The 127,583-nt window shown below is 31.1% G+C and overlaps 5 protein-coding genes and 1 long non-coding RNA gene across 8 annotated transcripts; all 6 read right to left on the bottom strand.

Annotated features, from left to right (window-relative positions):
• Positions 1-12,151: 12,151 nt before the first annotated feature.
• LOC124932844 (factor of DNA methylation 1-like) lies at positions 12,152-12,902 on the bottom strand. Its single transcript, XM_047473529.1, has 2 exons — positions 12,661-12,902; positions 12,152-12,580 (listed from the first exon to the last, which is right to left on the bottom strand). Exons 1-2 carry the CDS (start codon positions 12,826-12,828, stop codon positions 12,347-12,349), a joined length of 402 nt encoding a protein of 133 aa, XP_047329485.1. The 5' UTR covers positions 12,829-12,902; the 3' UTR covers positions 12,152-12,346.
• Positions 12,854-15,354, bottom strand: LOC124930409 (factor of DNA methylation 1-like). Its single transcript, XM_047470755.1, has 5 exons — positions 15,324-15,354; positions 14,982-15,147; positions 14,085-14,220; positions 13,653-13,992; positions 12,854-12,876 (listed from the first exon to the last, which is right to left on the bottom strand). Exons 1-5 carry the CDS (start codon positions 15,352-15,354, stop codon positions 12,854-12,856), a joined length of 696 nt encoding a protein of 231 aa, XP_047326711.1.
• Positions 15,355-34,668: 19,314 nt separating this feature from the next.
• LOC124931505 (factor of DNA methylation 1-like) lies at positions 34,669-38,007 on the bottom strand. Its single transcript, XM_047471985.1, has 7 exons — positions 37,850-38,007; positions 37,404-37,655; positions 36,961-37,142; positions 36,635-36,727; positions 36,245-36,541; positions 35,191-35,406; positions 34,669-35,102 (listed from the first exon to the last, which is right to left on the bottom strand). Exons 2-7 carry the CDS (start codon positions 37,555-37,557, stop codon positions 34,869-34,871), a joined length of 1,176 nt encoding a protein of 391 aa, XP_047327941.1. The 5' UTR covers positions 37,558-37,655; positions 37,850-38,007; the 3' UTR covers positions 34,669-34,868.
• Positions 38,008-70,319: 32,312 nt separating this feature from the next.
• On the bottom strand, positions 70,320-71,689 carry LOC124931506 (factor of DNA methylation 2-like). Of its 2 annotated transcripts, none has more exons than XM_047471987.1 (4): positions 71,613-71,689; positions 71,164-71,311; positions 70,714-70,898; positions 70,320-70,630 (listed from the first exon to the last, which is right to left on the bottom strand). In XM_047471987.1, the coding sequence occupies exons 2-4, from the start codon at positions 71,303-71,305 to the stop codon at positions 70,616-70,618; spliced, it is 342 nt and encodes a 113-aa protein (XP_047327943.1). In that variant the 5' UTR covers positions 71,306-71,311; positions 71,613-71,689; the 3' UTR covers positions 70,320-70,615. The 2 variants fall into 2 exon arrangements, with proteins under 2 accessions (XP_047327943.1, XP_047327942.1); XM_047471986.1 differs by having other exon boundaries at positions 70,320-70,568.
• Positions 71,690-76,757: 5,068 nt separating this feature from the next.
• On the bottom strand, positions 76,758-113,006 carry LOC124931504 (factor of DNA methylation 2-like). 2 transcript variants are annotated; one of them, XM_047471983.1, is made up of 7 exons: positions 79,030-79,100; positions 78,512-78,727; positions 78,153-78,365; positions 77,902-77,991; positions 77,532-77,819; positions 77,219-77,434; positions 76,758-77,142 (listed from the first exon to the last, which is right to left on the bottom strand). In XM_047471983.1, exons 2-7 carry the CDS (start codon positions 78,725-78,727, stop codon positions 76,909-76,911), a joined length of 1,257 nt encoding a protein of 418 aa, XP_047327939.1. In that variant the 5' UTR covers positions 79,030-79,100; the 3' UTR covers positions 76,758-76,908. The 2 variants fall into 2 exon arrangements, with proteins under 2 accessions (XP_047327939.1, XP_047327940.1); XM_047471984.1 differs by lacking the exons at positions 78,512-78,727; positions 79,030-79,100 and adding an exon at positions 112,868-113,006.
• Positions 112,158-112,600, bottom strand: LOC124931507. Its single transcript, XR_007098701.1, has 3 exons — positions 112,543-112,600; positions 112,292-112,381; positions 112,158-112,209 (listed from the first exon to the last, which is right to left on the bottom strand). It is a non-coding gene; the product is annotated as an uncharacterized LOC124931507 (long non-coding RNA).
• Positions 113,007-127,583: the final 14,577 nt, after the last annotated feature.

Below are 127,583 nucleotides of genomic sequence, written 5' to 3'. Positions count from 1 at the left end.
ACATGATCCAAATAATTGCGCAACATCATTATAAACATGTTGAGATTATTTCTGGGCAGCTGTTCTTGGGGATTACCCCAAGAACAGCAAACCCGATTTCTGGATTTTTTTTTTTGGAAAAATGTCTTAATGCTATTTCATTAAAGATACCCAAAAGTGGGGGAGAATCCAAAATGAGTCAAGATCAAATCTAGACAAATTCTAACTTGGATTAAACTAGATGAGTAAAAGAAAGAAATAATACAAAACCTACAACATTAAGAGTCTGATTCAAATGAGAAATTTTATCTTTCACTAAACTCCATTGCCTTCAAATGTTGTTATTCATTTTATTCTATGTAATTTCCTCTTTTTTTCTATGAATATATTGTTTCTCAGCATCAACGTCAACTTTTCCTTACTATTCATCTGAACCTCTATTTTGCCTTTACTTTTTCTCCGTTTATAAGTGATGGGACAATTCAAACGCCTTCTTTTTCTTCTATTTAACACTCTTTTCCACTATTGTTTATTGGACTATTTCATTTGATGAATATTATTTGTGAGAAATGATTACCCCATTTCCTAAGACTTTCGTAAAAATCAAATTTGAGTTTTTCTATTTAAGGTTATTGATTGATTCAAACCTAAAATAGAAGATTGGAAATGATCTCAGGATCAATTTCCAATCATAAAATCCAACAACCAGACAATATACAAACTTATGAAAACTAAAATATAAAATTTAAATTTCAAATTGAAAGTATGAATTAAAGGATGATTGGAAGCATGTCAAGGATTGAAGAACACTACTTAGACCTTAGAGAAGCTTTTGGGATGCTTAAATCCAAGCTTTAGAGACTTACACAAAAATTTCGAAAAATCAAAAGTTTTAAGCTTTGTTGGAAGATTTTCGAAATTATTTGATTTGAGGCTTGAGATATTATCTCTTACCTTCAGAAGTGTTAAGGGAGACTATTTATAGCCTTCCTAAGTCGGTGGAAGCTTCAAGTGGATTGAATCAGCAAAAAACCATTAATGGAGTTTTGGTTATTCTTCATCTAACTTGCCGAAATAGATATGATTAATACTTATGGATGTAGGGGAAATGATCACCATGGTAGGATGATCATTTCACCTTTCGAATCAGCCAAAATGATGGAGAAACGGCCGAGTTCCATCTTTGAAAAAACAAAGATGGCAGCTGCTTTTATCCTTCCGACGATCGCGAGGAAGAAGACAACCAGGGCTCAAAATTAGGGGTGTTCATCGATTCGGTTTTCAGGTTATTTGAGTTCCTTAGTTCGGTTTATTCGAATTCAAAACTAATTGCCATGGACTCAAAATTAATTATACTAGCCGAGAATTGAACCCGGGTTTGTACTGTGAAAGAGTACTAATCTAACACTAGACCATTGGTACTTTTGTTTCTTTTTTTCTTTTATTATTAAATCTTGAATTCAAAATATTCTAATTTGATTATTTTGAACTTTTTCTTAAGCTAAGTTTGGAATAATAAATAATAAAAAATGAATTCGGTTTTCGGTTTGGTTTTCGAGTTGAAACCCAAACTCGAAAACCAATTCGAAAACCGTATTTGAATTCGAATTGGTTTGAAATTTGATTTGAAAACCAAAAATGAATTTTGAATTCGGTTTATTCGAATTCGGTCGGATATTTAATTCAGACCAAATATTGAGCACCCCTACTTAAAACGACGTCGTTTTGAGTGTAAACGCGGACGTAGAGTGTTTCGTTTACGTTCTGTTAGCGTTCTGATCATTCCGCTGCGATTTAGCTAACATAATGTAAGCTAATTGGGTGTGGCGCGGGAGCGCGTTCCCCTGTTGTAGCGGGCAATGCGAATGTCTTGTGAGCATTGGATGTTATCCAACACTCATCTGATGCCCCTGGTTCTAGCTGCAGTCATTTTTTCACAATTTCGTCCACACATGATTATTGATTTATTTTTTTATTTAAAACCTTAAGTGTTTATTTGAAATTGATTATTCTCTCACCCTTTTGGCTTTAATTTTTTCTTCTTTTAAAATACACAAAATATTAAAAATAAATATGACAAATATTTTGTCAATTTATTTTATTTTGTTTTTTATATTTTTGGGTTAAATAATTTTTGGGATAAAATGGGTAGCTCATTTCATTCTAAATTATTTATTTTAATCCCTTGATTTTTATAAAATTACTTTAAGATAAAATGAGTAAAACATTCAGTTCAAATATTTTATTTTTTGTTTTTGGCCATTTTCCAAATTAATTAGATTTTAATTATCATAATAATTAATCTAATTAATTGTTTTAATGTGGTTTTGGCCCTGGTGTTAATTATTTTGATTTTATTTATTCGAAACTAACCTAAAATATATTTTAATTTTATAAATTGGGTGTGTAGATTTTTAGTGGTTACACTAGTAGAGTCCGTCTAGGAGTTAATCGTTCTTTTAGAGAACTTACATGCTCGATAACTTATTTAGTAACGATTTTTTTCATTTAATGCTTTGTCATTGTGAGCTTAAACGGTTTTTTTTTTCATTTTTAATATACATGACATTCTTAAAATATATATATATATATATAATGTATTTTAAATTAATTTTAAAATAACTAATTAAAAAAATTAACAAAATTAAGTTGTTATATCTATAAAATAAAATTTTGTTATAGATTGATTTGGTAAATTGAAAATACCTTATAAAGAATTTTTTTATGTTAAAAGTATATATTCAATTTTTTTTCTCAAGTTAATAAATAGGTTAGATGGTCCACATAAATTAGAATGTCCATAAAATGGTTTACATTGCATGTAGGGCGACCATGAGGATTGGGACCCATTACAAATTTAAATTTTGTGGTCCCTAAAATTGTAATAATTTATTATTATTATTATTATTATTAAATTATAATAATATAAAATGAGATATAAATAGTTAATATATTATAATACGGACAAAAGAGTTAAAAAAGTTATATATACATTTTGTAACCCTGGGAAATCTCTTCCATAGCTTAGCACGTGTCGGACGACACGTAGCAATATGGGGATCGCAAAGTGGCACGAGGTTCGACGTGTTTCAATTTTAGTTTGCGTGTCAATCATCTTTTTAAAAGAAAATATTACTTTAAGAAATTTTGACATGTCAACCTTGGTTTGCGTGTAAAATTTTAATAATTTATGAAATTTTTGGTAATCAAATGATAATTTTGATTTGAAATCCAGATTAGATTAATCAAAAATAATTAATTTAAGAACAAATTATTTATTTGAAAATAGAGTCGCAAAATGATTTAGAAAAATTAGTAAAAGGTGAATGTATAAACGTACTTTATACCAAAGTTTCTATAAGGAGTACGTTTTTTGGTTATGCTCGGAAAATGACTTTCATGTTATGTCCTTAGCACCCGTCAAAGAACGTTTTTTTATAAAAGCTTGGCTATCAAAAAATTTATTTATAAGATTTATTTCATATAATTAGTAGTCCGGGGTCCTAAACAATGATAAGTTTAGATTACGTAAATAATTGTATAAAATTATTTAGATGGGCGTATCTGTGATTGCGTTGATATAAAATTGAGTAAAAACCCTAAAAAATATCAGAAAAGTATTAGAATTTAAAAATAAATTCCAAACGGGGTCTTAGTCAAAATATTTGTTTGGGAAATATCCCGAAAATATTTAAATATCATTTTCTGACTTTTTGGGATTATTTGAAAATGGATTAGGGTTCCAAAATTACAAAAATAATTTTAGATTTTGAAAAGTGGAACCAAAAAGGCCTTCGGACCGGAGCCCTAGGGCTTGGTTATGTTTTTACCGATCTAGGCTTGGACAGGCTCGATCTAGACCAAGTGTGATCTGGATTGGGGCTTGAGACACTCGGTCAAGGGACCAGAGGGTTCAACCCTAGGGTTCAGGAGGCTCGGTCATGGACTTGAGTTGTTCGGTCTTAGGTCTAGGAGTTACTGTACTAAGTCAAACCTCTCAGTCCTAGGTCAGAATCCTCGATCGGCTTCCTCGGTCCTTGCTCAAGAACACCGGTCCTAGGGCTCGATCCTAACTTAAGAACATTGTTCCTTGGTCTTGGTCCTAACTTAAGAACAATGGTCATTGGTCTTAGTCAAGACCGAAAGTTATCGGTCCTACTTCTTGGTTCTGGTCCTACAAGACTCGGTCGTCGGGGGCTGAGTGTTCTTCATTTTATGAAGAATTATAGGTTTTTATCTTTTGATACAGATAATAAAAACATGTTCTATAAGTTGCAAACAACTCATAATCCATAACCTTAAACACGATCAATCTATCTCTATAACAATTAATTTTTTGAAAAGTTTTGGGGAAAAAATTGAGAACTTTTGATTTAGGCAATCTCATGGACTAATTCTTGTTCCAACAGCTTTGAAATGATGTTTATAGTCGAACACAACCAAAATAAGAACATCAATCAAGCTCTTTAACATAATTCAAAACTGAAATTCAAACTTAGTTTTTTTTAAATTTCAGTTGGATCAAACATGACCGGGATGTTGATTTATGATTTGGAAATCATCCTAACATGTTTACAAACATGTTAGGCAGCTAGTTGAATCAAAATTCAAGCTTAAAAGCTCACGAACACAAAATTCAAATTTTCCAAATTTTTAAATCAAATTTGGGTTTTTTCAATTTAGGTTGAATTGATCTCTTTCGAAAAAGAGCCTAGAAATCATCTAGAGAATGATTTTAAACAAAGAAAACACAAAATTGAACCCTAAACAAGATCAACTCGATCAAACTTGAAAAAATCCAATTTCAAATCCTAACTTGAATTGCAGTAGGTCTGAAAGCTTATAATTGATTGAAGAACACTCTAATGATGTGTAGGAAGTTTTCCCAAGCCATAGATCAAAGCTTAGATTGCCGAAGAAGTTTTTACAAAAACCAGTTGACGATTTTTTATGTAAATCTTCAATCAAGCTGTGATATTGGGATTTTGTTTGATGGATTGGAAGAAGAATGCCGATAGACTAGTTATACCTGAGTTAGGTCAGTTATTGAAGTCAAATTCAACATCAATTTGGCTACTGAAGTTCTTCTTCACCATTTTTGTTTTGTCCTTAGTATCTTAGGTAGAGCATATCTTTTGACTTCTAATCCTAGGGGAAATGATGTCGAGGAGGAGACACACACATGGGGTGAAATAATGGAGGGATAAGGTTGAGAAACGACGGAGATAAGGTTTTTGGAAGAATTGTTGGCGTCGATTGCGGCCTCTGGCGTTCGCCCAGTTGATCGGGAAAGACGAACGAAACAACGTCGTTTCATTTAAAATGAAACGCGTCGTTGCGTTCCATTGGCGATCCGTCAACGATTGGGTGATCAAATCAACGGGGTTAGCGTCCCGTTAGTTGATTTGGTGTGGACTGGGCGTGCACGTGCTTCCGCTACAACGGGGTGTGTGGCTCATTCCTAAGCGCTGGATGAAAATCCAGCGCTAATCCGATGTCCCTGAATCCTACTACAAAACTTAAATATAATTTCTACCGCACAAGATTATCAGTTTATATTTTAAAATGGTTATTTGAAATCGATTTTATAACCCTTTCTTGCATTTTTCTTCCCCAAATTAATACACAAAATATTTTTGACAACATAATAAAAATTATGTTCATTTATTTTATTTTTGGGTATTTTTTAAATTGTTTTAAACTAGAGGAGCCATGCGCGCGCGACCGTACTTAATCAATTAACGGGACAAATTAACCCCGTTAGTCAACCAGGTTGACCGTTGACGGAACTTGGCGTCCCGTTACCCAAAACAATGTTGTTTCCTTCGTCTTCTTCGCTGGGATCGCGACATCACCGGAATGGCAACATCACTGACGTCCAACCTTCCAAAAGGTCTAGCTTCCTCCATAGGCGATTAAATCTCTTTATTTTTCGGCCATGTGACCCTCTTATCAGCGCCTACGTTTACCCCTTATCTAGAAGCCTTATCATGCCATGGATAAGGTTGCCAGCTACCGGAGATAAGGTTGAAAATAAGATCTTCAAAGGGTTAAATTGACTCAAATTATCCCTCCTCAACCGACCTATCTACCCTATAAATACTCCCCCACGATCTATAGACCAAATAATCAAACAATATCCACCAATTACAACCCAATCCACCCCAGACGAAGATCTGCAAATTCCGTCCAAGAATAATTTTTTTCAAAACTTTCTCCAGCGATCCAAGCTTCAGTCCTGGATTCTAGATCACTTCCAACATCTCCTAGGAGTGTTCTCCAGCTATCTATATGAATCCAGAAACCTTGAATTTCGATTTGTAATTGAAAATTTTGAATTTCTTCAAATTTTCTTGTTTGATCAGTTTGAACTTGTTCTTATGCTTGATAAAATGTTTTCTTTGTTGAGAATCGTTATATATGTCATGTATAAGCTTTCTGTAGAAAGAAAAAAGATCAAATCCACCAAAATCAAAATTTTAAAAATTTAAGTTTGAAATCTGGATTTTTAAAATCTTCGTGTTCTTGGTTCAAACTGGAATTTTTTATCCAGATAATTGTTATACATGTTTGCAAACTTGTTTGAATTATTTCTAAACAACTGTAATCATGTTTTGATCATGTTTGATCAAACTGAAATTTTAGAAAAAAACTTGAAAATTTGGATTTTTGAAATGGTGTTATAAAATTGATCCTTAAGATTTTCAAAATCATTATTAATGTTAGGGTTTTTGTTTTTTATGATCATATGAATTTACTGTACTTTACAGATCATGATTTCATGATCTCAATCAAAAGTTATGGTCTTCTAAAATTTTGGACCAAAATAAGAACACATGGTCCTAAGGTTTTAGCCTAGGACAGAGAAAACAGAGCCAGGACCAGTGATTTTTCCCCAGGACTGTGGAGCAGAACCGATGCCTTTTCTGCTAGGACCGTGGAGTAAGACCGATGTTCTTCAGCCAGGACCGTGGAGTAGGACCAATATTCTTTCAACCAGGACCAAGGGCCAGGACCGAGCACTCTAACCTTAGGACTGCTAGGACCGAGCACTCTAACCTTAGGACTGCTAGGACCGAGCACCTTAACCTTAGGACTAAGCCTCCACTTAACCTAGGACTGAAAAACCTAACCTTAGGACCGAGCCTCCACTAAACCTAGGACCGAGAAAACCTAACCTTAGGTCTGAGCCTCCACTTAACCTAGGACCGAGAAACCTAACCTTAGGACCGAGCCTCCCTTAGATAAGACCGACAAACCTAACCCTAACCTTAGCCTAGGACCGATGGCTACATAACTCTAGGACCAAGCACCTGGACCGACAAACTTGATCCGTGACTGAGCCAACCTGGTCTTCGACTAAGCCTCCCGAGTCCAGTATCGAGCTCTCCGGTCCCTTGACCCATACGACCGAGCCATGGTCTAAACCATCCCGGTCTTAACCGAGCCCGACCGAGCCTAGATCAGCCAAACGAACCCCGAACCTAGGACTCTAGTTCTAAGGCCTGTTTGTTCCACTTTTCAAAACCCAAAATTATTTTTGTAATTTTGGAACCCGAACTCATTTTCAAATAATCCCAAAAGGTTTGATAATGAGATTTTCGTATATCTCCTAAACTAATGTTTTGGATAAGGACCCCTTTGGAATTCATGTTTAAATTGTGAAATTCTCCTCTTGAATTTTTAAGTTTTGTTAAATCTGAACATTAACGCAACACGTACACACCTCTTCTTTAAATAATTTGTACAATTATTTAAAGTCTATCCTCATTTAGGAACCCTAGACTACTAATTAAATATAATAAATGTTATAATTAGATTTATGAAAGCCATGCTTTGTTTATTTTAGAAGGATTTTGAAAATCGTCCTTAGGCGGCAGTAGATGACATATCACGAAGGCCCTTTCCCGAGCGTAAATAGACAACGTACCACCCATTTTTCAGAAACTTTGGTATAAATACATTTGTACATATATCATTTTATTGATTTTCATAAAATCTCTTGGCGAATCTGATTTTTAAATAAATATCTTTAAATTGATTATGTTTAATTAATTTATATCGGGTTCAGGTTAAATTGTTATTTAGCCTCCCAAATTATTAAAGTTTGAACAAATGATTAATTAATTTTACATAATTATTTTTTACCGCTCTAGGTATTTTCAAAATCTTTTAAAAGCTAAATGATTTATTTTAAAAGATGTTTAGCACGCAAACCAAGGTTGAAACACATCGAACCTCAAGTTTCCTCGCGGTAGTTCCTCCATATTGCCATGTGTCTCTTGACGTGTGATAAGCTATGGAACAGGACATAGACCGGGGGTACCCTTATAGCTTTCTTGGCGACTCTGCTGGGGATTGAACTTGTTATTTTAAAATGAATAAAATAAACAAAACTCTGGCTATTTATAAATTGTTATTTATAATATTCCACTCTCACAATAGTCCACCTCATGGGGTCTGTCACCCCCAATAGCTACTTAAGTTTTACCATGTACCTAGGTTCTACCCTAATAAATACCAAACGGGTATATCACCCAGGATTACGTGAAGGAGTACCATATCGAAATTATGTACTCCTATCAATTACGTGAAGACCAATAATACTAGTTTGTTATGTGAGATTATTTGTACACAATCTCGTTATTTCAAACCTTGTTATTCGATAGGTAACCTAAACCCAAAACATCGGTCGTGATCCTTGGTCGGAGCTGAAGAATATCGTTCCTCGTCATCGGTCGGAAGCTAAGTTTTCTTGGTCCCATGTTTTGACTTGGTTTCATTTTCTCGATCCCAGCTGAAGAACAGGACCGAAGATTAGCCTTAGAACCGTGTGTTTTTATTTTGGTCAAAATTTTAGAAAGTTATAAATTTTGATTTAGATCATTAAAGCATGATCTGTAAGCTACAGTTAGTTCATATGATCATGAAGAACAAAATCCCTAACATAAATCACGATTATTGTCTTTACAAATATCAATTTCCAAATACCATTTTTATGTCAAATTTTCAAATTAAGCATTTTTAAGGTCTGATTTTTGTTCCATTAGTTTTGAAATGATAATATAGTTGAACACAACCAAAACAAGAACATTATTCAAACCATTTTTGAAGATTGAATTAAAATCCATAACTTTTAAAAACACAGTTTAATCAAACATGATCACAACGATGTTACAGTTATTTGGAATTCATCCTAACATATTAACAAACATGTTTAGAAACTAATTGAATCCAAAAAACCAAATTAAACTCAAGAACATAAGATTTTAAAAAATCTAGTTTTTAAGCTTAATATTTCGAAATTTCTTATTCAGGTTGATTGATCTGATTTCTTTCAACAGAAAGTTCATACATGATGCACTAAATGTGAAAAATCAGTTGAGGAAGAGAACAAAATCCTAAAAGCCCAAGAAGAAGAAAAGCAGAAAAATGAAACGGAAGAATCAAGAATCAAAGAGCATATTGGGGAAGTTAAAGAAAATCAGCAAGGAAAAAATAGAGGAAGAAATCAAGGAAGTATCAGAGAAGGAAGAAAGTAATGATGTAGAGGAAGAAAGCAATGTATAATCAAATAATGAAGAAATCAACGAAACTGATGAAATAGGGGATACTGAAGAAGATAAACCTAAAGACAATGAAGATGAAGAGGCAGAAGATGAAATCAAAGATACAACAGAGAAGAAAAACATAGAGGAAACCAAGGTTGTTGATACTCAAACACGTAAAACTGAAATTGAGAAAAGTAGTGACAAAAGCCCTGAAATCCTGAAGAAGAATACATTTTATTATGTTAGTACGAGTTCATATAGAGGAAGAATAAACAATAAGAGCAGACAAACATCATCATCAACTTCAATTCAATCTCCCTTTATGAAGAACGCAAGAATAATGGGACTTGGAAGATGACAATATGATCAAAAGGAGGATATGGAGACAACATAGGTTGGGATAGCTAGATTTTAGTCTTTGTTCATTATAATCTGTGTTTTGTAATGTGATTTGACTGCCACCATTCAGAAACTTTTGGGTCTTTTGTTTGTCATCTTACAATCAAAACTAGGATTTGTCTAGTTTTGATTATTGACCCCTCCCACTTTTGGGCCTTTTAATGAAATGGTGTTAAACCGTTTTCCAAAAAAAAGTTCATACATGATATATAGAATGATTCTAAATAAAGAAATCACATAATAAAGCTCAAGAACAGATCAAACTGATCAAACTTTGAAAATTTTGAAAATATGTAAACTTTCAATTACAAATCAAAGTACAGAGGTTTTGGATTCATACCAACAGCTAAAGAACACTCCTTAAGTGTGTTGGAAGCTTTCCAGAAGCCTAGATCAAAGCCAGGATCACTGGAGAAAATTTTCAGAAAAACAGTTCTTTGTCGGATTTTGATTCCTTTGATTCGTGTTGTAAGATGTTGTAATCGTTTGTTGATTATTTGGTTTATAAACCATATGGGACTATTTATAGTGCAGGTAGGTTGGTTAAGGAGGAGTAATTCAAATCCAATTTGTAAAAATCCGATCTTATCCCTAATTCATGGCAGTCCTATCTAGGATGAGACAAGACTTCTAGATAAGGGTATTGCTGAAAGACATAAGGCAAGCACGTGTACGAAATTCTGAGAGATAAGGATGGCTGTAGACTAAGCTAGAGCTTTTGGAAGAAACGCTTGACGAGGATCGTGAATCCGGCGAACGTGCAATCTCGGTGAGGAAGACGACGGAAATAGTGTTGTTTCGCCTAATGGACGGGGGTTCCATGCATTCTGTCTGCGGTCAGCATCTTTGACTAACGGGGTTAGTCCATCCCGTTAGTTGTTCCGGTGTGGGCGGACACGCGCGACTTCGTTGTAACGGGCTGCGTGGGAGCGTCTGGGTTTTGGATGATGCATGGGCACTCATCTAATGGTCCACGTTCCTGCTACAAAAATTCGGCCACACTAGATTATCCGATTTAATTTTTATAAAATGGTTATTTAAAATCAATTTTTAATCATTTTTTCACGTTTTTCTTTATCAAAAATTTTACAAAAATAATTTCTTTATGATCATATTTTATGTTTTGAAAATTTTTGGAGTATTTATTTAATTATTTTTAAGTCATAAATTAAACATAACTTGTGATTAAATCACAATTACATATTTTTAACCTATTTTTGATCTAATTTAGGTAAAATAAACACAATATTTTAATTATTTTAGATTTTCAATTAATTTTCATAATTAGAGTTTAATTATTACAATAATTTAATTTTAATTCCTACTTTGGATTATTTTAAATATAAAAATTCAAATTATTATTTTAATATTATGAAAAATAATAATATTATTTAAAGATTAAGATAGGTTTAATTTTCATGCTTATAATTAAGAATATTAGATTTTAAGAATAAGAAGAGTGTATGAATATTATATTAGAAATCACTAACTTAGTAGTCTACAATAACTGCCAACAATGCTTAGGAGAGTAGAAAAATGAATGAAATATTGAGTTATGCTTTTACTCTACAATTTTATAAGAAAATTTTTGAATTAATTAAATTCTTTCTCCTTTTTAAATTGATATTTTTATAAATTATTTCAATTTTTAAAATTCAAAATAATTGAGTACTAATTGTTCAAAGAAAATGAGACAATTATTTTTATTTTATTAAAAAAAATTATTCAAAAAAAAACTAACATAACTCTCATAGCTTCTTTAATAACACTTTTCTAAGTTGTTCAGCAGTCTGATAATATAATCATTATACATAATTATTATTTAAATTTAAATTATATGATAATCTTACAAAACAACAAATGCATATTTATGATAAATTTATAAATACAACAATCATTCAAAAATGATACCACTAACTAAAATGGACATCACAATTTCTCATCCAAATATGCCTAAAAGATTACACATGCAATATAATTGGTCCTTTTTGGGTATACATGTAACTGGATAAGAAGTGATTCTAGGTATGATAGTCACCCGGGATTAAACCCTCGGATTCACCATTCATAAATTCAAATTGGTATAAAAATTTATTTACAAAATGAAGTCACTAGTTTCTGCACCATTATCCTTTTTTCAAGTATTTACACACAATTATCCCAAAACATATAATATCAACAATATAAATCATCTTAACAAAAGTATTTATAATATAATAAAAAATACCAGAAAATAAAATTATTAAATTTCAAATTAGCCTATTCAGTAATACAGTTTCAGAAGAAGATAATTGAAAATATCAAAATCCAATATCAACCAAAATTTTCCTAAGTTAAAAAGGAGCAACCAAATCATGTGCCCCCTTTAAAAAATAAGTTTGCTTAAGTTCTAAGAACAAAAAATTAACCTTACAATTTCACCTCCTTTGTCTGCGTTTCAAATCTTTCATTCTCCTGTGGTTGTACGCAACAACATCCTTCAACTTAGCTTTTTTATTCTCCTTATAGTTCCAAAGTTCAGGAATTACATAACTTCCACTAGGGTTGTATTCATTCGTTTCTTTTAATGCTACGACAACTGCTTCGTACACCTCAACTCCATATTCTTCCTTTAAACCATTGAGTTGTTCATCATCTTCATCAATATTTTGCTGAATTTTCAAGGGAAAGAAAAATTGACACAAAATTAGTTAGGGTTCTTAAGTTTGAATTTGAGAAGGTGTAAACATACCTGATGTCCTCCGTCAGCATTCATAATGACTTTAAATGGATGCCATTCGGGGTTTGTCATCTTTTCTTGCCATAAGGTATATAGCTCTGCAACTTTCATTTCTACTTCTTCAGATGGAAATTTACTTCTGCAAGCAATTTGGAAGGGCTTTATATCAATCTCTCCCATTCTTTTAATTCCAATTTGAGTCTGATTACCCCTTAACTCTAGAAGACCCTGGAAATAAGAACAAAACAAAATTAAAACCATCAATAAAAAGGCTCCATCTGCTCCATAAATTATCAACCTTTCACATTCTTAGCAGGCACAAAGATAATAAACTCAAACAAAACCAAAGACTTTTTAGGAGTTTAGGTTTATATAATGTCCCCATTTGAAACAACTGGATACAAATACATTTTTTGGATAAGATTAAGTTTGGAAACAAAACTTAGTTAGAGACGAGACACGTTAATAAATATATGGGTTGTTTTCATCTAGATTCGGATCAAGATACATAAACAAAAATTATAAGTATTTCCAATTGCGTCCCATTGGGATAACAATGTATTTTCAAACTTTCGGATTTATTAGAAATATTCAATAACTTCATAGATTCATTATACAAGTTCGACCAAATATATTAGGCCCTAGCCGAACTTGTATAATGAAATGGAATGAGCCTATCTTATAGTGGAATTGGCTATATATCCAGGGAATCACATAATCCATAAAATAAAAGGTGCGGTATATTCATATCATTGGTAAGAAGAAGCCAACTGTGACAATATATTATTTTTTTCTCAAGATGTTTAGGATTTGGCATCTCAATGGAATAGTACTAGTGGGCTTCTTGCGAATCATAGATTTATTCTTTACACCTTTTGTAGCTAGTGAAGCATTGGGTATGGAGAAGATTGTGAGTATTAAAGAATAAAGAAGAGGATAGGAATGCCAAACTGAGTTTTCTCAAGAAAAAAAAAAGCAGTTTCGTAAAAATCCATTCCACAAACAATCGTCATGTAACAACCTAATAAGTAGCATAATGGTCTCATGAATCCAATAGAAGAGTACCTTAATCAACTCTTTACGAGTTTCCTGCAGTTCGTCATTGCAAATTCTTTCTTTGATCAAAAGGGTTTGATTTAGTTCCTCTATTTCAGTAATCTCAATTTGCTTCTGTAGAAGATCCTCATTCAACTCTTTAATCTTGTTTTTTAAAGCCTCGTTTTCATTTCCAAGATTATTCATCCCTTGCACTTTTCCTCTAAGATCTTCAATTACCATTTTTACCATCTGTTTGGAATCCTCCCTTCCCAGTAGAAGATTTTTAGCATATTCCTCTTGTCTCTTCTATACATTTGAGATCAAACTCATGAGTAAAACCAAATATAATAAGAAAACAGGTAAATGTGTCAACAAAAACATCAGATAAAATTACAAACCTTATCATCTTCAACACACAAGGGATTCTCATCAGACTTCTTCCGCCTCAAGGATTTCATTTCAAGTAACTTCCTGGATAGTGTGTCTATCTGAAAAAACATGACATGTAAATAAGAAAACGCCAAACAAGCAGCACTATCATTTTACAAACATCTTCCATATTTGTCAATGGTTTTGAAGATAATTAAAGTGACAATCATAAAAAAAATATGAGCAATTACTATAGTTTTCAGTACCGATATTCAAAAGAACAGTGAAGATGAGGAAAAATTATGAATTAAGTAAATGTTCATGTCAACATAAGAGAACCTTTTGCGTCTCATCATTAAATTTCTTCTTCATGCGTCCATAAAAAGCCTCACGATCGATTAGGTCGTTGCTCCAGGAATAAAGTTTCTTTTTGTTAATCTCAGATTCATTTTTCATCTTCTCCTGGAATTCTAAAAACATGTGCTCTTGCTCTTGTGCACGCTTCTTCGCTTTCTTTTCTTCTACAAGACGATAAATTTTAATGTCATCAATGATAATCCGATGCACAAAAGACTATTTTTCATACACTGTATTCTCTTAACAAAATTGTACAATTATTGACATTGATATGGCTGGCTAGTTAATTTGTCCAATTTATAAAATCAAATTAAGTTCTAAACCACTTCCATAAAACAAATTTGTACACTATATGAATTTTTTATCGGATAAAAGAAATCGCAATGTCCAAAAGACAGAAAGCACATTATATTCTTACTAACAATTGACAGCTACTTAGTCAATCACTACAGCAATTGAAACATGAAATGGGCTATTCTAAAAAAAGGACATTAACAAGGGGAGGGGAAGAACCTTCTTTGCATTCAAGGAAAAAATTCTTGTTTTTCTCGATCATCCTACTCACACACTGTGTAGTAAGATTCTTATCCATTTGCAATTGATCAAGACAGTCTTTTTCAATGCAATTCATCCTCCGTTTGCCGTGATATTCAACCAGATCAGTCATATATACAGTATCCAAGTCCCTCTTCTTATTCTCGGGCTCTTTCTTTACACTACTGTTCATTCTCTTCTCTAAAGCACCCAGAACATAAATACAATAAATTTGCAAAATTCAGTACTCATTCACAAGAAAGAACTTTAGTAAATTGAAAAAGATAAATCATCCCAACAATGAATTAAGCAAATCAAATTGCAATCGCTTGTATACGCAAATCATTAATAGCATGTATAAGGAGAGAGATCCTTACCGTCTGAAACTCGTGCCGAAATCTTAACCATTAAATCGGAAATATGCAATCGCTTTTCTCTTCTCGATTCTTCGCGATTCAGGAAACTGTATATAAAAATCAGAAGAAACTAAACTATGAGATTTCCATGCAGATACGCGATCTCTTATATATGTGGCAAAATAAAACCCTAGCTTGAATTCAATTTTTTTTTAATCCCTAATTTTAGGAATAAAAACAATTAATTTTTTATTTTTTTAATTTAGAAACTTCATAATTTTTTTTTAAGAACCCTTCGAATAATTTGGATGGGAATTGAACCTTAATCAAAATCATTGAGATCATATTTTATAATTTGTTTGTGTAGGCAATTAATTTTAAGTATAATAAATTTGTATATTAAAAACAATATATATAAACAAAATTATATGATTTGATTTTGAATTATTTTTAAAAAATTTTAAAAGATGACGATTAATTGATAATTTAAATAGGATGAAATTGAGAATGTCTAATGGTTTTTTATAATGATATTATTTAATTGAGGATATTTAATATAGTTTAAAAACAAAAATAACAAATTTTTAGGAAAGGAAATATTTAATTCTAAATACATGGAAACTAAGATGTTATTCCATTGAATATATATAAACAAATATTTTCTAAATCATTTCATATTCTTGTAAATCTAAGTAAATATTCTCTTCTAATTTATATACTAAATATATTTTTATATATATTTTCTTTATCATATATATATAATATAAGAAAATTCTAATTCTAATTCTAACCACAATTAAAAATAATATTATTCTCATTTATTTTTCAATATAATATTTATACAATATAAATTTATATGTACACATAAATATTTTATTTTTTCATCATTATATATATAAAATAAATTTTTATTTTTAATATATAATATTTAAATTTTGTTTATAAATTATATATAAAAAATATAAAATTTGATTTTTTTTTATTAAAATTATTTTAATTTATATATATTAAATATAAATTTGATTTTTTTTTACTTAAACCACTTTGTTTATATTTTTATATTTACAAAACTAAATTACTTTACAAATATAATATATATATTGTCATTACCATGGGAATGATGGGATGCATTTTAGTTCCAAATAATTTTAAACAAATCAATTATTATTATTATTTTTTTTTATAATCACATCAATGATAAAAAATTTCATTCTTTCCACGTTTATTTCTTAATATATAATGTAATCATAATCATGTAATAAATGCTAAACCTATATTGAGTTATCAATACACCCTTATGCAGAAGTTAGATATGTCTGCTCGCGCACTTTTTCGGATAACCCGTCTAATAAAGTTAAACTACGTCTGCTTGCGCATTTCTTCATACTAACTCGTCTGTAGAAGTTAGACGACGTCTACTTGCGCTTGCTTTAGACTGCATCTGAAGACATACTTCTTTTGAGTTGTATCTAGACATATTTCTTTTGGGTTGTATCTGCGCAAAAACAATTTACACAACTTAGATTTGTTCAGACGTCATTAAAACTATGTCATATTGAATTGGACTTATTCTCTTTTATTCTCTTAAGTTTATTAAAACATTTTTCCTTAATTAATTATTTCTCTTTTAATTAATTTTTTTTTCTTTATTTAACTTAATCTAACCTATCATGTCCAATCTAAAATATATATCATATACATTAATATTAAATCTACATATAATACATAATAATATTAATAATTATTCACAAATAAATAATCGTGAGAAAATAAAGAAAAATTAAAATTTATTATATTTATAAATTAATTTTATAATTATAAATAAATCAACCCATTATTTTTTAGAGTTTTATATTAAAGACACAAAAATTGAATCAAATATTTTTTAAAAATAAATCCAAAATTTTATTTTTATTAAAAATAACATGTTTATTTTAATTTTGATTTTTTTTTTATATAAAATAGTCCAAAGTCATTTAAATAAAATAAATAAGAAAAAGAAAAAGAAAAAAAATCTTGAGTTGTGAGTTGGTGAGCGAACTTCATTTTAAAGTTGACAGAAAAAAAAACTTGCGGTAAATCCTATGGTTTCATAAACCCCGTTTAGAATTGCACAATTTAAAGTGGAATATTTCCATTATAAAGTTAAATAATAAATGATAAGAAATGATTAGGTGAGGAAATTTGGTGAGGGAATTTGGTGAAGGAATGACGTGGCATAATCTTATTCGCTGAAAAAATCAAATAATTTCTCTCTTTTCTCCCACTTTTACATTTTTCAATGAAGATGATGTCACGTCATTCCCTCACCAAATTCCTTCACTAAATTCTCTCACTCTATCACTCCCCATAAATTATTTTAAAAAAACAACTTTTAAATTATGTTAATAGGATTCTCAATCCATCACAACTTTTTAAATTAAATTAGGTTAATAGGATCAACCATCTAAATTTAATTTTAAAAAAATTATATTATAAATAAAATATATTAACATATAAAATTTATAAATAAAATTAAGACAAAATAAGAAATTTTAAATATTTCCTAAAATGTTAAAAATTTATTGAACAGTTAACTAATACTAAACAACAGAAAAAATGAAAATTTAGACAAAAATTCAAAAATTAAAAATTTTGTATATTATTTTAACCTTAATTTTTTTTTCTCTTTTTCTTCTTTAATGTCTGATATTTATAGTGATCTCTTACCTATTTTTTCTCTAATCATTTTCTTACTCCCTAAAAAATAAATAAATCAAAATAAATATTTATTAATTTTATTTATCCTATTTATTGGTATAAATAAACTAATATTAATATATATATATATATATATATATATATATTAATATTAGCCTATTTATTTGCTTATTTATTTTAGCATATAAAATAAAATAATATTTTTAATAATAAATTAAATTATTTCGAATTCAACCTATTTATAAAACTATTATTTATTTTATTTGTAAGATATGATATTATTCTTCGGAAAGTAATTTTATTTTTCAAACAAAAATAATTTGGTAGGTTTTAGATTTATTTAAAAATATAAAATTGAGAACAAAAAAATGAGTGTCTATAGAATGTCCCTCTTGGACAAAGTTTGAATAAAAAATTTAGTTTAAGTAAAATGCATGTTCAAGCTTGAGTAATAGACACTTCATTTGAATCTCCCAAATTTATTATTTTTCTCGAATTTATTTATTGAAAACAATTAAAAGATATAGAGATAAAACCTGATAATGCCCATGTTCACGACATTTCCAACCTGATGCTCATATGACGTTTGTTGGAGAATTCGAAATGCAATGACTATCCATATGGTTCATAGAAATTTGACAACTATTGGTTTTGACTCGACCAGAGCTTAATTTGTCCACTTAAACTAAGAATTAAAAATTTTATGGTGTTTGACTTAATTTGTCCACTATAGCTAAGAAACGAAAATCTTACGTCTGACTTAGTTTGTCCACTTAAACTAAGAACCCTATGTTATAACTTAATTTGTTCACTTAAACTAAGAAATGTCTTTTAGCATGTCTTCTTAAACTAAGTTATCACTGGTAAAAAAGGGGTCAAAACCGAGAGTTTTTACTCTCGGTTTTGACCCTATAACTTTCGGTATAGACACATCACCGAAAGTTTTGGTAACTCTCGCCATCCCTCGGTATTGACTCTTTCGTTAAAAACAATTAGGCATTTACCAAGAGATATCGTAGAGTTTTCGGTTTAGATACCCTAGAGTAAAACCGAAAGGTAATTTAAAAACTTTCGGTTTTTCCACAAAGAGGAAAACCGAGAGTTTTACAAATAACTCTCGGTTTTACACCTTATGGAAGAACCGAAAGTCTTCTATTAACTTTCGGTTTTTCCATTTGAAGAAAACCGAGAGTTATTAGAAAACTTTCGGTTTTTCTACAAAGAGGAAAACCGAAAGTTTTCTAATAACTCTCGGTTTTTCCATTTGAAGAAAACCGAGAGTTATATGAAAACTCTCGGTTTATCCATTTTAAGAAAAACCGAAAGATTTTCAATTACCTTTCGGTTTTTCTACAAAGAGGAAAACCGAAAGTTTGAATATAACTCTCGGTTTTCCTCTTTGTAGAAAAACCGAAAGTTTTCTAATAACCCTCGGTTTTCTTCAAATGGAAAAACCGAAAGTTTAACATATCTCTTGGTTTTTCCATTTGAAGAAAAACCGAGAGATTTCAATATTACTTTCGATTTTTTCCCGTAAAATTTTAAAAATGTGCTGATTATTTTGCTCGCAACCAAAACCTCGCAACCAAAACCTGTTCAGCCAAACCAATATATCAATAATAAAAGAAATGACACATACATTAAACGATCACATTAAATGATCATTATCATTACAATATTTGCAACCAAACTAATAATCCGAACAATATGTTATAAATTTCAATTGACACACACTGGTGAAAAAAGGGTCAAAACCGAGAGTTAAAACTCTCGGTTTTGACCCTATAACTTTCGGTGAAGACACCTTACCGAAGGTTTTAGTAACCCTCGCCATCCCTCGCTATTGACACTCTCGGGACTTCCATAAAGAGAAAAACCGAGAGTTATATGAAAACTTTCGTATTTTTCTCTTTTTGAAAAAACCGAGGGTTTTACAAGAACTTTCGGTTTTTCTCTTTTTGGAAAAACCGAGGGTTTTATACAGACCTTTCGGTTTTTCTCTTTTGTGGAAAAACCGAGGGTTGTATATAGACCTTTCGGTTTTCTTCTTTTTACAAATAACTTTCGGTTTTTCTCTGTGTGGAAAAACCGAGGGTTTTGCAAAGAACTTTCGGTTTTACCCGAAGAGGAAAACCGAGAGTTATATACAAAACTTTCGGTTTTCCTCTTCGGTTAAAACCGAAAGTTTTGTAAATAACTCTCGGTTTTCCTCTTCTTGTAAAACCGAGAGTTCTTTGCAAAACCCTCGGTTTTCTCCTTTTCAAGAAAACCGAAAGTTATATGAAAACTCTCGGTTTTTACCCGAATAGGAAAACCGAAAGTTTTGTAAATAACTCTCGGTTTTCCTCTTAAGGATAAAAACCGAGGGTTTGTCATATAACTCTCGGTTTTCTCATTGGCTTAAAACCGAGAGGTTTCTAATATCTCTCGTTTTTTTCAAAAAGAGAAAAACCGAGAGATTTCAATATTACTTTCGGTTTTTTCCCCTAAATTTTTAAAAATGTGCGGATTATTTTGCTCGCAACCAAAACATAACCAAAACCTGTTCAGCCAAACCAATATATTAATGATAAAAGAAATGCAGCATACATTAAACGATCACATTAATTGATCGTGAACATTACAAAATTCGAAACCAAACAAATATTCCGAACAATCTGTTATAAGTTCAACTACTATAATGAAAACATGTTCATAATCGAAACAACCTTAGCTTGTGGGGGGAGGAGGTGGTTGTTGCCTCATATATAATTCGATTCTCTCCATTCTCGCGTTCATCTCTGACTTCTCCCTCTCCATTTTTTCGGTAATCTCTAACTTCTCCCTCTCCATTCTTTCCACAATTTCTTGCTTTTCCAATTGCATTTCATCCATTTTCCGCCTTCTTTCTTCATCTCTCTTCTCCAGTTCCTCCAGCTTGAGCTTCATTATTTGATTCTCTTCTAACAATCGCTCATTGTTTCGCTGTGAACTGTTTCCACTACGACGATCCTCACGAAAGTGTGTGGGTCGGACGCCTGATCCCATTCCGAAGACGACCCCGTGTTTTTGTTGTCCGAACACCCTCTCCGTCAATTCAAAATCAGATATTCCCGGTTCGTTACTAACAACCTCCTCCATCTCAGCCTGCACAATTAAAATAAAATATCATTTCTATAATAAAAAAACTAGGCATATTCAATTCACTTACAATTTTCTCGTGCACGTGTTCGTCCGGGACGGGTGTTGGGTTTTCTTGTGTCGGTTTTGGTGTACGGGTCCTCTTGAATACTTCAATTACAGACGGTGGCCGTCCCATTTCAATCGCCTGTTGAAATAAATGATTTATATAATTAATAACAATCTTTATATTAAGTTATTACAAATAATGTACTTACCAACTCGTCTTCAATTTGTGCAAACGGTCTACTTCCCGTTCGATTCGGGAATTTCAGATTCTTCCGATTCTTCATATTTGTAGTACTGTGTCTCTGTATTTGAAATAACAAATGAAGTTAGATTAATTAATATCAACTCTTATTTGAATTATGAAACCGTACCTTAAACGTTTCTGTGAAGAAATGGTTGCGACACACAAACTCCCAATCATCTCGATCGTAGTCCGGTGGAGGATTAGCCAGTACCGCCGCCTCGTCTCCTTTGTGGACGCGGATATAATTCTTGTTCAAATCCGACCGCCATCTATCCCATATCTGATTGGCGTGTCCCAACCCCCTCGTTCGAAAAGAGTCAATGTCACCATTAGTCGCTTCGAACGGATCCTGAAAAAAATAACATCCAAATGTGAAAAATAATTATTTAATGACGTAATGTATAATCAAGTAATAATTATTAACCTTGATAGCAGTCCACAGTGAATCCAATTGGTCTGCACTTAAAGCCTTCCACTTGAGAAGACGGTGTGAGACGGCTGCGGGGCTCCGGATAATCGACCCCACATGTCTAGACCACAGTGTCCTTCCCACGTCTGTACCGCCTGGCCTCCCATCCTTCTCTCTAAACGTTAGAGGGATCCTCGTCCCCGCTAGCCTCTTAGACAGCGCAATATTCTTGTTCTTCCCCCGTCTCTTGCGGGCAGAAGATTCTTCGAAATTATCAAAATCTTAATTAAATATGTCAATCAATTGAAACACTAACTAATTTGTAAACGAAATACCTGTCGATGATGGGTCGGGAGTGGTCCCGTGCTCCTCCTCGTCATCCTGCTCCTCGATAGGCTCCTCAAGACCCTCGTCTTCAGCCTCATCGGTAGGCACGTTATCAGCGAATGTGCTCTCTATATACTCTGCGAAGTCATCAATATCGTCATCCGTCTCGTATGTTCGGGGAGGCGCAGTAGCTATCGGGACCACAGGAATCGGTGGTTGGTCTGTCGAAGACGATCCTCGTTGCTTTAACGACTCGGATTGGGCAAGTAGGTTTTGGTAACTCTTATCCAATTTCTTGGGTGTCTTCCTCATACTCTTCCAAGTTGTTTTAGGACCTTCAGACATTCTTAATTCACACCATTAATAAAAATGAGTGAATACTTGAAATAAAGTAGTAATAAAAATGAATTTAAAGTTAAAAACATAATTAAATCTACCTAATTAATTAATCTGAACTATATGTTTGTAAACCGGGGTTTTATTTTTGTCACAATCTTCCAACCGTTGAATTATATCGTAGTAATCTGAACTATATCGTTGAATTCCGGCACGGCATCCTCCGACTGATCATCGTCATCATCATCATCATCGAAGTCATCGGCATCTTCATCGACATCTTCATTAACCACTTGAGTAGTACGTCTCTTTTCTCCATGAAAATACCAATACTCATAATGAATATTTATTCCATAAACGATGAGGTGAGTCTTGACTTCGTCTATTTCCATAAACCTAATCGAAAAATCAAACTTAAATCTAACATGAAGAACTAACCTTGCACCAAAAGAGCAACGAAGAAGAGCAGCGGATGTAGATTGACGGGCGGGCAGGGGGCGACTGAAATTCGTAATCCAAACCTAAAAACAATAAATTACACCCAAATCACAATCAAACCAATCACAATCAAAACAAAATCAAACCAAAACCTAAATGAAACAACATCTAACTAAAATCAAACCAACCACAATCAAACCTAAATCAAAATTAAACCCAAATCATACCAACCACAATCAAACCTAAATCAAAATTAAACCCAAATCATACCAACCACAATCAAACCTAAATCAAAATTAAACCCAAATCATACCAACCACAATCAAACCTAAATCAAAATTAAACCCAAATCATACCAACCACAATCAAAAATAAACCCAAATCATACTAACAATAACCTAATCTTAAACTTATAACCTAATTTAACAATAATATATACATAATCTAACAATAATCTAACCTAATTGCAAAAATCTAACAATAATCTAACCTAATTTCAATAATCTAACAATAATCTAACATAATCAACCCAAATCTAACAAGAATCTAAAATGAATCTAACCTAATTGCAAAAATCAAACCCTAATCTAACCTAATTTCAATAATCTAACATAATCAACCCAAATCTAACAAGAATCTAACAATAATCTAACCTAATTGCAAAATAAATAAAAAACTAACCTTGCAGGGCGGCGGCGGCGGCGGCAGAGGATTTTCTTCACGTTCCGGCGGCGGCAGAGGGCTATTCTTCAAAATAATCGGTGGTCTTCGGCAGGGCGGCGGCGCAACGTCTTCGGCAGGTCGGCGGCGCAAGATCTTCGGCAGGAGTACGCGCGGCGGCTTGTTCGTCGGGGAGAGGCTTGAGTGCGGCGGAGATGAGAGGAGAAGAGGGAAGTGAAATCGGGAAAAGAAGAGAAAGAGGCGCCCGTTTTTTAATTTTATCATTTGATTTCCGAGAGTTATATATATAACTCTCGGTTTTACCCTTATTAAAACCCGAGAGTTGTATATATAACTCTCGGTTTTACTCTTTTTAAAACCCGAGAGTTATATATACAACCCTCGGTTTTGACCCTTATTAAAACCCGAGAGTTTTATATACAACTCTCAGTTTTCACATGAAACCCGAGAGTTTTATATACAACTCTCGGTTTTCACATATATAATTCCGAAGGTTAAATATTTAACTTTCGGTTTTATCACTTCCAAATTTGTTAAATTCTTTTGTTTCTCACCTACTAATGACCTTTAACAACATTGATTAAACACATTTGTTATCCTTACAATATTGCACAATCCATATGATCAAACATTACACATATTCTTTACATAATCATACATAAACATTCAAATACACTTCTCTATATTAATAAAACACAATCATAAACATTTCAACATAAAACACAATATAAATTTTTAAAATATAACTCACACTAGATTATATTAGTTAGGAGTCTATATTGAAAAGAAAAAATACTCTAATTTAAAAAATTGAAAATATAAAAACCGAAAGTGATATAATTAACCTTCGCAAATACACATAAAAAACGAAAGTTGTATATATAACTTTCGGTCTTGAGAAGTATAAAACCCGAAAGTTATATATACAACTTTCGGTTTAGATCGTTAATTCCGAAGGTTAAATATTTAACTTTCGGTTTTATCACTTCCAAATTTGTTAAATTCTTTTGTTTCTCACCTTCTAATGACCTTAAACAACATCGATTTAACACATTTGTTATCCTTACAATATTGTACAATCCATATGATCAAACATTAAACACATTCTTAACATAATCAAACATAAACATTCAAACATATATAAATACACTTCTCTATAATAATCAAACACAATCATAAACATTTCAACATTAAACACAATATTCATTTTTAAAATATAACTCACACTTCATTATATTAGTTAGGAGTTAAGATTAGTGGCTTAAAAACAAAATAATTTAACAAATTAGGAATTGTCAAAACCGAAAGTTATAACATTAACTTTCGTTTTTTATGTGTATTTGTGAAGGATTTACATATAACTCTCGGTCCTGAACATAGTTAAAACCGAAGGTTTATTTGAAAACCTTCGGTTTTTACCTTTCCCCATACTTAGAAAAAAATCTGATTTTTTTAATGTAGGGTCAAAACCGAAGGTTTATTTGAAAACCTTCGGTTTTTACCTTTCCCCATACTTAGAAAAAAATCTGATTTTTTTAATGTAGGGTCAAAACCGAAGGTTTATTTGAAAACCTTCGGTTTTTACCTTTCCCCATACTTAGAAAAAAATCTGATTTTTTTAATGTAGGGTCAAAACCGAAGGTTTATTTGAAAACCTTCGGTTTTTACCTTTCCCTATACTTAGAAAAAAATCGGATTTTTTTAATGTAGGGTCAAAACCGAAGGTTTATTTGAAAACCTTCGGTTTTTACCTTTCCCTATACTTAGAAAAAAATCGGATTTTTTTAATGTAGGGTCAAAACCGAAGGTTTATTTGAAAACCTTCGGTTTTTACCCTTCCCCATACTTAGAAAAAAATCTGATTTTTTTAATGTAGGGTCAAAACCGAAGGTTTATTTGAAAACCTTCGGTTTTTACCTTTCCCCATACTTAGAAAAAAATCTGATTTTTTTAATGCAGGGTCAAAACCGAAGGTTTATTTGAAAACCTTCGGTTTTTACCCTTCCCCATACTTAGAAAAAAATCTGATTTTTTTAATGCAGGGCAAAACCGAAGGTTTATTTGAAAACCTTCGGTTTTTACCTTTCCCCATACTTAGAAAAAAATCTGATTTTTTTAATGCAGGGTCAAAACCGAAGGTTTATTTGAAAACCTTCGGTTTTTACCCTTCCCCATACTTAGAAAAAAATCTGATTTTTTTAATGCAGGGTCAAAACCGAAGGTTTATTTGAAAACCTTCGGTTTTTACCCTTCCCCATACTTAGAAAAAAATCTGATTTTTTTAATGCAGGGTCAAAACCGAAGGTTTATTTGAAAACCTTCGGTTTTTACCCTTCCCCATACTTAGAAAAAAATCTGATTTTTTTAATGCAGGGTCAAAACCGAAGGTTTATTTGAAAACCTTCGGTTTTTACCCTTCCCCATACTTAGAAAAAAATCTGATTTTTTTAATGCAGGGTCAAAACCGAAGGTTTATTTGAAAACCTTCGGTTTTTACCCTTCCCCATACTTAGAAAAAAATCTGATTTTTTTAATGAAGGGTCAAAACCGAAGGTTTATTTGAAAACCTTCGGTTTTTACCTTTCCCCGTACTTAGAAAATTTTCCGATTTTTTTAATGTAGGGTCAAAACCGAAGGTTTATTTGAAAACCTTCGGTTTTTACGAAAACAAAATGGGTCAAAACCGAAGGTTTTCAAATAAACTTTCGGTTTTGGCGATGCGATTTTTTTTAAAAAAAAATATGAAAAGTCAACAAAACATAATTATTTAATAAAACATATTAAACCAAACCAAATAAACATAATAACAATAATTCATAAATATTAAAACATAACTGTCATAAACCCATAATAAATCCATAATAAATCAACAAATTAATTATTAGATGGGGTGGAAGGAGGGGGTGGTTCATTTAGTCGACTCCTCAACAAGACAAGTTCCTGTTCGAGATTCTCTAATCTCTGAGACATTTCGGCCCGGTCCGCTTTGATTTCACTGAGCAAACGACCTCTTTCGGCATCCCTTAGTCGGATTTGTTCCATTTCCAGCGTCATCTTTCTGACCTCTTCTTCACGTGCCGCAATTTCTGATTGTCTTATCAGATTCTGGTAACACGGATGCAGTTTCTCCGGTGTACGCCGAAGTCTCTTCCATGTCGAATCATCACCCATATCCTAAATGCATTTCAGATATATGTATATATATATATTCATCAAACAAAAAATCGTAAACTAACATAAATCTAGATCTACAATATATATATACAAACTTAAGAAAAATCTAAATCTTACAATAAACAAAACAAAAAAACCAAATCAAACAAATTACCTGAAGAGAGGAGAAGAACCCGCGGCTTGGAGGAGGCAGGCGGCGGCGGAGGCGGAAGAGAGAGAAAGGAGAGAAGCGGAATGAAAAAGAGAAGGGTTAGGGTTTGTATTTATAGAGGTTGAGGCCGAAGGTTTTATAAAACTTTCGGTTTTGATATTCGTCAAAACCGAGGGTTTATTAAAGACCCTTCGGAAAAAACCATTTCAAAATTTTTTTTTTTTTAAATGAGCAAAACCGAAGGTTCTTTGTACAACTTTCGGAACTGAAATTTTCAAAAAAGGCAAAACCGAAGGGTCTTTGAATAACCTTCGCAATTAAAAAACCAAGGGATTTCAAAACCGAAGGTTTTTCCTAAAACCTTCGCAAATAACCCACACCCAACACTTAGAATTTTTTTGGGTTTTTTGGGAAGGTAAAAACCGAAAGTTCTTTGTAGAACTTTCGGTAATAATTCATAACCCCGAAGGTTTTACACCCCCCTCGGAATCTATTTTTAATCCCGAAGGATTTGTTCCTCTCGGGAGTATTTAGGAGAGGTTTACAAAACCTTCGGGAAAAACCGTCGGTAAAGGTCCTTTTTTTACTAGTGACAACTACTAATGAAAACATGTTCTGAATTGAAACAACCTTAGCTTGTGGGGGAGGAGGAGGTGGTTGTTGCCTCATAAACAATTCTATTCTCTCCATTCTTGCGTTCATCTCTAACTTCTCTCTCTCCATTCTCAGATTTGTTTCTTCTTTTTCCGCTTGCATTTGTTGAATTGTGCGCATTCTTTCTTCGTCCCTCTTCTCTAGTTCCTCCAGCTTGAGCTTCATTATTTGATTCTTTTCTAACAATCACTCATTGTTTCGCTGTGAACTGTTTCCACTTCGACGATCCTCATGAAAGTGTGTGGGCCGGACGCCTAATCCCATTCCGAACACTACCCCGTGTTTTTGTTGTCCGAACACCCTCTCCGTCAATTCAAAATCCGATATTCCAGGTTCATTACTAACAACCTCCTCCATCTCAACCTGCACATTGAAATAAATTATCATTTCTATAATAAAAAACTAGGCATATTCAATTCACTTACAATTTTCTCTTGCACGTGTTCGTCCGGGACGGGTGTTGGGTTTTCTTTTGTCGGTTTTGGGGTACGGGTCCTCTTGAATACTTCAATGACAGACAGTGCCCGTTCCATTTCAATCGCCTGTTGAAATAAATGATTTATATAATTAATAACAATCTTTAGATTAAGTTATTACAAATAATGTACTTACCAACTCTTCTTCAATTTCTGCAAACGGTCTACTTCCCGTACGATGTGGGAATTTCAGCTTCTTCCTGTTAATCATATTTGTACGACTGTTTTTATGTATTTGAAATAAAAAATGAAGTTAGATTAATTAATATCAACTTTTATTTGAATTATGAAACCGTACCTTAAATTTTTCCGTGAAGAAATGGTTGCGACACACAAACTCCCAATCATCTCGATCGTAGTTTGGTGGAGGATTAGCCAGTACCGCCGCCTCGTCTCCTTTGTGGACGCGGATATATGCCTTGTTCAAATCTGACCGCCATCTATCTCATATCTGATTGGCGTGTCCCAATCCGATCTTTCGAAAAGACTCAATATCACCATTAGTAGCTTCGAACGGATCCTGAAAAAAATAACATCCAAATGTTAAAAATAATTATTTAATGACGTAATGTATAATCAAGTAATAAGTATTACCTTGATAGCAGTCCAAAGTGAATCCAATTGGTCTGCACTTAATGCCTTCCACTTTAGAAGACGGTCTGAGACGGTTGTGGGGTCCCGGATAATCGACCCCACATGTTTAGACCACCGTGTTCTTCCCATGTCTGTACCGCCTGGCCTCCCATCCTTCTCTCTAAACGTAAGAGGAATCCTTGTCCCCGCTACCCTCTTAGACAGCGCAATATTCTTGTTCTTCCCCCGTCTCTTGCGGGCAAAAGATGTACAATTTAATTTAATTAGATAAAAACGAAAGTTAATTGTATAACTTTCGGTTTTGATGGTTATTTCCGAAAGTTATACAATTAACTTTCGGAATTACAATTTCACAAATTGTTAAATTAATTGGTTTTTAACCTTCTAATGACTTTGAACAGCATTATTTTAACACATTTGATAACCTTAAAACATTACACAATCCATATGATCAAATTTTGTACACATTCATATGATCATCAAACACAAACATACATATACACTTTTTTATATAATCAAACACAATCATAAAGATTTTAACATCAAACACAATCTTCATTTTTAAAATATAACACACACTTGATTATATTAGTTAGGAGTCTAGATTAGTAGGTTTAAAACAAAATAATTTAACAAATTAGGAAGTGGTAAAACCGAAAGTTAATAGTATAACTTTCGGTTTTTATTGGTATTTGCGAAGGTTTTGAATAAACCTCTCGGTCCTGACCTTAAACAGAATGTTTTTAGGAAGGGTCAAAACCGAAGGTTTTCAAATAAACCTTCGGTTTTTACCCTTCCCCATACTTAGAAAATTTTCAGATTTTTTTAACCGAGGGTCAAAACCGAAGGTTTATTTGAAAACCTTCGGTTTTTACCCTTCCCCATACTTAGAAAACTTTTGGATTTTTTTAAACAAGGGTCAAAACCGAAGGTTTTCAAATAAACCTTCGGTTTTTACCCTTCCCCATACTTAGAAAATTTTTGGATTTTTTTAAAGAAGGGTCAAAACCGAAGGTTTATATGAAAACCTTCGGTTTTTACCCTTCCCCATACTTAGAAAATTTTCAGATTTTTTTAACCGAGGGTCAAAACCGAAGGTTTATTTGAAAACCTTCGATTTTTACCCTTCCCCATACTTAGAAAATTTTTGGGTTTTTTTAAACAAGGGTCAAAACCGAAGGTTTATTTGAAAACCTTCGGTTTTTACCCTTCCACATACTTAGAAAATTTTCAGGTTTTTTTAACCGAGGGTCAAAACCGAAGGTTTTCAAATAAACCTTCGGTTTTGTCCATGCTGTTTTTTTTAAATAAAGTGAAAAGCAAACAAAAATAAAATAATTCATGAACAACATATTAAAACCAAATCAAAGAAAATAATAAAAATTCATAATTATTAAAACAAAACACATAAAAATGTCATCGTTCGTACGGAAAACAAAAAACATAATTAATCAAACAATATAATCTAGAAATTATTAGATGGGGGGAGGAGGGGGTGGTTGATTCAGTCGACTCCTCAACAATACAAGTTCCTGTTCGAGATTCTCTAATCTCTGGGTCATTTCAGCCCTGTCCGCTTTAATTTCACTCAGCAATCGGCCTCTTTCCGCATCCCTCAATCGGATTTGCTCCATTTCCAGTGTCATCTGTCTCACCTCTTCCTCACGTGCCGCAATTTCTGTTTGTGCTAGCAAATTTTGGTAACACGGAGACAGTTTCTCCAGTGTACGCCGAAGACTATTCCATGAATCACCCATCCTAAATGTATTTCAGATATATGTATATATATATTAATCAAACAAAATAACCGTAACCTAAATCTAATATAACTTCAATCAAACAAAATAAAAAATCTAACAAAATCATATATATTTAACAAACTAACCTAAATCTAATCTAAACAATAACGTATAGACAAATCTAAATCAATGAAACAAACAAATAATTTAAACTAACCTAAATCTAAATAATATATATAAACTACATTATAAGAAATCTAAATCTAATAATAAACAATAAATAAAAAACAAATGAAACAAACCTGAACGCGAGAAGAGAAGAAGAGAAGCGGCGTGGGGAGGCGGCTGCGGCGCGGGAGAGAGAGAAAGGAGAGATGAGTGGAATGAAAAAGAGAAGGTTAGGGTTTGTATTTATAGAGGTAGATGCCGAAGGTTTTCAAATAACTTTCGGTTTTGATATTAGTAAAAATCGAAAGTTTATTAAAAACCCTTCGGAAATAACCATTACCAAACTTAGAATTATTTTTAATTGAGCCAAAACCGAAGGTTCTTTGGAAAACCTTCGGAAAAGAGAATTTCAAAAAAGGTAAAACCGAAGGTTCTTTGAATAACCTTCGCAATTAAAAATCTCCGGGATTGTAAAACCAAAGGTTTTTGTAAAAACCTTCGCAATTAACCCACGTCCAACACTTAGAATTATTTTTGGTTTTTGTGAAGGTAAAAACCGAAAGTTCTACAAAGAAATTTCGGTAATAATTAATAAACCCGAAGGTTTTACACCCCTCTCGGAATCTATTTTTAATACCGAAAGATTTATTCTTCTCGAGAGTATTTAGGAGAGTTTTATAAAACATTCGTAAAACACCGTCGGTAAAGGTCGATTTTTTACTAGTGTATTCTATGTTTAACTTGTCCACTTAAGCTAAGAAACATTAAAGTATTTGGATTGTCCACTTAGATAAGAAACAAAATTCTTGTGCTTGACTTAGTTTGTCCACTTAAACTAAAAACCCTGAACTGTTTCTACTTTTGACCCGACTATGACTTAATTTGTCTACTTAAACTAAGAAACGAAACTCTTGTGCTTGACTTAATTTATCCACTTAAACTAAGAACCCTGAAGTGTTTCTACTTTTGACTCGACTATTACTTAGTTTGTCCACTTAGATTAGGAAATGTCTTTTAGCTTGTCCACTTAAACTAAATTATTCTATATCTAACTTGTTCACTTAAACTAATAAACTTTAAATTATTTATCTTGTCCACTTAAGCAAAGTATAATGTGTTTGACTTAGCTTGTCCACTTAAGCTAAGTATCTTTTGTGTTTATCTTGTCCACTTAAGCTAAAATCTTATACGTTTAAATTAACTTGTCTACTTAAGTTAAGAAACAAAAATCTTCATCATTCAAAATAGCTTGTTCACTTAAACTAAGGCTTAGCTTATCCACTTAAGCTAAATAACTAAATACTTTTTCATTTTTATTTTAATAAAAATGTCCCTAGTATAAAGGGTTCCTTATTTTTTCATCACATGACTAGTCAACCACATTTAAGAAACGAAATGTATACATTATTAACCTTCTAGGTATTTGAGTGCCTCTATGTTCTCACGTTTTGGTGACGTTGAATCAAAACATCTTCAAGAACCGGTTCAGTAGATTATCTCTTTGACTATTCAGAAAGAGACCAATCGTAAGTGCATTTCTTCGACACAGAGTTTATCAATTACAAATTCAAACTCTAGTACGAACGATAGCGTCAATTTTTCTTGAAGGATCTTATATGTTGAACATCAATATTTTAAGTTCACATCAAACTTAATCTTTCAACCACGTACCATGAGGTTATATCTCGCTTCTCTTCTGGAAGTTATGTACTTCAAACTCTAGGCCTCAAAGTATTTTTCTTTAGAAATACTCGGGGTATATCTAATAGAATCGATACACTCTTATTTTTGCCTTTAGCGAATATGAAAAAAGTTTAAGTGAACAATAAGTGGTGATTTCAATATCTCAACCACTATGAGTGTTTTTTTCACCATCTCTTTTTATGTGACCAGGGTATATCTGATAGAATTGATACACTTTTGTTCTTACGTTTAGGAATCCAGACAAGAGTCTAGGTTGAATAATAAGTGGTAATTTCAATATCTCAACCAAAACAGTATTGTTCAATACATGTTCTTGTATTTTCCTACTTTTTAGAGGTCTCGAGTTCTCATACATAACCTTCATTAGAGATGAAACGCCTCGGTGGGCAACAATAATTCCGATTTTGAGCATTTTACTTTTCCACTAGCTTTTCCAACAAGGTTTCGGGCGCTCCGTAAGACTTTCGAGTGAGTTAAATCAGATAGTACTCTATTCGAATTTCAAGAGTTACTTTGTCTCCTTTTGAGAGAGTCAAGGAAACAGTTGACATTTCCTTATCCTTACTTGTTTTCTAAATCCTTGTTTCATTTTTCGTTTTTCCTTCTTTATCCATCATATGCTAGAGGGATCAACATGTCTACACTTGTCTCAATGTGATCGTAATCAATCGTGTGAAAGCATTTGATTGTTTTTAATTCTCTTAGTTTCGATGTTGGATTTTGACATTTGACCTTAATCAAGGTTAAATTTTTACCTAAGCTAAAAGTTCATCATTTTAACCATCACCTACTATTTTATCCGGCCATTTAGGCCTTTGTGTCTTCAAATAATTTCTCATTCTTTATTTTCCTTAATCGCGGTAAAATTACAAATAAATTAAAATTAATATTAAAATCTATTTATTTTATTTACCATATTTATTTGTACAAATAAAACTAACATTAATATATATATATATATATATATATATTTAAATATATATATATATATATATATATTTATTTTAGTAACACTTATCAAATAAAATAATATATTTAATAATAAATTAAATTATTTAATATTCAACCTATTTATCAAATTATTATTAATTTTATTTGCAATATTTTATTATATAAATAATAGTTTAATTTATTTATTTAAAATATAAATTGAAGATAAAAATGAATGTCTGTTTTTCTAACCTGGTGATCAAATTTATTTTGTACCATTCCCAAATTTATTATCCGGGTTGCATACCCACTCTATTGTCATATTTAAAAGGTTTAAAATCTTTAATTTATTAGGTAACTCAATTCAGGAATTGGTGGGTTATATAAACATGCTAATAGGTATTTTTCCTCCTTAAACCTTGTACATTTTATATGTTTTTGAAATATCTTTTTATTTGTTTGATTTGTATATTATATTTTGTTTGATATACCTCTAAATAAATTAACTTTTTTTTTTTTTTTTTGATAAAACTCCTAATATATTTATGAAAACAAACTGTATGCATCATACGATGTCATTACAATTTTTTTTATAATTATAAACTACAAGCATTAATTTTGTTTTTATTATAATCTTGAATTTTCTAACTTAATTTTAAATGTTTATCAAATAAAATAAAAAGTAATGTATAAAAGGTTTATAAAATAATTTAGTGTACAGGTAGTTTTTTCAAACAAAATATAATGTATAATTTTTTATATAAAACAAGTTAGTATATTATGAGATATTTTATACAAAATATAATATCCAGAAGGAGCCAAGTAGATAGCCTTTCCATTCATAGAAAGCCTATAAACATTATACATAATTATTATTTAAATTAAGATTATATGATACTCTTACAAAAATAAAATAAGTCCAAATAACAAATGCATAAAGTAGATCAGTCCAATTTGATATTTTTATAAATACAACAATCATACAACCATAACAACACTCAACTAAAACCCTAAACCCTAGTACACCATGTCTCATAGAGAGTTCAAAATGTGGTATTGAGGAGATCTAGAAACTATATAAATTTCAAGGTAAACCGTCTTATCTAATAAATCAAATGTCTCAGATTTAATTCTTCCTAAAAACGCTCTTGACTAAGGCATGCTAGTCACCCGGTATTAAACCCAAGTAAAAAAAAAACCTTTCATAAATTCAAATCTATATAAAATTTTGTATACAAAATGAAGTCAATAGCTTCTGCAATCCCTCTAAACAGTTGCCCTCAGATATTTTGTTCTATACACTATTTACACAATTATCAGGTTCTTGGAATCCCAACAGAACACATTTATAATATCAACATTATAAATGAATTTATCTGTACTAAAAATCATTTTAACAAAAGTATTTATATCATAATAAAAAATACCAGAAAATAAAATGATTAAATTTCAAGTATAAAGCCTATTCAGTAATACAGTTTCAGAAGAAGATATCAAAATATAACAATCCAATGTCAATCAAGAATTTCCCATGTTAAGAAGACCAACAAAATGATGTGAAATTCTGCCCCCTTCAAAAAAACTAGGTTTGCTTACAGTTATAACAACAGAAAACTGCCCCCTTTAAAAATCTAGGTTTGCTTACAGTTATAACAACAGAAAATTAACATTTTTCATGCCCTTTTCTTGCGCCTCAATTCTTTCATTCTCCTGTTGTTGTGCGCAATAACATCCTTCAACTTAGCTTTTTTATTCTCCTCATAGTTCCAAAGTTCAGGAATTACATAACTGCCACTAGGGTTGTATTCATTCGTTTCTTTTAATGCCACGACAACTGCTTCATACACCTCAATTCCATATTCTTCCTTTAAACCTTTCAGTTGTTCATCCTCTTCATCAATATTTTGCTGAATTTTGAAAGGAAAGAAAAATTGACACAAAATTATCTAGGGTTCTAAAGTTTGAATTTGAGAAGGTGTAAAAAGTCTTACATACCTGATGTCCTCCATCTGCATTCATAACGACTTTAAATGGATGCCATCCGGGTTTTGTCAGCTTTTCTTGCCATAAGGAATATAGCTCTACAACTTTCATTTCTACATCTTCAGATGAGAATTTTCTTTTGCAAGCAATTTGGAAGGGCTTCATATCAATCTCTCCCATTCTTTTAATTCCAATTTGATTGTGATTATCCTTTGACTCTTGAAGACCCTGGAAATAAGAAAAAAACAAAATTAACACCACCGAAAAAAAGGGTTCCTTGGTACTATGAAGAACTATTTATTTTATCATAATGAAGAAAGACAAGAAAAAAATAGCAAGATGAAGAGTTCACACCTGCTCCATAAATTAACAACCTTCTTCAAACTTCACATTATTAGCAAACACAAAGATTATGAACTCAAACATACAACCAAAGACTTATTAGGATTTTAGGTTTATATAATGACCCATTTGAAACTACTGAATACAAAATGCTGGATCAAAATACATTTATGGATAAGATTATTTTTGGAAACTAAACTTAGTTAGAGACGAGACACATTAATAAATATATGGGTTAGTTCTCGTCTAGATTCGGATCAAGATACACAAACAATTTTAAGTATTTCCAATTGCGGACCATTGGGTAACAAGGTAGATTCAAATTTTTGGATTTATTAGAAATATTCAATAACTTCATAGATTCATTATACAAGTTCGGCCCAAATATATCAGGCCCTAGCCGAACTTGTATAATGGAATGGAATGGGCCTACCGTATATTGGAATTGGTTCTGTATACAGGGAAACTCATCATCCATAAAACGAATTGAAATAGGTGTGGTATATTGATATCATTATTCAAAAGATAGTAATCTTTTTTCACATACAATTCAAAGGGCATATAGGACAATTTATATAAAAAAACATTATCCCAATATCCTTAATCAAACTGAGTTTTCTCAAGAAAAAAATAACAGTTTGGAAAAAAACCCTACCAAAAACAATCATCATGTAACATCCTAATAAGTAGCATAATGGTCTCATGAGTCCAATAGAAGAAGTACCTTAATCAACTCTTTACGAGTTTCCTGCAGTTCGTCATTGCTCATTCTATCTTTAATCAAAAGGGTTTGATTTAGTTCCTCTATTTCAGTAATCTCAATTTGCTTCTGTAGAAGTTCCTCATTCAACTCTATAATCTTGTTTTTTAAAGCCTCATTCAATTCTTTACTCTTGTTTTCATTTCCAAGATTATTCACCCCCTGCACTTTTCCTCTAAGATCTTCAATTACCATATTTAGCATCTGTTTGGAATTCTCCCTTCCCAGTAGAAGATTTTTAGCATATTCCTCTTGTCTCTTCTACATATTTGAGATCAAACTGAATAGTAAAACCAAAATATAATAAAAAAAAGGTAAATGTGTCAACAGAAGCATCAGATAAAAATTATGAACCTTATCATCTTCAACAAGCCTCAAGGCATTCTCGTCAGACTTCTTCTGTCCCAAGGGTTTCATTTCATGTAACTTCCTGGATAGTGTGTCCATCTGTAAAAAAACATGACATGAAAATAAGAAAACGCCAAACAAGAAGCACTATAATTTTTCAAACATCTTCCTTATTTGTCAATGGTTTTGAAGATTATTATTAAAGTGACGATCATTGAAAATTATGAGCAATTACTATAGTTTTCAGTTAAGGCGCAACCGATATTCAAAAGAACAGTGAAGATGAGGAAGGAATATAAATTAAGTAAATGTTCATGCCAACATAAGAGAACCTTTTGCATCTCATCATGAAATTTCTTTTTCATGTGTTCATGAAAAGCTTCATGATCGATTGGGTCGCTGCTCCAGGAATCAAATCTCTTTCTGTTAATCTCAGATTCATTTTTCATCTTCTCCTGGAATTCTATAAACATTTGTGTTTGCTCTTGTGCAAGCTGCTTCGCTTTCTTTTCTTCTACAAGACGATGAATTTTCATGTCATCAATGATCATCAGATGCACAAAAGACTATTTTTCATACATTCTATTATCTAAACAAGGTAAGTCAAATGTTCAATAAGAATGTACAACTATTGTTTATATGTCTGGCTTGGATCATTCTGAAAAATGAAACAATTGAAATGTCAATCACTACAGCAATTGAAACATGAAATGTGCTATAAGAATAAGAATGCAATTCTGAAAAAAAAGGACATTAACAAGTGGAGGGGAAGAACCTTCTTTGAATTCAAGGAAAAATTTCTTGTTTTTCTCGATCATCCTACTCACACACAGTGTAGTAAGATTCTTATCCATCTGCAATTGATCAAGACATTCTTTTTCAATGCCCTTCATCTTCTGTTTGGCGTGAAATTCATCCTGATCAGCCATCGATACAGTGTCCAACTCCCTCTTTCTACAAAGATAGCCTTTTATCTGACATGGGACATCGTAATCTCGGGCTATTCCTTTACACTACTGTTCATTCTCTTCTTTGAAGCACCCAGAACATAAATACAATAAAATGGCAAAATTCAGTACTCATTCACAAGAGATACCTAAATTTCTTTGTTTCTCTTTACATGGACAAATCAACTTAAGAAAGAACTGAAGTAAATTGAAAAAGATAAATCATCCCAACAATCATTTAAGCAAATACACGCAAATCGGAAATAGCCCTTACCGTCGGTGACTCATGCCGGAATCTTAACCCTTTCAAGTTTCTTCTCGATTTAGGAAACAACAGTATATTACAAATTCTACGAGATTTCCATGCAGGTTTCCGTCACCCCAGAAATGGCTCTGTTCCTTGTGGAATAATAAAACCCTAGATTGAAATTACAAACTTTTTTTTGGTTCATCGTACAACATTGTTTTTATCCTTCAATTAACTTAATTTATCCTAAAAGACTCTAAACTTTAGCTGATTAGCAGATTGACCACTTAGTAATTTTTGTTGTAATTCCTTAATTTAGAAAGTACACAATTTTTAGCAATTTTTGTAAGAACCTTTATTTCAATTTAGAATAATCTTTGTGAGAATTGAAACTATACATTAAAAACAATATAGACAAATTAAATGGTTTGATCTTGAATTATTTTATGAAAAATTTAGAAGCATGATTAATTGATAATTTAAATGATGGGATGAAATTGAGAATGTATAATGAGATTTTTTTAAATGACTTGTGGACGTTCAATGTAGTTTAAAATAATATGATAAGTATATATATTCCAATTTTCTATTTAGGCAACCATTAGGAGAACATGCAATCAAAAAAGGAAAAACATGCATAATCTTTTGAAATTTGATAATTAGAGGTCCAAGATATAAATAGAAGTCTAGAGCCATTGTATAGAAGGTTGACAACCTAAGTACTAGAGAACTTTAGACTAGAAATTGAAGAGTGAAACCATCCTAACTAAATTCCGCCATTAGAGACGAAGCTTTAAGTTCATGTTTTTCTTGAATTTCCGAAGAAAGAGTCTAAGGAAAATTTTAATCTATAAAAAAGATACTATAGGGGCATAAGAACTTATTTTTATCATCTATAAGTCTATTAAAAGTTTGAATAAGATTTCTAACTTCGTTTTACTTTTTGTATAATTCTAAATGTGCTTTCAAAACTTACTAGTGAATTAGAATTGACCAATTCATCTTGTATTGATTTTGCCTAAATTTGAATTTAAATCCAAAAATATTGAATCATCCCTCTCGAGCTCTTGCTTGAGGGTGATGATCCGAACAAGATAGAAGTAGTTTCATCACACTGAAATCGTATTAAGGTAGTGTTCTAAATCTTAAGAAAAAATGACAAGAATAAGATTTTTCAAAACTAGTGGGATCAATTCGATAAATGACCGGTTTTGGTTTGAAACTTCGTGTTCTAAATGATAACATTTGGTTGAAGACCAAAACCGATTTAGATCATTATCTTGTTTGTTAAAATAAATAAAGAAAGATGGTATTGAATTACATAAGTTATGTCTATTATATAGACATTACAATAAGTTTATAAGGAAACTAATATAATATAATAATGATATAATATAATATACTAATGATATTATCACAATTTATATAGCATTGTGATAATATCTTACATATATTTTATCTTATATTCTAATATCCCTTCTTAAACTCAAGATGAAAACGCTTAAATAGCTTGAGGTTGAAGACGAGATGATGAAATGTTAATGTTGTAATCTTCAAACTTCAAAAACTCGTGAGCTCCATCCAGTTAAAGGATGACAGTATGTTGACGGATAAACCAACGAAGAGGTAGAATCCCATGGGAATAGAATGTTGGGGTGAAACAACAACCAAGTGAACTCCGAAGTTATTCGCGAGTCTCGAAATCCATCCAACAACGGGATGGCAGTGTGTTGCATTAAAGAAAGCAGCGAAGAAGGTATATAGAATCCCATGGGAATAGAATGTTGGGGTGAAACAACACCTGTAAAACTCATTTTAATGAGAGAATGGTAGTGTATTGACTAAATAACCAATAAAAAAGCACATATGATTAGATTAACACCAAAAAAATATGGCATTAACTATTGGGATAAAGCAACAACTGAAAACAAAATCAGAGACCTACTATACTAATACCGCATAATTAGGAGTCTTATTTTTGTCTTTTCAAATCCAAGCTACACAACCCTTCAACTTCCAACTTTAGTATTTATACTACCGTTACGACCTTTTGTTTTTTAGAATAACTTATTATTATATTGTGACTTAGTTCTATCAACAAATGAATATAAACATTTAAAAAATGATAAGTAAATATATAATACTAAATATATATATATATATATATATATATATATAATTTTAATTAATTATTTTAAAATTGAAATCATATGTTTCAATTATAATTAATTTAAGATAACACCATAAATTTTCTTCAAATCAAAACTGATTTTTTAAATATTTTTAGTCTATTATATATTTCAATAAAATTACATATATTATTTTAGCCTTATATATATAAAAATGAAGAGATATTAATGATATTGCCCCTTCTTTTTTATTAGTAGTGTTAACTAATGATCAATTAACCACTTATTTTGAAATTCTAGATCAACCTTATCCTTGAGAAAAAAAAAAATCATCTATTTTTCTATCATCATAACTCATATTTCTAAAATATATAAAAAAAAGTTTTCAGTGGTGCAAGCTACTATATAGCTTGTAAGGTACTATATAGCTTAGTACATTAAAACTATTTTAAGATTGTTAAGAATTTTTTCTTTAATTAAAGAAAATAGGTAAGAGATTATAATGTTACAAATAAATAAAATAAAGTAAAATGTAAGAGGAACAACATCACCGATTTTAGAGGTTGATTCGAGGTATGTGCTTAACATATTTCCCTTAAAAGAATTTCACTATCTCCTCTTGTGATATAGTTTATCGCAGATGTCTGTCTCCCAGAGTACAACGAATCTAATAGTGATTCAACACTAGAATCACTACGCATCGAACTTGACAAAGTACATAAATCGATCACCGAGTTTCAACGAAAATACATCAAGTCAAGAACTCAAAGAGCACTTAGTGAAGTGAAAAACTTTAAGAACACTCAAAAAAACAAAGAAAAGATATTTCAAATTTTAGAGAGATGATGAGATGAATGAAGAAGCAATATGAAATATTTTGAAAAGTTCCAACATGAAGAAATAAATATATATAGTTGGAAAATAAACCATGTCAATAAATTCAATTATCAATCCAACAGTTAGTAATCTTATCCATTAGCACTCAAAATTTATATTTCAATTTGGTGTGAATTTATATTCATTTAAATTAAACTTTATTTTATTTATTTACCTATATTCTAGTTTCCATTTAATTAATGGAATTAATTTAAAATTCCAACGAAAACAAGTGGGAACGATTTTACCATTTTTGTACTTAAGCTCGGTTTTTTTTTTCTTGCTAAGGTTAATTGAGTTGGGTTGGTTGATCCTAATGTACTAGGAGATCTAGGAAGATTATATAATCGGTTTGTGCTTGTCATTCAAATGTAATCATTTCTTATTTTGTAATTTTCGACTTGAGTGTACAAGTTTTATTTATATATTTCAATTATTATTTTAAATACTACAATATCATCAATGTTAAAGGCTTGAAATTCAAGACCAATCACTCATTTCTGAAATGACTCTTGAATTTCTCTATAAAAATTCTTATTTTTTTCTTAAGAGACTTTTGGTTTCATCTACCCGTAAACTAAAAAGTCAACTCTTATTATATAGAAAAAGGTTTATTGAATAATATATTGAGTTACATATATTAGGTGTATTATGAAGACATTACATTAAACTTATAAAGAACTAATATAAATATTATCACAATATTATAATATTGTGATACTATCTTACATACATATTATTTTATATTATAACATTCCTCTTCAAACTCAAGATGGAAAAATTTGGACAACTTGAGTTGAAGACGAGATTGTGAAATATTGATGTTATGTTCTTCAAGTTTGATAAACTCATGAGTGTTGAAATCCATTTAATTATATAATGACAATGTGTTGACTGTTAAACCATTGAAGATGTAGAATCACTTGGGCATTGAATTCTCGGGGTGAAAAAATAGCGGAAGAACTCCAAGATTACTCATGAGTATTAAAATCAATCCAATTACATAGTTACAATGTGTTGATTGATAAACCAACGAAAAAGGCAGAATCTTATGGACGTTGAATGTTGGGGTGAAACAACAAAAAAAGCTCTAATATTACTAATGGGTGTTAAAATACATCCAACGACGGGATGTCAGTGTGTTGACTAAATAACTAACCAAAAATCCCATATAATGTGAATAAAATCAACAAAAATTTAGGCATTTACTGTTTGGATAAAATACCAATCGAAAAAAAACATAGAGGATATGATAGCCGAAGAAAAATAAGAACATCAATACAAAACATTTAAAAGATAAAAATTATTAAAAAATTATAAGAATAAATTTATGAGGACCCATCATCATTGTCTAGAGTAACAATTGACGCATGCAACGGAAGACTATGAATTGATGTGCTCAAGAATGAAAATAAAGCTCTAATACCATATTAAAATATATAGATAAAAGTTGTATTAAATGATATATTAATAAGTTACACGAGTTGGCTTTCAAAATAGATATCAAGAAAACTTTCGACTCTGTTAGATGGGAAGTCATTCGGGATTTTCTAGTTGTTTCTACTTTTCCTATGACTTTTATTGATTGAATTATGTAGTGCGTTTCATCATCCTGCTTTGTTGTTAGCATCAATGGAGTCCACGGAGACTATTTCAAGGGGGGAAACGGGGTAAGGCAAGGGGACCCCCTCTCTTCTTACCTTTTCGTAGCTATCATAGCGATCTTTGAGAGCATCTTTGCAATGTTCCGAAAGAATCGTCCATACATCTTTCACCCATTTTGTGAGGTAGAGGAGGTAACTCATTTATGCTTTACTGACGATTTGTTCATTCTACCGCACGCAGACATTGATTACATTAAAACTATTAGGGTTGCACTAACGTTCTTTTCTGAGGTTACAAGTTTAACTATTAATGAAAGTAAAAGTGTGCCATTTTATGGAGGCATGAAGGACGAAACAAAGTAGGACATCTTCAACATCATGGACATCAAGGAAGTCAACTTTCCCGTAAGGTACTTAGGAATTCCATTAACCGCGAAGCAGATCGAGATCTCACACTGCAAACCGCTGATTGAAAAGGTAAAAAACATGATATCTGGCTGGGAAGCAAAAAAACTTTCTTATGCAGGGAGGATTGAACTTATCAAAACCATGGTCATGGGCATAGTTGGCTACTAGGCGCAACAGATGGTCATTCCGAAGAAGGTAATGAAGGAGCTCGACACGCTGATGAGGAACTTTATCTGGGGCAGTAGCGGAAGAGGAGGAAAGAAAGTCAATTGGACCGCTCTCTGCAAACCGAAGGACGATGGAGGCATCGGTTTGAAGAATTTTATCGAGTGGAACAAAGCTCCCACCTTCAAATATCTGTGGGCTTTGGAGCGCAATCAGGAGTCAGTATGGATCAAATAGGTGCATACGAGGTTTATGAAATACGAAACCAACATCTAGACCTGCAAAATTCATGAAGGTATGAGCTGGTCTCTAAAAAAGATTCTTAAACTAAGAAGCGATATTGTAGATCTTTATGACATCCGGATAGGGGACGGGAAAGACACTCTATTCTGGCACGACCCCTGGTTCGAAAACCAGCCTATCATCCACAAGTAGGAGTTTCAAAATACCTGTATCAGAAGGGACTACGTAGAAGCGAAAAGCAAGAACATTAAAGACGGGAATTGGGACTCACTCCTTAGAAGAAATCCAGAAAGACATAGGATACTTGATCATATAAGTAACATACAACTACACGACAGACCGGATATTCATGAATAGAAAGTTGAGGACAATGGGAAGCTGGTATCGAAGAAAATATGGGAGATAACCTGAGAAAAATGTAGAAAGTAGAATGGGCTCCTCTTGTATGGTCAACGAAGATTATCCCTCGACACCAGTTCATCCTATGGCTTGCCTTCTGGGAAAGACTCAACACTCGTGATCGTATCAGCAAGTATATGAGCATCCTGGACGCGAGTTGTCTTCTATGCAGAGGAAATGAAGAAATTATAGATCACCTAATCAGGAGCTGCTGTATTGCTTCGGAGCTTTGGGATAAATTCTATAAAAGTCTGGAGCTGATCAGTTTCCCGAGCGAATGGAATGAAATCAAAGAAGTGGCACTACTCAAAGCCAAAGGAAATAGATTTACAACAAGCGTGTTCAAGTGCGGCTTTGGAGTAGTGGTGTATAACATTTGGCAAAAACGGAATGCAATGGTATATGGCAGAACCCACAGGAGCGTTGAAGAGTTATGAAAAGTTATTGTATCGGATTGCAACGCCCTCGCGGGAATGTGGAGAAGAATTCTAAGCACGGAGCAAAACTGGAATATCTGTAGGAACTAGACTTTACCGTTTTTTGAAGTCACTAGAATTGAAAGCATTATAATCAAATAATTCATTTACGTTTTTAGCTTTTTAGCTTTTATTCAAAATATTACGACTTCAAAATCATTCTAGGCCTATCTAGAATGATCTCTTAAACTCGTGTGTTTTTTCCCGTTTTTTGGATTTTTTTTTAATGAAAATGACGCTAAGTCCTTTTTTCCAAAAAAAAAAGTTACACGGGTTATACCTATTATATAGACATTACATTAAATTTATAAGGAAATTAATATAATGATATTCTTATATATATAATTTTATATTATAACACATTTAATATTATTACTCGTAACATTCCGTTTACTAGTTTCTTTACTATAAATTCTAATAAATGTAAATATTAATCATGAATCAATATGAATGTAACTCTTACGTGTTGTAACTCTCTTTTATTATCATATTATCTACATTCTCTATTCTATTTAATTTAACTTGGTATCAGAGCATTCATGACAATTAACACTCATATTCTTTCAAAGTATTTCAATCGGGTTGAGTAAAAGAATATATGATTTTTTATCATATAATGAATCGTGTTCACATACAAGTGAAGAAAATTGTGTCTTTGAATGTATGACTCACAGTCTAAAATAAATAAGTCTCACTCTTCTTTTTCATGTCTCCATCCCTTTATCTTACTGAGATGATGTCTTTCTACAAATTCATATCTCATGAACACATTTCTCCAAATGTCTCAACCCAAAGGTTAGCGTTTCTTAAACATTTTTACTGGTCAATTTTATATCTCTCGTCATGTTACTTTTATTGAACCCTTGTTCCCTTTAAAATTGTATAAATCCCCTCTACCAATCATTTTTACACTTATATTTCTTCTCATCCACCGTCATTTTCTCAATATTTTCATATTTATCACCACTCATTTTTGAAATCTCATCAATCTCTATATCTTAACCTTCACTACCATCAAACTTTAAAACTTCATCATCTCTCTTCATCTCACATTTACAAAATTTGTCTGACTATTAAAGTTAATCACAGCTTCAATGTAATCATTTTTATTACCGATTGTTAAAGTCGATGTCGATGGTTAAAGTAGATACCGATTATAAAGTCGAGAAAATAATTACCAACTATAAAAGTGGAGAAAATCATTACCGAGTATAAAAATTGATAAAATCATTACTAACTTTAAAAGTCGATGTCGACTAAAAGTTTATAAAATCATTATCGTGTGTAAAAATTGAGAAAATAAGTACTGACTGTACACGTTGATGCCAACGGTTAAAGTCGATGCCGGACTATTAAAATCGATGTTGAATGTTAAATATTATCAAATGATCAAGAACTTAAATTATAGACCATCTTTCAACGACACGAGAGAAAATCTCTTGAAGCCCTTTCTTGAATGTACGAGAACACCTAACCTAAATTAGAATCTCATACGTCATGCATTTTAGCACAATTATTTTTCTTTCTTAGTTTTTTGTGAAGTCAATGACGACTCTTATAAAATCCAAGATGTCTAAGACAAGTCCTATTTTTGGTTTCTCATTTAATTCAAAAAGACGGCCTCTAAGGAGTGTCCAATCTCTGTCATATCTTTTACCAGATTCGAGATAAATGTAAGTTATAGTGGTAAATATTTTTAGGATATAGTTTAAATTTGTTAAAAAATCATATAAATAAACCTTCCCAAAAAAAATTATTAGTTTATTTTTTATCAAATAAAAAACTACATAAAATCCAATTATTCAAGGAAAGTACTGTCTTTTCAACTACAATTCTTTGGCCATATTTGGACAACACAAAAAACAAAAAAAATCATTATCTTTTCATTCTTATTCAAACGGAATTCTCAGAAACAAACCAAAAAAAAAACAGTTTTGGGAAAAACCATTCCACAAACAATCTTCATGTAACATTCTAATAAGTATCCTAATGGTCTCATGAGTCAATTAGAAGAATTTACCTTAATCAACTCTTCACGAACTTTCTGCAATTCCTCCATGTTCATTCTTTCTTTGATCAATAGAGTTTGATTTTGTTCCTTTAGATAAGTAATCCTATTTTGCTTCTGTTGAAGTTCCTCGTTCAACTCTTTGATCTTGTTTTTTAAAGCCTCATTTTTTTCATCTTCAAGATTATTAATCCCCTGTACTTTTCCTTTAAGATCTTCAATTTGTTGGAATTATTTCCAATATTTAGGTACATATATTATTTAATAATTGTATATTAGTTGTTATCATAATAAAGATTAAAGCCCAATTAAAGTGATCTATTAAAGTATAAGAGTTATGGGCTTATTTAGACATCTATAATAAATATGGGGACATATTTGTGTAGAAGCAGAAATACCATTTATTATTTCGTTGATGGGCCGAATAATAAATGGGTATATTAGGGCTAGGTCCCCAATCCATATAGATAGCCTACCGATTTGTTTCTCTCATTGAACAATAAGGTTTTGTTCATCTCTCAAGAACACTCGTTCATCTTTCAAGAACACTCAAGAAGGCTATCGATAAAGGGTTGGAAGACTTAAACCCCACCCACATCAGACATTCCGATCCAGGTCCAGATTCAGAACAAGAAGATCCAAGATCTAGAGAAGATCACGAAGAACGACTTAATGAACTAGAGAAGATCACGAAGAACGACTTAATGAACCGTTCTTCATTCAAGATCCAAGTATGTTTCCGCAATTACAGTTTATCTCAATTTATCGACATAGAGTATATAGATTATAGACTTAAGGATTAAAGATTTAGATTAAAGAATCTAACAAGTGGTATCAGAGCCATCTCTATTTCTATCTATTGAAATTTAGGTTTATAAGAATTTTAAAACATATTTATGTTCTTCATCTATTTCGATTAGAACTAATCATTGAATTTATAAAGGGTTTGATGATATTAGTAAGGTCGCAATAAGATTAGTATAGAATAATTATAAATAATATATATAAAATAAAAAATGAGATAATTAAGGAGAAATTATTTCTATTATATATATTTATTTGAAGTTATATATTTGTTATTAATTATAGAATTAATTATATTAATTATTATTTAAATAATTAATTAAAGAAATATATATTATATATAATATATACATATATGGAATTTAGTAATTATAATTAATTAAAGAATTCAGATTTTAGAATAATAATTAATTATGATTAATTATTATTAATTAAGGAATTAATTAATTATATAATTATGCTAATTTTTTTTAAAGAATTTGTCAAATTAATAATTAAAGAATTAATTAAGGAATTTAATATTTTAAGAATAATAATTAATTATTAATATTATTAATTAAGGAATTAGTTATATATATTGAGGAATTAATTAAGGAATTTAATGTTTTAAGAATAATAATTAATTATTATTATTATTATTAATTAAGGAATGTAATTATATATATTGAGGAATTATGGAATAAAGAACTCTTCAAATTCTAATTAAGTTTTTTTTTATAACTTAATTAATTATTAATTATTTATAATAATTAATGTATATGTTATAAAAGAAATTAAGGATAACATTAAAGATTAAAGGTATAGAAACTTTAAGAAAGTGAGATATGATTAGATAATTAAGAAGATATTAATTAATATATTATATATATTTTGGTTATATTTGATATATATACAGAATTGTGTATGAATTTAATAATAATTATAAAAGAATCTTAACCTATTAATTAAGAAGGAATTTTGAATTTTAGAATAATAATTTATTATTATTCTAATTATATAATTATGTAAAGAATTAAGGAATTAAGTTTTAGAATAATAATTAATTATTATACTTATTATAATTAATTTAAGGAATTAAAATAATGATAATATTATTTTAATTAGTTAAAGATTGAAGAAATATTTATTTCTGAAATAATTGTTAATGTATTAATACATTTATATACAATTAAGAATAAAGTAAAATATATTATGGAATTCTAGAATTTTAAAACTTTAATATATATCTCTGATATAGTTATGATTTGAGAATTAAGTAAAGAAAAATAATTATCATGTTTATAATATTTTATAAATATTGATTACAATAAGTTTGTAATATATTTAATGAATTAATATAAAAACGGATGTATCATCCATTTAATTTATGACTTAATTAATATATGGAATATATTCAGAAATTAAGAAAAAGTCCATTTATATAAATATAGAAAAGACAAGAATAAAGAGATTATTATTTTATTAATAATAATAATTTACAATTAAAGAATAAATAAATATCAATAAGTTATTTATCAAGAATTAAGGAAATCAATTAACCTATTTAGAATTTAGATAATTTGTGTAATTGATTATTTAATTATTTATTATTATTATTATATTTGGGTGAATAATCAATCATGTTATATTACATATTCAAATATATATACATATTTTGGTCTTTATGTATATATTGTGTTGATTGATATTAAGAAATAATTGAGTGATTAGTAAAATCACAATTATTTGTTTTATGTAACACATATAGAATTTATGCAATTTTGATACATAAAACAACATTCGGATTTTCGGTATTAATAACACATTCAAAATTTGGTACAATTTTAGGCCCACTTAAATTTGTAATTATGCGGTTGTAATCGGCCCAAAGGAAGGTTAATAATTGGTCGGATTGCAAATTTAAATAATGTACAAATTATTAATTTATAGAACATATTTGTTTTATAAGATTAAGACGATTGTATTTGTAACTATGCGATTATTAATCGGACAAAAGGAAGTTTAATAATTGGTCGAGTTACACACTTAAAGTATGTATATAAGTTATTAATTTATTAAATCAATTAATTGAAGCAACATCCTACCAAAGTAGGCTCTCTTGTGAAGGTTAATATGTTTTATAAATTAAGAAGGTAGTGTGTATGTATTTCACGCGGTTATTTAATCGGCCCAAAGGAAGATAAATAATTGGTCAGAATAACATTATGCACATGTGGTAATAAATATGTAACAATTATTCGGTGGGCCATGTGAATAATTGGAATATCCAAAGATAACCAATTTTTTGACAGTACTTATTGTTAATATTTGATTACTACAAAAGAGTACCGTTTGCAAGTTAATATTTAATGTCCAAAGACTAAATATTAATGTTGCGTTTGGTATCTTATGATGAGACGTACCATTATTTTGAATTTATGTGATTATTAAAATTTGTGAGTATGATTGTTCATTTGTTTTGTTATCTAATCAAGTTAACACTTCTGCTTATACGGATTATTTTCTTGTCAACATCTTAAGTTCATTTTATATGATATAATTTTTAAGACATATTTAGAATTTATTGTACTTTTAAGAATTATATCTAAAAGGGTTAAAATTGCTAAGGTTATTATTAGAATAAAGATTTCATAAAAAAAAAATACACCATATGTTTTATTTTGTTTCAAAATTAAATGCATTAAAGGTTAGAGTTACACTAATGTATTCTCATGCATCTAATTTGGATTTTCTTATTCACACTTAAGTTAATTGATGTGAACTACCGTCTCTATATGAACTCACATCATATTGTGTGTAAGAAAATAAAAGATTGAAACAAAAATAACATAAATAATGTTCACTTAGCAAATAACTTAAAAGATAATAAAGAAATGAAGTTGTAAGAATTGCAGATGTTGCACGTAAAAGAAATTTACTAAAGAAAGTGGTGCATAAAAGAATACATATTATAATTTATTTTTTTGTTTGTTCTAAGAGTAATTTAACTTTAGTACTCATACACATTTGATGGTAAACTTCATTATTACTATATAAAGTAAATGTGTTGATGTACGGTTGAGTTAGTTGTCAAAAGTCAATTGATGGTGAAAGAAACATCGGTGTGGACATTGGCAATTCATATTAAAGATTAAGAAATAAAGACCCACTTTAGATACTCTTTATTTGGAAACAAACATTTATGGAATATCTTCATGTAATTGATTCATTTGGAAGGAAGACTTAAGAATTACAACTTATATATGGAATAAAGATTTAACTAAAACAACTAGAGAATTCTTTGGGGGTTGTCCAGTTAAGGTCAGACCTTATAGGTCTAAAGAAAATAAACTAGACTAAATAATTTCTAGATGTTAATTATTGAATATTTTGAAAGATCTAGAGACAAATTTAGTCTCATAAGTATTTCAAGATTAGCCTTGAAAATAAATATATACATAATACTCCTTAAACAGGAGTCTAATGTATGTTCTAGATTATATGAATCAAGAAATTAAGTACATTAATGATGTTGGACAAATACTTGAAGGATCCTGGTTTGGATCATTAAGAAAGCAACCAAACAACTAATGTGATATTTTAAGAACAAAACATTACATACTCATATAGTGAAATCGAATAGGATATAGATCATTTGGTATTTTGATTCGAATTTTGTTGGATACCAAAACAGTCGGAAATTCGTGCCACATACTTTTAGTTTAATTGTTAGTTTAAAGAATTAATTCTTGTAAGAGTGTTAAGCAGACACTGGAATTATTTCGACATGATGGCAGAATTTATTAGGTGTTTTGTGGCATCCAATTAAAGAATCTGACTGCAAAGTTTTGTCACGGGGTTGCAAATTATGAATGATATAGAAAGACCACTAAAGATATTACGTGACAATAATTTGCAGTTCTTTTACTTTAAGAGTAATATGAGTTCGACTGAGTCGAACTATTTGGAAAATAAAGAATTCAGAATGTTACTTATCTAATGAGCATATTTGGACAAACTCTAAAATTACAGATCAGTTCTCTAAATATTTGCTATCCGAGGTCTTTCATGAACATATTGTTCGTATGGATATTGTATATTTAGATGATATACAGTTTTAGTGGGAGTTTGTATTGTGATGCTTGTATAGATATCATTTGGAATTTATGTGCACATTAAAGAATCAGTTTCTAAAGAAATTAAAGATTTAATTTTTAAAGAAATCAAGATTATAAAGTTATTCAGATTGATCTTTATAAGGAATAAAGGAGGATCAATTGGTATTAGACACGTTAAAGATCACACTACATGTTAATCCACACTACACACCCATGTTTAATCTATGTCATTTGATTGTATTGACATATGTGACTATTGAGGGTTTAGTTACGAATTAATGTAACAAAAACCGTTTTAATCCTATGTTGATATAATTGATGGACGAGATTGATATAGATGTATTTAGAAATGATAACAATATTTTGAGCTCATAAGGTTATAATATACAGTTGAATGAAATATTATATGACCCAAGTGGGAGATTGTTGGAATTATTTCCAATATTTGGGTACATATATTATTTAATAATTGTATATTAGTTGTTATCATAATAAAGATTAAAGCCCAATTAAAGTGATCTATTAAAGTATAAGAGTTATGGGCTTATTTAGACATCTATAATAAATATGGGGACATATTTGTGTAGAAGCAGAAATACCATTTATTATTTCGTTGATGGGCCGAATAATAAATGGGTATATTAGGGCTAGGTCCCCAACCCATATAGATAGCCTACCGATTTGTTTCTCTCATTGAACAATAAGGTTCTGTTCATCTCTCAAGAACACTCGTTCATCTCTCAAGAACACTCAAGAAGGCTATCGATAAAGGGTTGGAAGACTTAAACCCCACCCACATCAGACATTCCGATCCAGGTCCAGATTCAGAACAAGAAGATCCAAGATCTAGAGAAGATCACGAAGAACGGCTTAATGAACCGTTTTTCATTCAAGATCCAGGTATGTTTCCGCAATTACAGTTTATCTCAATTTATCGACATAGAGTATATAGATTATAGACTTAAGGATTAAAGATTTAGATTAAAGAATCTAACACAATTATCATATTTAGCATCTGTTTGGTATCATCCCTTCCCAGTAGAAGATTTTTAGCAAATTCCTCTCGTCTCTTCTACATATTTGAGATTCAACTCAATATTAAAACCAAAATATAATAAGAAAAAAGATAAATCTGTCAACAGAAGCATCAGATAAAATTATATGCCTTATCATCTTCAAAAAATCTCAAGGCATTCTCCTCAGAGTTCTTCCACCCCAAAGGTTTCGATTCAAGTAACTTCATGGTTAGTGTTTTTATCTATAGAAAACAACATGACATGTAAATAAGAAAACACAAAACAAGCAGCACTATCATTTTCCAAACATGTTCCTTTTGGGACAACAGATATTCAAAAGAATTAGTGAAGTAAATGTTCATGTCAACATAAGAGAACCTTTTGGATGTCCTCATTCAATTTCTCCCTAATGCGTTCATGATAAGCCTTAAGCTCTCTGCTCCAGGATTCATGTTCCTTTTTGCTAATCTCAAATTCATTTTTCATCTTCTCCTGGAACTCTAAAAACATTTCTTTTTGCTCTTGTGCAAGCTGCTTCACTTTCTTATCTTCTACAATAAGATAATTTTCATGTCATCAATGATCATTAGATGCAAAAATTATTTCTCATATATTAATTATATTCTTGTTTATTCTCTAAACAAGATAAAGTCAAATTTTTAATATGACTACAAGTATTGAGATTAATATGGCTGGCTTGAATTAGCTTAGAGTTAATTTGTCCAATTTACACAATCAAATTAATTTCTAAACCACTTCATAAAACATATTGGTACAAAATATGAATTTTCATTGAAAATATGAAATATCTATATACAAAATAGAGAAAACACATTATATACTTATTGACAATTAGGGATGGTAATGGTCCACTACCCACTTGCTAATATTTTACCCGCCTTGTACCCGATTTTAAATAGTTACTCATCCTCAAACCTGTTTCCAACATGTACCTCATATACAATCCACATCCCCGATAATTCGGATACCCGATCTCCTACGTGTACCCTAAATATCCGACATTATGTCAATTTCTCTCATCATTATTGTATTTGTCAACTTGAAAGAAGAATGAAAATGAAGACAAAGGAAGGCTAAATTTAGGGTTAGAGAGAAGAGAAGTAGGAGAGTATGAAATTTCTAAATATTGCATAAGACAATTTTAATATATGAGCTATTTTTATGTATGAATCGGGTATGGGTTTCGGGGCTAGTTATCAACCACTACCTAGCTCGAACCCGACGGGTATTTCAATTCCACTATTTATCCCCAACTCCGGACCTAATTTAAATTATCTATCCCTGACCCTGTCCGAGAAATATGCACGAGGATCATGATTAGGGTATTCATTGTCATCCTACTAACAATTGATAACTTCTCGTCCAAATATGCACACAAATCTCAACCACTACAGTAATTTTGAAAAATGAAATGGCCTACAGAATAAGAAAAAGAATAAGAAAAAGAATAAGAATAAGAATAAGAATAAGAATAAGAATAAGAATGCAATTATGAAATGAAAAAAAAGACATCAAGGGAGGAGAATAACCTTCTTTCAATTCAAGGACAATTTTATTGTGTTTCTCAATCATTTTACTCACAAGTGTAGTAAGATTTGTATCCGTCTGCATTTGATCGAGACATTCGTTTCTAAGGCCCTTCTTCCTCTGTTTGGCGTGAAATTCATCTTCATCATCCATAGATATAGTCTCCAACTCTCTTTTTCTACAAAGATAGTCTCCTCTCTCAACTTGGGACTTCTCATTTTCGGAGTCAGCTTCCTTTACACTACTGTTCATTCTTTTACTCTAAGCAACCAAAACATAAATACAAATTCAGTACTCATTAACAAAAGAAATACCTAAATTCTTTTACTTCCCAATCATTATACAAATGCTATTCCCAAAGAAAATTTAAATTTCTTCATAAATTTTACTTATTAATGTCAATATATCAACATAAAAAAAAAATTGAAAAAGATAAATTCACATAACAATAAATAAACAAATCAAAATAAAATTATTTAATTTTTCATTTGAATTAGAAAATTGGAAATCGGAATTTAAATTTGCATGTATAAAGCGAGGAAGGTTCGTTACCCGAAAATCTATATTGCCGAGCAGCTCGTGCCGAAAACTTAACCCTTTCTACTCTCTTGTGGAGTTAGGAATGAGTAAACAAAAACCCTAGTCATGCTTCCTTTTCAATATTTTATTTTGGTACCTTATATATTTTTATTTTTACTTTCTTAACTATAAACTTTAATTTCATAATATTTGACATTAAACCTGTCTAAATTAATCATTTTTCAATTTTTCTTATTAAGGGTTACACATTTCTTTCATTTTTCTATCTAAAGTTTTTTTATCCAAAATAATAACAGTATGTATTTATTTTTAAATTATTATCATCCCAATTCATTATTAACCATTTCTGAATTTTAGTCACATCATTAAAACCATAATTAGTTAACCCAAATAGAAAGGTTTTGCATGACTTTAATTTTAGTTTTATTTGTAGATTCTTGGTGTAATACATATGAAGACACAATGGTTAACGTCTTTACCTCTTAGAAAATCTCGAACTTGATAGTCAAAGTCCCATCATTTATATTAGTTAATTTTATTTGTAGATTCTCCCTAATTAGTTAACCAAGTAGAAAGGTTTTGCATGGCATTAATTTTAGTTTTATTTGTAGATTCTTCGTGTAATTCATATGAAGAGACAATGATTAACATTTATATCTCTTAAACTCGACCTCTAAAAAAAATCTGGAACACAATAATCAAAGCCCATAACTTATATTCTCTCGAATCTCAAATATGAGATGATAAACCAAAATGATAAACTCGACTAGAGTACATTTTAATTCTCTAACTATTTTCTAAGTCACATAACTTACCTTCTTCTCAAATCTCATAAAACGAGATAAGGAAATGACTCTCTCGAAAGTCATCTCACCTATAGTGGGACACGGGGAAACGAAAATAAGAATTAGCAAAATAAGACATAGCTTTAGCTCACAAAAAATCTCACCTAATTTCTTCTCGATAAATTATGAAATAAAAAATATTACGTGTACAAACACATTTTAAAAATTCTAATTTATGATTTGATGTTTGATTATACGTGAGAAAGAATCTCCACAATATGTCTCACGTGCCCACCTAAATGGGTGGTCTCTATTCTACTACAATATTTGGTCATTTATTAAAAATAATTTTTAAAATTTTATTAAAAATTATTCAAATTCATCCTCAAAGTATAATGCCAAAGAACATGACAGCTGTTGATAGGAAGAGAAAGTCCACCGTCATGGAAATCTCATATGAATGGAGGTCAAACATGTGTGTTTTCTGCAATACTTTCCAACATGTTAATACTAAATCTGTAAAAACAATTGAGGAAAAGAATAAAATCCTGAAAATCCAGGAAGTGAAAAAACGGAAAAATGAAACGGAAGAATCAAGAATGGAAGAGCACATTGTGGAAGTCAATGACATTGATAAAGAATACAAAAATGAGAAAAATGCAGAGGATGATTCAGAGAAGGAAGAAAATGATAAAATTGAAGAAACAGAGGATGTTGAAGAAGTTCAATCTGAAGACAAGGAAGACAAGGAAGAGAAACAAGAAAAAGAAGAAACCAAAGAAAATAATAGAGGAGAAGAGTGAGGAGGAAACTAAGGTTGTTGATCCTTAAATCCGCAAAACTAAAACAGAGAAAAGCATTGATAAAAGCCCTAAAATTCTGAAAAAGAATTCATTTTATCATATCGGTACAAGTTTATACAGAGTAAGCTAAACAATGGGAGAAGACATGCATCATCATCTTGTACAATTCAATCACCTTTTGTGAAGTATGAACGAGAAAGGGGAAGTGGAATAAAGCAACATGGCCTACAAGACGAATATGAAAATAATTACAAAAATTGAGAATGTCAATTGTAATATTTGATTGTACTGTTGTTTGATTGTTACCATTCAGAAATTCTATGATCATTTAATTGTCATCTTATAATCAAAGTTAGGGCTTGTCTAGTTTTGATTCTTGACCCTCTCACTTTTTGGGCTTCTTAATAAAATAGTGTTAAACTATTTTTCAAAAAAGAAATTATTCAAATCCTATCCAGGTCTAAGGTTCTAGCCTAATTCCTATCCTATATCTCAGGATTATACTCATCTTTCCTTAAGCATGAGCCAAGGTTTGTCATTATACAATATAGAAAAATAATAGAATTGCTCACACATATGGCTATGCATATGGATGGATCGAGAAGAGACATGAAAATATTCCACAAATAGATATTAGTTTTAAAAGAAATGAACCCTAAGTAAAATATTATCTTTTATTTTTGTTAGAAATTTTATTTTAAAGTTTTTTTAAAATCAAACAAGGTCTTTAAAATAAAAATAAGAAAACCTAAAATGCATAAAGTTGCACACAAACGAGTCTTAAAGCCAATCGGGTCAGGCAGTTCGACCCATGGATGCAGCGAACCGAGCGTAGGAGCAAGATCTGGTTGCGGAAGTCTTCGGTCATGGAAGTGAGGATGGCGCACTAGGTCAAAAAGGAGGCCATGACCTTTGGTCGCCTTGGTAAAAAAGAGAGCCACGGTCTCGTTGTGGTCACATTCAACCTTTAATTAGCCAAGTGATGATTGGAAATTTGGATCAAACTGCCTTGGATCATGATTCACGATTCTGAATGGCTACACCTTATCGTTATCAACAAGTGATCATTTTTGAACCTTCTAAACACAGGACTGACCCCGAGAATTATGGGACTTAAGGGTGTAAACGAGTCGAGTCGAGCCGAGTACTATATTACTCGAACTCGACTCGAATTGCATTATAAATACTCGAACTCGAGCTCAATCGAGTATCAAAATTTATACTCGAACTCGGCTCGATTACAATTCGAGCTACTCGAGCTCGAACTCAAAAACTTGAAATTAAATTTTATGAATTAAAATTATATTTACCACTAAATAAAATCTCAAACATAATATAATATATATTTCACAAACTACGCATATATAATCACAACATTATTTAAGAATAAAAAATATAAATATCATCACATAATTTAGAGATAATCATTCAATCACAAACATCTCATTTAGAAATTACAAACAAGATTAAATATTTAAAAGATGTTTATCACAAATATTACAAGTTGGGCAATATGATACACTAGTCATATAATGATCTTCAAATTTTACAATATTCAAAATTTAAAATAGTGAAAATAATGAACAAGCTGCTTCATTAATAGTAGAATCTAAAAAATATATGTTCCAATGTCTTTTGATGGAAAAAAATATGAAAGATGGACCACGGACGAAGAAGAAGAAAGAGAGGAATTTAACCATTTGAAAATGGAAGGAGAAAAGAGAAAAGGGTTTGACCATTTAGAAATAGAAGAAGAAAAAGAGAAAGAAGAGTTTGACTGTTTGAGAATGTAAGAATGTGAAAATAAGAATGGTAGGAGAAGAAAGAGATGAGTTTGATTGTTTGAAAATGAAATAAAGAGAGAGATTAATGGCTTAAGAAGGAAAGTCGAGTTTTTTTGGTTATATATATATATATATATATAATATATATATACAATATAATATAATATAATATAATATATATAATATAGTATAACGAGCTACTCGTGAGCTACTCAAACAACAAATATAAAGCTCGAGCTCGAACTCAATTTTATAAACGAGCTACTCGAGCTCGGTCAAACCGAGTTCGTGCTGAGCTTTGACCGAGCTACTCATGAGCAACTTGACTCGTTTATACCCTTAATGGGGCTCAATACAAATTTAAATTTTGTGGCCCCTAAAATTATAAATATTAATTTTTTTAGAATTAATAAAAATTTTATAATTAACAAAATATATATCCAAATTAAATATATAACAACAATATGTTATATATAAAACATTTCATAATATATATATATATATAATAAGTTCTAAGTGCAAAAAGACACAATAATAATTAACGACTATGAAAACACACTTCTCCTTGCATTTTTTGAGTCAAATCTTTTAATTAAGTCATCATATTCTAACTATTCTACGCACTCCTTTCAATTGATAACATCGCTAATCCATTTAATATTATGAAGCCTGATTTAATAATATTTGTGATATATGGTATGATGTCTCAACAATAAGAAAACTACAATGATAGATATTTTAAAGTATTAAAAGATTAGGAAGATAAACATAAGAATAAGAAAATTTTAAATAAATAAGTGAGTCAATAACATCATTACCTCAAAAATGATTTTTACTATCTTGGTAAGAGATGCATAGAAGAGAGAAAAGTTAAAAGAGACAAAAACCGAAGTTATATGGTTTTAGGGTAAGAATATTATTATGTTAGAAACTTAGAATAGAAATAGGAAATGACACTCGCAATAATAAGTTTTAGAGTTAGAAAATTACGACTACAATATTAGGTTAGAAAAGAGTGGCAATATTAGAATAGAAAAGAAAGTAAAATATAATTAATTAATTATATAATTAATAAATGAGATATAAATGGTTAATATATTATAATACTGTAAACACTAAAAATTTACATCCCAATTTATAATACTAAATAAGTATTTTGAATTATTTTTAAATAAATAAGATTAAAATAATTAACCCCATGGACAAAAACTAATTTAAAACAATTAATTATGATTAATTAATGTTTTAATTAATCAAATTAATTCAGAGTTAAGGTCAAAATAAAAAAATATATATTTTGGATAAATATTGTACCCATAATGTCTCAAAATAATTTTAGAAATTAAAGGATAAAAATAATAATTTTTATGAATTGTTGTATCAATTTCATTCAAAGAGAATTATTTATTTAAATCTTAAAAATATGAAAAAATAAAATAAAATAAATTGGTAAAATATTTTCCATATTTATTTAATATTTTGTATAATTTAAAATATCAAAATTAAAGCCAAAAAGGTGAAAGAAAAATCAATTTCAAATAAATTCTTAAGGTTTTAATAAAAAAAATCAGTAATCGGGTGTAGCCAAAATTGGAAGAAGAAACTACAAATGCAACCGCGTGCGTTGGATCAACATCGAATTGTAATCCAACGCTTCAGGCGCTTACACACAGCTGGTTGTAGCCGAGCAAGAGCGCGCCCAGGTCGTAGCGAATCTAGAGACTGACCGTTAGTAGAACACTAACGGAATGACAGTCGCTAACGGACATCCAACGGAACGCATGACGCTAGCAAAAACGACGTCGTTTTGGCTATGAACTTTGTCTTCATCTCCAACGCCCTCTGGATTTAGCATGAAAAACACAAATTGATTTTGGCTCTTTGGAACTCATCCATTTGTTGATAGTTTTGGCTAATTCAAAAGCTAGAATGATCACCCTACGATGGTGATCATTCTCCCCTACGAAAATAGGGATGAATCACCCTACTCCGGTGAGTGCCAGAAAAGAACAGTCCAAAGCCATTAATAACTTTTAGTTTATTCAAGCCATTAGGTTTCCCCAACCGACCTAAGATGAGTATAAATACCACCCTCAACTCATTCTGAAGGCATCCAACCAAGATAGAACACTTAAATCGAACAAAATAAAAATCCGCCATTATAGCTTCAAAACTTCGGATTTTTCGAATTTTTTATTTAAGACCTTAAAGCTTGAATCTGTGCATCTAGAAAGCTTTCATAAGGATCAAGGAGTGTTCTCCAATCCTTTGTAAGATTCCAATCATCATCAAATTCATATTCACAGTTTGAATTTGAAATTATTATATTTTAAATTACAAAAAAATGTATGCTTGTTGTTTATGTGATTTTATTATTGAATATTGATCATAAGATCATTTAGAAACTATCTGGATAGGATAGAATTGATCAATCGATCTAAATAATAAAAAACCAAATTTGAATTTATAAAAAAAAAAGTTTGTTGTTCTTGGGTTAATTCGATCGAATCACAACCCAAAAAGCTTCCCAACATGATTGTAATGATGTTGTGAAACTATTTGGATCATGTTTGATCCATCCCGATCATTTTGATCTAAATCAAAATTGTCAAAAATAAAATGAAATTTTGATTTCTTGAATTGGTTAAAACGAATAGTAGATGATCTTGTTTTGGTACCAGTCAAGTATATGTGATATAAGTAAGCTATTGGATAACTCCTTTCATTTCAAAACAACTTTTAAATCAAAAACTCAAATTTTAACCACAAACTGTTTTGAACAAATTGATCATCATTCAGGTCAATCCATACCTTGAGATGATGATTAACATGTTTCTGGGAGATTTGTGAAGCCACCCAAGCTCTTAGATCAAAGAATCAGAGCTAAAAAATACTAATTTTAAAAAATGAGTTATTGTGTTCTTGAGGACCAAAACCGATAAAATAAGTCAGGACCGAGACCTAGGGCCGATTTTCTTGAGTTAGGGCCGAAATTGTTAAGTTAAAATAGTTAATCAACTATTAGTGTTAATTAACTATTAGCATATAAATGAGAACTTAATTTTGTTTATTTAATCCTATGCAGATTAAAGAAAACCGAGAAGAAAAAGTTGTCCGGTATTTGATTAAAGTCAGCATTAATCAAACTTCAGTTTTATACAAAAAGGGTGATTCCAGTTTTATCTCCAAAGTTCGGCTTTTTAGACTTCGGTATTATATGAAGTCGATATTTTATGGAGCGTAACCGGTTTGTTCGCTCTTCGGTATTTTATCAAAGCATAATCGGTTTGTTCTCTCTTCGGTATTTTATCAAAGTGTAACCGGTAGTTTACACTTCGGTATTATATTGAAGCATAGTCGGTATTCTACACATCGGTTTTATATTAAGGGACGTGTCCGGTATTTTGCAAATCGGTATTTTGTGAAGACACGTCCGGTTATTTGCAGATTTAGTTTTATACTGAAGCGTATGCGGTAGTTTATGACTTCGGTATTTTTGTAAACACGCGTCTAGTTTTATCTTCCGGTAATTTAAATGAGCGCTTCCGGTATTATATAACTTTGGTTATATAAGAAACGCATTCGGTACTTTATTGAAACCGGCTTTTCAATAAAATTGGTATTATAATGGAGCGCTTCCGGCCTTTTCTGCTTCTTCTATTTTACCAACCTCGATACAATATAAGAACGCTTCCAGTAGTTGCAGACGTCAGCTTTATACGTCCCAAATACGTCAGCTTTTCTTCTATATTTGTTTCCACTTTTGTGCAAAGACTGATGAAGATCTTTTGGTAGCAACAGAGTTCTGCTATGAACCAAGATAAGTCAAACTTTCTGAGATATACGTTCCTCATACATCGTAATCCCATTAATGACAATTTGTCTTACCATCATTCAAAAACAGACAACATCATAGAAAATCTCATCTGATGTACTCTCTTGGAACTCAACCAATCAAATAAGGACTAGCATCCTATGAAGCAAATATGTCCGTTATATGACCGTTGAAGCTCAACTACTTAAAAAGAAGATGGAGGACAAGTAAAGACATGAGTTTTCCACATATCTTCTACAACTTGACAACAGAGATACAAGCTTTAACGTTTCTTGAAACTGTTATTCACAACTCTCTCAAGCTCTCAAAGTCCTAAAATCTTTCAAGTTTGCTAGAGTGTTAAGACTATATTATATATTGCTTATTCTGTGTGAGTTGATCATCATTGTAAGTTGATAGAATTTGTTTCTGTTCAACACAGTGAGTGTGCTAGGAGTTCGAAAACAGGCAGTAACTAAGTCCTGGTTGTTCGACTGGGTTTGTATACGTGTTGTATTTAAAATAAATCTTCTAGTGAATATCCTTCTCATCTTTGAGAAGAAGGGGTGACGTAGGAGCTTTGTACTCCGAACATTCATAAAATCTTTTATCTCGTGTATTCATTTCTTCCAATCTCATTTACATATTGCTTCAAGTCTAAACAAACTATTATGCACTTGAACTTGGTTCAAGAGTTTGTGAAGACTTGCGTAGAATAGAAACGGATATTAACTTATAATAGAGTTAATATCAAACAAAGTGTGTGTAAGTGTTCAACATAGTCAGACCCTCGTCTCTATCATTGATCCCGATCCTAACAGAAAACTAGGACCGATGTTCTTGAGCTAGGAATAAGACATCCGACCGAGGATTCTCACATAGGACCGAGAGGTCCGACCTAGGACCAATAGAATTTGGACCTAGGATCGAGACTCGCGAGACTCACGACCGAGAAATCCAAACCTGGGACCGAGACTCCCAAACCCGGGACCAAGAACCCCTAAGCCTAAGACCGAGGAACTTAGCCTAGAGCTAGTCCCGGATCGAGAGGTTTATACACCTTGACCGATAAACCTAGCCTAGGCTAGTCTAAGACCGTTAGGCTTTTTACATCTAGATCGGTATGATCAACCAAGGACCAATAGTTCTTAGCACTTTGACCGAGCGACTTCGGTACTCAGACCGAGAGCTCTTGAGCCTAGACTGAGGATCTCTAGACCCCAACCCATAAATCGGACCCAAGCCTTAGGACTCCGGTCCTAAGGCCAATTTGGTTCCATTTTAAAAATCCAAAATTATTTTTATAATTTTGAGACTTCAAATCATTATCTAAAAATCTAGAAAAATTATAAAATATATTTTAAATATTTTTGGGATGTTTTCACAAAAATATTTTGACAATGGTTTGTTTGGTGTTTATTTCTAAACCATAATGCCTTTTAAAATAACTATTATTCTTCAGGTATTTCCACCCTAGTGATCATTCGCAACAGGTACTAGCATTTAAATATTGATATTTCAATACTTTAAATAATATTAAACCTAGAAGAATGACTAGGACCGAAAGAATAAACGATTAAAAAACTCAAAACGTTATACAACTAATTTTCGAAAGCCAAGTTTATAAAGTAGAGAACGTTTTCGAACGGGTACAGAGGACATAGCGCGAAAGCCCTTTCCTCAGTATTAATATACCTCGAACCAAAACGAAATTCTAGTGCAAAATACGTTTGTACACGTGCACCTTTTAATTAATGTTTCAAAAATCAATTGGAGACTATGTCTTAAAATAAATAATCTTTTCCTAAATTAATTTAAACCGGATTTCAAATCGTCATTTAATTATAAAAATCCCCATATTATTAAAATTTGAATAAAATTAATTATTTTACATAATTGATTTTTAAAAAAACTACTAGGTACTATCAAAATCTTTTGAAAATAATGTTTTATTTTAAAATATGCATGGCACGTAAACCAAGGTTGAGACCATCAAATCTCGAGCCACTCGTAGTTCCCTGTATTGTCACGTGTCCACGACACATGCTAAACTACGGGTACGGGATTTTCAGGGTTAAAAACACAGAGATAAAAAAATTATATATAATTGTATAATATATATTTAATATGAAGAGAGAAAAAAAAAGAAAAAAAAGATTAGTTATATATAATTAATAATACTATTATATATTGAAAAATTGAAGGATGGGACTATGCAACTTCATAGGTATCCCGTGACACGTTGAGAAATAGAAATATGGTTCTTAAAATTATGATTTGCTCTATTTCGAATAGGGATGTTATTCGGTTCGGAATTGTATTCGAATAAATTTTATTAAAATCGAACTGATTTTGAATTCAATTTTTTGATTTGAATAATTTGAATTCGAACCGAATTAATTTTTTTTAAATTTTGTTTTTAAATCAATTTTGAATTCAAATTTTTCGAATTCAAACCAAATTCAAATTTAAATTAGAGAAATTTTATCTACTAAGTCTAAAATTATAAAAAAAAAAGAAAAAAATTACTCAAACTATTCTTAGTGATTTACCGATCTTCAATGTTTGGCGGTTGAACGACAAAAGTAAAACAATGTTTGCAACTATCAATATATTACCACTGGTGAGATAGTTTGATAGGTTAAAAGTTTTAGAGAATTTTAGAGTTAGAGACGAGGAGGGTGACCAAAAAAATCAGAAAGACATGAATGTAAACGACTGGAAAGTGTACGATAGAGGAAGGGGAAAGAGAAAGGGAAAGGGAATGAGAGATTATGGTTTTATTGTGCTGGATAAAAATAATATTGATATATTAGGAGGTCCGTGTTAATTTATTATATAATTATTTAATTATATGTAATAAATTATATAGGATATAATTAAAATAAATAATACAAATAAATAATAAAAAATAAATTCATTTTTCGGTTCGATTTTCGAGTTGAACTCAACTCAAAAACCAAACCAAAAACCATATTTGAATGTACCCTTAGGGCGTTGAATGACGACCTCGAGTAAATCTAAGAAAAAGGAAACTTTCTATGTTAGTTGGTTTCGAAATTAGAGACTTGAAACGAAAAAATATAATTTGTGATGTTGGGAGGTAAAAGACAACCTTTAACTCGGCCAAAACTTGTCTTCATGCGTCCAATGACCGAGTAGTGCCCACCCGCGTAGCTCCATTCCCGATCGAGACCTTCTCCGCGTTGACTGACCCTTGTGCTTATTGACCTTAATTCAACCCGTGCCCAAAAGCTAAAAAAAATTCAAAACTCGTGGATGATCGGCCTGATCAAAAGCCTAGAAGAAGGCTTGTTTGTTAAATGCTTATTGGATTTGTAACGATCTGCCTTTAGTATAGGAATTAATATCACATTTAATTCTACAGTTATGCAAAATTAAGTTAGTATTTACGTTTCTTGTTTTCAGCATTTTTATAGGCGTAGTTTATTTCTTTTGCTGTAATCTGTTTTATCTTTATCTTTTGACAATTAGAAATCTCTCTTCATCTGTTTATTTCCACACTTCATTGTTCATCACTTTCTTGCATTCCGCACAACAATTGGTATCAGAGCGGGTTAGATCCGATCAGATTATCACTTTTGTTTTCTGGCGAGAGAATGTCTTCAATGAATCTGAAAAACAAAAAATTCACAGGGCGAAACAGTTTTGGTCTATGGCAGATCAAAATGCGAGCCTTGCTTAAACAACAAGGCGTCTGGGCACCATTGTCGAAGGAAAAGGCGAAGATAGTTGCAGGTCCTGCAAAGGAGTCTTCCTCTGGTAAAATCACTGTTGAGCTTGAGGTCTTGGAAGAGAAGGCGCACTCAACAATTTTACTCTGTCTGGCTGATGAAGTGATTATGAGGTATCAGATGAAGATACCGCAATCGGTCTATGGTCGAAGTTAGAGGCTTTGTACATGACAAAGTCACTGACTAACAAGTTGTTATTGAAGCAACGTCTGTTCAGTCTTCGTATGCTTGAAGGTAAGTCTCTTCGTGAACATCTTGATAAGTTAAACACTATATTACTTGAATTGAGAAATATAGATGTTAAGATCGAAGATGAAGATGTTGCATTAATTCTGTTGGTATCTTTACCCAACTCGTTTGAAAATTTTGTTCAATCGTTCGTTGTGGGTAAAGACTCTGTAACTCTAGAGGAAGTTCGGTCAGCACTTCATACTAGAGAACTGCGTCATAAGGCGAGCGGTGAAATTGTAGACAATCAAGCATCTGGGTTGATTGCCAACACAGTCAACTACAAAGGGTCTGGAAAGAAGAAGGATCAGAAATACAAAGCTAAGGGCTCTAATGCTAAAGACATCTGCAATTATTGTAAAGAACCTGGTCACTGGAAGAATAATTGTCCTAAGAAAAGGGGCAAATATTCTACGGCTGCGATAGCACATAAAGACAGAGACACCGACTCGGAGGAGGACATTGCCCTTGTAGCTAACGCTTCTCTACACCCTATTGATACGTGGGTGTTGGATTCAGGGTGTTCATATCATATGAGTTCGAACAAAGAATGGTTCGATACCTATGAAGATTATGATGGTGGAAACGTGGTCATGGGAAATGATGCCATATGTAAAACGGTGGGTATTGGGACTATCAAAATTCTGACTGATGATGGTAAGATACGGACCCTAACTGGCGTTCGGCATGTTCCTCAACTGAAGAAGAACTTAATATCTTTAGGCATTTTAAATGCTAAAGGTTTCAAGTTTAGCGGTGAAGAAGGAACATTGTGCATCAGTAAATGTTCAAAAATAATACTGAAAGGTATTAAACAGAATACCTTGTATATACTACAAGGTAAGACGCTGACAGGTTCCGCTGCGGTCGCATCCAAATCTGTGAATCGGCATCCTAATGTAACCAAGTTGTGGCATATGCGACTTGGACATATGGAGGAGAGGGGGATGCAAATTCTGTCCAAACGAGATCTTCTATCTGGCCACAAGGTTACCAACCTTGAGTTGTGTGAACACTGCATTTTCGGGAAAAAGCATCGCCGTAAGTTCAGTAAGGGAGTTCACAAAACTAAGGGCACACTATATTATATCCACTCTAATTGATGGGGTCCTGCTCAAGTTGAAGGTATAGGAGGTTATAGCTATTTTGTAACATTCATAGATGATTACTCAAAGATAACATGGTTGTATCTTCTAAGACATAAGAGCGAGGTATTTAAGACCTTCAAACATTGGAAGGCACTGGTGGAGAATCAAACTGGAAAGAAGGTTAAGAGGCTGCGAACAGATAATGGACTTGAATTCTGTTCATCTGAGTTTAATGAGTTCTGCAGGGATATGGGGATTGCAAGACATCACACTGTCCAAGGTACACCACAGCAGAATGGTGTAGCAGAAAGGGTGAATCAAACATTGTTAGAGAGAGTTAGAAACATGCTCTCTAATGCGGGATTGACTAGAAAGTACTAGAGCGAGGCTGTCTTAACAACTTGCTATCTGATAAATCGTGCACCACACACTGGGATTGATTGCAGAATCCCTTACGAGGTATGGTCTGGTAATGTCGTTGATTATTCTCATTTGAAAGTCTTTGGGTGCACATCTTACTATCATGTTAATGAAGGAAAGTTGGAACCAATGGCAAAATAGGGTATTTTCATGGGCTATGGAGATGGAGTCAAGGAATATAGAATCTGGTCATCTTCTGAAGGTAGAGTAATCCTCAGTAGGGATGTCACTTTTAATGAGAAGTTTATACTTAACTCCTCTATCAAGCCATCACTTTCTGGAGAAAATAATAATACCGAGAAACAGGTGGAGCTTCAGGTGGCTCCAGTCCAAGGGACAACTGACATGACACACGATACTGATAAGCCATCTGAGGAAGTTTATCAATTTGGAGCATCTGAAAGTCAATCTGACATTGCAACACGACCTAGAAGGCAAATTAAAGCTCCTGATAGGTTAATTCATTCAATCGAGGGAAGAAAGATCTCAACTGGTCCTGGAAGTAGGACAATCAGTCCCTCTATAAATGATACTAAAGAAAGGGTAAGTTATGCACTTCAGGTAGCTGAAGATGTCATACATAACGAGCCATCTTCTTACAATGAAGCTGTTAATGGTGCTGATTCTGCGCAATGGATTGCTGCCATGTGTGAGGAGATGGAATCACTTCACAAGAATAATACATGGGAGCTGGTTACTTTACCTAAGGGAAGAAGAGTCATTGGGTGTAAATGGATTTTCAAAAGGAAAGATGGAACCTCTAGTGCTAAAGGGACCAGATATAAAGCACGATTAATTGCAAAGGGATTCAGTCAAAAGGAAGGCGTAGACTATAATGAGATATTCTCACCTGTAGTCCGACACACTTCTATCAGGGTACTACTAGCTATAGTAGCACATCAGGATCTGGAACTCGAGCAATTAGACGTGAAGACGGCTTTCTTACATGGTGAGATTGAAGAGGATATACTGGTGAGTCAGCCTGAAGGATTTCTTATTCCTGGTAAGGAAACACATGTTTGTAGTCTGAAGAAGTCTTTGTTTGGACTTAAACAGTCTCCTCGACAGTGGTATAAGTGGTTTGACAATTTCATGATTGAACATGGTTACAATAGGAGTGCATATGATTGTTGTGTCTATCACAACAAAGTCAGTGATGGTTCTTTGATTTATTTACTCCTGTATGTAGACGACATGTTAATCGCAGCCAAAAAGATGTCGGAGATTCAAAAGCTAAAAGACCTTCTTAGTTCTGAGTTTGATATGAAAGATCTAGGTGGAGCACGAAAAATTCTGGGCATGGAAATAGTAAGAGATCGAGTTCAAAAGAAGCTATTTCTTTCACAAAAGAGTTATATTTTGAAAATGTTGTCTCGTTTTGGGATGAGTACAGCAAAGGCTCTCAATACTCCTGCAGCTGTTACTGATCATTTGTCTGCATTCGCACCCCAGTCTGAAGCTGAGAAGTTATACATGTCTAATGTACCGTATGCTAGTGCGGTGGGTAGTTTAATGTATTCCATGGTATGCACTAGACCTGATATTACGTATTCAGTTAGTGTTGTTAGCAGGTTTATGTCTCGAACTGGTAAGGAACACTGGCAAGCGGTAAAGAGAATATTTCGCTATCTGAGAGGCACATCCGATGTTGGTCTCATTTACGGGAGTAATAACCAGTGTCTCGTAACTGGTTATTCTGACTCAGATTATGCTGCAGATATCGATGGTAGAAGATCAATGATTGGTTATGTTTACACCCTTGGTGACTTTGTGGTTAGTTGGAAGGCAACATTACAGTCGACGGTGACGTTGTCCACTACCGAGGCTGAGTATATGGCGCTAACTGAAGCAGCCAAGGAAGGTATATGGTTGAAAGGATTAATCAGTGACCTTGGTATCCATCATGATCAGGCAATTGTTTTTTGTGATAGCTTAAGTGCTATTTGTTTGGCCAAAGATCAAGAGCATCATGATAGAACCAAACATATTGATGTTCGTTATCATTTTCTTCGTACTGAGAAGAGAATCAAAGTGAAGAAGATCAGCACACATCATAATCCTGCTGACATGTTCACGAAGCCGGTTCCACTTAACAAATTCACCCATTGTTTAGACCTGCTAAATGTTGACAGTTGGAAGTAGTTTGATCAGGCTCTTCTTGTTGGGTGATACTAAGGCAAGGTGGAGATTTGTAACGATTTGCCTTTAGTATAGGAATTAATATCACATTTAATTCTACAGTTATGCAAAATTAAGTTAGTATTTACGTTTCTTGTTTTCAACATTTTTATAGGCGTAGTTTATTTCTTTTGCTGTAATCTGTTTTATCTTTATCTTTTGACAATTAGAAATCTCTCTTCATCTGTTTATTTCCACACTTCATTGTTCATCACTTTCTTGCATTCCGCACAACAGGATTTAAATGTTTTTATTGTTTTAAATTGAAAAAAATATTAAATAATTTTTTTTTAAAAAAATATGTTACTTGGGGACCTTTTTTTATCACTTTTATCTATTTTCACTTTTCCTTTTGTACATACAGATTACATCTAAAAATATTTCAAAAATTAAAATCAAATTTATTGAACTTTATAAATGAAAATATGTGATTTATTTGAAAATTAACTTTAGTAAATATAGGTTCAATCATAATTTGTGATCTTTATCTGCATGTATTTTAAATTATCAAATTTTAATATCTTAAATTATTAATATTAAGATATAAAAAATTAATAAATAAAATAAATATTTTTAAAATTGGACAAAATTTGAAAGACCGTCCTCTTTCCCAAGTCCTCTTTCCCAAGTGTAACAAAATCCCGAACCTCAAAAATGTGTTTGAATACATAAAATATTTTTTCTTAATTTCCAAAAAAAAATTAAGTGACAACTCACCCAAAACATAGCCAAAGTCAAATTTCTCGGTAATTTTTCTAGTAATCGATGAGAGCTATAATATAATTTTGTCTAAACTACAAAAATAACAAAATATATTGTATATAATATCATAAGTCCTACAATTATTTATCTACAATTATTTATTGCCTTCCAAATTTACCAACTCATGCAATCAAATTAAGTAATAACTCAAATTTATTGAAGAAATATACAAACTTTATTCAAATTTTATGATATTTTGGCCCTGTTATTTATAATGTCTTTTTTAAATAAAATGCAACGCCATTTATAATGATTAAATATTAAAAATACCAAAAAATAATAAAATTATTAAATTTCAAGTAAATCCCTTCATTAATACAGTTTTCAAAATATTTCAAACATAGAAAAATCCATTTTACAAGTTAAAAGAAGTCCAAAACATACAAAATTCTGCATCTGAAAAAAATTACCTAAGTTTGCGTTAGTTATTAAAACAGCAAAAACACTAACATTATATTTCCTCATGCGCCTCACCTCTTTGATTCTCGATGATGAACACGATCGATAACCCTTTAAGGTAGGTTTTATATTCTTCCTAAAGTTCAACAGTTCAAAAAAATGCATAACTGCCACTAAGGTTATATTCATTCATTTCTTTATATGCTCATCTTCATTAATACTCGGATAAGAACAAAAAATACACAGCAAAATCAATAGGGTTCTAAAGTTGCAAAAATCTGTCTGAATTTGAGAAGGCGAATGATGTTTACATACCTTTTGCGCTCCATCTAGTTTCATAACGACTCTAAAAGGGTGTCATTCAGATTTTTCATCCTTTCTGTCCATTTCAAGTAACATCTTCGTTATTCTTGCACTCTATAGAAAGCAACAAGGCATGTAAATAAGAGGAATTACTACAGTTTTCAAATAAGCCACACCTGATATTCAAAAAAAACAGTGAAGAAGAGTAAAGAACATGAATTAAGTAAATGTGTTCATGTCAGCATTAGGAAAATAAAACCTTTTGCTTCTCGTCATCCAATTTCTGCTTCATTCGTTCATGAAAAGCTTCATGGTCGTTGTTTATGTTTCTGCTCCAAGAATCAAGTTCTTTCCTACTTGCCTCAAATTCATTTCTTAACTTCTCCTGTTCTTCAAAAAACTTGTGTACTTGCTCTTGTGCACGGGACTTCACTTTCTTTGTTTCTACAAGGCAATGATTTTTCATGTCATGAATGATCATCAGATTTTCAATTTATTGAAATCAAACCACTATAATGTCTTTTCATCAGAAATTTCTATGTCCAAAACAGAAAGGAAGAACATTGTATTCATATTTCATACGAACAATGCACAACTACTTATCCAAATATGACACAAATGTCAATCACCACAATAGCAAGTGAAACAATGAAATGGGATTATATTGAAATACTGTAAAAAGACATTAGCAAGGGGAAGAGAAAAAAACCTTCAGCAAATTCAAGGCGCAATTTATCTTTTGCCTCAATCATCTTACTCAAACACAATGTGGTAAGATTCTTATCGCTCTCCATTTGATGAAGATATTCGTTTACAAGGTCACTCTCAGAAGTAATCTCTCTACTGTCCATCTTCTTCTAAGAAGAACACAAACATAAATACAATAAATTGTAAAATTCAGTATGCATTCACAGTAGTGTATCATTTTGGCTAGCCATAAATAACAACAACTAACAAGAATGAACCCTTATCATAAAGAGAGTCAATTTTCATGGACAAATTCTATTCCAAAAGAAATACCTAAAATTTCTTCATAAATCGACTTGCTAAGTGATCAACTAAAAAGGAAAAGTGAAGTAAATAGTAAAAGAGTAATCTTCGCCACTTCTGTTCCAAAATGAATACGCAAATCTTAAGAGAGAAACGAAACTTTGGTACCGGGAAATCTGATCGCCCGGCGACTCCTGCCGGGAATGGTTTTGACAAAACCCTACCTTCTCGAATTTAGAAAGAGTGTGCTCTGCAAATGCAAATGGGAATAGATCCATTTTCCCTCTCTTTTAAGAGCTTATTTGATTTTTGGATTTAATGAATAAAATATTGACAATGATACAAAATTGTGTTTATTTGAATTTTATATTGGTCAATTGAATACATAATAATTTATATGTTTAAAATAAAAATATAAAAGTAAATGTATTAACTTTAAAAAAATATATATGATAATCCAAAGTTATTTACCTTCAAATTAGAATCCACAAGTATTTCAATCTATATTACTATTTTCTGATTGTTATAAGAAAATATTTCTTTTACTTCATAAGGAATAGATTTCATTTGTGCCCTATATATTATTTGTTCATTTTTTATCCTAAATTATACATTAAACTTATGTCATTCATTATTACCACAACCTCATTATTATTCACTAACATAGAATCCTCTTATGTGTAAAAGAAAATCAAAATTTTGTTTATAACAAAATTTATTTTTTCACTCATAATATTAAATTTATAAATAAAATAAGTAATCAAATTTATTAAGTTATTTTTATAAATTTTAATATTAAAATATTATATATCAAGAAAGATTCACCCAAATTCTTCAATTTTTTATTTTCACTTTCTTTAAAGGAACAAATAAATGGATACATTTGTTCTGGTCTATTTAGATTTTTATGGTACTACTAGTAAAGACAATATTTATTAGTTAAAATCATCTGCAACATTTTTTTTAAGAAAAACAGAAAGAACAGGCGATTTATGACACATTTAGTGATTTTCCTAATCGCCCTTACTGAACATACTTGAATGAGAAGTCAATTCTACTTCTGAGTTCGGTGTCTCACCAACTATTTTTATATGATAATATGATGTATCGAGACTTTAGAAACTGTTATGGGTCAAAGACCAATTAATGGTTATTGAAGTAGGTCAAAAGCTGAAAAAATATGATGTATTATGGGTGCCAAATCCATACAATGAATTGAGAATAGCTATAGAATCTCATGTAAGACATTTATTAAAGGCCAAAGATAAATAACCAACCAAATATAAACTAGGAAGATCTCATGTAATGCACACGGATAAAAATATATTGTTACAACGTTCAGCGTTCATCAAATTTGGTGTTAATTAAAAATATAAAATATTATAGCCTAGTTGGTTAAAGAGTTGTACTAACTCTCGACTTGACAACCTGGACACTTTCAAAATTAAACATTATTATATATATATATATATATATATATATATATATATATATATATATATATATATCAAAATTAAGCATTATTATATATATATATATATTAGTTAGTTAAAAAGTTGAAATTTATATTAATATAAAGTGTTATTAGTCTAGTTGATTAAAAAATAATATATATTTTTTTTTTTAGATTGGGAGTAATGGAACTACTACAGGTACAAGAGTCCGGCCTCCCCAACCCTATTTTTTTTTTAATATAATAATTGAGCCCACCTTTTCCTCTTTGACGGCCCATCTCTGATTTCTTCTTCTCTATTCCCATTCATCTAATCTCTCAGATCTCTCGGGACTTGGTAAAATGATTCTCGTATACTTGGGAAATTGTATAAAAATATATTAATATAAATTAAAATTTATAATATAAACCAATTAAATTACATCAACCATCATATAATAATTAATAAAATATAATAAAGAGAATAAAAAATTTAATATAAAACTTATTAATAATTTATTTTAGTTTTGACTAATTATTTCTTTTTTTATATTTATTTATTTTACATCTGATTAATTTATTTATTTATATAATTTAATTGAGTAATAATAAGAAGAGAATAAACAAAATTAATAAATTTATAAGTATATTGATATTTATTGTTTATTTGGCATAATATTTTAATAATTATCAAAATTAATTTTATTCAAATAAACACATTTTTTTTAATTAAATTCAAATAAGCACCTAAAATTTATAATATAAACAAACCAAATATCAAATATTGATAATAATTAATAAATATATATATAAAGAGAATAAAAAATTAAATATTTTATTTATTAATATTTTATTTATTTTGACTAATTATTTCTACTTTTATTTATTTATATATATATATATATATATATTGAATTAATTGATTTATTTATATATTTTTTAAATGAGTAATAATAGGAAAAGAATAAAAAAAATAATCAAATTTAGAACTATATTAAATTATATATTAAATTAAAGAGAATATAGAATTAAATATAAAACTTATTAATATTTTTTTATTTTGATTAATTATTATTTTTATTTATATATATATATATATATTGAATTAATTAATTTATTTATATGTTTTTTAAATGAGTAATAATAAGAAAATAATAAAAAATTAATAAAGTTTATAAATATATAAAAATTAAATATAAAATTTATTAATTATTACAAATAATATTATCAATAGTGATTAACCCAAACCAAACACTATCAATGGTAATGGTAATTATAACATGTCTTTATCCCAGAAATTCATTCTCCCAATTTGATATTTGTAAACTCATTCGTCTTACCAAACTTTATCCCAAAGATTTCACATGCAGTGATTATTTATTTTTGGAACAACAATTTCGGGCTTACTTATTTAATATGCGGGATTATCCTCAATTTTCTTCATTTGAAGACTTGGGAATTCTTGCTCAGAAATTGGTTGTAACAGAAAAACATATAGTCTTTCCATTGGTTTATCGATTGATAGAGTTGGCTTTAGTTTTACTAGTTGTAACTGCATCCGTTGAAAGAGTTTTTTCTGTAATGAAGACCGTGAAGACTGATTTGCGTAATCGAATGAGGAATGAATTGATGAATGATAGTTTAGTTGTATAAGTTGAGAAATATATTTTCTCAACAATTGAAAATGAGTCAATATTGCAATATTTTCAACAAATGGAATCTCGTAGAATAAATTTGTCTTCTTTTGTACCGACTCATGGACAATAATAATTTAATAATTGTGCTTATTAGTATTTTGTAATTGTGCTTGTTAGTATTTTTATGTAATTACCGAGTAAAATTTTAATTAGAAAATGCATTTATTTGATCACCAAAAAATGCTACGTTACTATGTATATTTGCCCCCCCCCGAGAAAACATTTTTGGGTCCGCCACTAGTTGCGAGTTCGAAATATACCTATAGCATTTTTAATTTTATTTTTAACCGTTTTAAGTTTATGGGCGGGTCAACCCAGAATCCGACCCAAGTATCCATTTACTCTCACATATATATCCAAATTAACCACAGTTGTTGACCCGGCAATCCGGACACTTTCAAAATTAAGAATCATTATATATATAGATTACTTAGTTAAAAAATTGAACTTATATTGTTACAACGTTTTGCTTTCATCAAATTTAGTGTTGAATTAAAATAATAAAGTGTTATTAACTTAGTTGGTTAAAAAGTTGTTCTTGTTTTTGTTAGGTTGCGAATTCAAAACATACTTATACATTTTTAATTTTATTTTTAACCGTTTTAAGTTTATGGGCGGCTCAACCCAGAATCCGACCCAAGTATCTATTTACTCTCACATATATATCCAAATTAATCACAGCTCTCGATCTGACAATTCGGACACATTCGAACCCTTTCAAAATTAAGCATATATATATATAATCAAATTATAAATTCATGAGTTATTTTTTCACAAAATATGAAAACTAAATTAACCTATTTTAACTTAACATATTTAGTGAAACTATAAGTGGGACATATTTTTATTTTATTTGTAACGATGGTTAATTAAAATATTTTGTTTTTTTAAAATAATAATTTTATATTCTATATTAATATTTATTAAATATTTTTATTTAAATAATCTATTTATTCATAATTTTAAATAAACAAAATTATTTAAATAATTACATTAGTTATTTAACCTGAATCCAAACAAGGTGTGATTGATTTATTGAAGTACGTTATTTTTTATCCAAAAGTATAAAAAAGCATATTTCAAAATAGAGATTGTCACTGCATCTTCCTATAGCCTCATATCATTTAATTACATATTCTCATCTTAGTGTGAAATCTGATGAAATTTTGTTTCAGCTATAAAATATTAAGTGTTAGAGATTATACAATTTTCATACCAAACATAACTGGATTTGTATAAAAAAAATATATTCATTATTTATTTATTAAATATAATTAAACCTAAATACATAATTTTATTAAGTAAAGCATTATTGATGGACAATTCCTTTCAAAGAGGTATTTTTTTCTCTCAATCCATATAAGAGTAAACTAACTAATTTAACAAGGTATATTACTACTATTTTAAATATATGATCGTTAAATTTTATGAATTTATTAATAATTTTGATCCTAAACAAAATTCTATATAAAAAAAATAATATATATATATATATATATTTATAGATTAAAAATATTTAATCTTTATTCAACTAAATAAATTTATATAATTAATTCTGTAAATATAATTTATTTTATTATTTATTTACTATTATTATTTAATTAATTTTATAACTCATGTTCTCAATTTTCACACTTAAAATACTTTAAAATAAAATGAAATAATAATGGTAAAAGTCTCTAAACTCAAAAAAAAAAAACTAATCATAATGGTAAAAGTCTCTTAAACTCAAAAAAAAAAAAAACTAATATATTTTAAAAATACATTTTACTATTACAATTTAAAACTTAGTAAACTCTCAAATTTTACTTCTAGCAAAAAAATAAAAATAAAAATAAAAGTGGGGTGCGTTATTAAATTGGTTGGTTGGACATATTTAAAATAATGAACTTACTCAATTTGACCCCTTTTTTTAAGTTTAAAATAATGATGAAAATGGAAAAAGTCATTAAAAAAACATTTTTTTCTATAATAATATCAAAAACATTAACAAAAATATTTTAATATATAAAGTAGTGGAGAAAATACATATAAATTAGTGTTCTTTTTTTAAAATTTATAAAACAATGAAAAAAAGTAAGAAGAATTATATAAAGTAGTGTTCTATGCCTTATGCCTCCATGACAATAAAATACCCTAACATGTACTATTCAATTAACCACAATAAATTCAAAAAAATCAATCTGTCACAGTTTCAAAGTATCATCTTCATTAATATAGGTTTCAAAAGATGTTTCCAAAGTTAAAAGTAAATCTAAATCATTGGAAAATCCAGACAAACAAAAAAATTAGATAATTTTTCATAGTTACAGCAGCAAAAACTAACCTTATTTCTTCAAGTCCTCTTTCTGCGCTTAAATTCTTTCAGATTCTTGATATGAAACGCAATAACTTCCTTCAGTGTAGCTTGTCTATTCTCCTTAAAGTTCCATAGTACTGAAACTACATAACTGCCACTAGGGTTATATTCATTCATTTCTTTCATCGCTACGACAACTGCTTCGTACACCTCAACTCCGAGTTCTTCCTTTAGACTTTTCAGATTTTCATCCTCTTCATTAACACTTAACTGAATTTTGTAGACAAAAATACACAAACAATTAGTGTTTCAGTTTGAATTTGAGAAGGCGTAAGATGTTTTGTACCTCGTGTTCTCCTTCTGCATTCATAATGACCCTAAAGGGATGCCATTCAGGGTCTTTCATATTTTCTTGCCAAGAGGAACATAGCTCTAAGGCTTTAATGTCTACATCTGAAGATGGGTATTTTCTTTTGCAAGCAATCTGGAAGGGCTTTCTATCAATCTCTCCCATTCTTTTAATCCCAATACTAGCACAACTACCCATCGACTCTTCAAGATCCTGAACAAACGAATAAAGAGGTTTAATCTAATACAAAAGTTTTAATGAATCTACTTCTTAAGCCACAATCCATATTAGGATTGAGATGATTCCATACCTTAATAAACTCTTTACGAGCTTCTTGTACTTCGTCATTGCTCATTCTTTCTTTGATCAACAGGATTTGATTTAGGTCCTCTAGATCAATCATCTCATTTTGCTTTTGTTCCAGTTCGTCATTCAACTTTTTAATCATCTTTTGTAAGGCCTCGTCATCTTCATCTCCAAGATGTTTTATCACCTGCATTTTAACTTTCAGATCTTCAATTTCCATCTCTAGCATCTGTTGGGCATCCAGTTGTTTTTCCAGTACAAGAATTTTAGCTAATGCCTCCTGTTTCTCCTTCTACATGTTCAAGATCAAACTCATAAAACCTCTAAAAAGAAATTAAGAACATGTGTAAATGTGATCAGATAAAATTATGAACCTTATGCTCTTCAACCAATCTCAAGACATTCTCGTCATACTTCTTCTGCTTCAAGGATGGCATTTCAAGTGAATTGTTTTTAGTTGTATTCTATAAAAAGCAACATGAAAATAAGCACTATCAATTTCTGGACCTATAGTTTTTAAAGTGATGATAGAAAAACACGAGCCAATACTATAGTTTTCAGTTTGATTGATAAAATAATATCAACCAACAGTAAAGATGAAATGTTGGTGACAACATTAGAGAACCTCTTGCTTCTCATCATCCAATTTCTGTCTTTCGCGATCAGTCAAAGCTTCACGTTTGTTTAACTCTCTGTTCCAGGAATCAAGTTCCTTCCTCCTAACTTCCAGTTCATGTTTTATCTTCTCCTGCTCATCTAAAATTGTACGCACAAACTCTTGTGAAAGCTGCTGCATCTTCTTTGTTTCTTCAAGTAACATCTTCGTTATTGTTGCACTCTATAGAAAGCAACAAGGCATGTAAATAAGAGCAACTACTACAGTTTTCAAATAAGCCACACCTGATATTAAAAAAAAAACAGTGAAGAAGAGGAAAGAACATGAATTAAGTAAATCTGTTCATGTCAGCATTAGGAAAATAAAACCTTTTTCTTCTCGTCATCCAATTTCTGCTTTATTCGTTTATGAAAAGCTTCATGATCGTTGTTTATCTTTCTGCTCCAAGAATCAAGTTCTTTCCTATTTGCCTCAATCATCTTACTTAAACCCAATGTGGTAAGATTCATATCACTCTCCATTTGATGAAGATATTCGTTTGCAAGGTCATCCTCAGAAGTAATCTGTTTACTGTCCATCTTCATCTAAGAAGAACACAAAACATAAATACAATAAATTGTAAAATGCAGTATGCATTCACAGTAGTGTATCATTTTGGCTAGCCATAAATAACAACAGCTAACAAGAATGAACCCTTAACATAAACAGAGTCAATTTGCATGGACAATTTCTATTCCAATAGAAATACCTAAAATTTCTTCATAAATCAACTTGCTAAGTGATCAACTAAAAAGGAAAAGTGAAGTAAATAGTAAAAGAATAATCCTCGCCACTTCAGTTACAAAATGAATACGTGAATCTTAAGAGAGAAACGAAACATTGGTACCGGAAAATCTGATCGCCGGCAACTCCTGCCGTGAATGGTTGGTTGAGACAAAACCCTACCTTCTCTGCAAATGGGGATGATCCATTTTCCCTCTCTTTTAAGTGTTTGTTTGATTTGGATTTAAGGTTATGTTCAACTCAAATATTTATTCTTAAATTTAAAATGTATAAAATGTAGTAATTATCCTTATCAAATAATAATTTATTTTTAACTCAAAAACTTAAACTCAAAATAATATTTTCAAAATATTATTTTTATAATATTTTTTAATTTTTCAATATTATTTATATATTTATCTAAAATTACAGATTAAAGATATAACTTTAGAATAATTTATTAATTATTTTTAAATTCCCATTCAATTAAAGAAAATTTTAATAAAATTAATTATTATATTTTTCAGTTTTTCTACCTGCTTTATTTTATTAAAATTGTTTTAATTATTTATTATTTTTTTATTAATATTATTTATTATTATAAATTTATAATATGTAAAAATATAAAATATAAATATAAATAAAATTTAAATATAAGTTAATTATATAAACAAATTAAAATTATCTTGAATTAAATATATAAATAAATAAAAACATATAAATAAATTAAAATATAAATAAGTTATATAAATTAATTAAAAACAAACTAAAAGAACTATAATAAAACTTTTAAAAACTTTTTTTTGAGTAGGTGAAGAATGTCCCTGCATATTTAAATTTGAAAGAAAGAGATTTTGTAGAAAAACAAAAAAAAATACAGTTGACTTTATAAATAAGCTGGACTTTTGAGGGTTAAAACTTATAATGGAGTTGAGCTGGTAAGTGGGTTGGAAATGAATGATTTAATGAATAAAATATTTACAATGATATATTTCAAGCTATTTGATATATGAGATATAAGATTATATCTACAATAAATTAGAATAAATTAGAATGGTTATTTGGTTGATTATTATTTATATCTACATGATTAATTAACTATTTTTACCATTTACAAGAATGTATAAATTTTAATATTCCTCTTTTATCCTTTAGTTTTATAAAATTATTAAAAAGTTAATTTAATTTTTATATTTAAAATATAATAATATTAATATTAATATAAAATTATAACTAAATACTTATTTATATTTAATTATGTTTAATTTTTTAATTTAAATAATAATAATAATAAATACGATAATTATTTATTTTTATTTGATTTTATAATTTTATATATTTTATTTATCTTTGTAAACAAAAAATTTATATTTTATAAGTATACAAAATTTAATTGTAAAATTTTTATGTATAATTAAATATAATAATTATTTTAAAAAACTAATAATGTTAATTAAAAAATAATAGTAATGTATAATATTAATTTATAAAATAAAATTGTATTTATAATTAGTCATATATAAAATTAATATATAAAATTATTAATAAATGATATTTGTAATTAATTATATAAATTAGTAATATTATTAATTAATATAACTTATATCTATATAATTTATTTTTGAAACTAATTTATAATTATACCATTTTTAATTTCAAATAATATTTTATAAAATTATTATTATTAATATTTATTTTATAAAACAATTAATATTTATTTTATATACAAATATTTATAATAATACATAAATTTAAAAAATAATTATTAAATATTAATTCACATATAAATAACATTTATTTATATAATTATATAAGTTAAATTATATAAAGTAATTAAAACCATATAATAGTATTGTTTATATAAAAAAAATACATTTATATAATAATTATATTAATTTCAATATAATTCACAACAATTTATCTATAAGATAAATATTAAAATAAAAAAAAATAATATATATAAATATAAGGGTAAAATAGTCTTTTAAAATTTATACTCTCTTATATTACCAACTAAACACAAAAAAATAAAATTTATATAATTTATACATATTTTATATTCTTTATCCAACACTAATAACGTATATAATTTATACTTTGTATGGTAATATCTTTTTATAATTTATACCCTACTTATATTATTAGAATCGCTTACCAAACGCTACCTCAAAATACAAAATTGTGTTTCTTTGAATTATATTAGTCAATTGAATGCATAATAATTTATATGCTTAAAATAAAAATATATAAATGTTAAAAAGAATAAAAAATAAGACAAATCCAAAAATTATTTACCTTCAATTTTGAATCCACAAGTATTTCAGTATCTCCCATTTTATCATTGTTATATTGGAATAGATTTATTTTACTCCAAAATGAAGATTTCATGATAGTATATTATTTGTTCAATTTTTTATCTTAAATTATACATTAAATTTATGTCTTTAATTATTATCACTATCAGATAATATCAGATAATACGTAAAATAAATATCAACATTTTATTTATCTCAAAATTTAAATTTTCACATATAGTATTAAATTTATAAATAAAATAGGTAGCTAATTAAATTAAGTAATTTTTATTAATTTTAATATTAAAATATTATATATTAGAATTTTAATTAGAATGAAGTGTTGAATATTTTTCCGTTTACATAGAGGTTTACATAAAGAAGAGATAGATGCATTTGTACATTCCAATCTTTATTGCACACTATTAACTAAATGCGTTTGTCACGTTCTTTCCGAAAGATCACGTTCTTTCCGAAAGAAGGTAAAAAAAAAAGTCAATTTATGCCCATTAGGGACTGAATCCGTAGTAGCCCAAACTGAACCATTTTTGAATCTGAAGTTCAATTTCACGTCTATTGATATTGATGTATGTATCCCATGCATGGAGACTTTCAAAATTATTGCTGGTCAAAGACCAAATTACCAATTAATGGTTATTAAATAGGTCAAAAGCTGGACAAGTATGATATATTATGAGATAGCTTACTTAATGAATAAATAAATGAATAAATAAATGAATAAATTTAAAATCCATTCAAAAGATTGAGAATAGCTAAGGAATCTCATGTAAGATGGTTTATTAAAGATAAACATTTTCCAGTAGAAAATATCTTCGTGATGATGTAGACTCAAATGGAATCAATCCAAACCTTTCGAACTCATGATTATGGCGCATTTTATCTTATTTTCTCTCAAAATAATTTCATGTTTTAATAAAAGACAACTAAATTAACCTATTTTGTGATGATGTAGACTCAAATGGAATCAATCCAAACCTTTCGAACTCATGATTATGGCGCATTTTATCTTATTTTCTCTCAAAATAATTTCATGTTTTAATAAAAGACAACTAAATTAACCTATTTTAACTGAATATATTTTGAGTGAAAATTAAAAGTGGAAATGTTTTTTTTTTAATGATGGTGAACTAAAATATTAAAAAAAATTATTTTTTAAATAATAATTTTATGTTCTATATTAATATTTGTTAAATATTTTTATTTATAAAATCTATTTATTCATAATTTTAAATAAACAAAATTATTTAAATAATTACATTAGTTATTTAACCTAAAACAAGGTGTAATTGATATATTGAAGTTTACATTATCTTTTATCCAAAAGCATAACAAAGCCTATTTCAAAATAGAGATCATCATTGCATCCAAAGATGACAATTTAAAACCGTTCCGCAAAAATCGAACTGAATTATTCCGTTTGGAATGGTTTTTCCCCGAAATAGAACGCGAATGGGGAGGGGATGGTATTTGGGGAGGGGATGGTATTTGTGTTTCCCGTCCCAACTTCACACTGACTCTGCCTCGCAAAAACATAATTAAATATATTAAATCACTAATATTTTTTTTATTCATTATATTTTATAAGAGTAGTAATGTTATTTCATTCTAATAATATAAAATTTTAATATATTATCATATATATTATATTAAAAACTTTGTATATATAATTTTATTGTATAATTTTTAATTATTTAAATTTTTTTTTATTAACGGTGTCTTGCGGGATTCCCCGAAGTCGAAAAAAATCGAACAGGATGGGGATGGTATTAAAAAATCCTTAGAATTAAAACGGTGCGGGGATGATAACTGCATTCCTCGCCCCATTCTCATCCCTAATTGCATCTTCCAATTTTCATACCTTTTAATTATATATTCCCATCTTAGTGTGAAATCTGATGAAATTTTGTTTCAACTATAAAATATTAGGTGGTAGGAGATATACAATTTTCATATCAAACATAACTGGATTTGTACCCCAAAAAAAAATATTCATTAAAAATATTCATTAACAATTTATTAAGTATAATAAACCTAAATACATCATTTTATTAAGCAAGCCATTATTGATAGGCAAGTCCTCTCAATTCTTATTCACATAGGTATTTTTTCTATCAATAGATATAAGAGTAAACTAACTCATTTAACTTACATAAATTCTTAAACAAGTTAAACTATTATGATTTTAAATTTATGATCATTAAATTTTATGAATTTATTAATAATTTCAATCCTAAACAAAATTATATATATATATATATAAGGATTAAAAATTTATTTTTTATTCAACTAAATAAATTTTGTAAATATAATTAATTTTATAACTCATGTTCTCAATTTTCACACTTAAAATACTTTAAAATAAAATGGAATCAAAGTGGTAAAAGTCTCTTAAACTAATAAAAATAAAATAATAAATAACTAACATCCCCTTCCTATGGCAGGAGGTTTCACTCCTCTATATTCAAATCAGGTTCATTTTACTATTACAATTTTATAATTTAAAATTTAGTAAACTTTCAATTTTTACTTCTAGCAAAAATAAATAAGAGTAAAAGTGGGTGCTTTTATAATTTAAAATTTAGTTTAAATTTGGTAAACTCTCAATTTTTACTTCTAGCAAAAATAAATAAGAATAAAAGTGGGTGCTTTATTAAATTGGTTGAACATATTTAAAATAATCTAACTTACTCAATTTCACCCATTTGTTTAAGTTTATCAAACCATGCTTTTCCAAAAATGGAAAAAGAGTCGTTAAAAAAACTTTTTTCCCTATAATAATATCAAAAACATTAACAAATCTATATATATATAATGATGCTTAATTTTTAAAGTGTCCGAATTGCCGGGTCGAGAGCTGTGGTTAATTTGGATACTTGGGTCGGATTGTGGGTTGACCCGTTTTTAAATTTAAAACGGTTAAAAATAAAATTAAAAATACTAGAGGTATGTTTCGAACTTGCAACCTAACAAAATAAGTACAACTCTTTAACCAACTAGGCTACAAAGACTTTATATTTTAAATTCAACACCAAGTTTGATAAACGTGAGACGTTTTAATATTAATATAAGTTCAACTTTTTAACTAACTAATATATATATATATATAATGATCCTTAATTTTTAAAGTGTCTGGATTGCCGGGTCAGAGCTGTGGTTAATTTGGATACTTGGGTCGGATTGTGGGTTGACCCGTTTTTAAATTTAAAACGGTTAAAAATAAAATTAAAAATGATAGAGGTATGTTTCAAACTTGCAACCTAACAAAACAAGTACAACTCTTTAACCAACTAGGCTACAAAGACTTTATATTTTAAATTCAACACCAAATTTGATAAACGCGGGACGTTTTAATATTAATATAAGTTCAACTTTTTAACTAACTAATCTATATATGTGTTAAATGGATACTTGCGTCGGATTATGGGTTGACCCACCCATAAACTTAAAACGGTTAAAAATAAAATAAAAAATGTTGTCCGTAATTTTTTTTCACGGTTTTTATATTAATACTTGATATGAAACGCGATAACTTCCTTTAGTGTAGCTTGTCTATTCTCCTTAAAGTTCCATAGTTCTAAAACTACATACCTGCCACTAATATTATATTCATCCATTTCTTTTATGGCTACGGCAACTGCGTTGTACACCTCAACATCGAGGTCTTCCTTTAGACTTTTCAGTTTTTCATCATTTTCATCAACAATTATCTGAATTTTGTAGACAAAAATACACAAACAATTAGGGTTTCTGTCTGAATTTGAGAAGGCGTAAGATGTTTTGTACCTCGTGTTCTCCTTCTGCATTCATGATGACCCTAAAGGGATGCCATTCAGGGTCTTTCATATTTTCTTGTCAAGAGGAACATAAGGCTTTAATGTCTACATCTGAAGATGGGTATTTTCTTTTGCAAGCAATCTGGAAGGGCTTTCTATCAATCTCTCCCATTCTTTTAATCCCAATACTAGCACAACTACCCATCGACTCTTCAAGATCCTGAACAAACGAATAAGACGCTTCGTCAAAAGATATAATCGTTTCGTTCACCGTTGTCGTGATAAAGTCACCTACCATTGTTTTCGTTTTGAAGAACTCCCGGACTTCCTTATCGTAGAAAATAAACGGCCTACTGAGATACTTCCTGAGACCGGAATACTCTAGAGATCTGAACATGTCGACCGCCTCCTGTTGATCAAACGCATACACAAAGGCAAAATCCACCTCAGATTCCTCAGATTCTTCTTCTTCTCTTGCCATGAAGCATGTAACCTCGTCATCATCACTATCGCTGGATGAATAGTAAGAATCATTATAGCTCCGTTTGTTCTTCCTGTCCCCTACCAAGAGAGCCTTCAACTCCTTTTCTTCGTCCTTCTTCTTCTCATCACGCTTCGGCTCTCGACATTCCAATTGGTAATGACCTAAGTTTCCATAGTTAAAATACTTCACATTAGCTTTAGATTTCTTATTATCATTTGAATTTTAAGAGTTTGAGTTAGAGTTGCTCTTCTTCATGAAGTCGTCAAACTTCTTCACGAAGAGAGACATGGCATCACTACTGAGCTGCCAGGCAGCTGTCTTCACATTAGGAGAAACTCGTGGTTCTTCTACAGTCACCAAGGCTTTGGCAATGATGATGGACGAGGGTTGATCTTCTTCAATCCTTAGTTCAACTCGAACTCATAAGCCTTGAGATCAGCAAACAAATCGAAGAACACGATCTTGTTGAGGTCTTTGGATTCCCTCATAGCCATCGTCTTTATGTCCCATTCCCTTGGTAAAGAACGCATGACCTTGATAGCAATCTCCCTGTTTCTATAGGTCATGCCAAGAATAGATAGAGTGGAGACAACTTTTATGAACCTTGCATTAAACTCGGTCATTTTTCTCTAGGACGCATTTTGAAACTGTCGAACTATTAAGTGAAAACCATAATCTTGTTCTCCTTTGTTTTCTCATTGCCCTCACATAGTTGGGTGAGTCTGTCCCAGATCTCCTTGGTAGTCTCACACTCGATGATTTAGTTGAACATGTTGTCATTAAGAGATCTGTACAAGACGTCTAATGCCATATTGTTGAGGTTGTTTCTCCTCTTGTCTTCACTGGTCCATTCGGATTTCTCCTTTCAATCTTGATGGGACCATCTGTGATAACACTCCACATGTCGTCATGAAGAGAGGAAAGGTGAGCACGAACTCTCTTCTTCCACACAATATAGGTTTCTTTTGAGAATGTGGGGATTGCGGTAGCACGGACATCATTGGATATGGTCGACATTCTTGGTGATAGCTTGAGAATAGAAACAAAGCTCTGATACCAATTGAAAGGATCAGTGACACAAATAGAGACGGGGGTCTAACTATTGATGACAACTTTTTGTAAAAACGGTTTGATAGAAATATTGTTAGGAATTTATATCACTTTCTATTCTTCAAAAACCTTTTTAAACTCTTGAAGCGATTCAAGTGCGGAAACGTTTGTTTATGTTTAAAGATAAGAACCAATGATAGAGAAGATGACAGAATTTAAAAGACACAACATGTTGTTTATGGATGTTCGGAGAAAACTCTCTTACGTCACCCCTTCTTCCAAACACCAGAAGGATTCACTATATTTTTTCTTTGAATCAAATACAGTTTCCTTGCTAGCTAACTGTTGAACAGAATAGACTCTATTCAACTTACAGTATGTTTAAGAATATCACTCAAATAGACAATGTTTTGATTCTATCTCTCTCTTGATGTACAAAATCAGTAAGCAAGTAAGCAATTCGTAAGATGATGTGTAAGTCTGGACGCTCGTCTGTTGTCCTTGAAGATCTTTAAATAGAAGACAAGTAACAACGGTCGAATCTTCTGCATTGAAACATGGCAAGCACCCATTGGAAAGCCTCCATAGTACACGAGTATAACACACTTTATGCACAAAGATCGTGGCTGTACTAATCTGGTAGTGCGCCGAATATTCTTCTAGAATTGTCTTGTAAGGAACAAGTAGTGTAAATAATATTTACTTACGTGGCATTCATTCATTGGATCTAACTAGCTGTCGTACTGATCTGCAACAGATGAGTGGAGCAGGAGTAACATACAGCTAGTTGATCGTGGGTAAACGGTTTCTGACTTCAAGCAACAACTGAAGCGAGACATTAGACGTTCTCCATTAGACTAACAAGTCTAATGAAGTTAGACACCTACGTCTAATAGCGTGATTTATTAGACTACCAAGTCTAATGGAGTTAGACTACATGTCTAACTACGGGTCACTTCAGACTAGTCTGAAGGAGTTAGACGCCCTGTGTCTAGCTTTCATCCGTTAGACTACACGTCTAACTATGTGTCTGTTAGACTTCACGTCTAACTACGTGTCTGTTAGACTGCACCTCTAACTATGTGTCTATTAGACTGCATGTCTAAATACGTGTCTGTTAGACTGCACGTCTAACTACGTGTCTGTTAGACTGCACGTCTAACTACGTGTCTGTTAGACTGCACGTCTAACTACAAGTCTGTTAGACTACACGTCTAACTACGTGTCTGTTAGACTGCACGTCTAACTACGTATCTGTTAGAATGCACGTCTAACTACGTGTCTGTTAGACTGCACGTCTAACTACGTGTCTGTTAGACTGCACGTCTAACTACGTATCTATTAGACTGTACGTCTAACTACTAATACGTCTAATAGACTTGATTCAACCCAAGTTTAACTTATCATATTTTGATGCACCTGCAAAAAAACACTTAGACGGATTAATTTCATTCTTATTTAAGTTTTACACAAGTTCATCATCAAATTATCATTAGTCAAACTAATTTTACCCAATAGAATATGACACTTCTAGAGAGGGTGAGAGCTATATTAGCGTCTTCTGGGTTTATTAAGAAGTTTTGGGGAGATTCTGTACATACTATTGCTTATTTAATAAATAGGTCCCCTAATGTTCCATTAGGAGGGAAATGTCCTAAATTTGTGTTTTCAGGTAAATCTCTAGATTTGAGCAACTTGGAAGTTTTTGGCTGTGTTGACTATGTGCATCAGAAGGTTGACAAGTTGGAGCCTAGGTCCAAGAAATGTGTATTCTTAAGCTACCCTGAAGGGGTAAAAGGTTATAGGCTTTAGGATAAGAGTGAATCTGGGGTTATGATTGTGATAAGTAGAGATGTTGTCTTAAATGAGAATGATTTTCTTTGTTTGCCTATGTCCTCCACTCATGTTAATGATGCTCCTAATAAGGTGGAGCATGTGCCTGTAGTTTTTGATCAACCTGTTGAACATGATGTGAATGTTCTCAATGAGGTGGATCATGATAATGTGCATGATATTGATGATTTGCATGATTCAAATGTTTTGTCTAATTCACATGATTTTCTTGATGATTTGAATGATTCAAATGTATTGTCTGATTCACATGATTTGTCTAATGATTTGCATGACTATCAACTTGCTAGGGATAGAAGTAGAAGAACTATTAGATTGCCTGCTAGATTTAGGGATGATAATTTAAATGATTGCAATATGTTTGAATTTTCTTTTAACATGTTTGAATCCCTAGACTGTAATGAGCCTAGCCATTACAAAGAAGTTTTGTGGTCTAAGTTTTCTACTAAATAGATTATTGCTATGAATAATGAGATGAATTCCCTAAGAATCAATGATACTTGGAAACTTGTTCTTAAACCTCATAATTGTTCTTTAGTGGATTGCAATTGGTTGTATAAGGTGAAATAAGAGTCTAAAAAAGATAGATTCAAGGCTAGGTTAGTAGCTAAGAGATTTACTCAAAATGAGGGAATAGATTATGCTGAAATTTTCGCTCCTATTGTCAAATTCACTATTGTTAGAATCATGCTTGCTTTAGTTGCTCACTTTGATTGGGAATTGAAACAAATGGATGTTACTACTACTCTCTTACATGGTGAACTTGATAAGAATATTATATGCATTAACTTGAGGGGTTTGTTGACCCCAAGTTGTCGGATCATGTTTGTTTGTTAAAAAAAGCCTTTTATGGTTTAAAACAATCTCCTAGGTAATGGAATATCAAGTTCGATAAGTGAATACAATCTTTGATGTTTAAAAGAAGGTCTTATGATCATTGCCTTTATTTCAAAAATATAGACTCTATGCTTGTATTTCTTTTATTGTATGTGGATGACATGTTGATTGTTAGCCCATGTCTGAAGTCTGTTATGCATGTGCAAAAATTGATTTGTGAAAATTTTGACATGAAAGACTTAGGTGATGCTAAAAAGATTTTGGGCATGAATATCATTAGAGACAGAACAAAATTTTCTTTTGTGTTGAATCAAAGTGCATATGTTGCTAAAATTTTGAGTAAATTTTCTATGTCTAATGCTAAATCTGTGAATGTGCCTCTTGCTATCCACTTTATATTAAGTAAGGATCAGTCTCCTAAGATTAAAACTGAAATAACTAAAATTAAGAAGGTGCCTTATTCCAATTCTATAGGGTCTGTTATGTATCTCATAATTAACATTATGCCTAATATTGTATATACAATTAATTGCTTGAGTAAATTTATATTTAACCCTCGTATGCCTCATTGAAATGCTTTGAAATGACTTTTGAGATATCTAAAACCATTGTTGATGTTGGCTTGACTTTATTTAAGTGTTTTGTAGGTACTAAATTGGTTGGTTATGTGGATTCCAATTATGTTAATGATAGGGATAATAGAAAATCTATTACTTCATATGTGTTTACTTTGTGTGGCTCTTGCATAAGTTGGAAGTCTCAACTTTAGCCCATTGTTGCTTTATCTATTACAGAATCTGAGTATGTAGTTGCTATTGAAGCTTTTAAGGAAGAAATTTGGCTTAGGATTGTTTTGTCTGGAATTGGTTTTCTTGACACAAATGTGGTTGTGTTTTCTGATAGTAAATCTGTTATTCAACTGAGTAAAATTCATGTTTTTTATGATAGAACTAAACATATTGATGTTAGGTTTCATTACATTCGGGATATTAATGAAAAGGGAATTGTTAAGTTAGAGAAAATTCCTTCAAAATTTAATCCTGCTGATATGGGTACTAAGTGTTTACCTGTTGAAAAATTTATTTCTTGTCAACGGATTTTAAACTTTGACTTAGGGAAAGGTCTTTGAGGTTCGTCCTATATCATGCTTTGTGATTTTGCCTTTGTGATTTTCCCATGTTTTGTGCTCTTGCGTTTCATCTTTGTGATTTTCACATTCTTTGTGCTCTTGCATTTGATCTTTGTGTTTTTTTTTGTATATTTTGTGCTCTTGCGTTTGATCTTTGTGATTTTCTCATGCTTTGTGCTCTTGCGTTTGATCTTTGTGATTTTCGCATGCTTTGTGCTCTTGCATTTCATCTTTGTGTTTTTCGCATGTTTTGTGTTCTTGCCCTTGGTCTTTGTGACACGAGTTTACCTTGGGTATTCTATTTGTTGCCTCGGTGGTAATAAATTGGCGATGATGTGTCTTGTGATTCCGTGATTGTGTTTTGTACTATTTTTGGCCAAATGTGGAGATTGTTGGGTATTAGTTGACCCAACATTGTGGCCAAATCTCTAGTAACTCACTTACTGGACTTGACCTAATAATATAAATAGATACTACTCTCTTGGTGGAATGCAGACGTCAAACTCCTTTGTGGTGTTTGGAGACTAGAGAAAAGGTTGTCACCATTGGTGAGTTAGTGGTGCAACGAAATCGATAAACAAGAGGAATTGAGCCAAACATCAATCGCATTCACACCCAACAATACTATATTATTTGTTCATTTTTTATCCTAAATTATACATTAAATTTATGTCTTTAATTATTATCATATCAGATAATATGTAAAAAAGAATATCAAAATTTTGTTTATCTCAAAATTTAAATTTTCACATATAGTATTAAATTTATAAATAAAATAGGTAGCTAATTAAATTAAGTTATTTTTATTAATTTTAATATTTAAATATTATATATCAAAACTTTAATGAGAACCAAAATTTGGATATTTTTCCTTTATTTAGAGGAATAGATAGATACATTTGTCGTAAAGTACAATATTAACTAAATGCGTCTGTAACGTTCTTTCGGGAAAAACGTAAAAAACGTCAATTTATGCCCATTAGGTGACTTTCGCAGTCGCTTAAACTGAATCGACCTGAATCAGAAGTTCAATTTCACCTCTATTGATGTATGTATTCCACCAACTATTTGTAGATGATGATATGATGCATTGAGATTTTAAAAACTATTGGTGTCAAAGACTGTTACTAAAATAGGTCAAAATAGGTCAAAAGCTGGAAAAATATGATATATTATGGGACCGCTTATTTAATGAAATAAAAAAATGAATAAATTTAAAATTCATTTTAAAGGATTGAGAATAACTGAAGAATCTCATGTAAGACGATTTATTAAAAGCTAAAAATAAACAATTTTCAGTAGAAAATATCTTCGTGATGATATAAACTCAAATGGAATCAAACCTTTCGAACTCGTGATTATTGTGCATTTTATCTTATTTTTCCTCTAAATAATTTCATGTTTCAATAAAAGACAACTAAATTAATCTAACATATTTTGAGTGAAAATAAAAAGTGGGATATATATATATATTGTAATGATGGTAAACTAAAATATTTAAAAAAATTATTTTTTTAAAATAATAATTTTATATTCTATATTAATATTTGTTAAATATTTTTATTTAAAATATCTATTTATTCATAATTTTAAATAAAGAAAATTATTTAAATGATTATATTAGTTATTTAACCTAAATCCAAACAAGGTGTGATTGATATATTGAAGTTTATATTATTTTTGATCCAAAAGCATAACAAAGCCTATTTCAAAATAGAAATATCGTCATTGCATCTTCCTATATTCATATCATTTAATTAAAGTTCTTAGTGTGAAATCTGATAAATTTTGTTTCAGCTATAAAATATTAGGTGGTAGGAGATATACAATTTTCATATCAACCATAACTGGATTTGTATAAAAAAATATTCATTAACAATTTATTAAATATAGTAAACCTAAATACACCATTTATTAAGCAAGCCATTATTGATAGACAAGTCCTCTCAATTCTTATTAATGGAGATATTTTTTCTAACAATCAATATAAGAGTAAACTAACTAATTTAACTTAGATAAATTCTTAAAAAAGTTAAACTATTATCATTGTTAAATTTTAGGAATTTATTAATAATTTCAATCCTAAATATATATATATATATATATATATATATATATATATATATATATATATATATATATATATATATATATATATATATAAAGATTAAAAATTTATTCTTTATTCAACTAAATAAATTTATATAATTAATTTGTATATATAATTAATTTTATTATTTATTTACTATTATTAGTTAATTAATTTTATAACCCATGTTCTCAATTCATACTTAAAATACTTTAAAATAAAAATGGAATCATAATGGTAAAAGTTTCTTAAACTAAAAATAAATAAAAATAATAATAAATAACTAACATCCCCTTCCTCGTGACAGGAATTTCACTTCTCTTTTATTCAAATCCGGTACATTTTAATATTACAATTTTTTAATTAAAAATTTAATAAACTCTCAATTTTTACTCTTGGCAAAAATAAATAAGAATAAAAGTGGGTGCTTTATTAAATTGATTGGACATATTTAAAATAATCTAACTTACTCAATTTTAAGGCATGTGTGTTTTTCCGAAAATGGAAAAAGAGTCATTAAAAAAAAAATTCATTATAATAATATAAAAACATTAACAAAATTATTTTAATATATAAAATAGTGAAAAAAGTATATATAAATTAGTGTTATTTTTTTTTTTTAATTTATAAAACAATGAAAAAAATAAGAAGAATTATATAGAGTAGTGTTCATGCCTTATGCCTGAAAATAAAATACCTCACAATAAACATATATTGGATCAAACTTTATGAAGTTGGAAAAAGGTACGAAGATTTGAATCTATTAAGCAAACCTAAGAAAACAGCTCAGATATGGTTCAAACTTTGAAATATTCCTGCACACATGTAAAATGTAGAAGTTCTTATTCATTTTGCAGGTTTATTGGATACACCATTATACATGGACCCAATTACTGAAGGAGGAGAGCACATATCATTTGTTAGAATTAGCATTGAGGTGCATCCTAGAAGCACACTACCGAAGAGTATGACAATATTAGAAAGAAAAGGAAAATATACTGTCATGGAAATCACTTATGAGTGGAGGCCACAAAGATGCACTTTCTGTAATACCTTTCAACATGCAAGTCTGATTTAGCTTAGGAGGAAGATCAAAAAATTCATAAAGTCCATAAAATAAAGATGCAGAAAAATGAAACAAATGTGCCTTTTATCAAAGAGCAAAATGTGGTTAAAGATCAGGAAACAGAAGATAAAGAAAATTATGTATAAGAAGAAAGAAGTACGAAAAAGGAGGTGGAACCTCAACCTAATCATGTCGAAGAGATAGTTGAGTATTCTCAATCAAATCAAGTTGAAGTGGTTGCTGATGAAAACAAAGAGGAAGATACTCTAACTAATCAAGAGGAAAGAGAATTCCAAGGTTGATATAGAGGAATCCAAAGTTGTTGAGGATTTTAAAGTTGATGCTGAAAAAAATAAAGACAATGATCTCAAAATTCAAGTTGAGAACAACAAGGTGAAGAGCTCAGAAATCATAAAGAATAATTCTTTCTATCAAATTAGAACGGACTCATATAAAGCAAGAAAATCAAAATAAGAATATGCAGTATTCATAAACCTTTTCAGTTCATCACCTTTCATCGCAAGAGTAAAGGGAGAGGGAAGAAGAAGAACAAGGGAAAAAGTAAGACAACTTGTTGAAATATGAGGTTAGTATGGAAATAAAAATCCTGATTGGGATAATTAAGATTTGATACAGTTTATAATCATCTTTGTTTGTAATCTTTGTTTTTCGTATGTGTAATTGCTACTAATCAGATTTTTAAGGTCGTTTGATTGTCATCTTTTAATCATAGTTAGAGTTTGTCTAGTTTTGATTTTTGACCTCTCACTCTTAAAATTTTAATGAAATAGTTTTAACCGTTTTAAAAACAAAAATTAACAAAAAAAAAAAAAAAAAAAAAAAAAAATATTCAAAAAAATCAATCTGTAACAGTTTCAAAGTACCATCTTCATTAATATAGGTTTTAAAAAAGATGTTTCCAAAGTTAAAAGAAATCAAAATCATTGAAAATTCCAGAAAAACAAAAAAAAAAAAACTAGATAATTTTTCATAGTTACAGCAGCAAAAACTAACCTTATTTCTTCAAGTCCTTTTTCTGCGCTCAACTTCTTTCAGATTCTTGATATGAAACGCGATAACTTCCTTCAGTGTAGCTTGTCTATTCTCCTTAAAGTTCCATAGTTCTGAAACTACATACCTGCCACTAGGATTATATTCATCCATTTCTTTCACCGCTACGGCAACTGCTTCGTACACCTCAACACCTAGGTCTTCCTTTAGACTTTTCAGTTTTTCATCATTTTCATCAACAATTACCTGAATTATGTAGACAAAAATACACAAACAATTAGGGTTTCTGTCTGAATTTGAGAAGGCGTAAGATGTTTTGTACCTCGTGTTCTCCTTCTGCATTCATGATGACCCTAAAGGGATGCCATTCAGGGTCTTTCATATTTTCTTGCCAAGAGGAACATAGCTCAAAGGCTTTAATGTCTACATCTGAAGATGGGTATTTTCTTTTGCAAGCAATCTGGAAGGGCTTTCTATCAATCTCTCCCATTCTTTTAATCCCAATACTAGCACGACTACCCATCGACTCTTTAAGATCCTGAACAAACGAATAAAGAGATTTAATACCTTAAGCCACAATCCATATTAGGATTGAGATGATTTCATACCTTAATAAACTCTTCACGAACTTCTTGTACTTCGTCAGTGCTCATTATTTCTTTGGTCAACAGGCTTATACCTAGGTCCTTTTGATCAATAATCTCATTTTGCTTTTGTTCCAGTTCGTCATTCAACTCTTTAATCTTCTTCTTTTGTAAGGCCAGATGGTTCATCATCTGCATCTTACCTTTCAGATCTTCAATTTCCATCTCTAGCATCTGTTGGCCTTCCAGTTGTTTTTCCAGTACAAGAATTTTAGCTAATGCCTCCTGTTTCTCCTTCTACACGTTCAAGATCAAACTCATAAAACCTCTCAAAAGAAATTAAGAACATGTGTAAATGTGATCAGATAAAATTATGAACCTCATGCTCTTCAACCAATCCTAAGACATTCTCGTCAGACTTCTTCTTCTCCAAGGATGCCATTTCAAGTGAATTGTTTTTAGTTGTATTCTATAAAAAGCAACATGAAAATAAGCACTAACAATTTCTGGACCTATAGTTTTTAAAGTGATGATAGAAAAACACGAGCCAATACTATAGTTTTTAAAGTGAAGATAGAAAAACACCAGCCAATACTATATTTTTCAGTTTGATTGATAAAATAATATCAACCAACAGTAAAGATGAAATGTTGCTTCTCATCATCCAATTTCTGTCTTTTGCGATCAGTCAAAGCTTCACGTTTGTTTAACTTCCAGTTCATGTTTCATATTCTTTTGCTCATCTAAAATCATACGCACATACTCTTGTGAAAGCTGCTGCATCTTCTTTGTTTCTTCAAGTAACATCTTCGTTATTGTTGCACTCTATAGAAAGCAACAAGGCATGTAAATAAGAGCAACTACTACAGTTTTCAAATAAGCCACACCTGATATTAAAAAAAAACAGTGAAGAAGAGGAAAGAACATGAATTAAGTAAATCTGTTCATGTCAGCATTAGGAAAATAAAACCTTTTTCTTCTTGTCATCCAATTTCTGCTTTATTCGATTATGAAAAGCTTCATGATCGTTGTTTATGTTTCTGCTCCAAGAATCAAGTTCTTTCCTATTTGCCTCAATCATCTTACTTAAACACAATGTGGTAAGATTCATATCACTCTCCATTTGATGAAGATATTCGTTTGCAAGGTCATTCTCAGAAGTAATCTGTTTACTGTCCATCTTCATCTAAGAAGAACACAAAACATAAATACAATAAATTGTAAAATGCAGTATGCATTCACAGTAGTGTATCATTTTGGCTAGCCATAAATAACAACAACTAACAAGAATGAACCCTTAACATAAACAGAGTCAATTTGCATGGACAATTTCTATTCCAATAGAAATACCTAAAATTTCTTCATAAATCAACTTGCTAAGTGATCAACTAAAAATGAAAAGTGAAGTAAATGGTAAAAGAATAATCCTCTCCACTTCAGTTACAAAATGAATACGTGAATCTTAAGAGAGAAACGAAACTTTGGTACCGGAAAATCTGATCGCCGGCAACTCCTGCCGTGAATGGTTGGTTGAGAGAAAACCCTACCTTCTCTGCAAATGGGGATGATCCATTTTCCCTCTCTTTTAAGTGTTTGTTTGATTTGGATTTAAGGTCATCTTCAACTCAAATATTTATTCTTAAACTTAAAATGTAGTAATTATTCTTATCAAACAATAATTTATTTTCAACTCAAAAACTTAAAATAATAATTTCAAAATAATATTTTTTATAATATTTTTTAATTTTTCAATATTATTTATATATTTATCTAAAATTACAAATTAAACACATAACTTTAGAATAACTTATTAATTATTTTTAAATTCTCATTAATTAAATTTTTTTTTAATAAAATTAATTATTATTTTTTTCAATTTTTCAACGTGTTTTATTTTATTAAAATTGTTTTAATTATTTATTATTTTTTTATCAATATTATTTATTATTATAAATTTATAATAGGTAAAAATATAAAATATAAATATAAATATAAATTAAATATAAATTAATATATAAACAAATTAAAATTATCATGAATTAAATATATAAATAAATAAAACATATAAAGAAATTAAAATATAAATAAGTTATATAAATTAATTAAAAACAAACTAAAAGAACTGAAATGAAAATTTTAAAAATTTGGTTAAGTATGTGAAGAATGTCCCTGCACATTTGAATTTGAAGGAAATAGATTTTGCAGAAAAACAAAAAAAATACAATTAACTTTGTAGGTAGGTTGGACTTTTGAGGGTTAAAACTTATAATGGAATTAAGTTTGTAAGTGAGTTGGAAATGATTTAATGAATAAAATATTGATAATGATATTTCAAGCTATTTGATAGGTGAGATATAAGATTATATCTATAATAAATTAGAATGGTTATTTGGTTGATTATTATTTATATCTACATGACTAATTAACTATTTTTACCATTTAATGTATAAATTTTAATATTCCTCTTTTATCCTTTAGTTTTATAAAATTATTAAAAAATTAATTTTTTTATTATATTTAAAATATAATAATATTAATATTAATATAAAATTATAACTAAATACTTATTTATATTTAATTATGTTTAATTTTTTAATTTAAATAATAATAATAATAAATACGTAATTATTTATTTTTATTTGATTTTATAATTTTATATATTTTATTTATCTTTGTAAACAAAAAATTTATATTTTATAAGTATACAAAATTTAAATGTAAATTTTTTTTATGTATAGTTAAATATAATAATTATTTTAAAAAACTAATAATGTTAATTAAAAAATAATAGTAATGTATAATATTAATTTATAAAATAAAATTGTATTTATAATTAGTCATATATAAAATTATTAATAAATGATATTTGTAACTAATTATATAAATTAGTAATATTATTAATTAATATAACTTATATCTATATAATTTATTTTTGAAACTAATTTATAATTATACCATTTTTAATTTCAAATAATATTTTATAAAATTATTATTATTAATATTTATTTTATAAAACAATTAATATTTATTTTATATACAAATATTTATAATAATACATAAAATTAAAAAATAATTATTAAATATTAATTCACATATAAATAAAATTTATTTATATAATTATATAAGTTAAATTATCAAAAAATTATATATAAAGTAATTAAAACCATATAATAGTATTGTTTATATAAAAAAAATACATTTATATGATAATTATATTAATTTCAATATAATTCACAATACAATTTATTTATAAGATAAATATTAAAATAAAAAATAATATATATAAATATAAGGATAAAATAGTCTTTTAAACTTTATACTACTCTCTTATAATACCAACCAAACACAAAAAAATAAAATTTATATAATTTATACATATTTTATATTCTTTATCTAACACTAATAACTTATATAATTTATGCTTGGTATGATAATATCTTTTTATAATTTATACCCTTACAACTTATACTTATATTATTAGAATCGCATACCAAATGCTACCTCAAAATACAAAATTGTGTTTCTTTGAATTATATTAGTCAATTGAATGCATAATAATTTATATGCTTAAAATAAAAATATATAAATGTTAAAAAGAATACAAAAATAAGACAAATCCAAAAATCATTTACCTTCAATTTTAAATCCACAAGTATTTCAGTATCTCCCATTTTATCATTGTTATATTGGAATAGATTTATTTTACTCCAAAATGAAGATTTCATGATAATATATTATTTGTTCATTTTTTTTTATCTTAAATTATACATTAACTTTATGTCTTTAATTATTATCACTATCAGATAATACGTAAAAAAAAAATATCAAAATTTTGTTTATCTCAAAATTTAAATTTTCACATATAGTATTATTTTATTTTAATATTAAAATATTATATATTAGAATTTTAATTAGAATGAAGTTTTGAATATTTTTCGTTTACATAGAGGAAGAGATAGATACATTTGTACATTTCGATCTTTATTGCACACTATTAACTAAATGCGTTTGTCACGTTCTTCCGGAAAAAACGTAAAAAAAAGTCAATTTATGCCCATTAGGTGACTTCCGTAGTAATCCAAACTGAACCATTTTTGAATCCGAACTTCAATTTCACCTCTATTGATGTATGTATCCCATGCATGGAGACTTTAAAAATTATTGCGAGTCAAAGACCAAATTGCCAATTAATGGTTATTAAATAGGTCAAAAGCTGGACAAGTATGATATATTATGAGACCGCTTACTTGATTAAATAAAAAAATGAATAAATTTAAAATTCATTCAAAAGGATTGAGAATAGATGAGGAATCTCATGTAAGATGGTTTATTAAAGATAAACATTTTTCAGTAGAAAATATCTTCGTGATGATGTAGACTTAAATGGAATCAATCCAAACCTTTCGAACTCATGATTATGACGCCTTTTATCTTATTTTCTCTCAAAATAATTTCATGTTTTAATAAAAGACAACTAAATTAACTTATTTTAACTGAACATATTTTGAGTGAAAATTAAAAGTGGAACATGTTTTTTTTAATGATGGTGAACTAAAATATTAAAAAAAAAATATTTTTTAAATAATAATTTTATGATCTATATTATTATCTGTTAAATATTTTTATTATAAAATCTATTTATTCATAATTTTAAATAAACAAAATTATTTAAATAATTACATTAGTTATTTAACCTAAATTCAAACAAGGTGTAAGGTGTAATTGATATATTGAAGTTTACATTATCTTTTATCCAAAAGCATAACAAAGCCTATTTCAAAATAGAGATCGTCATTGCATCTAAAGATGACAATTTAAAACCGCTCCGCAAAAATCGAACAGAATTGTTCCGTTTGGAACGGTTTTTTCCCGAAATCGAACGCGAATGGGGAGGGGATGGTATTTGTGTTTCCCGTCCCGACTTCACACTGATTCTGTCCCGAACACCAAAAACATAATTAAAAATATTAAATCACTAATATTTTTTTTTATTCATTATATTTTATAAGAGTAATAAGGTTATTTCATTCTAATAATATAAAATTTTAATATATTATCGTATATATTATATTAAAAACTTCGTATATATAATTTTATTGTATAATTTTTAATTATTTAAAAACAAATTATTAACGGTGCCCTGCGGGATTCCCCGAAGTCGAAAAAAATCGAACGGGGCGGGGATGGTATTAAAAAAATCCCTAAAATTAAAACGGTGCGGGAATGGTAACTGCATTCCCCGCCCCGAATCCCGAACCGTCCCATTGTCATCCCTAATTGCATCTTCCAATTTTCATACCTTTTAATTATATATCCCATCTTTGTGTGAAATCTGATGAAATTTTGTTTCAGCTATAAAATATTAGGTGGTAGGAGATATACAATTTTCATATCAAACATAACTGGATTTGTACCCAAAAAAAAAAATATTCATTAACAATTTATTAAGTATAATAAACCTAAATACATCATTTTATTAAGCAAGCTATTATTGATAGGCAAGTTCTCTCAATTCTTATTCACATAGGTATTTTTCAATCAATCAATATAAGAATAAACTATCTCATTTAACTTACATAAATTCTTAAACAAATTAAACTATTATGATTTTAAATTTATAAATTTATGATCATTAAATTTTATGAATTTATTAATAATTTCAATCCTAAACAATATTATATATATATATATATATATATATATATATATATATATATATATATATATATATATATATATATAAGGATTAAAAATTTATTTTTTATTCAACTAAATAAATTTTGTAAATATAATTAATTTTATAACTCATGTTCTCAATCTTCACACTTAAAATACTTTAAAATAAAATGGAATGCTAAAAGTCTCTTAAACTAAAAAAAATAAAAATAACATAAAAATAAAATAATAAATAACTAACATCCTCTTCCTTATGGCAGGAGGTTTCACTCCTCTATATTCAAATCCGGTTCATTTTACTATTACAATTTTATAATTTAAAATTTAGTAAACTCTCAATTTTTACTTCTAGCAAAAATAAATAAGAATAAAAGTGGGTGCTTTATTAAATTGGTTGGACATATTTAAAATAATCTAACTTACTCAATTTCACCCATTTGTTTAAGTTTATCAAACCATGCTTTTCCAAAAATGGAAAAAGAGTCATTAAAAAAACTTTTTTCCCTATAATAATATCAAAAACATTAACAAATTATTTTAATATATAAAGTAGTGAAGAAAATATATATAAATTAGTGTTATTTTTTTTTTAAATTTATAAAACAATGAAAAAAAGAAGAAGAATTATATAAAGTAGTGTTTATGCCTTATGCCTCGTGATGAAAATAAAATAACCCAACATGCATGTACTATTCAATTAACCACAATAAATTCAAAAAAATCAATCTGTAATAGTTTCGAAGTACCGTCTTCATTAATATAGGTTTCAAAAGAAGATGTTTCCAAAGTTAAAAGTAAATCAAAATCATTGAAAATTCCAGAAAAACAAAAAAATTAGATAATTTTTCACAGTTACAGCAGCAAAAACCAACCTATTTCTTCAAGTCCTTTTTCTGCGCTTAGCTTCTTTCAGATTTTTGATATGAAACGCGATAACTTCCTTCAGTGTAGCTTGTCTATTCTCCTTAAAGTTCCATAGCTCTACAACTACATACCTGCCACTAGTATTATATTCATCCATTTCTTTTATCGCTACGGCAACTGCTTTGTACACCTCAACACCGAGGTCTTCCTTTAGACTTTTCAGTTTTTCATCATTTTCATCAACAATTATCTGAATTTTGTAGACAAAAATACACAAACAATTAGGGTTTCTGTCTGAATTTGAGAAGGCGTAAGATGTTTTGTACCTCGTGTTCTCCTTCTGCATTCATGATGACCCTAAAGGGATGCCATTCAGGGTCTTTCATATTTTCTTACCAAGAGGAACATAGCTCTAAGGCTTTAATGTCTACATCTGAAGATGGGTATTTTCTTTTGCAAGAAATCTGGAAGGGCTTTCTATCAATCTTTCCCATTCTTTTAATCCCAATACTAGCACAACTACCCATCGACTCTTCAAGATCCTGAACAAACGAATAAGACGCTTCGTCAAAAGATATAATCGTTTCGTTCACCGTTTCCGTGATAGAGTCACCTACCATTGTTGCCGTTTTGAAGAACTCCCGGACTTCCTTATCGTAGAAAATAAACGGCCTACTGAGATACTTCCCGAGACCGGAATACTCTAGAGATCTGAACATGTCGACCGCCTCCTATTGATCAAACGTGTACACAAAGGCAAAATCCACCTCAGATTCCTGAGATTCTTCTTCTTCTCTTGCCATGAAGCATGCAACCTCGTCATCATCACTGTCGCTGGATGAATAGTAAGAATCATTATAGTTCCGTTTGTTCTTCCCGTCCCCTACCAAGAGAGCCTTCAACTCCTTTTCTTCGTCCTTATTCTTCTCATCACGCTTCGGCTCTCGACATTCTGATTGGTAATGACCTAAGATGCCATAGTTAAAACACTTAACATTAGCTTTGGATTTCTTATTATCATTTGAATTTGAAGAGTTTGAGTTAGAGTTGCTCTTTCTCATGAAGTCGTCAAACTTCTTCACGAAGAGAGACATGCATCACTGCTGAGCTGCCAGGCAGTTGTCTTCACATTAGGAGAAACTCGTGGTTCTTCTGCATTCACCAAGGCTTTGGCAATGATGATGGACGAGGGTTGAACTTCTTCAATCCTTGAGTTCAACTCTAACTCATAAGCCTTGAGATCAACAAACAAATCGAAGAACACGATCTTGTTGAGGTCTTTGGATTCCCTCATAGCCATCGTCTTTATGTCCCATTCCCTTGGTAAAGCACGCATGACCTTGATAGCAATCTCCCTGTTTCTATAGGCCATGCCAAGAATAGATAGAGTGGAGACAACTTTTCTGAACCTTGCGTTAAACTCGGTCATTTTTCTCTAAGACGCATTTTAAAACTGTTGAACTGTTAAGTGAAAACCATAATCTTGTTCTCCTTTGTTTTCTCATTTCCCTCACATAGTTGGGTGAGTCTGTCCCAGATCTCCTTAGTAGTCTCACACTCGATGATTTAGTTGAACATGTTGTCATCAAGAGATCTGTACAAGACGTCTAATGCCATGTTGTTGAAGTTATTTTTCCTCTTGTCTTCATTCAGATTTCTCTTTTTCAATCTTGATGGGACCATCTGTGATAACACTCCATATGTCATCATGAAGAGAGGAAATGTGAGCACAGACTCTCTTCTTCCACACAATATAGTTTTCTTTTGAGAATGTGGGGATTGCGGTAACAATTGCATCATTGGATATGGTTGACATTCTTGGTGATAGCTTGAGAATAGAAACAAAGTTCTGATACCGATTGAAAGGATCAGTGACACAAATAGAGACGGGGTCTAACTATTGATGACAACTTTTTGCAAAAACGGTTTGATAGAAATCTTGTTAGGAATTTATATCACTTTCTATTCTTCAAAAACCCTTGTAAACTCTTGAAGCGATTCAAGTGCGGAAAGGTTTGTTCATGTTTAAAGCTAAGAACCAATGATAGAGAAGATGACAGAATGTAAAAGACACAACATGTTGTTTATGGATGTTCGGAGAAAACTCTCTTACGTCACCCCTTCTTCCAAACACCAGAAGGATTCACTATACTTTTTTCTTTGAATCAAATACAGTTTCCTTGCTAGCTAACTGTTGAACAGAATAGACTTTATTCAACTTACAGTATGTTTAAGAATATCACTCATCTAGACAATGTTTTGATTCTATCTCTCTCTTGATGTATAAAATCAGTAAGCAAGTAAGCAATTCGTAAGATGATGTGTAAGTCTGGGCGCTCGTTTGTTGTCCTTGAAGATCTTTAAATAGAAGACAAGTACCAACGGTCGAATCTTTTGCATTGAAACATAGCAAGCAGCCATTGGAAAGCCTCCATGGTACACGAGTAGAACACACTCTGTGTACAAAGATCGTGGCCGTACTAATTTGGTAGTGCTCCGAATATTCTTCTAGAATTGTCCTGCAAGGAACAAGTAGTGGAAAGAATATTTACTTATGTGGCATTTATTCATTGGATCTAACTGGCTATCATACTGATCTGCACAGATGAGTGGAGCAGGAGTAACGTACAACTAGTTGATCGTGGGTAGACGGATGCTGACTTCAAGCAACTACTGAAGCAAGACATTAGACGTGCTCCATTAGACTGATAATTCTAATGAAGTTAGACGCCTACGTCTAATAGCGGGATTCATTAGACTACCAAGTCTAATGGAGTTAGACTACACGTCTAACTACGGGTCACTTTAGACTAGTCTGAAGGAGTTAAACGCCCTGTGTCTAGCTTTCATCCGTTAGACTGCACGTCTAACTACGTGTCTGTTAGACTGTACGTCTAACTACGTGTCTGTTAGACTGCACATCTAACTATGTGTCTGTTAGACTGCACGTCTAACTACGTATATGTTAGACTACACGTCTAACTACGTGTCTGTTAGACTGCACGTCTAACTACGTATTTATTAGACTGTACGTCTAACTACTAATACGTCTAATAGACTTGATTCAACCCAAGTTTAACTTATCATATTTTGATGCACCTACACAAAAACACTTAGACGGATTAATTTCATTCTTATTTAAGTTTTACACAAGTTCATCATCAAATTATCATTAGTCAAAATAATTTTACCCAATAGAATATGACACTTCTAGAGAGGGTGAGAGCTATATTAACGTCTTCTGGGTTGTTTAAAAGTTTTGGGGAGATTATTTACATACTATTGCTTATTTAATAAATAGGTCCCCTAGTGTTCCATAAGGAGGGAAATGTCCTAAATTTGTATTTTCAGGTAAACCTCTAGATTTGAGAAACTTGGAAGTTTTTGGCTGTGTTGGCTATGTGCATCAGAAGGTTGACAAGTTGGAGCCTAGGTCCAAGAAATGTGTATTCTTAAGCTACCCTGAAGGGGTAAAAGGTTATAGGCTTTAGGATAAGAGTGAATTTGGGCTTATGATTGTGATAAGTATAGATGTTGTCTTAAATGAGAATGATTTTCTTTGTTTGCCTATGTCCTCCACTCATATTAATGATGCTCCTAATAAGGTGGAGCATGTGCCTGTAGTTTTTGATCAACCTGCTGAACATGATGTGAATGTTCTCAATGAGGTGGGGCATGGTAATGTGCATGATATTGATGATTTGCATGATTCAAATGTTTTGTCTAATTCACATGATTTTCTTGATGATTTGAATGATTCAAATGTGTTGTCTGATTCACATGATTTGTCTAATGATTTGCATGACTATCAACTTGCTAGGGATAGAAGTAGAAGAACTATTAGATTGTCTGCTAGATTTAGGGATGATAATTTGAATGATTGCAATATGTTTGAATTTGCTTTTAACATGTTTGAACCCCTAAAATGTAATGAACCTAGCTATTACAAAGAAGTTTTGAGGTCTAAGTTTTCTACTAAATGGATTATTGCTATGAATAATGAGATGAATTCCCTAAGAATCAATGATACTTGGAAACTTGTTCTTAAGCCTCATAATTGTTCCTTAGTGGATTGCAATTGGTTGTATAAGATAAAATAAAAGTATAAAAAAGTTAGATTCAAGGCTAGGTTAGTAGCTAAGAGATTTACTCAAAATGAGGGAATAGATTATGCTGAAATTTTCGCTCCTATTGTCAAATTCACTATTGTTAGAATCATGCTTGCTTTAGTTGCTCACTTTGATTGGGAATTAAAACAAATGGATGTTACTATTACTTTCTTACATGGTGAACTTGATAAGAATATTATATGCATTAACTTGAGGGGTTTGTTGACCCCAAGTTGTCGGATCATGTTTGTTTGTTAAAAAAAGCCTTGTATGGTTTAAAACAATCTCCTAGGCAATGGAATATCAAGTTCGATAAGTGAATGCAATCTTTGATGTTTAAAAGAAGGTCTTATGATCATTGCCTTTACTTCAAAAATATAGACTTTATGCTTGTATTTCTTTTATTGTATGTGGATGACATGTTGATTGTTAGCCCATGTCTGAAGTCTGTTATGCATGTGCAAAAATTGATTTGTGAAAATTTCTACATGAAAGACTTAGGTGATGTTAAGAAGATTTTGGGCATGAATATCATTAGAGATAGAACAAAATTTTCTCTTGTGTTGAATTAAAGTGCATATGTTGCTAAAATTTTGAGTAAATTTTCTATGTCTAATGCTAAATCTGTGAATGTTCCTCTTGCTTTCCACTTTGTATTAAGTAAGGATCAGTCTCCTAAGATAAAACTAAAATAACTAAAATGAAGAAGGTTCCTTATTCTAATACTATAGGGTCTGTTATGTATCTCATAATTAGCATTAGGCCTGATATTGTATATACAGTTAATTGCTTGAGTAGATTTATATTTAACCCTCGTATGCCTCATTGGAATGCTTTGAAATGACTTTGAGATATCTAAAACCACTGTTGATAGTTGCTTGACTTTATTTAAGTGTTTTGTAGATACTAAGTTGGTTGGTTATGTGGATTCCAATTATGTTAATGATAGGGATAATAGAAAATCTATTACTTCATATGTGTTTACTTTGTGTGGCTCTTGCATAAGTTGGAAGTCTCAACTTCAACCCATTGTTGCTTTATCTACTACAGAATATGAGTATGTAACTGTCACTGAAGCTTTTAAGGAAGAAATTTGGCTTATGGCTGTTTTGTTTGAAATTGGTTTTCTTGACAAAAATGTGGTTGTGTTTTCTGATAGTAAATCTGTTATTCAACTGTGTAAAAATCATGTTTTTTATGATAGAACTAAACACATTGATGTTATGTTTCATTACATTCGGGATATTATTGAAAAGAGAATTGTTAAGTTAGAGAAAATTCCTTCAAAATTTAATCCTGCTGATATGGGTACTAAGTGTTTACCTGCTGAAAAATTTATTTCATGTCAACGGATTTTAAACTTTAACTTAGGGAAAGCTCTTTGAGGTTCGTCCTATATCATGCTTTGTGATTTTGCCTTCAATCTTTGTGATTTTCTCATGCTTTGTGCTCTTGCGTTTGATCTTTGTGATTTTCACATGCTTTGTGCTCTTGCATTTGATCTTTGTGTTTTTTGTATATTTTGTGCTCTTGCATTTGATCTTTGTGATTTTCCCATGCTTTGTGCTCTTGCATTTGATCTTTGTGATTTTCGCATGTTTTGTGCTCTTGCATTTGATCTTTGTGATTTTCGCATGTTTTGTGTTCTTGCCCTTGGTCTTTGTGACACGAGTTTACCTTGGGTATTCTCTTTGTTGCTTCGGTGGTAATAAATTGGCGATGATGTGTCTTGTGATTCCGTGATTGTGTTTTGCACTATTTTTGGCCAAATGTGGAGATTGTTGGGTATTAGTTGACCCAACATTGTGGCCCAATCTCTAGTAACTCATTTATTGGACTTGACTTAATAATATAAATAGATACTACTCTCTTGGTGGAATGCAGACGTCAAACTCCTTTGTGGTGTTTGGAGACTAGAGAAAGGGTTGCCGCCTTTGGTGAGTTAGTGGTGCAACGAAATCGATAAACAAGAGGAATTGAGCCAAACATCAATCGCATTCACACCCAACAATACTATATTATTTGTTCATTTTTTATCCTAAATTATACATTAAATTTATGTCTTTAATTATTATCATATCAGAAAATACGTAAAAATGAATATCAAAATTTTGTTTATCTCAAAATTTAAATTTTCACATATTGTATTAAATATGTAGCCCGCAAACACATTTAATCATTTAACTAGGCGCAGAACTTGCCGCCCGACGGGCTCGAACCCAGGAACTTAGGGTTGGTATCCACCTCTTTTTGCCGCTAGGCTAGAAGAGGGGATAATATATCAAAACTTTAATTAGAACCAAAATTTGGATATTTTTCCTTTATTTAGAGGAATAGATAGATACATTTGTCGTAAAGTACAATATTAACTAAATGCGTCTTGTAACGTTCTTTCGGGAAAAACGTAAAAACGTCAATTTATGCCCATTAGGTGACTTTCGTAGTCGCTTAAACTGAACCGACTTGAATCAGAAGTTCAATTTCACCTCTATTGATGTCTGTATTCCACCAGCTATTTGTAGATGATGATATGATGCATCGAGACTTTAAAAACTATTGGTGGTCAAAGACCGTTACTAAAATAGGTCAAAAACTGGAAAAATATGATATATTATGGGACCGCTTATTTAATGAAATAAAAATTGAATAAATTTAAAATTCATACGAAAGGATTGAGAATAGCTGAGGAATCTCATGTAAGACGATTTATTAAAAGCTGAAGATAAACAATTTTAGAAAATATCTTCCTGATGATATAAACTCAAATGGAATCAAACCTTTTGAACTCGTGATTATTGTGTATTTTATCTTATTTTTTCTCAAAATAATTTAATGTTTCAATAAAAGACAACTAAATTAACCTATTTTAACCTAACATATTTTGAGTGAAAATTAAAAGTGGGATATATTTTTTTATTTTTTATTTTGTAATGATGGTGAACTAAAATATTTAAAAAAACTGTTTTTTTTTAAATAATAATTTTATATTCTATATTAATATTTAAAAAATCTATTTATTCATAATTTTAAATAAACAAAATTATTTAAATAATTATATTAGTTATTTAACCTAAATCTAAACAAGGTGTGATTGGTATATTGGAGTTTACATTATTTTTGATCCAAAAGCATAACAAAGCCTATTTCAAAATAGATATATCGTCATTGCATCTTCCTATATTCATATCATTTAGTTAAACTTGTTAGTGTGAAATCTGATGAAATTTTGTTTCAGCTATAAAATATTAGGTGGTAGGAGATATACAATTTTCATTTCAAGCATAACTGGATTTGTAAAAAAAAAATATTCATTAACAATTTATTAAATATAGTAAACCTAAATACACCATTTTATTAAGCAAGCCATTATTGATAGGCAATTCCTCTCAATTCTTATTCATGGAGGTATTTTTTCTAACAATCAATATAAGAGTAAACTAACTAATTTAACTTAGATAAATTCTTAAACAAGTTAAACTATTATCATCGTTAAATTTTATGAATTTATTAATAATTTCACTCCTAAATAAAATTATATATATATATATATATTTATGTATAAAAAGATTAAAAATTTATTCTTTATTCAACTAAATAAATTTAAATAATTAATTTTGTAAATATAATTAATTTTATTGTTTATTTACTATTATTATTTAATTAATTTTATAACCCATGTTCTCAATCTTCATACTTAAAATACTTTAAAATAAAAATGGAATCATAACGATAAAAGTCTCTTAAACTACAAATAAATAAAAATAATAAATAACTAACATCCCCTTCCTCATGGAAGGAATTTCACTTTTCTTATATTCAAATCAGTTCATTTTACTATTACAATTTTATAATTTAAAATTTAGTAAACTCTCAATTTTTACTTTTAGCAAAAATAAATAAGAATAAAAATGGGTGCTTTATTAAATTAGTTGGACATATTTAAAATAATCTAACTTACTCAATTTAACGTATTTGTTTTTCCGAAAATGGAAAAGAATCATTAAAAAACCTTTTTTCCTTATAATAATATAAAAACATTAACAAAATTATTTTAATATATAAAGTAGTGTAGAAAGTATATATAAATTAGTGTTATTTATTTTTAATTTATAAAACAATGAAAAAAATAAGAAGAATTATATAGAGTAGTGTTCATGCCTTATGTCTCGTGATGAAAATAAAATACCCCACAATAAACATATATTGGATCCAACTGTATGAAGTTAGAAAGATGGTCGGAAGATTTGAACCTATTAAGCAAGCATAAAGAAACAACTCAGATATGGTTCAAACTTTGGAATATCCCTACACACATGTAAAATGTAGAAATTCTTATTCATTTTGCAGGTTTATTGAGTACACCATTATACATGGACCCAATTACTGAAGGAGAAGAGCACTCATTTGTTAGAATTAGCATTGAGGTGTATCCTAGAAGCACACTGCCGAAGAGTATGACAGTAATAGACAGAAAATGAAAATTTACTGTCATGGAAATCACTTATGAGTGGAGGTCACAAAGATGCACTTTCTGTAATACCTTTCAACATGCAAGCCCAAATTGTGATTTAGCTAAAGAGGAAGATAAAAAATTTCATAAAGTCCATAAAATAAAGATGCAGAAAAATGAAACAAAGGTGCCTTTTATCAAAGAGCAAAATGTGGTTAAAGATCAGAAAACAGAAGATAAAGAAAATTATGTATAAGAAGAAAGAAGTACAAAAAAGGAGGTGGAACCTTAACCTAATCATGTTGAAGAGATAGTTGAGTATTCTCAATCAAATCAAGTTGAAGAGATAGTTGAGTATTCTCAATCAAATCAAGTTGAAGTGGTTGCTGATGAAAACAAAGAGGAAGATACTCTAGCTAATCAAGAGTAAAAGAGAATTCCAAGGTTGATATAGAGGAATCCAAAGTTGTTGAGGATTCTAAAGTTGAAGCTGGAAAAAAATAAAGACAATGATCTCAAAATTCAAGTTGAGAACAACAAGGTGAAGAGCTCAGAAATTCTAAAGAATAATTATTTTCTATCAAATCAAAACGGACTCATATAAAGCAAAACAAAATCAAAATGAGAATATGCAGTATTCATCAACCACTTCAGTTGATTCCCTTTTCATTTCAAAAGGGAGGGGAAAAGGAAGAGGAAGGACAAGGGAAAAAGTAAGACAACTTGTTGAAATATCAGGTTGGTATGGAAATAAAAATCCTAATTGGGATAATTAAGATTTAATACAGTTTATAATCTTCTTTTTTTGTAATCTCTGTTTTTCGTATGATTGATTGCTACTTATCAGATTTTTAAGGTCGTTTGATTGTCATCTTTTAATCATAGTTAGAGTTTGTTTAGTTTTGATTTTTGACCTACCACTTTTGGAATTTTAATGAAAAGATTTTAACCGTTTAAAAAAAAAAAATTAACCAAAAAAAATTCAAAAAAATCAATCTGTAACAGTTTCAAAGTACCATCTTCATTAATATAGGTAAATATAGGTTTGAAAAGATGTTTCTAAAGTTAAAAGTAAATTTAAATCATTAGAAAATTCAGAAAAAACATAAAAAAACTACATAATTTTTCATAGTTACCGCAGCAAAAACTAACCTTATTTCTCCAAGTCCTCTTCTTTCAGATTCTTGATATGAAACGCGATAACTTCCTTCAGTGTAGCTTGTCTATTCTCCTTAAAGTTCCATAGTTCTGAAACTACATACCTGCCACTAGGATTATATTCATCCATTTCTTTCACCGCTACGGCAACTGCTTCGTACACCTCAACACCTAGGTCTTCCTTTAGACTTTTCAGTTTTTCATCATTTTCATCAACAATTACCTGAATTATGTAGACAAAAATACACAAACAATTAGGGTTTCTGTCTGAATTTGAGAAGGCGTAAGATGTTTTGTACCTCGTGTTCTCCTTCTGCATTCATAATGACCCTAAAGGGATGCCATTCAGGGTCTTTCATATTTTCTTGCCAAGAGGAACATAGCTCAAAGGCTTTAATGTCTACATCTGAAGATGGGTATTTTCTTTTGCAAGCAATCTTGAAGGGCTTTCTATCAATCTCTCCCATTCTTTTAATCCCAATACTAGCACGACTACCCATTGACTCTACAAGATCCTGAACAAACGAATAAAGAGATTTAATACCTTAAGCCACAATCCATATTAGGATTGAGATGATTTCATACCTTAATAAACTCTTCACGAACTTCTTGTACTTCGTCAGTGCTCATTATTTCTTTGGCCAACAGGCTTATACCTAGGTCCTTTAGATCAATAATCTCATTTTGCTTTTGTTCCGGTTCGTCATTCAACTCTTTAATCTTCTTCTTTTGTAAGGCCAGATGGTTCATCACTTGCATTTTACCTTTCAGATCTTCAAATTCCATCTCTAGCATCTGTTGGCCTTCCAGTTGTTTTTCCAGTACAAGAATTTTAGCTAATGCCTCCTGTTTCTCCTTCTACATGTTCAAGATCAAACTCATAAAACCTCTCAAAAGAAATTAAGAACATGTGTAAATGTGATCAGATAAAATTATGAACCTTATGCTCTTCAACCAATCTCAAGACATTCTCGTCATACTTCTTCTGCTTCAAGGATGGGATTTCAAGTGAATTGTTTTTAGTTGTATTCTATAAAAAGCAACATGAAAATAAGCACTATCAATTTCTGGACCTATAGTTTTTAAAGTGATGATAGAAAAACTCGAGCCAATACTATAATTTTCAGTTTGATTGATAAAATAATATCAACGAACAGTAAAGATGAAATGTTGGTGACAACATTAGAGAACCTCTTGCTTCTCATCATCCAATTTCTGTCTTTTGCGATCAGTCAAAGCTTCACGTTTGTTTAACTTCCAGTTCATATTTCATCTTCTCCTGCTCATCTAAAATCATACGCACAAGCTCTTGTGAAAGCTGCTGCATCTTCTTTGTTTCTTCAAGTAACATCTTCGTTATTGTTGCACTCTATAGAAAGCAACAAGGCAAGTAAATAAGAGCAATTACTACAGTTTTCAAATAAGCCACACCTGATATTAAAAAAAAAAACAGCGAAGAAGAGGAAAGAACATGAATTAAGTAAATCTGTTCATGTCAGCATTAGGAAAATAAAACCTTTTTCTTCTCGTCATCCAATTTCTGCTTTATTCGTTTATGAAAAGCTTCATGATCGTTGTTTATGTTTCTGCTCCAAGAATCAAGTTCTTTCCTATTTGCCTCAATCATCTTACTTAAACACAATGTGGTAAGATTCATATCACTCTCCATTTGATGAAGATCTTCCTTTGCAAGGTCATTCTCAGAAGTAATCTGTTTACTGTCCATCTTCTTCTACGAAGAGCACAAAACATAAATACAATAAATTGTAAAATTCAGTATGCATTCACAGTAGTGTATTATTTTGGCTAGCCATAAATAACAACAACTAACATGAATGAACCCTTAACATAAACAGAGTTAATTTCCATGGACAATTTCTATTCCAAAAGAAATACCTAAAATTTCTTCATAAATCGACTTGCTAAGTTATCAACTAAAAAGGAAAAGTGAAGTAAATAGTAAAAGAATAATCCTCACCACTTCTGTTACAAAATGAATACGCGAATCTTAATAGAGAAACGAAACTTTAGTACCGAAAATCTGATCGCCGGCGACTCCTGCCGAGAATGGTTGGTTGAGACAAAACCCTAAACCCTAAACAAATTTAAATATAAGTTAATCATATAAACCAAGGTTCTGAAATCCGTTCCGGTCATCAACCCGGTTTTTTGAACAAACTTAGTTCGACCGGGTTCAACTGGTTGAATCAGTGGTCGGACCGGATTTTAATTTTTATATTAATTGAAAATAATAAATGACAATGACTGAGAGGATAATACCAAAAAAAACACGTTACCTCCCAAACCAATCATTTCTTAACTTAATCATAGTTACCCTTAATCATGTTACACTTTTAATCTATCACTTCTCATTTTTCAACATAACCATAGTTACTCTTTTAACTGTAATTTAACCCATCGTCAACCCATTAAATGCTTAGAGACCGCACGGTCCAATGTCTTGTCTTTCTTCTTCTTATCTCTCTATGTCTTTTTCTTCTTCTTCTTATCTCTTTGTTCAATGTCTTGTCTTTCTTCTTCTTATCTCTTTGTCCAATGTCTTGTCTTTCTTCTTCTTCTTATCTCTTTGTCCAATGTCTTGTCTTTCTTCTTCTTCTTATCTCTCTGTCCAAGGTCTTGTCTTTTTTTTTTTCTTATCTCTCTCTGTCTTTCTTCTTATCTCTCTATCTCCGACTTTCTTTCTTCCCGTCTCTCTGTCTCCTTCATCGGATGCTTTGAAGACATCCGCCGGCCGGTCACCGTTTGCCACTAGTTAAACTTTCGTCTACGGAAACGATTAGAGTCAAGGTCGCCTACTGAGGAGAAAAGTATAACAGATCCGATAGAATAATGGATAACCTTTCGAACCGGAAATTTCTGGTCCAGATTTCCGGTCGAACTGTCCAGTCGGTCCGTTTTTTCGCCGGTTCGAAAGGTAACCTTATAGAAGTCAAAAACCGGACCGCTCATTCAACCGTTTCGCGGTCGGACCGGTTGGAACGCCAGTCGGACCTCGTATTTTAAAACTTTGATATAAACAAATTAAAATTATCATGATTTAAATATATAAATAAATTATATAAATAAATTAAAAACAAACTAAAATAACTTAAATAAAAGTTTTGAAAATTTTTGAGTATGTGAACCGTGTCCCTACATATTTGAGTTTGAATTAGAGAGATTTTGTAGGAAAACAAAAATGTAGTTGATTTTATATGTGGGTTGAAGAATTAAAACCTATATTGTAGTTGAGTTTGTAGGTAGATTGGGGAAAATTTGAGGAAATGACCCCAAAATAGTGCCTAATAGCGGATGGTGCGGGCCCAAGATTTTTATAGCGCTGGTGACCCCCAAATTTTTTAATGACCATTTTACCCATGCGTCACGCACCCTCCAGGTGCGTGACGCACCCTGAACCCTATAAAGGCTTAATTTTTTTTCATTTTCGTTTCAGTTTCTCTCTCATCCAGCCCCTTTCTTCCCGTCTTCTCCGCCGTGAAACCCTAATGGTGGCGGAGAAGATTTTCTCTTCTTTCTCAGCGATGAAGAACGAATCGAAGAGGCACCGTCGACCATGGCACCATATTCAACGGCCTATAGCTTCGAACAACATCCAATGGAGACGAGTTTGCACAGCGCTGAGGATTTCGAACAAATTGACATTTCATTCGGCCATTCCACTATATTTTGTGTTTATTTCGTTATTGTTTGTTTCGTGTTTGTTTGTTCCTCATTGATTCGCTGATTCCTTTACTGATTCGTTGAATGCAGATTGTTTGTTTGGTAGGATGCGTCAAGATGGATGCGTCAAGATGGATGCGTCAAGATGGATGCGTCAACTCGGATGCGTCAAGTCGGATGCGTCAAGATGGATGCGTCAAGTAGGATGCGTCAACTCGGATGCGTCAACTCGGATGCGTCAACTCCGATGCGTCAACTCGGATGCGTCAACTCCGATGCGTCAAGTAGGAGACGATGCGTCACATTTATTTTTATTTTATATAAAAACCCAAATAAGCCTCGACCACTATTCATGCTCTCTCTCTCTCTCTCGCACCCGACGACGCACCTGCCTCGACGACGCACCTGCCTCGACGTCTCTTCCTGCTCGTCTTCGTCTTCATCTTCTCGTTCATTCATTGACTTCTTGAGGTTAGTTTTAGTTATGTTTGTTTATGTTCATGTTAGGTTTTAGGGTTGGTTGCTTCTTGTTTGCAAATGGTTCATTCATGGTTTATGTTAGGGTTTAGGGTTGCTACATGCTTGCAAATGCTTCATGCATGTTTTATGTTATGTTTTTAGGGTTGCTTCTTTCTTTCAAAAAGTTCATGCATGTTTTATGTTAGGGTTTTAGGGTAGGTTGCTTCCTGCTTTCAAACGGTTCATGCATGTTTTATGTTAGGAATTAGGGTAGGATGCTTCTTGATTTCAAATGGTTCATGCACGGTTTATGGGTTGGGTTGCGTCAAGCAGCTGCGTCAAGCAGCTGCTTGACGCATCTGACAGTTGTTTCTAGCTATTTTGACGGTTGCTTTTCTTCTCGTTTGTTTATATTTGTTGTGAAATGTTTTCACAAACATTGTTGTTTTTCTTTTCCCTTTGGTAGATGGCAGACTTCACGGTTCATGATTTTCCTGGTAGGATTTCATTGAAATCTGTCCTAGCCTTGAAAAAAGTATCTGATAGGTTTGAAGCGCTGGGTCTTATGGAGAGGGCTCTAAATTCTCAATTTCAGTATTTATTGAGAGGAGTCCCAGACTTGTTGTTCTCAGGGACCATTTTACATCAGTTGCTGGTTCGGAAGGTGAAGGCCAATTTGAATAGGATGATTTTCAACTTTAATGGGGAGGAATATACTTTTGGTCTGAAAGAGTACGCATTGATTACAGGCCTCAACTTCGACAGATTGCCTGAATACAAAGATGAATGCCGAGGTTGTCCACCCTTGCTGATAAAATATTTCAAAAGGAATACGTCAATTCGAATGATGGATTTGGAATCTATATTCATGAAATGCACCGATAAGGAAGACGCATGGAAGATCGGGTTGATCTGCTTGATTAACCAGTACCTCTTCTCATATGACCCAAAACGGCTTTTAAATCTCAAAATCATCCATATGGTTGAAGATGTTGAAGATTTCCTCCGATTTCCATGGGGGAAGGTGTCCTTTAGATTCACCATGAGGGGTCTTGACCAGGACATGAAACACCACAGGTCCGTATATATGTCCAGGAAAGGGAGTGGAGTTACTAATTCCTTTGCTTATAACGTGTATGGGTTTGTACTAGCACTACAAGTGTGGAGCTATGAGATCATTCAAAACTTGGTCCCTAAATTCGCCACAAGGAAAGACGTTGATGGCCCTTTTCGCCCAAGGATACTGTTGTATCAATCGAAAAGGAAGAATACATTTCAGGAGATGCAATCTGCCTTTAACAGCGCTGTGTTTTCTAAGATGCAAGAGTCCTCCGAGGAGACGAGTTTGTACAGTGGGGAGGATTTTGAACACATTAACAATTCATACGATGATTTGTTTGAGGGAGTTACTGATGGGGGAAAAAAGAGAAAGGCTGATGAAGATGTTGCTGAAGATGATGATGATGAAGATGTTGATGAAGAACCTACTACTGTCCAACCTTCCAAGAGGAAGAGGAATGTTGAATATGATGATATATCCCCCCCAGCAAAGCAGCCATCAAGCGTCGTAGCCTGCGTAACATGACTCCCCCATCCGCAACTTCAACACCTCCATCATCACCTCCACGTGAACCTGCAGGAGCATCTCATGTTCAGATAAAGGATGCCGAATTGATAAAGAAGGATGTCGAAGAGATAAAGAAAGATGTCGAAGAAATCAAGAGAGACATAAGAGACATCAAATTGAATCAACAAAACTACTTTACGAGGTTTGAAAAGATGATTCTCAGTTTAAGCAACCAGTTCGCCAGCCATGTCACCAACCAGGTAATTCTGTTAGAGCTTTCTGTTTTTTACTACTTTATGTATTTGACGCGGCTGCTTGACGCAGCTGCTTGCTTGACGCAGCTGCTTGCTTGACGCAGCTGCTTGCTTGACGCAGCTGCTTGACGCAGCTGCTTGACGCATCTGCTTGACGCAGCTGCTTGACGCAGCTTCTTGACGCAGCTGCTTGACGCATCCTTAATTTAAATTCTTTTCACTTTTGTAGCAGGAGCAGAAGGAGAATGACATCGGTCTGAATGACAATCGTGACAATGAAGAGGAAGAAAAGCAGAATCATATTCGTGTTGAAGAAGAGGAAGAAAAGCAGATTGACATTCGTGACGAAGAAGATGAGAATGCCATTGGTCTGAATGACATTCTCGATGAAGAAGAGGAGCAAAAGGAGAATGAGAAGGTTAATAATGTTGAATTGGAGCAAGACAATGTTGAATTACCAGGGGAGAAAGAGGATGTTGAGGCTGTTCAACCGATAGAGAATGTTGAGGCTGTTGTCGAGAAAGAGGCCGTTGTTGAAGAAGGGGAGAAGAAAGAAGAAGGGGAGATTGAAGAAGAAGGGGAGAAGAAAGAAGAAGTGGAGAAGAAAGTAGAAGGGGAGAAGAAAGAAGAAGGGGAGATTGAAGAAGAAGTGGAGAAGAAAGAAGAAGTGGAGAAGAAAGAAGAAGGGGAGAAGAAAGAAGAAGGGGAGATTGAAGAAGAAGTGGAGAAGAAAGAAGAAGTGAAGAAAAAACCGATTCAAAAGACTTTTAAGAAGAAGGTTGGGAAGAAGAAAGACGAAAATGACGAAGATGAACTGGAAATAGTGAATACTCCTCCTCCTCTTCCTAAGAAAGTCATATTGGTCACGCGAAGGAATAGGAGGCCGAAGAATGATCCAGATTTCACCGACCCCAATCTGAAACAGCCCAAGTTGAAAGATCCTATCACCGTCAATCCACTTCTAAAATATGACGATCAACTTCTTCATCAATTGCAAACATGGCTTAAAGATCCAAACACTGACAACAACAAAATTGAGCTCCATACTATATTAGGTGATAAGGCATTATTTCGCAGAATGCTAAAAAGGTTCACCTGGCTGACTGATAAAGTAAGTAATATTTATGTTACAATAATTTTAGATTTGCAGATTGTATTTTAAATGTGTTTCTCTTGTGTAGGAAATCGATGCAGGTTGCTTCATTCTGAGAAGAAGAGCTTGGGTATATCCAAAGACATATAAGAAGAACTTCTTTATTGGAGATTGTTGGCTCCACACCAGGTTCACTGCTGAGTACGCTGCGTTTAACAAAAGTCGTATTGAGTTTGACATTGAAAACTTTTTCGAATACTTCTTCGGCGATGACAGCAACTATAGGAATAGTTGGAAAGTATGCGATGATCTATATATTCCTTTGAACATCAAAGACGTCCACTGGGTACTTTGTGTTGTCCGTCTACAGCAATGGCGCGTAGACGTATATGACTGCGATCCTGGATGTTATGCTAATCTTGATGAGTTTGTGCTGCCGATGTGCCAAATGATTCCGGTTATATTTGACAAGGCATTGCCTCTTGAAGATAAACAACGATTTCCAATGCTCAACCCTGATTCCGTTTTGCCATACACAAGACGTCCAGAGTCCGAAGTTCCCAAAGCAACAAAGAGTGGAGATTGTGGTGTATTTGTACTTATGTATATTGAGTACTTGACTGCAGGTCTGAATCTATCAGAAGTGACCTCAAATGAGATGAAAGCTTGGAGAGAAAAGTGGGCAGTGAGGTTATTTCATGGTATTGTAGATCCATAGGTTATTTATGAAACTTTTGTTCTGTACTGATATCAAATTTGGGGTTATTAATGTTAATCTCAAACCTTTGTAATATGGTTGATTTAATGATATAAAATGTTGTTTATGATATATATGTTATTGTAATTAATTAAATGCCTGAAGTACACAGTTATATAAATCATGTCTAATGTAATAGGTTCTGCACTAATGTAAACCATGTTTCGTCAAGCAGTTTCGTCAAGCAGCTGCGTCAAGCAGTTTCGTCAAGCAGCTGCGTCAAGCAGTTTCGTCAAGCAGCTGCGTCAAGCAGTTTCGTCAAGCAGCTGCGTCAAGCAGCTGCGTCTAGAAAAACACTTGGTAGAAAAAACCTGTCCCTGTATTACATTCACCAGAAAACTACAAAAACACCAGAAAATACCAGAAAACAACATTAACACCATTAACAATACAATACACTTTACTGAATCCTTGAATCTTGAATCCTTGATGCAAAAACAACATTAACACCTCCACACAAGACATTTGGTAACAAGTTCATTCTAAGCTAATGGCTCGTAAGATTGAGTTGATGGCTCGTAGAGCTGAGATGAGGGCTCGTACAGTTGAGATGATGATGGCTCATTCTGCTGAGATGATGAGGGCACATGCTGCTGAGATGATGAGGGCTCATGCTGCTGAGATGATGCTCTTGCTCTTGCGGTAGACGGTGCAGGCATCACTGCTTTGCATGTTGCTCTATTATGTCCTAGACCTGCACATGAACTGCATCGTCTCGGGACCTTACGGACCTCACCTTGGGATGTCCTACGTTTAGTTTGTGGCCGACCTTTCTTAACCTTCACAGGTGGTTTTAGACACACGCGTTGTTTGATAATATCGGGAAGATCCCAATTCTCTTCATCACCAACCGGATAACATGTCTCCGCATATGCATTCAACCAAGATACAGTTGTATAATACCTATGAGAAGGAAAATAAAACGATTAAAAATAGGTTAAATAAATAAGTTCAAAACGATTAAATACCTTGAGCATAAGTCGTAAGGAACCACATTCCTGTGACGGGCAGCAGCCAGTGCATGTGTACAAGGAAGACCGGAGACTTCAAATACCCTACAAGTGCAGTCTTTGTCCTTCAAATTGACTTTATAATGTGCATCATTATCATGCACATACAACTCAAATCGGTTAAGGGATGATACGGTATAGAATCTTGCTTTCTCAAAACCATCACATAATAACTTTTCATACGTTGGAGATAAAAATTCTTGGTGGTTGGACGCTTTTTCTCTTCTATCATTAAACCACCCTTGTAATGTTGTTCTTAAAAACTCAAGCATTGCTGAAATTGGATACTTTCTGGCTTCCCTGCACTGACTATTCAAACTCTCTGCATAATTGCTTGTGAGTTGATTGTATCGTTTACCGGGGAAATATGCTCTACTCCATCTTTGAAACCCAATCTCTTCCAAATAGGCAGCAATCCTATGATCTTTAACCCTGATCTTGTCAAAAAACCGATTAAATTGGGGGATAGTGTACGCACGAGAAGCCAAATCAAACTCGACATGACAATTATCAGTTTTGAATTTGGCATTAATATTCATCTTTATGTGATATGTGCACGCACCGTGGTCTGCTTCTGGAAAAACAGCACACAAGGCATTGGCTATACTTGGGTGTCTATCGGATACGAAGACGAGATCATCAACTAATCCAATTGCTTCTCTAAGTTTTTGCATGAAATAAGTCCACGAGTTATTATTCTCTGAATCAACAACGCCAAATGCAACAGGATACAGTTGCTCATTGGCATCCAATGCAACAGCCACCAATAGTTGATCTCCCACCTTGTGCTTGAGAAAACTTGCATCAACACACAATACGGGACGACAGAAGGCTTTGAAACCCCTAATTGAGAGGCCTAGAGACATGAACATATATTTGAAGTGCCCGTGCTCGTCTGTCTGAATATCTGTTATGGTACCCGGATTATTCTTCTCCAACATGTATAGGTATGAAGGCAATTTTCCATAGGAATCCTCTACCGTTCCTCGCACCGCCGTTAAAGCCGTTTCCCTTGCCCTCCAAGCCTTATTATAAGTCAAAAACATCCCATAATCTGACTGCATGTCTTCAATTATTTTTTTAGGCAAGTGGTTATGGTGATGGTCCATGTACTTACCCTTCATGCACTGCCCAATAACCCATGCCGGTGTTTGCATTTTTTTTTCCGGCCTCGACAAAACTGAGCATGAGTGTTGTCGATTGAATTTCCGAATCTCAAACATCTCGGAAAACTTACCTTTCACAGCACGTAAGCTCCACTTGCATGTCTCATCCATACATTTCACATACCAAAGATGTTTTCGAGACTTTTTCACTTTGAATTCAAAATGATAAGTCATCGCATATTTATATAGCGTCAGTTGAAGTTCTTTTTTAGTATCAAATAACGTACCGACTTCCAATACGGTTTCACTAGTTAACGCCAATGCAAATGAAGGGTCTGTCGGTGATACGTCTGTAGGGTCTGTCGATGGTGTACCCATTGACGCTCTTGCACTAGATGGTGTACCCATTGACGCTCTTGCACTAGATGGTGTACCCATTGACGCTCTTGCACTAGATGGTGTACCCATTGACGCTCTTGCACTAGATGGTGTACCCATTGCTCTTGAACTAGATGGTGTACCCATTGGTGTAGGTATTGACCGGTGCGGCGTGCGTGCAACTGCTGATGCAGGACTAGTAGTAGCTTGGAAATCACTAACCCGTTCATAATTAAAGTCAATAACGCGTTCATGATTAATCAGTTCATGATGAGCCCGTTCATCTTCTTCTCCTCCTCCTTCATTATCACTTTCAAATAAAATCTGTTGAGAAACAACTCGAGAAACAACGCCGGGTATACTTTTTTGAGTAATGATTGGTAGTGTAGTATCTTGACTTGGGTACTTCTCTACTAATGAGACACAAAGTGGTGACGAAGACGACGAACTTCGACCCGATATCAACCGTGATAAATACATGCCCACATCTTTATCTCCCTCAATAACAACAGGGGGAAGTTTTGCAGAAGGATCATACATGACGTTAATCACTAAATCATATGCAGACTTTTGCACGTTAATCGTCTCATAGATTGTATCAACTAATTGAGCAAATGTAGTACATTGAGGTATATCCATGGTTTTGCATGATTGTGCAGAGAAAGACCTGGTACCATTGGCTGCAATTTGCCACTCTCCATTGTACACAACAAATACGTCAGCAAATACTTCAGCTGCAATTGAAAAAATTATAGTATCAATCGAGAGACACCGTAACAAAAGAAATGCAAGTAATAGTTATAAATGGTCTGGGGTGCGTTACGCATTTGCGTAACGCAACTACGTGACGCAACTGCGTTACGCACCCGGTTTCCGCCGCGACGGTGGCATTCCACCTGCTCATTCCCTAATCACTACAGCCTAACAACCAAAGCAATCCAAGAGATAAATGAAGAAGGAGAAGAATACCTGTAGCAGCAGAAAGAGACATGGTGAAGGAAGAGAGGATTCAGCCGTCGTCTTCGTCGGTCGGTGGTTGGGTTTTTTAGAGAGAAGGAGGAGAAGGGAAGTGAAGAAAGAGAAGAAGAAAGAAAGAATGAAAAGAACTGATATTTTTTTCCTTATATAGTAAGGGCATTGTGGACTTTTCACAATGCCCTCAGGTGCGTCACGCAACGGGAGGGTGCGTGACGCAACGGGGGTATTTTCGGCAGAAAAATGTTTGGGGGTCACCAGCGCTATAAAAATCTTGGGCCCGCACCATCCGCTATTAGGCACTATTTTGGGGTCATTTCCTCAAATTTTCCCTAGATTGGAGATGATTTAACAATAAAACATTGATAATGATATCATTCAAGCTATTTGGTGTCAAATATAAGATTATATCTAGATAAATTAGAATTTTTATTTGGTTAATTATTATTTTTATCTACCTAATTAATTAGGTAAAACTTTTATAGTAATTACTTTTACCATTTACATGTAAAAATTCTAATATTTCTCTTTTATCTTTTAGTTTTATAAAATTATTAAAAATTTAATTTCTTTATTATATTTAAATATATAATAATAATAATATAAAATTATAACTAAATACTTATTTATATTTAATCTTGTTTAATTTTCTAATTTAAATAATAATAATAATAATAATAAATACGTAATTATTCATTTTTATTTATCTTTGTAAACAAAAACTTATATTTTATAAGTATAAAAATTTAAATGTAAAATTTTTTATATAGTTAAATATAATAATTATTTTAAAAAACTAATAATGTTAGTTAAAAAATAATAATCATATATAATATTAATTTATAAAATAAAATTGTATTTATAATTAGTCATATATAAAATTGATATATAAAATTATTATTAAATGATATTTATAATTAATTATATAAATTAGTAATATTATTAATTAATACAACTTATATCTATATAATTTATTCTTGAAACTAATTTATAATTATACCATTTTAAATTTCAAATATTATTTTATAAAATTATTATTATTAATATTTATTTTATACAACAATTAATATTTTTTTAAATACAAATATTTATAATAATACATAAATTTAAAAAATAATTATTAAACATTAATTGATATATAAATAAATTTTATTTATATAATTATATAAGTTAAATTATAAAAAATTATATATAAAATAATTAAAACCATATAATATATAATAGTATTGTTTATATAAAAAAATACATTTATACGATAATTATATTAATTTGAATATAATTAATAATATAAATTACCTATAAGATAAATATTAAAAATAAAAATAAAAAATAATATATATAATTATAAGGGTAAAATAGACTTTTTAAACTTTGTACTATTCTCTTAGGGAAATTTAATGAAATGACACTAAACTGGATTATTTGTTATAAGTGTCAACGCATAAATTTAAATGTGCTAGTGACACTTTTCTTTTTTCCGGACGATTATTCCCATGTCTCGAGATATCCACAATCGCGAGACGCAACCGGCATTCGCGAGACGCAATTTTTTTATTTTATTTTTTTAAAAAATAAAATCGTCTCACGATTGCCGGTTGCGTCTCGCGAATGCCGATTGACGCAAAATCATACACACTAATTACAACATAGAATGGGAAATCAATCAAAATAACTCAAATATGGATCTCTAAGGGACTGAAAGACCTCAAAAAAAATATTTATTCATTTTGTACATGCATAAATTGAGAGGGAAAATTTATTGTGAAAATAAAGATGCACGCATACAAAATGCTTTAATCGGTCTATTAGACGAGGTTGTCTAAGAAGAAAAAGTATGTACTTAGACGTATTTTTATTTACACACTCTATGCATCTAAGTCAAGGTGTCTTGATTAATAACTTGCGCGGTTAGACGTTGATGTCTAATAGACGGTTAGATGTTTATAAGACAAGAGCAATTAGAAGCTCACGTCTAACCAAACACACGTCTAATACGTGTTGTTCATGCGTAATTAGATGTCGACGTCTAATAGACGTTAGACGTTTATAAGACACGTGATTAGACGCTTGCGTCTAATAGACGTTTAGATCTCATAGATTGTGGAAGTAAGAAAAACGTCTAACTACGTGTGTATTAGATTGATCAAGGACAACTGTCCCACATGCCGTGTTATCTAATTTTCCTGCTCAAACATAAAAATAGTCATCTCCGAATAACATGAAGACACATGTCTTTCAAGTTAAGAGAGAATGACTTATATACCCCCAAAATTAATGATGTCTCTATGGGAAATGACGTTTAACATTAATTAAAGGGTCCTACCCTTAGGAAAAGTGACGGTTAAGCCATACGACTCTTGGGAATATATTTAAGGACATTTTGCATGTGATTGAAAAGTTTCTCTCTCAAATCTCTCAAGAACCCTAGATTTCTTCAAACTTCTCTCTAAAAACCCTTGTTCATCTTGTGTCTGTTCATCTTCTTTCAAAAATGGGCAACAAGAGAATCACCCTCGGACACTGTATTTTGTAGGTGGACTTTCCTTCTGTGCATACGTTCGATCAATAGGAGGTGGTTGACATGTTCAGATCTTTAGAATACTCTGGTCTCGGGAAGTATCTTGGCAGGCCGTTCATATTCTACGATATGGAAGTCCAGGAGTTCTTTAAATCGACAACTATGGTTGACAATTCTATCACAGCAACGGTGAATAATACAGTTATTTCTTTCAACGGAGCATCCTATGTGGAGTTTTACGAACTTCCATCGGAGGGCCACACATTCAATCTGAATCTTCCATCAGAAATCATTGCGGAAATGAAGACTGTTTTCTCAGCCGACGGTTCAGAAATCAGATTAAACAGGAGTAAGAAGGTTCTTAAACCCCATTTCATCTTGTTGAATGATGTTGTTGCTAAGGCTCTTCAAGGGAGGGTGGGATCCTTCCATCTCTATAGTTAGGATCGTTTTGACTATATGACGACCATTTCCAAGGGTATTCAGGTTAACTGGGCTTCAACGCTGTTCTTGAACCTGTGCGCGACAATTGATCCCAAGAACAAAGATAGTGTGAGTTTTGCTGCTCAACTCAGCCGATTACTAGAACACTTAGGGGTTCCTATGGGGAATTCCGAGCCTATTAACTCATGTCGAGTGTTTAACGTCTTCACTATCGCCAACACTATCATTCGAATGAAGAACTCCAAGGAGTCTCTATCTAGCGCGTCAAGCCAACAGACGGGTGAAAGATCCGTCACTCGTTCTAAGAAACTGTTTGCTTCTATTCTTTCGACGGGAGCCAAAAGAACAAGAACCGTGAACGAATCAGAGGCTACTTCTTCTAGCCAGAAAAGCTCATCAAAGAAAGACTTTGAGATAGTTGACTCCAGAGTAAAGCAAGGTCCGTCTGCACTTGCTGTTATCCCGATGTCCCCCTATCTCCTCCCACGAGCCAGTTGAGAAAAACTACAAAGTCCTCCGTTTCAAGAAGTGAAAAGTCTAAGGCGCCCAGGGCGTTTACGTCTGTGAAACCTTCGTCCAAGGTAACCCCTACTCAATCTCAGGCCGAAGTACCTAAGTTTAATGTTCTTGTGTTGGAACAAGATGTGTATGTTTCTGTTCCGTTAGTGGAACATGCTGTCGGGCCAACTATTGAGTTAGTTGGTCCAAATATTGAAAATCTTGACAAGATTCCATCTCCTATCTGTCAACCCGATCCAGTAGTTGTTGAAGCTATAGTTATTATCAAAACAGAGCAGGGTGTTGTTCATACCCCTACTATTGTTATCATGTCTGAAAAAGCTATTTCTTTGCCAAAATGAAGAGCCTCCTGTACCCAAACAAGTTCAAGAAGAGTCCATTGTGACAGGAAAGATAGTCCAGTCTGAAGCTTCACCTGGGCTCTTTGCAAAACCTCTTACTCCTCATGAGGTAATGCGAGCCACCAGAAAAGCTACTGGTATAACCATCGGAGAATCGAGGCCTGCTCCAAAACCTGTTGAGGTTATTGGAAAAGGAAACGCAATTGCAACCTATTCTAATGAGGAGGTCTCAAAGGCTACGTGTATCGTAAACTAATGATGGATCAGACCAAAGTAAAAGTTGTTGCGAAGATCGATGTCTTCGATACTTGGGTTATGAACATAATGTTCAACAGGTATGATCAGGTCATCAAAGGAAGAGGAATAAGCGAGAAATGGTTGAAATTAGTCAACATTGAAAAGAGAGTCATGAAATGGGCTAAAACTTCAGAAGTTTATGAAGCTCTAAAGAGAAAGGAGCTGGTTGAAGCCAATCTGAGAGGTCCAGCTCTTTTTATGCTGCTTCAAGCAAGAAAAGCCAACTTCAATCCTTTGGAAAAGAATGTTGATGCAGAGGAGAAGGTTCTGAAGAGACTTGATGAAATTATGCAGGATTATATCTCTATCGTACTTAGATATGTTCATGAAGAAGACTGCTCAGGGTAAATCCATTCGGAAATTCTTCAGATGAAGATGATTCGATGCAACTATCTGATGATGTTGATTTAATTCTTCCGGAAGATGAGCAAGCCCCTGCTCATTTCATGGAACTAGGAAGTCTGTTTGTTGAAGAAAAACCCCTTGTGTCTCAACCCAGAATTGAACAGACTGAGAAACTAGTTTAACCCAATCTGATCATTGAAGAAGAAGAGATCAATATCGAACTAGTTCAACCGATTGCAACCCAAGAAGAAGAAGTGCTAGAATACCCTTTTCTCGAATTAGAGGCATCTCTAGAGAAGGAGGCTGAAGCTAGTCAGCCTATTGATGCACATTCTGAGGGGGAACCCTCAAAAGAAAAGAAATCTGATGAGAGTTCTTCTACTAAGTGGGAACAAGACAACAATGATACGTCTTCCGAAAGTTCTGAGGATACTCCTCGTCCAACTCCGATAATTACGACTACAAACATTCATAATGATGTTGTTGAC

Source organism: Impatiens glandulifera, chromosome 3, assembly GCF_907164915.1.
Source record: "Impatiens glandulifera chromosome 3, dImpGla2.1, whole genome shotgun sequence".
NCBI lineage: Eukaryota > Viridiplantae > Streptophyta > Magnoliopsida > Ericales > Balsaminaceae > Impatiens > Impatiens glandulifera.
This window is presented reverse-complemented; position numbering and strand designations above follow the sequence as displayed.

Coding starts and splice junctions, on each gene's coding strand:
- LOC124931504 (XM_047471983.1), bottom strand. CDS start 78,727: ATGAAGATGGACAGTAAACAGATTACTTCTGAGGATGACCTTGCAAAC. Junction 77,820..77,901: donor GATTGGTTGAAGAGCATAAG/GTTCATAATTTT, acceptor TTGAACATGTAG/AAGGAGAAACAGGAGGCATT. Junction 77,143..77,218: donor ATGCAGAAGGAGAACACGAG/GTACAAAACATC, acceptor TACAAAATTCAG/TTAAGTGTTAATGAAGAGGA.
- LOC124932844 (XM_047473529.1), bottom strand. CDS start 12,828: ATGGGAGAGATTGATATAAAGCCCTTCCAAATTGCTTGCAGAAGTAAA. Junction 12,581..12,660: donor ATGCTGACGGAGGACATCAG/GTATGTTTACAC, acceptor TTGAAAATTCAG/CAAAATATTGATGAAGATGA.
- LOC124931505 (XM_047471985.1), bottom strand. CDS start 37,557: ATGGCTGATCAGGATGAATTTCACGCCAAACAGAAGATGAAGGGCATT. Junction 37,143..37,403: donor TTTCCTTGAATTCAAAGAAG/GTTCTTCCCCTC, acceptor ATCGTCTTGTAG/AAGAAAAGAAAGCGAAGCAG. Junction 36,728..36,960: donor TTCATGATGAGATGCAAAAG/GTTCTCTTATGT, acceptor GTTTTTTTACAG/ATGGACACACTATCCAGGAA.
- LOC124930409 (XM_047470755.1), bottom strand. CDS start 15,354: ATGGTTAAGATTTCGGCACGAGTTTCAGACG. Junction 14,221..14,981: donor GATAAGAATCTTACTACACA/GTGTGTGAGTAG, acceptor GTAAAATGATAG/TGCTGCTTGTTTGGCGTTTT. Junction 13,993..14,084: donor TGTGTGTTGAAGATGATAAG/GTTTGTAATTTT, acceptor TCAAATGTATAG/AAGAGACAAGAGGAATATGC.
- LOC124931506 (XM_047471986.1), bottom strand. CDS start 71,305: ATGGACAGTAGAGAGATTACTTCTGAGAGTGACCTTGTAAACGAATAT. Junction 70,899..71,163: donor GCGCCTTGAATTTGCTGAAG/GTTTTTTTCTCT, acceptor ATTGCCTTGTAG/AAACAAAGAAAGTGAAGTCC. Junction 70,569..70,713: donor TGGATGACGAGAAGCAAAAG/GTTTTATTTTCC, acceptor TGCTTTCTATAG/AGTGCAAGAATAACGAAGAT.